This window comes from Astatotilapia calliptera, chromosome 4 (assembly GCF_900246225.1).
Source record: "Astatotilapia calliptera chromosome 4, fAstCal1.2, whole genome shotgun sequence".
Taxonomy (NCBI): domain Eukaryota; kingdom Metazoa; phylum Chordata; class Actinopteri; order Cichliformes; family Cichlidae; genus Astatotilapia; species Astatotilapia calliptera.
In genome coordinates, this window is record NC_039305.1 from 4,369,186 (window position 1) to 4,510,070 (window position 140,885).

At 40.3% G+C, this 140,885-nt stretch overlaps 12 protein-coding genes across 16 annotated transcripts; 5 read left to right on the forward strand and 7 right to left on the reverse strand.

Annotated features, from left to right (window-relative positions):
- The first annotated feature begins 9,043 nt into the window (after positions 1-9,043).
- eif3d (eukaryotic translation initiation factor 3, subunit D) lies at positions 9,044-18,250 on the forward strand. Of its 2 annotated transcripts, none has more exons than XM_026164074.1 (16): positions 9,044-9,187; positions 11,077-11,202; positions 11,290-11,335; positions 12,419-12,555; positions 12,647-12,732; positions 12,822-12,894; positions 13,399-13,520; positions 13,609-13,741; positions 13,835-13,982; positions 14,316-14,446; positions 14,556-14,641; positions 14,766-14,895; positions 15,630-15,772; positions 15,956-16,148; positions 16,232-16,325; positions 18,133-18,250. In XM_026164074.1, exons 2-16 carry the CDS (start codon positions 11,080-11,082, stop codon positions 18,144-18,146), a joined length of 1,659 nt encoding a protein of 552 aa, XP_026019859.1. In that variant the 5' UTR covers positions 9,044-9,187; positions 11,077-11,079; the 3' UTR covers positions 18,147-18,250. The 2 variants fall into 2 exon arrangements, with proteins under 2 accessions (XP_026019859.1, XP_026019860.1); XM_026164075.1 differs by having other exon boundaries at positions 13,405-13,520.
- LOC113020270 (amine sulfotransferase-like) lies at positions 18,249-22,106 on the reverse strand. 2 transcript variants are annotated; one of them, XM_026164080.1, is made up of 6 exons: positions 21,903-22,106; positions 21,601-21,800; positions 20,661-20,787; positions 19,292-19,386; positions 19,017-19,188; positions 18,249-18,943 (listed from the first exon to the last, which is right to left on the reverse strand). In XM_026164080.1, the coding sequence occupies exons 1-6, from the start codon at positions 22,042-22,044 to the stop codon at positions 18,834-18,836; spliced, it is 846 nt and encodes a 281-aa protein (XP_026019865.1). In that variant the 5' UTR covers positions 22,045-22,106; the 3' UTR covers positions 18,249-18,833. The 2 variants fall into 2 exon arrangements, with proteins under 2 accessions (XP_026019865.1, XP_026019866.1); XM_026164081.1 differs by having other exon boundaries at positions 18,840-18,943; positions 19,043-19,188; positions 21,903-22,095.
- A 3,041-nt stretch (positions 22,107-25,147) lies between these two features.
- LOC113021475 (eukaryotic translation initiation factor 3 subunit D-like) lies at positions 25,148-33,403 on the forward strand. Its single transcript, XM_026166197.1, has 12 exons — positions 25,148-25,178; positions 27,916-28,046; positions 28,551-28,672; positions 28,761-28,893; positions 28,987-29,134; positions 29,468-29,598; positions 29,708-29,793; positions 29,918-30,047; positions 30,782-30,924; positions 31,108-31,300; positions 31,384-31,477; positions 33,286-33,403. Exons 1-12 carry the CDS (start codon positions 25,148-25,150, stop codon positions 33,297-33,299), a joined length of 1,356 nt encoding a protein of 451 aa, XP_026021982.1. The 3' UTR covers positions 33,300-33,403.
- LOC113020271 (amine sulfotransferase-like) lies at positions 33,402-37,257 on the reverse strand. Of its 2 annotated transcripts, none has more exons than XM_026164082.1 (6): positions 37,054-37,257; positions 36,752-36,951; positions 35,814-35,940; positions 34,445-34,539; positions 34,170-34,341; positions 33,402-34,096 (listed from the first exon to the last, which is right to left on the reverse strand). In XM_026164082.1, exons 1-6 carry the CDS (start codon positions 37,193-37,195, stop codon positions 33,987-33,989), a joined length of 846 nt encoding a protein of 281 aa, XP_026019867.1. In that variant the 5' UTR covers positions 37,196-37,257; the 3' UTR covers positions 33,402-33,986. The 2 variants fall into 2 exon arrangements, with proteins under 2 accessions (XP_026019867.1, XP_026019868.1); XM_026164083.1 differs by having other exon boundaries at positions 33,993-34,096; positions 34,196-34,341; positions 37,054-37,246.
- A 3,041-nt stretch (positions 37,258-40,298) lies between these two features.
- Positions 40,299-47,711, forward strand: LOC113021476 (eukaryotic translation initiation factor 3 subunit D-like). The gene is made up of 12 exons (XM_026166199.1): positions 40,299-40,329; positions 43,066-43,196; positions 43,701-43,822; positions 43,911-44,043; positions 44,137-44,284; positions 44,618-44,748; positions 44,858-44,943; positions 45,068-45,197; positions 45,932-46,074; positions 46,258-46,450; positions 46,534-46,627; positions 47,594-47,711. Exons 1-12 carry the CDS (start codon positions 40,299-40,301, stop codon positions 47,605-47,607), a joined length of 1,356 nt encoding a protein of 451 aa, XP_026021984.1. The 3' UTR covers positions 47,608-47,711.
- LOC113020268 (amine sulfotransferase-like) lies at positions 47,710-50,878 on the reverse strand. Its single transcript, XM_026164078.1, has 6 exons — positions 50,700-50,878; positions 50,398-50,597; positions 49,675-49,801; positions 48,743-48,837; positions 48,473-48,644; positions 47,710-48,394 (listed from the first exon to the last, which is right to left on the reverse strand). Exons 1-6 carry the CDS (start codon positions 50,839-50,841, stop codon positions 48,285-48,287), a joined length of 846 nt encoding a protein of 281 aa, XP_026019863.1. The 5' UTR covers positions 50,842-50,878; the 3' UTR covers positions 47,710-48,284.
- Positions 50,879-52,257: 1,379 nt separating this feature from the next.
- On the forward strand, positions 52,258-58,041 carry LOC113021512 (eukaryotic translation initiation factor 3 subunit D-like). The gene is made up of 12 exons (XM_026166276.1): positions 52,258-52,264; positions 53,396-53,526; positions 54,031-54,152; positions 54,241-54,373; positions 54,467-54,614; positions 54,948-55,078; positions 55,188-55,273; positions 55,398-55,527; positions 56,262-56,404; positions 56,588-56,780; positions 56,864-56,957; positions 57,924-58,041. Exons 1-12 carry the CDS (start codon positions 52,258-52,260, stop codon positions 57,935-57,937), a joined length of 1,332 nt encoding a protein of 443 aa, XP_026022061.1. The 3' UTR covers positions 57,938-58,041.
- LOC113020269 (amine sulfotransferase-like) lies at positions 58,040-61,207 on the reverse strand. Its single transcript, XM_026164079.1, has 6 exons — positions 61,029-61,207; positions 60,727-60,926; positions 60,004-60,130; positions 59,072-59,166; positions 58,802-58,973; positions 58,040-58,723 (listed from the first exon to the last, which is right to left on the reverse strand). The coding sequence occupies exons 1-6, from the start codon at positions 61,168-61,170 to the stop codon at positions 58,614-58,616; spliced, it is 846 nt and encodes a 281-aa protein (XP_026019864.1). The 5' UTR covers positions 61,171-61,207; the 3' UTR covers positions 58,040-58,613.
- A 1,378-nt stretch (positions 61,208-62,585) lies between these two features.
- On the forward strand, positions 62,586-68,369 carry LOC113021514 (eukaryotic translation initiation factor 3 subunit D-like). The gene is made up of 12 exons (XM_026166277.1): positions 62,586-62,592; positions 63,724-63,854; positions 64,359-64,480; positions 64,569-64,701; positions 64,795-64,942; positions 65,276-65,406; positions 65,516-65,601; positions 65,726-65,855; positions 66,590-66,732; positions 66,916-67,108; positions 67,192-67,285; positions 68,252-68,369. Exons 1-12 carry the CDS (start codon positions 62,586-62,588, stop codon positions 68,263-68,265), a joined length of 1,332 nt encoding a protein of 443 aa, XP_026022062.1. The 3' UTR covers positions 68,266-68,369.
- On the reverse strand, positions 68,368-71,573 carry LOC113020267 (amine sulfotransferase-like). Its single transcript, XM_026164077.1, has 6 exons — positions 71,357-71,573; positions 71,055-71,254; positions 70,332-70,458; positions 69,400-69,494; positions 69,130-69,301; positions 68,368-69,051 (listed from the first exon to the last, which is right to left on the reverse strand). Exons 1-6 carry the CDS (start codon positions 71,496-71,498, stop codon positions 68,942-68,944), a joined length of 846 nt encoding a protein of 281 aa, XP_026019862.1. The 5' UTR covers positions 71,499-71,573; the 3' UTR covers positions 68,368-68,941.
- Positions 68,368-99,897, reverse strand: LOC113020274 (amine sulfotransferase-like). Its single transcript, XM_026164084.1, has 7 exons — positions 99,749-99,897; positions 99,456-99,655; positions 97,984-98,110; positions 87,170-87,264; positions 86,895-87,066; positions 86,686-86,813; positions 68,368-68,923 (listed from the first exon to the last, which is right to left on the reverse strand). The coding sequence occupies exons 1-6, from the start codon at positions 99,888-99,890 to the stop codon at positions 86,704-86,706; spliced, it is 846 nt and encodes a 281-aa protein (XP_026019869.1). The 5' UTR covers positions 99,891-99,897; the 3' UTR covers positions 68,368-68,923; positions 86,686-86,703.
- A 20,320-nt stretch (positions 99,898-120,217) lies between these two features.
- Positions 120,218-134,146, reverse strand: LOC113020275 (amine sulfotransferase-like). Of its 2 annotated transcripts, none has more exons than XM_026164086.1 (7): positions 134,068-134,146; positions 124,095-124,243; positions 123,802-124,001; positions 121,365-121,491; positions 120,897-120,991; positions 120,621-120,792; positions 120,218-120,539 (listed from the first exon to the last, which is right to left on the reverse strand). In XM_026164086.1, exons 2-7 carry the CDS (start codon positions 124,234-124,236, stop codon positions 120,430-120,432), a joined length of 846 nt encoding a protein of 281 aa, XP_026019871.1. In that variant the 5' UTR covers positions 124,237-124,243; positions 134,068-134,146; the 3' UTR covers positions 120,218-120,429. The 2 variants fall into 2 exon arrangements, with proteins under 2 accessions (XP_026019871.1, XP_026019870.1); XM_026164085.1 differs by lacking the exon at positions 134,068-134,146 and adding an exon at positions 128,220-128,243.
- Between the last annotated feature and the right edge of the window lie 6,739 nt (positions 134,147-140,885).

A 140,885-nucleotide genomic window follows, 5' to 3' on the forward strand; every position in this document is an offset into this window, starting at 1 on the left:
GATATGTGTGCAAACCCGGTGATCAGCTGTGCTTCCCCACAAGGGTTTCTCCACCAAGTACCTGGGGATCAAATACTTATTCCGATCAGTGACATGCAAATCAATTCATAACTTTTCTGTAAAGGGTTTTCTTCATGTTTTTTTCTAATACTTATTTCTCTGACTGTATGAATGAAAAAGTAATACAAACTAAGGAAAATCCACAGGTTTGTTTAGTTTATGTGTGTTGATGCTCTTATGCATTTTATGGTAGATATAAATCTAATAGTTCAGCTGCTGTAGCTAAGATTAGCGTAAAAATTGTAAACAGCAAACTTGGCTCTGTCTCAGCATCCTCAGCACCATGTGTTTCTCTCTGAGCTTTTCACTAAGTCTTCAACAGGCCCAGTCTCCCTGTAGCTCATTTGCAGTTCTCTGGTTTTTGAGGTTGTTTTCATGGTCATCTGGCATCCTTTGTTGGGCATTCTCCATATCTTTGTGATAATTTTGTGTCACTATGTAGTTGTTTGTTCTGCTGCATCTCTTTGTAGCCCTTTGATTATGCTCAGACTTCCCAGCTCGGGCCCTGGGCTTGTGCCCAGCATCTTCAGTAATCTCTCCATGCAGCTGGTGCTCTGCTTTTGAACACAAATGAAATGTGCCCCAAAGACAATATTAATGACTGTTACAAAGCAGTGTAAGAAGTGTATTAACGTTGAGGGATGGTTGGTTTAATGCAGTACTGGACTTTGAACCAAGCTATTTTCTCCCAGAAGAAATCGCAGCTATAAGATGAGCCTAGTTTTAATAGCCAGATAACAAAGGGTCCTTTTATATGATCTAACTTGTTTGGAGCAGCCATCTATCCCAAATTCTAAAATTACCCTTTGAAATGTTTCACAAAATGCACTTCAGTTTTTTCCCTTGCAAATTATGAGAAAGGAAATAAAGTATCGTGGATAGCAGTGCTTGATTGTCTTCCTCTCCACTGTACACTTTCATATGAAACTGTAGAATAGTGTTTGATGCAATGCTCTGGGTTTGTTACAGAAATGACAAATCAGCTTTAGATCATAACACTTGGAGTGTGAGTAAGTCTAATTCGATGAAAACAAATGTCTGTTTTCACTCAATTCAATTTAGTTTTATTTATAAATCGGTGCTTTACATTGTAAAGTAAAAACCCTACAATAATTCTTATTTATAACAAGTGAATGGCCACATCATCATCAGCTGATATCTGTTTAACAAACATCAGTGCTGACTATGTGCAGGAGTTCATTCCTGCTGCACATCATTGTTCACTGTGTTACAATGCATAACATGTGTGTGAACAAAAATCATTTTCTAACAGAAACAAAGAGTAAAACAGTACAAATGTGTTACCTCAGGGTCGTGTTCAAACAGAATGAATAATTTTTAAAAACAAATGATCGGTCAGGTTGTGCATTTCCAAATTTTACATGTTGTTTTACTGTGAGAAAGAGATGTTATTGAAATTATCCCAGCCCGGCTTGGCAAACAGTGTTTATAGTTTGATCACTATGATCTCTACTAAAGACAAAGACGATGTGATTGGTTCTTTTTTTTTTTTAGGCCAATCTGATTTTCCAATGATTTTCTGGTAGTTCTGAGCTCAGTGAATATCCTCACTTTTAGTCTTACAAACATCAAAGACCTCAGGACTGTGAAGACTTGTTTTAGTTAATGCGAGTTAACGTCATTTTACAAAAGCCTGTTGGAGGTTAAAATGGGCGGATCAAAGACTTGTTGTGTGATGCAGTTCAGGAAAAACAGAGAACAGCTGCACACTAAAACAGCCAAACGAGGAACTTCCCAATATTTCCTGTGTTTGCTACTTTGACTTCACTGTCTGGAAATATCTTTCAAAACCATGGCTGAAAAATGTAATTTATTAATCAGATCAATTTTTTGCACAGAGTATCTAGAACTTTTTAGGAAGCAAAAAAGCAAAAAAAAAAAACCTGACAAATTTGGACTTTGGCTGGGTTTTTTCAGAATAAAGGCCTTTTATTACTTTTTTTGAGTGTCTGGCTTTAGTTTGACTTTGAATAAAGGAGTCACAGGTCTCCTGCAGGCTAACATGTAATTGTCTTTTGCTGCCTATAATATTAAAAAATTATTTATAATTGTAAATGATTTTTGTGGAATTTTTAAGAAATGTCCAATAAATTAAAAAAATACAAATTTAGATAATAAAAAATAACTGCACAAAACTAGTGAAAGATATTTATGTTTCATTAGAAAGCTGCAGTTCAAAAAGAGTCATGCAAGTTGAATCATTCTTACTGAAAGCCAAATGATTACAAGGTTAAACATAAATACCAGTAAACAACAGTTTTAAAGGAGAATGAGTGTTAGCAGCCTGTTGCATAACAGAAGCAAACTTCAGCTTCCCTTTGTCTTCATTGTCTTTCCTTTTGTCCTCACCGTAATCACTTTGAGAGTGAACTGTGAAGTAATTTGTCCTTCAAATGCTCAGTGTCTTTTCAGCACATGTAGCACCAGCCCACTTTGAACCGCAGCCATGACGAAGACCCAATCACCAAAGCATTTAAGCTTCATATTGCCAGGATGGTGAAGCACCGGGTAGCATGGATGTTGCTCTCTGGGCTGATTCTGTCCTAAATCTAGTTCTTTGGTTTCAGCTATATTCCTTTTTTCAGACAAACATGCCCATTTTTGCATCAACTATCAATTTTATTGATTATTTACTACAAGCAGTGATCAGTTTTAAATGAGGCACATTTATTTTTAATTACTGCAAAAAAGTCTGCAGGTTCCATCATTTATTAACAGAAAATGTGCACGCTACACTAGAATGTGCTTTTTTGTGTTGCTGGATATCAAGTTTTGCTTTACACTAGGATACATGTCTTTGAATATTACTTTCATCATTATTTGTCCAAAATTATCATTAAAACTGAGAAACGTGTTTTAAAGACAATATGACATCACATATTTACTTGTTTTACAGATTTTAATTCATATATTCTACAAAAAATGCAGAGAAAGTCTATTTAAACATGAGTTGAGTTTACATGTTAGTATTTAGTGGTTAACACATGCCCACAGTGTTACACTTACATACTGTGCGGCTGATAGCATATCAGGGCTTAGGCGTGATGTCATAGTTTATGTTCACATTAAATGCGTAAAAGCTTGATAATTTATAGGGGATTATTGTAACTGATCTAAACACTATCATAGCGTATACAGTGACTCCCAGCAGACCTCCCTGCCTGCTTAAAGAGCATCTGTTTTTCAGCGTTATCTTGGAAAGAATCGAGGGAATAATGATTTCATTAAGTATGAATCATTTCAGTATGATTCAGAGGTGTGAAAGGATGGGTGACATTTCTGCTGACATTTCTTTAATTTGATCCATAACAGGGGAAGGTTGGAAAACTGCAAAGTACTCCTTTAAGCCATCATACTCACACGTTTACACACATTAAAGTGTTTTATGTTTTAGGAAGATGAGGTTATCTTCAATTGGGAAGCAGCACCAGGTCCTGATTCTGAGAAAAAAGCTTCATATTTATAGAAACTGTTTTAAAAAGATCTTTCTATTTCCCCCTAATCCATTGTGTGAGGTGTGCTGCATGTGATTTCTGTGTCTTAAATATCAGATAAATGGTAAAAATGGTACGTTTTTAGACATCAAAGTCTTACATAAAGATGTTGAATAACCATAAATTCTGTGTAATGTTGAAAAAATATTACATTTGAGGATAGCTCAGACTTCAATGACATGCTTTTTCAAATGTGTAGTGCCTCGTGTACGTCTACAACCAAACAGCTTTTGTCTGTAACACAGTGGAAAATATAATGATAATAAATAATGGTTACACTTTTGTGTTGATATGAAATGTAACTGATTATAGACTCACTCTGGGATGAAAAATAGCGTTCAGCTAAGGCTAGCTGTCACGCTCAAAGTGAATATGCGAAACACAAAGAATCAGATTCTTCTGCTCACTGAAGCAACAGAATAACAAAATATTAGAATTTAACTCAGCACAGCTGAAGCACACTTTTCTGAGATGCTCTGTCCTGCACAGGGAGCCACATTATTATTGGAAATGCTCAGTGGAGAGTTCATGATCAGTGACTCCAAGCAGCAGAGGTGAGTCACCACACCTGCCAATCAAAGTAGGCCATGCCCCTAACTCCAGCATCCAGGTGGATGAGTTATAAAGAATCAGGATTTATGAAGAAGACAAAAACATAAATATGGTATAAAATGCCTTTTAATTCTGTAAAGTTTGGCATTTGTTTTAAATCCTGTCCTGTGTGACAGCTTTTCCAATCAGATTTGTGATCTGAATGCACGCTGGTGCCAAATACATTTTGCTTTCCCAAGAACATAAAAATCTGCTCGTTTAGGTGTTTCTTTCTTTTATTTATTCATTTTTATTTATATTATTTCAGTTATTACATTATCTGTGGGATGATATGATGATGTCTAAGGCAGGACATTAGAAGATGTTTTTGTACTCTGTTTTCCAGTTGCTTGGTCCAAACCTGTAAAACGGGCTCGGCAAGACTTGTAGACGTTTTCAAAAAGAAAGTTAAAGATTTACTTTTTTGCTTTTAAATTTTCAGGATGTTTAGTTTTATAATTATCTTGTACCTCCTGCAGCTGTGAAGCAGCTTGGTGTGAGGTGGATGTCAGTATCAAGTGGAGCTGCTGCGCTGGCTCCTCTCACTGGGTCCAGCTTGATTTATTAATCAAGTGCTGGAGGTTGCAGCAGATCGTCATTACTATTGTGATGAACATTGTGCTGTTACCTGTTGTTTGCAATCATCTGCCTGTAATAATCCCGTCTCTCCTCGCCTCTCCTGGTTTCCTGCTCCCAGCTGTCTTGGAAATCTTTCCTCCTTCGGAAACACACTCGGCTGCTGCCTGTGGAGCAAACTTGCCCACTTCATCACTTGTTCTCTGTAACCTGTCAAAGAAAGGAATCACCTGCTCCCCAGCCTACCCACGCTCTGCCTGTTCCCCTTACTAACTTCTGATTTGCCTCCAGCCGCCCACGGACCCCCCTCCAGTCTCCTACAACACAAATAAGACTGACACAGTTTATCACTCAGCTCTGCAAACAATATTCCTCATCTGCAGCTCCGTTAGCTCCCTGTCTCACTCGGGGAGACCTCCTGTGTTTTGACACTTATGTTGCAGAACGTTGACACCTCCAGCCTGCTAGTTTTTCACTATTTATTCTTTACCAATAAATGTCTCAAACTTGCTACCTTGAAACAGCTAAATGGCAGTTTTCTTGAGAAAATGTTACTAGAATACATTCTTTTCTATCCATCCATCAATCATCTTGATGCATGCTCATCAATCATCCAGGTAAGTAGAAAAGTTGATTCTGTTCATCTGGACGTAGCGTTTTGTGGGAGAAACATTTTGTCACTCATCCAAATGACTTCTTCAGTCTCAGCTGACTGCAGGTTTCCCCAATCTTATAAACAGCACATTTGCATAATGACTGAAACCAGCCCACTGAAGGAACAATTGTGAATGGTACTCATGGCCAGTGATCAATGGTCCTTGACAGTGGGTTTTGATCAGTGGTTGTTGATCATTGGTCATGAGAATTTGCATAATTAAGATTAAGGAACTGACCACCCAGCCCATTGTTCCTTCAACATACATCAATCATCATCTTCGGGTCACGATGGCAGCAGGCTTAGCAAGGTTTCCCAGATATCCTTCTTTCCAGCAACGCTTTCCAGTTCCCCTTGAAGGATCCTGAGGCCTTCCACAGGCCATTCAACACATATCATCTCTCCTGGGTTCTCCTTCCAGTTGGTCGTGGCTGGAAAACCTCTTGGGAACATCCTCATCAAACGCCTGAGCCAATGAAGCGCGCTCCCTTTGACGGGAAGGACCAGCAACTCTTCTCTGAGCTCCCGCCAGATGTTTGACCTCCTCACCACAATCTTGTGCTTTCAGTCACTACCCAAAGCTCGTGAGCACAGGTGAGGGTTGCAACGTAGATCTAAAATTGAAAGCTTCGCCTTCCTCACGCTCCAGTTTCCCCATTCTTTTGTGAACAAAATCCAAAGAGTTTTGAACTCTCTTCCATGGTGTAACTTTTCCCTGACCTGTGTTTAATTTCTAATTGAAAAAACCGAGAAACAAGGATTTTTCATTAAACTGGAGCCAGTAAACTGTATATGTCTGGCACTTGATTTTCCCACGGTGGCCCTCAGTAAAACTGAGTCTGACACCTTTGGTTTAGAACAAAGTCGTGTGAAAGATGTTGCTGCTGCTGTAAAATTGCAAAGAAACGTCAAGTCTGACAAAAATACACCTCTGCGTCAGACAGCGGCTGTCTTGTTCCTTTCCACCTAGCTAGCAAAACACCCTCTGTGTGAGGGTGTAAAAGATATTCTTTTTGGTTTACAGAAATAATTCATACATCCATCAAGATACATAATAAAATCACTTAGCACACACTGTGCTGACCATCTGTTGTCAGCGCCGCTCCAGAAATCCCGGAAGGACGACTGTGGGCAAGTTTGATATGACTCACCGCCCAGCTGCCGGGAGATAATCAACACACAAAACAAGGAAAATGGCAGAGTTCACTGTAGTGCTGTATCTGTTGTCTACACAGTGAGAATCTGTGGTTTTGTTCGAGCTCGACTACATGTCGGAGACGAGAATGCAGATGTGGAGAAAGACTTGCAGATATGCGAAGATGGCAGCATTATTCATCACCCGACTGATCCCTGAGCAGCAGGAAGGGCTGACGCTGCTGCAGGAGAATTCATTTTCTCTCTGCCAAATTGACAACAGTCGCGCACACAGACTCCTTTTTCTGTTTTAATCAGATTTCCTGACCTTTGCGCCGCATGAGTAACATCTTAATTGGATTGGGGATTCGTTTAGAAGCCCCTCTCGAGGCCTCTGAGGTGATGTGCGTCTGATTTACATTTCTAAAGCACTTTTGACAGAACGTGTATGAGATTAAGCTCTAATTACTTGCATAAAGCAGCATTAAAAAGACAAGATGAAACACGGTGGACTGACAATAAATGGAACCTGTATGAATCTTGTATCTGCTGAGAAAACAAGGAGAGAGAAAAGAAAAAGAAACCTGTTTTCCTCTAAGGTGAACTTTGCTCCAGTTGCTCCAGTTGAGTCCATACAGTCCAACACTGTGAGCTACACCCTCACAGGCCATCTCAGAAATGGCAAAAAGAAGAGAAGACAAAACACAAAAAGGAAAGAAAACAACAACTTACACGTGGCAAGGTTCAGTAACCAGCACTTTATATGGAACGCAACAGCAGGACCTTGGATGAGGGACACTTTCTGCATTTTCTAACCCAATAACATGTCCAGGTGTTACTCATACAGATTAACAAATCCTCCAGGCCAGCCTTCAACACACAACACACACACACCTCTAGTTCTCAGCTGGCAAACAGTGTTGTTTTGCTGCAGGTTCACGTGCAGCTCCCCACAAATGTGACTGCACAGCGTGGTGATGCATACAGCTCCGGAGTAATCTGTAAACATGACATATTGATCTGCAGAATGATTTTGAATCCTCTGAATGATTTTTCTAATGTGGCTGTCTCCTGTTCTGTTGCTACAAAGCTCTGACGAGCGTCTCATCTCCTTTCTGACTTTCGGGAGTTTCAGTGGTAGTAACTGTTGGCTGACGTTAATCAGCTCCAGTTGTGCTTGTTTTTAGTTGTCGCTGGTTCAGTTGCACAAAGAACTTCAACAAATAGGCTGAGAAACACCATCACTCACAGCTGCTTCCAAAGGCTCCATTTATATTCAAACACAGGAGTTTAAATCAAGCCATAAAATTTTATTTAATCTGCAAACTGTCAGATAAGTGCAGTGCAATAAATGTGCATGCAGTGAAAAATAGCATAAAATGCAAATAAAAGAACCTCAAAACTGAGTTTGTTGTCCCAGTAACCAAACCCCATGACACCCTCAGGATGGATGGATGGATGAATGGATGGGTTTACCAGGATTCTGCTACTGACTGAACAAAAATTAAGATACCAAAAAATCACCATATAAAATTGACCATATGGAAATACTTTCCTGTTTTAAATGGCTTAACAAAATTAATTAAATAATACTCATTCCATGCTTTTTAGAAAGTATAGGTATTTTAGGCTGTGAATATTGGATATAATTTGTAGTTTCAAATGTATTTCTACACATCAATGTAAGAAATCATAATATTTACCCCATTTACCTTGTTTTTTGATATTTTAACAACTGTTTAAATGTTTGATTTTGGAAATTGCGCCCGGAAGTGTAAATATATATTTTGGACGTTTGTGGAGACCGTGGGTGATCACAATGTAAAGTATTCACTGCCCTCCTGTGGTCAAAGTGGGAAATTGCAGCACTTTTTGACAAGAAAAGTTTTTAAATACTTGTTAAAAGCAAAACGTCTGAGTGATTATTGTTGCAATTATTGAAAAACACCACCACTGTTGACAAACCGCAGTATTTAAGGCTTTTTTGGAAACATTTTTTGATTGTGTCGTTGATCGCTAGCAGGAACACATGTAGTTGGTACCCTCTAGCGGTGACGTCCTGAACTGCAGCACACAACAGCTGTCAAGTTAGACGTGATAGCATAGCTTTACATCCGATGCGTTCTTTCAAAATAAAAGGACACGTAACTAACGCAAAGGGATTTAAAAAATCTCTTGAAAATTAGCCAATGAAACCCAAATAAAATTGGCTAAAAATGTAGTAATATGCAAAATTATATAACATCCAAAGATCTACAGTATATATGTATGAATGATTGTTGTATTTCTCTTTAACAATATTGAAAATTAAACTTCATAAGCATAGAATTTGAGAGTAACATTTCAAAAGGCCATTCAACCATTTATTTGCTCTTTGGCCTAATTAATTATTAAAATTACATACATTAACCTGTATTTTTTTTCATGTAATGTAAAAATAGCAGTTATCTTACTTTTTAGGGAACGCTCATTTCAGACGACGGTAAAAAACAAACAAACAACTGACGTACTACGTCGGCTGCTGCTGTAACACTGCAGGAAACACAGCGCTATACGGCCCTTCGCACTTCCTTTCATACCGGCGCTGTGTTGGGGCAGAGCAGCGTCAGAGAAACTGCTGGATTAAAAGACTCCATATACTGAAACAGAATTCACGGTAAGAGCAGAGAAAGCACACACAGATGTGTGAAAAGCGCCTGTTTTTAGCAGCATTTTCAGTCAAACATCAGAGTTTTGTGTTTACGCGCGTGACGCGCTCCACCCGGTTAGCTTAGCATTGCTAGCATGACCACCTGGCGGTGCCTAGGGTTAGCGTTAGCCACAATGAGCTAACGGTGCAGAAAAAGCGTTTCAATGCTGCTCTATTTCTTTTAAATAATTACACTGGCTGATCTCAAGTTAGCAACTGTGCGTTTAGTCTTAGTATGTCTAGTTTTTAAGCAGCGATTATTACCAGTTGGCTACCGAAAGCCCGTAAAGAGCCCATTTATTCGTTTTTAATATCACAAATCTTAAACATCAAATCAAACGATAAAATAATGTCCTTGGACGTGCTTATGGTTGAAATCTTAGAATCGTGAATGTACCAGCAGTGAGCACCGATCATTACTTTATGTTACCAACTTTAATGCAGCATTACAGGATGATGAAATGATCCACGTCAGGTCTACTGCGCACTCAATCTGCTTTGGAGATTGTCTTGATTGGTCTTTGTTCATCGGTCTTAAAAGACACCGCGTTAGTAGGAGATGTTTTATTTTAGCCACAGAGCGGTTCTTTGTTGGTGGGAGCATGCCAGATGTTATCTTGAAGGGCTCAACACAATACCGGTTCCTTTACTCTGTTTTTTTTTTTAACTGTACCACCTAAACCTTACAAAGAAATATTTGACCCAGCTGTGGCCTGCATTTGCAGCTTCCTTTGGCCTACATTTAGGCTTGACTCAGGATAAGTATGATGAATGCAACCTCAGGTCCATCTGAAATGGCCCAGATGTCCCACTTGTGGGTCAATCAACATTTAAACCATTTAAATACTGTATTTGTGGCCTGTGGTTCATGTCTGTGGGGCATGCAGCATTTGCTGTGCTGTAACTGAGCCTTGAGTGTCAAAAGTAGACCAGATTTCTACAGGTCAAACTGCCCCACACTAAAATCATTTGGGGTGCATCCACACACATTCATTTTTGTTCAAAAGCCCTTCTGTTTTGCTTTATTGTAATTAAACAGCATTGTGGTATAGAAACCCCACGGCACCCTGCTGATTTAATTATAGAGTAACAGAGACACCCTCCACCCACGCTAATAGCTCAAAAGGTGTTTGTTACATGCTTAGGCAACAGCTTGTACCATAGGATCCCAAGTGGTGTACTGCAGGATCCTATGTTGATCATACAGCTGTAATGACTGATTCACGAGCTATGCAAGTACTTTTTAGGCACTCATGTACCAGAATTCTCTTTCTGTTTTTGTCAAAGGGATCCAAAATCTCTTTGTTGATAGATGGTGGGAAATAATACAGCATGACACATTAAAAGCATTTAATGATAAAAAAACAAAAATTGAGAAGGGGCAAACCACAACTAAACATCAGTTAGATCCACCACCTAAAGAAAAGAGAAATGTGGGAAGAAACTATCCCAAAAGACTTGCTTATATTGGCTAATTATGCAGGAGATAAATGAAATAAAAACTCAAACAAGGCAATTGTTGTAAAGAAAATAATTATTGCAATTCGGTTTTAACAATCAGTGGAAGCCAAAATTGTAACTAAAACGAAAATTTGTTTAACTGAAGAATCCTGTCACTGTTTTAATATGTTGTATTATAGCCATAAATCATGGAGTTGACTTTCAGGGGTCAGTGATGACTAGCCCACTGCGCAAGCTGATCAATGCCTGTTTCTTTTAGTGCATTGCTGAAGAAATCAGTGCTGCTCATTGCCTGAGACCCTGTATGTGTACCATCAGTCAGCTAGACCCAGAAGGTTTTTAATGTTTGGTCTCATAGGGTTTGTCGTCTTTTTCCGTTTCCCCTCTGTCTTCAGGCCATGGCGAAGTTCCACGCCCCTGTGATCCAGGACAACCCATCCGGCTGGGGTCCTTGTGCGGTCCCTGAGAAATTTAAAGACATGCCCTACCAGCCGTTCAGCAAAGGAGATCGTCTGGGAAAGGTTTGTTATCAGTTTTGCTCTGAAAAGAGGAAAAAGGTTTTCCAGGGTTTGTTTTTTTACTGACTTTGTGTGTTTTGTGTTTGGTAGGTTGCAGACTGGACCGGAGCTACTTACCAAGACAAGAGATACACAAGTAAGTCACAGCTGTACATAGGGCTGTGCGATATGACCAAAATCTCATATCCCGATATAAGACATTTATCGTCCTGACAACGATATGAATCACAAAAATGTAACATTTTCTGTAAATTCGATGAATCTCGGGCAGTTCGACTTGGCGTGAAGTGTTTTCAGCTGGGCGTCCTTTACCTGGAGTCGAGTGTTTTAAACGATGCATGAAACTATACATTTTTACACATAGGTTGTAACGGCCGATGTTTTCTTTGTATTTATTACACGGCGTGCTGCGGGGAAAAGCCTGTTCTAACGTTTGAGTCTAAGGTTTATTTTTTTAGCACCTGGCGGCTCTTTTTGCTTCTCATCCATAAACTCTCTGCATACTATTTCACATGATTCAGTTTATTTTGAAAAGTCTCAACAGGATCTTGAGCTTTATTGTGAAAGGTTTACATGGAAAACAAACAAGCGGACAGCGGAGCCACGCAATGGTTTTACCGTTGTTGTTGCTAATGACAACTCATAAAAACAGGCGCTTGTCCGTCCGTAGTGTGGTTATATTAAATATAAGAGAAAGAGAGAACTTTAAGAAATTAATATAGCCACTACAGTGACCATCAAAACCATGAACAAATATTGCCGTAAACAGTTTATTTCACAACACCACGAAACAAACGATAGCGTGATAGGAAATGATAGACGTTTTTTTTATCATCATCCGATATATATCGCTATATTGAACAGCCCTAGCTGTACAAAATCTGCCTCTTTGGTACGTTTTATTTGGCAGATTTTCTTTGATTTTCTTATATCTAAAATAAAGTTTTTAGATGAAAATAGACTTGAATGTAGCTGGTTTTCAAGCGAATCTGTTACACCTAAATTATGTGGAAAAGATAATTTCTTGTGTTTCATTAGAATATCAGCAGGATTAGACCACGACATCTGTTTTATTTGTATGATATCACAGTTTCTTCTCTTTTATCTTCTGATTTACTTTTCTGTTTGCACAAGCATTTCAAACATCATCAAAAAACCTTCAATTTATTTTGTGGTTTCTTGCTGATTTCTTAATTGTTTATGTTTATTTTGTCCTCAGATAAATATTCCTCTCAGTTTGGAGGCGGCAGTCAGTACGCCTACTTTCACGAGGAGGATGAGACGAGCTTCCAGCTGGTGGACACTGCCAAGACCCAGAAGACGGCTTACCAGAGGAACCGCATGAGGTTTGCTCAGGTAGGACAGATCGTCGCAGAGTGGGTGATATTTAAATGTTTTTAATCTAACCTTTTAGGACTTTGGTAACAGTATGTTTTTGTTTTCACAGAGGAACCTGCGCAGGGACAAAGACCGCAGGAACATGACGCAGTTCAACATGCAAACGCTCCCGAAGAGCGCTAAGCAGAAAGAGAGGTGAGAGGAGAGCACATCTGAACGCTTTTGGTCACAGGCGGTGAAATCGTCACATCTTGAAGTTTGATCCCATGTTTTTGTCTTGTCAGAGAGCGAATGCGGCTGCAGAAGAAGTTCCAAAAGCAGTTTGGTGTCCGTCAGAAATGGGACCAAAAATCCCAGGTGTTTATTTACTGTTGAAATATAAATTCAATTTTTTGTGATGTAATAATGGGAAGGTTCATGTGTTTTTGCTTCAGGTTGTTTTGGATTTTTTCATTTTTATGATGTAAACAATTAATCGAGAAAATAACTGGAAGGTAAACTGATACTGGAAGTCCAGAAAGAATATTGTCCACAGCGTAAATTTGAGTTTCACACTCTGGCTGTTTCACAAATAAGCTTAAGAAGTAAATAAATCCCAGTGAGCCTGACCTCGTATCATTTAATATTGGCTAGTTTTGTAGTGCATCTCAGTCAAAGTAATGTCAGCATATGCTGCTTTAAATCTCAGCCCTTGCCAACAGTAAGAATTACATTTTTTTCTGGTATGATTGCTTTTGTGGCTCACATCATGTTTAAACCCATTTTTAAAGATAATGTGATCTCAAGGTTTTAAGACTCAAAGGTGTGTTTGTACTGTGGTGTTATTGACTTTGTTCTTGACATCCTTGTCTGTTCACGAAGGCGCAGCTGAAGCCCAGAGACTCCTCTGTGGAGGTTAGGAGTGACTGGGAGGTGAAGGAGGAGATGGACTTCCCCAGACTGATGAAGATGAGATACATGGAGGTGTCTGACCCCCTTGACATGTAGGTGAAGCTGAGCCGCTGTTTGTAATAGATTATTATAGGGGGGAAATGCAGGTGATGATGAGGTTTCACTTCTCATTTCCTGCAGTGAGTGCTGTGGTGCTTTGGAGTACTACGATAAGGCCTTTGATCGAATCACCACCCGCAACGAGAAGCAGCTGAAGAGCATCAAAAGGATCTTCCACACTGTTACTACCACCGACGACCCCGTCATCCGCAAGGTAAAAAAATATGTTGCCTGAAAATGCATTGCTGTCTGAACCCTGTGTTTGGCAGCTTTCTTACATGATTATTTCTTTCTTTCCTCCCTCCAGCTGGCTAAGACTCAGGGTAACGTGTTTGCCACTGATGCCATCTTGGCCACCTTGATGTGCTGCACGCGCTCAGTCAACTCCTGGGACATCATCGTGCAGAGAGTGGGCAACAAGCTGTTCTTCGACAAGAGAGATAACTCAGACTTTGGTGAGCGACCTGTAGTCACCAGCAGCTGGTTTCACTCTGATGTTTTACACTTAGTTTGCTCGGAAAAACAAGTTTGACTGTAAATAAAGCCTGAGAGAACAGCTCATGACCCAGGTGTTTTTCTGCAGAGAAGAAAATTTGAAGGATTGCAATGAGAATTTTTAAACCACTCTTTTATTTACCCCGCATTTTGTTTACTTGAATGTAACATATATTTACAACCCTGAAAGACGTTCTCATTGTGGGGAAAAAATGCCCCAAAACATTCACCAGTGAACATGACTGAGTTCTATCAGCCATACTGATGCTCTGATCTCCAACTGTTCCCCTCAGATCTGCTAACTGTGAGTGAGACTGCCAACGAGCCTCCCCAGGATGAGGGCAACTCCTTCAACTCTCCTCGCAACCTGGCCATGGAGGCCACGTACATTAACCACAACTTCAGCCAGCAGTGTTTACGCATGGTACGAAGTCACATGACTGGAAGCCCCAACGCCTTTCTGTGCTAAGCTAAGCTAGCCTTAAACAAAATTGGCTCATGAAAGTGAGTGGTCTTTGTTTTCTTTCTTGTAGGGTGGAGACCGTTACAAGTTTCCTAACTCAAACCCATTTGTGGAGGAGGATATGGACAAGAGTGAGGTGGCATCTGTGGCTTACCGGTATGTTCAGTAGCTTCAAACCAATTTGTAATTTCTCATCTTTCCAGCAGAACAAGAGGCTGTTGTAACTGCTGTAGTAAATATTCCTGGGTTTAATTCCTGATATTTTGTATTTGTGTTAAAGGTACCGTCACTGGAAGCTCGGAGAAGACATCGATCTGATCGTCCGCTGTGAGCACGATGGCGTGATGACTGGAGCCAGTGGAGAAGTGTCCTTCATTAACGTCAAGACTCTGAATGAGTGGGACTCCAGGGTAAGACAGGAAACGGGTTTAATGAAGTAGAGCTTAGTCAGTCAGGCTCATCTGTCTGTTAGTCGAGGAAATGGCCCGAAATAATTAAAGCCCTTGCTAGGTGCAGCGTCTTCATCTGCTCAGCTTAAAATGTATTCGATATATCTCCCTGACCGTTTTTACAAAAACTTAGAAAAATAAGGAAAGAAGGTGCTCTGGAGAAAACAAATAGGCCTAAATGGCAATTCCAAAAAACCCAGAAATGTGTTTTTTCTCAGTCTTTTTCACGTGCTTCTAAAAACTGCTGCATTCTGTACTTCACATGTTTGATCACTAGATGTCAGCAAAAGGAAGTAGGATTCCTTCTGTGCTTCTGAACCTATGGTCAGCTATGTTTGTGGGTTGAGTCTATTGTTGGAGACCAAGCTCTCATACAGACATAGGTCCTTCCAGATGTTTCACCTCACACAGAACAGAGTCTATGCTGTGTTAAAAATAACCATGGTTGTACCTCTCAGCTGCATCTGTCTGATGTGAATTTTCAGTGAGTAAAAATCAGAAGTGGTGACACATCTCCAGATTCAGACTCTGTGAAATATTGCTGTAATGAAGGCAGTTTTGTTATTCCAGATGCTTTTAAGGCATCCGCTACTAGAGCCACTCCTCTGTTCACAGGCAGTTAACCTCCTCCTTCAGCTAAGTATATGCTGTTCTGTTTATAAGCTTTGGTGCGTCTGATTTGTCTTGTCCTGTAGTATTGTAATGGTGTGGACTGGCGTCAGAAGCTGGACTCTCAGAGAGGAGCCGTCTTGGCCACCGAGCTGAAGAATAACAGCTACAAACTGGCGCGCTGGACCTGCTGCGCCATGCTGGCTGGATCAGAGTACCTGAAACTGGGGTGAGGAGCGAGATTCCGATTCTGTGTGTTAAAGGAGAGGAGGCTAATTTAAATATTAAGATGCAGAAAAAGGTTTTTCACCAATCATTGATTGAGGAGCAATCCAGTTCCTTCTTGCAGTGCTCGTAGGCCAAGGCAGTAAGCTGGACTGACTGTCTCTGCATCACTCTGTGGTTTCTCCAGGTACGTTTCTCGGTACCACGTGAAAGACTCTGCTCGCCACGTCATCCTGGGCACCCAGCAGTTCAAACCCAATGAATTCGCCAGCCAGATCAACCTGAGCATGGAGAACGCCTGGGGAATCCTGCGCTGCGTCATCGACATCTGCCTCAAGCTGGACGAGGGCAAGTACCTGATCCTGAAGGACCCGAACAAGGTGAGCCGGCGCAGAGAGCAGAACTGAAAGGCAGCTGGGAGGTGTGTGAGCTCACAAGCTGATATTCTGTTTCTCATCTACAGCAAGTGATCCGTGTGTACAGCCTGCCTGATGGGACCTTCAGCTCTGATGAAGATGAGGAAGAGGAGGAGGATGAAGAAGACGAGGAGGAAGAAGGTATGGTTTAGCTCCTATTTTAAATAGAGGTTGAACTAAAGCTTGTGTGGGAAGCACAGGATGTTCCAGTTTAACATGTTGGTGCTGGTGTGAGAATGGTTTCTGTCACTGGTGTGTGTTAGCGGTGAATACAAGTGCAGGATTTCTTCAGGTACAAATGTTTCTTACACACAGGACAGCAGGGATGTGCCCGACCAGCTGACGGTGCTGCTGCCCTCATTGGTCAGGGCCACAAATGCCAGTCGATTAACTAATTCATATTTTTAAATGGATTGTAATGCATGCTACATTTGCACATTCAGTGTTTGGTGCTCAAATTTGAGTGTTTTGTCACTTTTAGCCCATTTTGGTGTAACTTTGTGGAGTAACATTATCACATCTGTACTGGACCAGACTGCATGCTTAGTTGTCAGAGAACAGATATAAACTCTGTAAAAATCCAAGAAACTGTTGGAATTTGATAAAATCACATTTTCTCTTAGTGTTTTGGTCTTTTTATAAAACTTAATTCTTAAGTCTGTTTCTGGGGTTGAGAAGGTCTTTTTCTCTCCAGTGGCTCCCTTATGCTGCATTGACAAGAAACATGGTGATTATGAAATGACCAGTGGCTATTTTTTTTGACATATTCTTTTATTTATGATTGCTGTCATTGTTTTTGAACACTTTCTTTGGAACATCCAATCACATGAACCTCTGGGGTCACAAGAAGTTACTCAGAGTTAAAAAGGAAAAAAAAGAAAAAGTAGCCTGTAACCTCAAAGAAACATTTTGGGGGGGGGGTTTTAACAGCTCATCTTTCAAATGCTATAAATGTGTAATGTATGTTTGCACTGATTGCCGATCACGCTTCAACTGAGTCGTCCTCGGTCAGAAGGAATGGTACTCCACAGTGATGTAGTTCAAATAACTTTACTAAAGAGGTGGCAGATGACATCAACAGGATGTACAGCGTTGGTAGGGAGGCATTACAGTATTCACATGCAGGTAACGGGGGTGTGAGTGTGTATATGGGTATGTGTGTGTGTGGTCATCTGTAAACAGAAAGAACAAACATTTGTATTAACCACTATGGATAGCAGTGTACCCCTTATACAGTACTGTGGGTTTCCAGCGTAATGTTATACAATCTGCCATAACCTCATGGCCACTAGATGGCACCCTAAGACCATAAATGAATTTCTGGCTTGTACATACATTGGCAAACCAGACCTCTGCAGATTGCAACGATTCAGAGAATAAACATAGTAAATAGTTACATCCACCTACAACCACAATGCTTGACAGTAAGTCGTATATGGAATGAAATATGGGCTGAACACAAGGCTGCCTGTAGTAGGCCAAACAAAACGCATCTTAGCGATAGCAACGAGACTAGCCTCTTAGCGATAGCAACGGGACTAGCCTCTTAGCGATAGCAAATTACACAGATAAAGTCAACAAGCCTCACTCTCATCTTACAATACTCACATGGTAAGCACGCACGCAGTATTAACTCACACCGAATGCACGTTAATACGTTACTCCTCCGACACACCTCTCATCTGTGCAGCGCTGCGCTGAACACGTTCCCAACCGGAAGTACAGATACCGAGGTGCATCATGGGTAACGTAGTATAAAACAGCTACAGTGAACAAGCGGACTTTTAACAAAATGAAATAATTCAATTCCACGGTGAAGAAATGCATTTGTCTGCACTTTTTTTTTTTAAATTATAAATTCCAAAGTTTGTGTGTCTTTGGTTTTTGAGTGTTCATTGTTCATAAATCAGATTCTTCTTGCACTTATGTTGAACCCTTTTCATTTCAGATGATGATAATTGAAGTGTGGAGTCAGCTTCAGTGACCAAAACAGCCTTGATCCTTCACTGAGAAACAAGTGAATTCCTTTTGACATTCAATAAAGGCAATAGCAGATTATACAACTACCTTTAATGTCTTGTGTTTTATTTCTTGTACTGAAGTTCAAAACATGTCATAAAGCATTTTATAGCTGAGCACAACGGACACAACACTGAGCTTGATAAACAAGGAGTGGATGTGACTGAAAACTGCTTGCTCATGGGCAGAGTAGTCAGAAGATGCTCGAATATAATCTGAAGCAAGTGACTGAACATAAACTCGGGAAATTGTTTGCAAAGGACAAGTCTGATGGTTGTTTGATTTTTTTCATAAAAGAAGAAAATGAATTTACTTAATATTTGAATAACAGTTACTATTACTTTTTTTACAACACTGATGGGATATTTTTGTCACCCTAATGAACGGACAGGTGGACAGTTTGTAAATGTGATAACTCGAGAATGAAGCCACACAGGATTTTCAAATTGATAACAGGTGTATCTACTAAAAGTGTTGGGTGAGTATAAATCTCAGTGGCCTCAGGACAGAGATGAAGTTTACTGAAAATCTTGTGAGTGTGATAACACAGGTGTATCTACTAGGAGGCCTGAGGTGTACAACATGCCACTGCCAGTATTTTTACTGGGAGACCCTGAAGAGCTGCTCTGCTTATTCCCAGATGAACCTCAAAGGCAAATCACCAAGTTTCTCCTGACGGACTTGATCCACTCTTTCACTCTGTGCAACAGTCAGTGTGTTCTTCCAGTCTCCAATCTGACCTGTAATAAAGACAAACACACAACACCTGATATCACATTTGTCTGCACAGCAGCTGCAGGTCTGTTATGTTACCTTTGCGCAGGAATTTTCCACTGAACTTCTCTGGTGGAAGGTGCTCATAGTTTGCTTTCGAGTCATTCTTCATTTTCTCAAACTTAGCTTTTTCCACAACTTGACTGATAGCAGCTTCAGTCAGGTTTATCCCTAAGAAGTTGCAGATCTTCTTCACTGATCCTTTCAGGTCCTGAAAGAAACGCAGGAAGGCAAGAGAAAAAGAACCTTAAACTCTGCCAGATATTTTATTTCAGTTTCCTTAGGAACAACAAAAATGCGAAGAAACATCTTACCAAAATCATTTCCTCGTAGGTCAGGAAGAGGATGTTGTACTGGTCTCTGTTTGAATACCACTCCCTGACATGATCAAACCAGGATGATGCTGGTACTGTATAGCAGCATAAGGAATCTGGTCATTTGGCATTTTAATTTAAAATCAAGTGTCTGTTGACTGTATTTACCCCACTACAATTCTAATACCAGCAGCATGATAACAGGTAGAGGAAGAAAAAAGGTTTTTGCTACACAAACAAATATCTTTTTGGAGTTTTTGTTTTAATAATAGATGTGGAACAGCACTGTCCTCTTCACAAGTGGTCCTCTTCGGATGTTGGAAGCTAACTTGGAGTAAATCACTTACAGCCACAAGACTGAACTTTTATCAAAAGCAAAAAACAATGTTAGAACAAAGTCAGTGCTTTAGGAAATCTTTCAATTTGGATTAAAGTGAAGTAAAGTATATTAATGATACCAGAATGTCAGTGATTTAAAGGGTCAAAAGGGGAATGAGTTCAAAAGATTACAAGCTGTTTTTGTGTGACCCACCTCTGTTTGCTTAGGAAAGACACAAGCACAGGTAGGTGGACAGAACGTTCTTTGTGTGTTTTTTATCTTATTTGCTAATTGCTCAATCTGGTAAAAAGGTTTTACAACGTCAAGAGTCAAATAACTGAGGTACCACTGTTTTAATTTGTAAAGTAACTAATAGATATGCAGTATGTGTCATATCAAAAGTATTTTTGTGAAATGCTATGTGGAAGAAGTATAAAGCCATATGTCTGTGAAGGTTCTCAGTCATCCAGGTCATCGTAGTCAAAGGAGCTTGCAAAGAAAAGCGTCTGGACTTCTTTAAGTTACTTGAAGACGTTTCACCTCTCATCCGAGAAGCTTCTTCATCTGTTCTCAGGAATTCGCATGATAAGGTGGGGCCAGGTTTCACAATGAACTCACCCGATACTCTGGCTGATTGGGACCCACACCCAGTTTCACACCTTGGGTCAGGCGATTAGAGGATCATCAGGGGGTCCTTTTGTCCCTCTGTGGGGGGTTACTCCCACTAGGTTTATATCTGGGACTCTCCACCATTTGACCTTAGAACTGAAGAAGCTTCTCAGATGAGAGGTGAAACGTCTTCAAGTAACTTAAAGAAGTCCAGACGCTTTTCTTTGCAAGCTCCTTTGACTATAAAGCCATATATTTTTTTTCTATATGGATGTGCTATTATCCCTTAGTCTGTGCACTTGGGTAAGTATGTCAAACAGTTCAGTTTGAAATAATCAATTTCAGTTCTTCCTGATCACATTGATATCTGTTATCATTTATCAGACCTGGACTCTTCTTGGTCATCATCATTAGGCAGATAGTGGAGATGAGGACACGTACCGTTTCCCGTCAGGTACCACTCGAAAAACTGAGCAAAGCTCTGAGGGGTCTCAAGGTCTGCAAGGCTGTTGCTGAAGTGATAGTAAGACACCATGTTGTCCTTTGGATTCCTCATCAAATACACAATCTGACATAAAAACAAAACGAAAAAACAGAATCCATGCCACTTTTAAAATCACTCATTCTTTAACAATATCTTGAGTTTGAGCAGTTTAGTAATTTCTACTAGTTTTAAGAGTTGTTTTATATATAAAGTTATATATGAAGTTTTATATATACAGTTGTTTTATAAGCAAACTTGTTTTCATTGGCTGTATATAAAAGCTAGATGTTGTCACCATAAGGTGACCCATTGATATGGAAACCACATTTTGAAGCTTCATTTGAGCATTCTACTTGCTGCTATGTTTGTTTTTTCTACTCAGGAGTGTCTATGTTTCAAAAAGCTGTGTGCTATTTGTGCTATTAGTGCTATGTAACTGACTAAGAAAAAACATCTGGTGGTTACTGGTGGTGGTCAGAGGGCCCGGTGGCGCCAGTGTCCGGCAGCCTCGCCTCTGTCAGTGCGCCCCAGGGTGGCTGTGGCTACAATGTAGCTGCCATCACCAGTGTGTGAATGTGTGGATGACTGGATATGTAAAGCGCTTTGGGGTCCTTAGGGACTAGTAAAAGCGCTATATAAATACAGGCCATTTACCATTTACCATTTACCATCTGAATTTCATATGAACAAATACTGCCTCTAATCCTTTAATGCCATTCCTTAACAATAAAACTTCAATAAAATTTTGCTTTTCTTTAACAAATGTATCTATCATTTCATACAATTACTCATAAATACTGAGCAAATTATATTTTTAACCACTTAAAGAACTTTGTCATACTACATCTCAAAACCAGCTCTTTCTTCAGGCTGCTTGAGCGTCTATACAGCTCTGACCTTTCCCTTCTTGTCCATCAGTCCTGGAGGCATGAGAACCTGGGGGAGATGTGATGTGAAGAGCCGTGGAGAGGGGCGACGAGTGTATGCACCCCATGTGAACTCCAGCCATGGCATCTTCTGTGAGTTGGTAAGATATTCATTCACATGCCCATCCAACTCATAGATTGAAGTGATGATCTGCTGAGCCCATATGGTGCCTTTTGAGGAAAAATGTATTGGACATCATATCTGACCAGTGGATCACTCTGGACAGAATAAAACTGCAAAATAATGGGATGCTACAGAGATTTCTCACTGACCTGATTTTGGATAAGACACGAGGAACACATCGCTGTCTCTTATTTCAAAACTCTGAAGAGAGTCTATGTACTCTGCAGTTGTGTAACTGGAGAGAAAGTTATAGTTCTTATACCGGCAGAGACGGTTACCGAGCTGCTCCATCTTAGTTCCGAATCACACAGGCGGATAAGGAGAGACACAGTTTATGTAGTTCTTCACCCCATGTGGCAATAGAGATTGAAAATGTGACGTCATTCAGGGGTAAAACTGCAAACAATACTGGGAACTCGTGGCAAGAGTTACTAGCGCACGCAGGCTTTCAATTGGACTCAGTTACACAGCGATAAAAATAAACACAAAAAGTGGCAAGAAGCTGTTGTATTATTAATGTGAAGATTATGAGTAAAACATATGTTATTTTATGACCACAGTCAATGTAGTTGAATTATGTTAACAGCTGTAGGACATATATTATCCTTTAGTTGAGATGGTGTGCTGTGTATGTAGTCTAGTTCTCATTATACTTTTGAGTTAACAGAACATATTTACATATTAGTTTATTAGATAAATGTGCATCACTCTGTATCCTTGATCTGCTGTGAATGTCTCACACTGTGTTCTTGACATGTTTTATTGCTGAATCATGAAGAGAAAGGAGACTCTGCGTCTAGGGCAGAAGAGATAAACCACATTCCATACCACCACCTTTGTAGGAAGACAGGGAGCCAAGGTCAGGAGCCAGTCTCGCTAAGAAGTAGAAAAACATGTGAACATGTAGCTTTTATGACTAGGTGGGGGCTGTCAGAAGCTATAAAAGTTGCCACCATTTTGAGACATGTGCCTGACCCTCTGGCAGCATCTCTCCCGTCCGGATGTTTTAATGCTCTTTGTGTTGAATTGTATGGAAATAAATGATTGTTGATTGAGCATATATACACCGAGTATTGTCCTTTCTTCAGCCCAAAGATTAAAAGAATTGGGAGATTTTCAACATTAACTGCAATAGCCGGTCGCATGACAGCCACGGGAAGCCGACGGGGAAAGAGATCAGTTGTTATCGGATTACATCATGGAAGAGAAATTGTTCGAGCCATGTTTCTGAAGTAACAAAGACACGACGGATGGCCTGGATTGCAGCCATTCAAAGACCAAATATAACGTCCCAGAACACTCCAGCTCACAGGTTAGTCTGCTCCAAGCATTTCCACAAAGGTCAGTGTTTTGTAGTTGTTAATACGTCATTTTTCTTAACATAATTGGTGATATAGGTTACAAGCAAGTCTGACGCTGAACAGAAATTGTCGCGCTATGCTCCTTTATTTATTGTGCATAAATAGTGAATTGTCCTGACACAATATTGCGTTTCGCTTCTGTTATTATGGTACATTGACAAAAACATATACTTTTATTCACAGGATAAAAAAGGTTTTTTGTATCACTAATTGCCCAGTACGATTACAGCATACAATATTATTGTCACTGCTACATTTCTGTAATGCGAACCAGAAATTATTTCCACTGCTAATTAATTACCATTGAGCTCAAAGGTCCTATTAATAAACGGTTAACGAATGTGTATTTATGAAGACGATTTGTGAGACTGGTAAACTTATGATACGTACGATGGTCTTTACTTTCTACACGGTGCATTTCAAGGTCCTGTACCCATCCGTCGGTAAACTGTACCTGGGCTTGTTGCAGTGACCTGAAGTTACTAAACTTCACGAGTGTATGCACTCACTCCAAGAACCGTATGATTATAAATATGAGCGTGGTGAAAGTGGGCAGCACGCTAACGTATTTTGTCCACTCTGTGTGCTCGTAAGGGTCTAACCCTTTCACTCGTTTGATTTTTTTCCTCGTATCTTTTCTTTGACTTTTCATCAAGTCTGTCTTTGTATGGACCGGCATTGTTTCCTTCGTTTTGTACATACCTTCTTTGGGGGGCAAAGAAAAACCAAGAATTTATTGGAACCGGAGAATGAATGTTTTGCGGTGCTGCAAATGCTTGCATTTGATGCGGTACTTGGATTGTTTTGCCACAAGTTCCCGGCATGCAATGCGTGAAAGTCACGTGGTCTGTCAATGTCTATAGTCTGAGGAACTGTTACTGTTACCCTTTTGTGCTTATGCAAATCTAAGTGTGCCAGGACTCGTGGATGACTGGCTGCTGGGAGTCCTGTGCCAGCCTTCTTTTATGCAGATCACAGTGTGCCAGACCTCGCGGACGATTGGCTGCCTGGAGATCCCATGACCACTCCATGACCAATTGACTGGCTGATTTTCTGCACCTGGGAGTATAAAAGGCTGAAGATCCTTCACACTATGGGGTGCTGCTGCTCTGAAGTGAACATGCAGTGTCTTCCTCGTCTGCTTTGCATGTGAAGCTTGTTTGTTAAACCTGTTTGCTGTGTTGCTATTTGTTTAAACCTGGTATATAGTTGAACTTAGTTTCATTAGAGTTTTGTGGTGCTGGCTTGCCTTAGTTAACCCTTATCTTTTACTCTTGCCTGTTCTTTTCATTGTGTATTAATTGTTTCCCCGGTGGCCTGTTGATCAGCCCCGTCAGTTTTCAGTTTAATGTTTGTAATAAAACCCCTTATTTACTCAGATTTCGTGAGAGGGCTTGTGTATGTTTCTCCCCTCCTGTCGCCTAGCAGAGGGGGTCGTAACAGGAACAACTATAGTTAATGTTGAACTAAAGTGTTAAGCAGTTGGGTTTTACTTATGTCTTTTTTCCGCTCAATTCTGATCTACAGGTTTTGTCTCTCTCCAACCAAAATTCACTGAACCAGCAGCAAAACAAGATCCAAACTATGCTTCACATTTGATAAATGTCATCATTAATTCCCTCTGACTTTTGCTGTTTTGCTTCCACCACGATAAAAATCAAACTTTAAGAACAGCTTACTGTGTACGTGAACAGTTTCCCATCTCAAACCTCTGTATTCTGCATTATTCATTCACTCATTATTACCCACCAGTCTATTGTTGTTCACAACGGTGTCAGCCGCTGTCTCTTTTTTGTTTTTGTTTGTGTTTTTTTTTTAACTTAAATGACCTAAGACATCTGACAAGGATGCCTCCTGGGTGAGGTGTTCCGGGCATGTACCACCGGGAGGAGGCCCCGGGGCAGGCCCAGGACACGCTGGAGAGATTATATCTCTTGGCTGGCCCGGGAACGCCTTGGTGTTCCCCCGGACAAGCTGGAGGAGGTGGCTGGGGAGGGGGAGGTCTGGGCTTCTCTGCTTAGGCTGCTGCCCCCATGACCCAGCCCCGGATAAAGCAGAAGAATGGTTGGATGGACCTTGGACAAGAAAGCCTAATTTAAAGTTTTTAAAATTATGCAAAATTGCAGAACATTTTTAAGTTTATCTGCTATAAAAAGCCAGGCCAGGAAAATCTCCATGTTTTTCTGTGTTTTATTCTGTTACTTTGACACAAAGGCATCTGCTATGATGCTACACCTCTGAAGTCTCACAGTATCAGTACTGATAAATGATCAGAAATATATTTCTGACTGTCTGAGGCAAAATTGAATCGGGACCTCGTAAATTGGAATCGAATGGATTCTAGAAATCAGTGATGATACCCAGCCCTAGTGAGGCCCGACAGAAGTGGATGTAGCTGTGGGTAAAAAGAAAAGAAACTGAAAAGAACTGTTGATACATTTTTTGTTAAGGCCTGATCTGTCTGAAATTCATAGCCAGTGCTCTGACACGGAGCAATCAATCTCTGAATGCTGAAAAAGTAGCAGTGTATCCAGAAAACACATTATATGCTGCAATAAATGCACTGCCCAAGTGTCTCCTCTCCCCACTGCCTTTCAGTGGCCACGCAGCAGCAAACAAGTCATCAGAGGAGGCCGATGTGATGATTAAGTTTAACATTGTCTACAATATAGCCAAAGAGTGCCAAAGCACTTTCAGCACAAGCACTTTTTCAGTAACTTATCTTTTTTGTAGAAATGTGCTCCGAATAAAGAACTTTGTGTTGACAAGATTGTTATTTAATTGTTTACAATTCAATATTCTCTGTATAGACAGCAATTTCTCCCCAAAAAAAGTGCACATGTAAAACTACGGTGTTAAGCGTTGCGGTTGAAAATTTGGATGCACCTAAATTTTGTGCTGGTGCGACTAAGAAAAAAAAAGTTAGGCGCACCAGTGCAACCATGGCAAAAAGTTCTGGACACAAACATGTCGCAGGACCACCTGTGCTTGTGTCTTTTCAAAGCAAACAGAGACTGTTGATGACTAAACAACTTGTAATCTTTGGCACTCATACTCATGCCCTTTTGAACCTTTAAATCACTGCTATTCTGTTATCATTAACAGACATTACTTCACTTTGATTTTCAAAGTGAAAGATTTCCTAAAACACTAACTTTCTGTTGAATAATCAGATTCTCCACCCTCAACAACATGAGCTCATTCATTTGTTTTATTTTGTTTTGTTTTTAGAAAAAGAGTTCTTTATTATGTTTTAACTGGATTGACTTGCTGCAATCCTTTTGGACGGGAACTCAAACACTCATCGGTTCCCACAGTTAGGCTTCTCCTCTGCCCATTATAATCTGGAAAAACTCACCTTATATTTGTTCTCCCGAAAATTTTTACAGCGCAGTTAATTCAATCTTGCAGGCCTGCTTAGAACAAAAATGAGAAAAAGAGAGCTGATTATTAGCTCATCAAAACACAAAACATCGTCATACATGCTGCTTGACCATTCAGTATTTTAGGTCAGTTGCACTGACTTTTGCCTGCTGTTAATTCTTCAAGTACACTGTGTCGCTCTGTCTGTCTTAATCAGGAGACTGACTGTCCTTTAAGCTTCTTCTCAGGATAAGGACAGAATGAGAGGTGAAGCTGTCAAATTTTTAAGCCAAAGCCTGGCCTGTTTTCATCCCAATTCTGTTAATCTATCATTTTGCAGCTGTACTCATGTTTTCAAGTTGAGAAGAGCCCACCTGCATTAACACACTAAAACATTTATTTAATATCATTTTCATTACTATTTCTTAACACATTCATTCTCTAATTCCTCTATCTAGATTTTTAACAGGTCTCTCTCACTCGTTACACACAACACACATCAGTCAATTTCCTTTTATGGGCATGCAAACATGTTCACTTCCTGTTTCACTTCCTGCCAGACACACACACGGCAGTTTTCATACGCACACACACTCTTCATTTCACTGGATTTTCATCTGTTTCTACAGCCTAACCGAACTCTTATTTTATATTTACAGTCTATATACCCTCTGTAACTCTGCTAAGTGTTGATATAAAAAGAATGCACCCTCAGCACGCACACACACACACACACACACACACACACACACACACACACACACACACACACACACACACACACACGTATAGTCAGCTCTTTGCATTTGCAAGCATTCACATCAAAATCCAGCGTAGTTAGCAGAGCTGTTTTGGCACAAATCCCCAGCACAATTAACAGTTTTTTCCACACAGATCACCATTCTTTAACTCAGCTCTGTAGCACAATTCACACAATACTTTCATCAGCACTGTGGACTCTAACCACCAGTTTATTTATCTGATGCTATCTCTAATCAATTATCCAAATGTCCTAATCTAATCTCTTTTCTTGACTGACGTCACACTCACACACATAACACACCAACTTCAAACACACGTCACATCAACTTTAAACTTCACCCCAGCATTAACAACCATAAGCTTTCATCAAATTTCCCTAGACTTTACTTTTATTTATCACAAATTACCCAAAATTGCCATGGACTTAACAGATTTTATAATTTACTTTAATTTCACCACTCCTGAACCAATTAACGGTTAGGACCATCCATTTGGCGAACAGATAATTTAGAATTCATCCAATGTGCACAAATTTGCGTTTTCTTTGAACAGGCTTGTGCTTACCTTTAAATCGTTTTAGACCGGTCTCCTGTTCTCCTATCAGATCCCACCTTAAGCCAATCTGTCCTCTCAGCCGCAAAAGAATCTGGGTCGAGACACTAATTATTAAATTCAGTTCTTTTAATTCTTTTGGCGGCAAAGAAAGACTGGATCCCATGTTTTTGTCTTGTCAGAGAGCGAATGCGGCTGCAGAAGAAGTTCCAAAAGCAGTTTGGTGTCCGTCAGAAATGGGACCAAAAATCCCAGGTGTTTATTTACTGTTGAAATATAAATTCAATTTTTTGTGATGTAATAATGGGAAGGTTCATGTGTTTTTGCTTCAGGTTGTTTTGGATTTTTTCATTTTTATGATGTAAACAATTAATCGAGAAAATAACTGGAAGGTAAACTGATACTGGAAGTCCAGAAAGAATATTGTCCACAGCGTAAATTTGAGTTTCACACTCTGGCTGTTTCACAAATAAGCTTAAGAAGTAAATAAATCCCAGTGAGCCTGACCTCGTATCATTTAATATTGGCTAGTTTTGTAGTGCATCTCAGTCAAAGTAATGTCAGCATATGCTGCTTTAAATCTCAGCCCTTGCCAACAGTAAGAATTACATTTTTTTCTGGTATGATTGCTTTTGTGGCTCACATCATGTTTAAACCCATTTTTAAAGATAATGTGATCTCAAGGTTTTAAGACTCAAAGGTGTGTTTGTACTGTGGTGTTATTGACTTTGTTCTTGACATCCTTGTCTGTTCACGAAGGCGCAGCTGAAGCCCAGAGACTCCTCTGTGGAGGTTAGGAGTGACTGGGAGGTGAAGGAGGAGATGGACTTCCCCAGACTGATGAAGATGAGATACATGGAGGTGTCTGACCCCCTTGACATGTAGGTGAAGCTGAGCCGCTGTTTGTAATAGATTATTATAGGGGGGAAATGCAGGTGATGATGAGGTTTCACTTCTCATTTCCTGCAGTGAGTGCTGTGGTGCTTTGGAGTACTACGATAAGGCCTTTGATCGAATCACCACCCGCAACGAGAAGCAGCTGAAGAGCATCAAAAGGATCTTCCACACTGTTACTACCACCGACGACCCCGTCATCCGCAAGGTAAAAAAATATGTTGCCTGAAAATGCATTGCTGTCTGAACCCTGTGTTTGGCAGCTTTCTTACATGATTATTTCTTTCTTTCCTCCCTCCAGCTGGCTAAGACTCAGGGTAACGTGTTTGCCACTGATGCCATCTTGGCCACCTTGATGTGCTGCACGCGCTCAGTCAACTCCTGGGACATCATCGTGCAGAGAGTGGGCAACAAGCTGTTCTTCGACAAGAGAGATAACTCAGACTTTGGTGAGCGACCTGTAGTCACCAGCAGCTGGTTTCACTCTGATGTTTTACACTTAGTTTGCTCGGAAAAACAAGTTTGACTGTAAATAAAGCCTGAGAGAACAGCTCATGACCCAGGTGTTTTTCTGCAGAGAAGAAAATTTGAAGGATTGCAATGAGAATTTTTAAACCACTCTTTTATTTACCCCGCATTTTGTTTACTTGAATGTAACATATATTTACAACCCTGAAAGACGTTCTCATTGTGGGGAAAAAATGCCCCAAAACATTCACCAGTGAACATGACTGAGTTCTATCAGACATACTGACGCTCTGATCTCCAACTGTTCCCCTCAGATCTGCTAACTGTGAGTGAGACTGCCAACGAGCCTCCCCAGGATGAGGGCAACTCCTTCAACTCTCCTCGCAACCTGGCCATGGAGGCCACGTACATTAACCACAACTTCAGCCAGCAGTGTTTACGCATGGTACGAAGTCACATGACTGGAAGCCCCAACGCCTTTCTGTGCTAAGCTAAGCTAGCCTTAAACAAAATTGGCTCATGAAAGTGAGTGGTCTTTGTTTTCTTTCTTGTAGGGTGGAGACCGTTACAAGTTTCCTAACTCAAACCCATTTGTGGAGGAGGATATGGACAAGAGTGAGGTGGCATCTGTGGCTTACCGGTATGTTCAGTAGCTTCAAACCAATTTGTAATTTCTCATCTTTCCAGCAGAACAAGAGGCTGTTGTAACTGCTGTAGTAAATATTCCTGGGTTTAATTCCTGATATTTTGTATTTGTGTTAAAGGTACCGTCACTGGAAGCTCGGAGAAGACATCGATCTGATCGTCCGCTGTGAGCACGATGGCGTGATGACTGGAGCCAGTGGAGAAGTGTCCTTCATTAACGTCAAGACTCTGAATGAGTGGGACTCCAGGGTAAGACAGGAAACGGGTTTAATGAAGTAGAGCTTAGTCAGTCAGGCTCATCTGTCTGTTAGTCGAGGAAATGGCCCGAAATAATTAAAGCCCTTGCTAGGTGCAGCGTCTTCATCTGCTCAGCTTAAAATGTATTCGATATATCTCCCTGACCGTTTTTACAAAAACTTAGAAAAATAAGGAAAGAAGGTGCTCTGGAGAAAACAAATAGGCCTAAATAGCAATTCCAAAAAAACCAGAAATGTGTTTTTTCTCAGTCTTTTTCACGTGCTTCTAAAAACTGCTGCATTCTGTACTTCACATGTTTGATCACTAGATGTCAGCAAAAGGAAGTAGGACTCCTTCTGTGCTTCTGAACCTATGGTCAGCTATGTTTGTGGGTTGAGTCTATTGTTGGAGACCAAGCTCTCATACAGACATAGGTCCTTCCAGATGTTTCACCTCACACAGAACAGAGTCTATGCTGTGTTAAAAATAACCATGGTTGTACCTCTCAGCTGCATCTGTCTGATGTGAATTTTCAGTGAGTAAAAATCAGAAGTGGTGACACATCTCCAGATTCAGACTCTGTGAAATATTGCTGTAATGAAGGCAGTTTTGTTATTCCAGATGCTTTTAAGGCATCCGCTACTAGAGCCACTCCTCTGTTCACAGGCAGTTAACCTCCTCCTTCAGCTAAGTATATGCTGTTCTGTTTATAAGCTTTGGTGCGTCTGATTTGTCTTGTCCTGTAGTATTGTAATGGTGTGGACTGGCGTCAGAAGCTGGACTCTCAGAGAGGAGCCGTCTTGGCCACCGAGCTGAAGAATAACAGCTACAAACTGGCGCGCTGGACCTGCTGCGCCATGCTGGCTGGATCAGAGTACCTGAAACTGGGGTGAGGAGCGAGATTCCGATTCTGTGTGTTAAAGGAGAGGAGGCTAATTTAAATATTAAGATGCAGAAAAAGGTTTTTCACCAATCATTGATTGAGGAGCAATCCAGTTCCTTCTTGCAGTGCTCGTAGGCCAAGGCAGTAAGCTGGACTGACTGTCTCTGCATCACTCTGTGGTTTCTCCAGGTACGTTTCTCGGTACCACGTGAAAGACTCTGCTCGCCACGTCATCCTGGGCACCCAGCAGTTCAAACCCAATGAATTCGCCAGCCAGATCAACCTGAGCATGGAGAACGCCTGGGGAATCCTGCGCTGCGTCATCGACATCTGCCTCAAGCTGGACGAGGGCAAGTACCTGATCCTGAAGGACCCGAACAAGGTGAGCCGGCGCAGAGAGCAGAACTGAAAGGCAGCTGGGAGGTGTGTGAGCTCACAAGCTGATATTCTGTTTCTCATCTACAGCAAGTGATCCGTGTGTACAGCCTGCCTGATGGGACCTTCAGCTCTGATGAAGATGAGGAAGAGGAGGAGGATGAAGAAGACGAGGAGGAAGAAGGTATGGTTTAGCTCCTATTTTAAATAGAGGTTGAACTAAAGCTTGTGTGGGAAGCACAGGATGTTCCAGTTTAACATGTTGGTGCTGGTGTGAAAATGGTTTCTGTCACTGGTGTGTGTTAGCGGTGAATACAAGTGCAGGATTTCTTCAGGTACAAATGTTTCTTACACACAGGACAGCAGGGATGTGCCCGACCAGCTGACGGTGCTGCTGCCCTCATTGGTCAGGGCCACAAATGCCAGTCGATTAACTAATTCATATTTTTAAATGGATTGTAATGCATGCTACATTTGCACATTCAGTGTTTGGTGCTCAAATTTGAGTGTTTTGTCACTTTTAGCCCATTTTGGTGTAACTTTGTGGAGTAACATTATCACATCTGTACTGGACCAGACTGCATGCTTAGTTGTCAGAGAACAGATATAAACTCTGTAAAAATCCAAGAAACTGTTGGAATTTGATAAAATCACATTTTCTCTTAGTGTTTTGGTCTTTTTATAAAACTTAATTCTTAAGTCTGTTTCTGGGGTTGAGAAGGTCTTTTTCTCTCCAGTGGCTCCCTTATGCTGCATTAACAAGAAACATGGTGATTATGAAATGAGCAGTGGCTATTTTTTTTGACATATTCTTTTATTTATGATTGCTGTCATTGTTTTTGAACACTTTCTTTGGAACATCCAATCACATGAACCTCTGGGGTCACAAGAAGTTACTCAGAGTTAAAAAGGAAAAAAAAGAAAAAGTAGCCTGTAACCTCAAAGAAACATTTTGGGGGGGGGGGGTTTAACAGCTCATCTTTCAAATGCTATAAATGTGTAATGTATGTTTGCACTGATTGCCGATCACGCTTCAACTGAGTCGTCCTCGGTCAGAAGGAATGGTACTCCACAGTGATGTAGTTCAAATAACTTTACTAAAGAGGTGGCAGATGACATCAACAGGATGTACAGCGTTGGTAGGGAGGCATTACAGTATTCACATGCAGGTAACGGGGGTGTGAGTGTGTATATGGGTATGTGTGTGTGTGGTCATCTGTAAACAGAAAGAACAAACATTTGTATTAACCACTATGGATAGCAGTGTACCCCTTATACAGTACTGTGGGTTTCCAGCGTAATGTTATACAATCTGCCATAACCTCATGGCCACTAGATGGCACCCTAAGACCATAAATGAATTTCTGGCTTGTACATACATTGGCAAACCAGACCTCTGCAGATTGCAACGATTCAGAGAATAAACATAGTAAATAGTTACATCCACCTACAACCACAATGCTTGACAGTAAGTCGTATATGGAATGAAATATGGGCTGAACACAAGGCTGCCTGTAGTAGGCCAAACAAAACGCATCTTAGCGATAGCAACGAGACTAGCCTCTTAGCGATAGCAACGGGACTAGCCTCTTAGCGATAGCAAATTACACAGATAAAGTCAACAAGCCTCACTCTCATCTTACAATACTCACATGGTAAGCACGCACGCAGTATTAACTCACACCGAATGCACGTTAATACGTTACTCCTCCGACACACCTCTCATCTGTGCAGCGCTGCGCTGAACACGTTCCCAACCGGAAGTACAGATACCGAGGTGCATCATGGGTAACGTAGTATAAAACAGCTACAGTGAACAAGCGGACTTTTAACAAAATGAAATAATTCAATTCCACGGTGAAGAAATGCATTTGTCTGCACTTTTTTTTTTTAAATTATAAATTCCAAAGTTTGTGTGTCTTTGGTTTTTGAGTGTTCATTGTTCATAAATCAGATTCTTCTTGCACTTATGTTGAACCCTTTTCATTTCAGATGATGATAATTGAAGTGTGGAGTCAGCTTCAGTGACCAAAACAGCCTTGATCCTTCACTGAGAAACAAGTGAATTCCTTTTGACATTCAATAAAGGCAATAGCAGATTATACAACTACCTTTAATGTCTTGTGTTTTATTTCTTGTACTGAAGTTCAAAACATGTCATAAAGCATTTTATAGCTGAGCACAACGGACACAACACTGAGCTTGATAAACAAGGAGTGGATGTGACTGAAAACTGCTTGCTCATGGGCAGAGTAGTCAGAAGATGCTCGAATATAATCTGAAGCAAGTGACTGAACATAAACTCGGGAAATTGTTTGCAAAGGACAAGTCTGATGGTTGTTTGATTTTTTTCATAAAAGAAGAAAATGAATTTACTTAATATTTGAATAACAGTTACTATTACTTTTTTTACAACACTGATGGGATATTTTTGTCACCCTAATGAACGGACAGGTGGACAGTTTGTAAATGTGATAACTCGAGAATGAAGCCACACAGGATTTTCAAATTGATAACAGGTGTATCTACTAAAAGTGTTGGGTGAGTATAAATCTCAGTGGCCTCAGGACAGAGATGAAGTTTACTGAAAATCTTGTGAGTGTGATAACACAGGTGTATCTACTAGGAGGCCTGAGGTGTACAACATGCCACTGCCAGTATTTTTACTGGGAGACCCTGAAGAGCTGCTCTGCTTATTCCCAGATGAACCTCAAAGGCAAATCACCAAGTTTCTCCTGACGGACTTGATCCACTCTTTCACTCTGTGCAACAGTCAGTGTGTTCTTCCAGTCTCCAATCTGACCTGTAATAAAGACAAACACACAACACCTGATATCACATTTGTCTGCACAGCAGCTGCAGGTCTGTTATGTTACCTTTGCGCAGGAATTTTCCACTGAACTTCTCTGGTGGAAGGTGCTCATAGTTTGCTTTCGAGTCATTCTTCATTTTCTCAAACTTAGCTTTTTCCACAACTTGACTGATAGCAGCTTCAGTCAGGTTTATCCCTAAGAAGTTGCAGATCTTCTTCACTGATCCTTTCAGGTCCTGAAAGAAACGCAGGAAGGCAAGAGAAAAAGAACCTTAAACTCTGCCAGATATTTTATTTCAGTTTCCTTAGGAACAACAAAAATGCGAAGAAACATCTTACCAAAATCATTTCCTCGTAGGTCAGGAAGAGGATGTTGTACTGGTCTCTGTTTGAATACCACTCCCTGACATGATCAAACCAGGATGATGCTGGTACTGTATAGCAGCATAAGGAATCTGGTCATTTGGCATTTTAATTTAAAATCAAGTGTCTGTTGACTGTATTTACCCCACTACAATTCTAATACCAGCAGCATGATAACAGGTAGAGGAAGAAAAAAGGTTTTTGCTACACAAACAAATATCTTTTTGGAGTTTTTGTTTTAATAATAGATGTGGAACAGCACTGTCCTCTTCACAAGTGGTCCTCTTCGGATGTTGGAAGCTAACTTGGAGTAAATCACTTACAGCCACAAGACTGAACTTTTATCAAAAGCAAAAAACAATGTTAGAACAAAGTCAGTGCTTTAGGAAATCTTTCAATTTGGATTAAAGTGAAGTAAAGTATATTAATGATACCAGAATGTCAGTGATTTAAAGGGTCAAAAGGGGAATGAGTTCAAAAGATTACAAGCTGTTTTTGTGTGACCCACCTCTGTTTGCTTAGGAAAGACACAAGCACAGGTAGGTGGACAGAACGTTCTTTGTGTGTTTTTTATCTTATTTGCTAATTGCTCAATCTGGTAAAAAGGTTTTACAACGTCAAGAGTCAAATAACTGAGGTACCACTGTTTTAATTTGTAAAGTAACTAATAGATATGCAGTATGTGTCATATCAAAAGTATTTTTGTGAAATGCTATGTGGAAGAAGTATAAAGCCATATGTCTGTGAAGGTTCTCAGTCATCCAGGTCATCGTAGTCAAAGGAGCTTGCAAAGAAAAGCGTCTGGACTTCTTTAAGTTACTTGAAGACGTTTCACCTCTCATCCGAGAAGCTTCTTCATCTGTTCTCAGGAATTCGCATGATAAGGTGGGGCCAGGTTTCACAATGAACTCACCCGATACTCTGGCTGATTGGGACCCACACCCAGTTTCACACCTTGGGTCAGGCGATTAGAGGATCATCAGGGGGTCCTTTTGTCCCTCTGTGGGGGGTTACTCCCACTAGGTTTATATCTGGGACTCTCCACCATTTGACCTTAGAACTGAAGAAGCTTCTCAGATGAGAGGTGAAACGTCTTCAAGTAACTTAAAGAAGTCCAGACGCTTTTCTTTGCAAGCTCCTTTGACTATAAAGCCATATATTTTTTTTCTATATGGATGTGCTATTATCCCTTAGTCTGTGCACTTGGGTAAGTATGTCAAACAGTTCAGTTTGAAATAATCAATTTCAGTTCTTCCTGATCACATTGATATCTGTTATCATTTATCAGACCTGGACTCTTCTTGGTCATCATCATTAGGCAGATAGTGGAGATGAGGACACGTACCGTTTCCCGTCAGGTACCACTCGAAAAACTGAGCAAAGCTCTGAGGGGTCTCAAGGTCTGCAAGGCTGTTGCTGAAGTGATAGTAAGACACCATGTTGTCCTTTGGATTCCTCATCAAATACACAATCTGACATAAAAACAAAACGAAAAAACAGAATCCATGCCACTTTTAAAATCACTCATTCTTTAACAATATCTTGAGTTTGAGCAGTTTAGTAATTTCTACTAGTTTTAAGAGTTGTTTTATATATAAAGTTATATATGAAGTTTTATATATACAGTTGTTTTATAAGCAAACTTGTTTTCATTGGCTGTATATAAAAGCTAGATGTTGTCACCATAAGGTGACCCATTGATATGGAAACCACATTTTGAAGCTTCATTTGAGCATTCTACTTGCTGCTGTTTGTTTTTTCTACTCAGGAGTGTCTATGTTTCAAAAAGCTGTGTGCTATTTGTGCTATTAGTGCTATGTAACTGACTAAGAAAAAACATCTGGTGGTTACTGGTGGTGGTCAGAGGGCCCGGTGGCGCCAGTGTCCGGCAGCCTCGCCTCTGTCAGTGCGCCCCAGGGTGGCTGTGGCTACAATGTAGCTGCCATCACCAGTGTGTGAATGTGTGGATGACTGGATATGTAAAGCGCTTTGGGGTCCTTAGGGACTAGTAAAAGCGCTATATAAATACAGGCCATTTACCATTTACCATTTACCATCTGAATTTCATATGAACAAATACTGCCTCTAATCCTTTAATGCCATTCCTTAACAATAAAACTTCAATAAAATTTTGCTTTTCTTTAACAAATGTATCTATCATTTCATACAATTACTCATAAATACTGAGCAAATTATATTTTTAACCACTTAAAGAACTTTGTCATACTACATCTCAAAACCAGCTCTTTCTTCAGGCTGCTTGAGCGTCTATACAGCTCTGACCTTTCCCTTCTTGTCCATCAGTCCTGGAGGCATGAGAACCTGGGGGAGATGTGATGTGAAGAGCCGTGGAGAGGGGCGACGAGTGTATGCACCCCATGTGAACTCCAGCCATGGCATCTTCTGTGAGTTGGTAAGATATTCATTCACATGCCCATCCAACTCATAGATTGAAGTGATGATCTGCTGAGCCCATATGGTGCCTTTTGAGGAAAAATGTATTGGACATCATATCTGACCAGTGGATCACTCTGGACAGAATAAAACTGCAAAATAATGGGATGCTACAGAGATTTCTCACTGACCTGATTTTGGATAAGACACGAGGAACACATCGCTGTCTCTTATTTCAAAACTCTGAAGAGAGTCTATGTACTCTGCAGTTGTGTAACTGGAGAGAAAGTTATAGTTCTTATACCGGCAGAGACGGTTACCGAGCTGCTCCATCTTAGTTCCGAATCACACAGGCGGATAAGGAGAGACACAGTTTATGTAGTTCTTCACCCCATGTGGCAATAGAGATTGAAAATGTGACGTCATTCAGGGGTAAAACTGCAAACAATACTGGGAACTCGTGGCAAGAGTTACTAGCGCACGCAGGCTTTCAATTGGACTCAGTTACACAGCGATAAAAATAAACACAAAAAGTGGCAAGAAGCTGTTGTATTATTAATGTGAAGATTATGAGTAAAACATATGTTATTTTATGACCACAGTCAATGTAGTTGAATTATGTTAACAGCTGTAGGACATATATTATCCTTTAGTTGAGATGGTGTGCTGTGTATGTAGTCTAGTTCTCATTATACTTTTGAGTTAACAGAACATATTTACATATTAGTTTATTAGATAAATGTGCATCACTCTGTATCCTTGATCTGCTGTGAATGTCTCACACTGTGTTCTTGACATGTTTTATTGCTGAATCATGAAGAGAAAGGAGACTCTGCGTCTAGGGCAGAAGAGATAAACCACATTCCATACCACCACCTTTGTAGGAAGACAGGGAGCCAAGGTCAGGAGCCAGTCTCGCTAAGAAGTAGAAAAACATGTGAACATGTAGCTTTTATGACTAGGTGGGGGCTGTCAGAAGCTATAAAAGTTGCCACCATTTTGAGACATGTGCCTGACCCTCTGGCAGCATCTCTCCCGTCCGGATGTTTTAATGCTCTTTGTGTTGAATTGTATGGAAATAAATGATTGTTGATTGAGCATATATACACCGAGTATTGTCCTTTCTTCAGCCCAAAGATTAAAAGAATTGGGAGATTTTCAACATTAACTGCAATAGCCGGTCGCATGACAGCCACGGGAAGCCGACGGGGAAAGAGATCAGTTGTTATCGGATTACATCATGGAAGAGAAATTGTTCGAGCCATGTTTCTGAAGTAACAAAGACACGACGGATGGCCTGGATTGCAGCCATTCAAAGACCAAATATAACGTCCCAGAACACTCCAGCTCACAGGTTAGTCTGCTCCAAGCATTTCCACAAAGGTCAGTGTTTTGTAGTTGTTAATACGTCATTTTTCTTAACATAATTGGTGATATAGGTTACAAGCAAGTCTGACGCTGAACAGAAATTGTCGCGCTATGCTCCTTTATTTATTGTGCATAAATAGTGAATTGTCCTGACACAATATTGCGTTTCGCTTCTGTTATTATGGTACATTGACAAAAACATATACTTTTATTCACAGGATAAAAAAGGTTTTTTGTATCACTAATTGCCCAGTACGATTACAGCATACAATATTATTGTCACTGCTACATTTCTGTAATGCGAACCAGAAATTATTTCCACTGCTAATTAATTACCATTGAGCTCAAAGGTCCTATTAATAAACGGTTAACGAATGTGTATTTATGAAGACGATTTGTGAGACTGGTAAACTTATGATACGTACGATGGTCTTTACTTTCTACACGGTGCATTTCAAGGTCCTGTACCCATCCGTCGGTAAACTGTACCTGGGCTTGTTGCAGTGACCTGAAGTTACTAAACTTCACGAGTGTATGCACTCACTCCAAGAACCGTATGATTATAAATATGAGCGTGGTGAAAGTGGGCAGCACGCTAACGTATTTTGTCCACTCTGTGTGCTCGTAAGGGTCTAACCCTTTCACTCGTTTGATTTTTTTCCTCGTATCTTTTCTTTGACTTTTCATCAAGTCTGTCTTTGTATGGACCGGCATTGTTTCCTTCGTTTTGTACATACCTTCTTTGGGGGGCAAAGAAAAACCAAGAATTTATTGGAACCGGAGAATGAATGTTTTGCGGTGCTGCAAATGCTTGCATTTGATGCGGTACTTGGATTGTTTTGCCACAAGTTCCCGGCATGCAATGCGTGAAAGTCACGTGGTCTGTCAATGTCTATAGTCTGAGGAACTGTTACTGTTACCCTTTTGTGCTTATGCAAATCTAAGTGTGCCAGGACTCGTGGATGACTGGCTGCTGGGAGTCCTGTGCCAGCCTTCTTTTATGCAGATCACAGTGTGCCAGACCTCGCGGACGATTGGCTGCCTGGAGATCCCATGACCACTCCATGACCAATTGACTGGCTGATTTTCTGCACCTGGGAGTATAAAAGGCTGAAGATCCTTCACACTATGGGGTGCTGCTGCTCTGAAGTGAACATGCAGTGTCTTCCTCGTCTGCTTTGCATGTGAAGCTTGTTTGTTAAACCTGTTTGCTGTGTTGCTATTTGTTTAAACCTGGTATATAGTTGAACTTAGTTTCATTAGAGTTTTGTGGTGCTGGCTTGCCTTAGTTAACCCTTATCTTTTACTCTTGCCTGTTCTTTTCATTGTGTATTAATTGTTTCCCCGGTGGCCTGTTGATCAGCCCCGTCAGTTTTCAGTTTAATGTTTGTAATAAAACCCCTTATTTACTCAGATTTCGTGAGAGGGCTTGTGTATGTTTCTCCCCTCCTGTCGCCTAGCAGAGGGGGTCGTAACAGGAACAACTATAGTTAATGTTGAACTAAAGTGTTAAGCAGTTGGGTTTTACTTATGTCTTTTTTCCGCTCAATTCTGATCTACAGGTTTTGTCTCTCTCCAACCAAAATTCACTGAACCAGCAGCAAAACAAGATCCAAACTATGCTTCACATTTGATAAATGTCATCATTAATTCCCTCTGACTTTTGCTGTTTTGCTTCCACCACGATAAAAATCAAACTTTAAGAACAGCTTACTGTGTACGTGAACAGTTTCCCATCTCAAACCTCTGTATTCTGCATTATTCATTCACTCATTATTACCCACCAGTCTATTGTTGTTCACAACGGTGTCAGCCGCTGTCTCTTTTTTGTTTTTGTTTGTGTTTTTTTTTTAACTTAAATGACCTAAGACATCTGACAAGGATGCCTCCTGGGTGAGGTGTTCCGGGCATGTACCACCGGGAGGAGGCCCCGGGGCAGGCCCAGGACACGCTGGAGAGATTATATCTCTTGGCTGGCCCGGGAACACCTTGGTGTTCCCCCGGACAAGCTGGAGGAGGTGGCTGGGGAGGGGGAGGTCTGGGCTTCTCTGCTTAGGCTGCTGCCCCCATGACCCAGCCCCGGATAAAGCAGAAGAATGGTTGGATGGACCTTGGACAAGAAAGCCTAATTTAAAGTTTTTAAAATTATGCAAAATTGCAGAACATTTTTAAGTTTATCTGCTATAAAAAGCCAGGCCAGGAAAATCTCCATCATGTTTTTCTGTGTTTTATTCTGTTACTTTGACACAAAGGCATCTGCTATGATGCTACACCTCTGAAGTCTCACAGTATCAGTACTGATAAATGATCAGAAATATATTTCTGACTGTCTGAGGCAAAATTGAATCGGGACCTCGTAAATTGGAATCGAATGGATTCTAGAAATCAGTGATGATACCCAGCCCTAGTGAGGCCCGACAGAAGTGGATGTAGCTGTGGGTAAAAAGAAAAGAAACTGAAAAGAACTGTTGATACATTTTTTGTTAAGGCCTGATCTGTCTGAAATTCATAGCCAGTGCTCTGACACGGAGCAATCAATCTCTGAATGCTGAAAAAGTAGCAGTGTATCCAGAAAACACATTATATGCTGCAATAAATGCACTGCCCAAGTGTCTCCTCTCCCCACTGCCTTTCAGTGGCCACGCAGCAGCAAACAAGTCATCAGAGGAGGCCGATGTGATGATTAAGTTTAACATTGTCTACAATATAGCCAAAGAGTGCCAAAGCACTTTCAGCACAAGCACTTTTTCAGTAACTTATCTTTTTTGTAGAAATGTGCTCCGAATAAAGAACTTTGTGTTGACAAGATTGTTATTTAATTGTTTACAATTCAATATTCTCTGTATAGACAGCAATTTCTCCCCAAAAAAAGTGCACATGTAAAACTACGGTGTTAAGCGTTGCGGTTGAAAATTTGGATGCACCTAAATTTTGTGCTGGTGCGACTAAGAAAAAAAAAGTTAGGCGCACCAGTGCAACCATGGCAAAAAGTTCTGGACACAAACATGTCGCAGGACCACCTGTGCTTGTGTCTTTTCAAAGCAAACAGAGACTGTTGATGACTAAACAACTTGTAATCTTTGGCACTCATACTCATGCCCTTTTGAACCTTTAAATCACTGCTATTCTGTTATCATTAACAGACATTACTTCACTTTGATTTTCAAAGTGAAAGATTTCCTAAAACACTAACTTTCTGTTGAATAATCAGATTCTCCACCCTCAACAACATGAGCTCATTCATTTGTTTTATTTTGTTTTGTTTTTAGAAAAAGAGTTCTTTATTATGTTTTAACTGGATTGACTTGCTGCAATCCTTTTGGACGGGAACTCAAACACTCATCGGTTCCCACAGTTAGGCTTCTCCTCTGCCCATTATAATCTGGAAAAACTCACCTTATATTTGTTCTCCCGAAAATTTTTACAGCGCAGTTAATTCAATCTTGCAGGCCTGCTTAGAACAAAAATGAGAAAAAGAGAGCTGATTATTAGCTCATCAAAACACAAAACATCGTCATACATGCTGCTTGACCATTCAGTATTTTAGGTCAGTTGCACTGACTTTTGCCTGCTGTTAATTCTTCAAGTACACTGTGTCGCTCTGTCTGTCTTAATCAGGAGACTGACTGTCCTTTAAGCTTCTTCTCAGGATAAGGACAGAATGAGAGGTGAAGCTGTCAAATTTTTAAGCCAAAGCCTGGCCTGTTTTCATCCCAATTCTGTTAATCTATCATTTTGCAGCTGTACTCATGTTTTCAAGTTGAGAAGAGTCCACCTGCATTAACACACTAAAACATTTATTTAATATCATTTTCATTACTATTTCTTAACACATTCATTCTCTAATTCCTCTATCTAGATTTTTAACAGGTCTCTCTCACTCGTTACACACAACACACATCAGTCAATTTCCTTTTATGGGCATGCAAACATGTTCACTTCCTGTTTCACTTCCTGCCAGACACACACACGGCAGTTTTCATACGCACACACACTCTTCATTTCACTGGATTTTCATCTGTTTCTACAGCCTAACCGAACTCTTATTTTATATTTACAGTCTATATACCCTCTGTAACTCTGCTAAGTGTTGATATAAAAAGAATGCACCCTCAGCACGCACACACACACACACACACACACACACACACACACACACACACACACACACACACACACACACGTATAGTCAGCTCTTTGCATTTGCAAGCATTCACATCAAAATCCAGCGTAGTTAGCAGAGCTGTTTTGGCACAAATCCCCAGCACAATTAACAGTTTTTTCCACACAGATCACCATTCTTTAACTCAGCTCTGTAGCACAATTCACACAATACTTTCATCAGCACTGTGGACTCTAACCGCCAGTTTATTTATCTGATGCTATCTCTAATCAATTATCCAAATGTCCTAATCTAATCTCTTTTCTTGACTGACGTCACACTCACACACATAACACACCAACTTCAAACACACGTCACATCAACTTTAAACTTCACCCCAGCATTAACAACCATAAGCTTTCATCAAATTTCCCTAGACTTTACTTTTATTTATCACAAATTACCCAAAATTGCCATGGACTTAACAGATTTTATAATTTACTTTAATTTCACCACTCCTGAACCAATTAACGGTTAGGACCATCCATTCGGCGAACAGATAATTTAGAATTCATCCAATGTGCACAAATTTGCGTTTTCTTTGAACAGGCTTGTGCTTACCTTTAAATCGTTTTAGACCGGTCTCCTGTTCTCCTATCAGATCCCACCTTAAGCCAATCTGTCCTCTCAGCCGCAAAAGAATCTGGGTCGAGACACTAATTATTAAATTCAGTTCTTTTAATTCTTTTGGCGGCAAAGAAAGACTGGATCCCATGTTTTTGTCTTGTCAGAGAGCGAATGCGGCTGCAGAAGAAGTTCCAAAAGCAGTTTGGTGTCCGTCAGAAATGGGACCAAAAATCCCAGGTGTTTATTTACTGTTGAAATATAAATTCAATTTTTTGTGATGTAATAATGGGAAGGTTCATGTGTTTTTGCTTCAGGTTGTTTTGGATTTTTTCATTTTTATGATGTAAACAATTAATCGAGAAAATAACTGGAAGGTAAACTGATACTGGAAGTCCAGAAAGAATATTGTCCACAGCGTAAATTTGAGTTTCACACTCTGGCTGTTTCACAAATAAGCTTAAGAAGTAAATAAATCCCAGTGAGCCTGACCTCGTATCATTTAATATTGGCTAGTTTTGTAGTGCATCTCAGTCAAAGTAATGTCAGCATATGCTGCTTTAAATCTCAGCCCTTGCCAACAGTAAGAATTACATTTTTTTCTGGTATGATTGCTTTTGTGGCTCACATCATGTTTAAACCCATTTTTAAAGATAATGTGATCTCAAGGTTTTAAGACTCAAAGGTGTGTTTGTACTGTGGTGTTATTGACTTTGTTCTTGACATCCTTGTCTGTTCACGAAGGCGCAGCTGAAGCCCAGAGACTCCTCTGTGGAGGTTAGGAGTGACTGGGAGGTGAAGGAGGAGATGGACTTCCCCAGACTGATGAAGATGAGATACATGGAGGTGTCTGACCCCCTTGACATGTAGGTGAAGCTGAGCCGCTGTTTGTAATAGATTATTATAGGGGGGAAATGCAGGTGATGATGAGGTTTCACTTCTCATTTCCTGCAGTGAGTGCTGTGGTGCTTTGGAGTACTACGATAAGGCCTTTGATCGAATCACCACCCGCAACGAGAAGCAGCTGAAGAGCATCAAAAGGATCTTCCACACTGTTACTACCACCGACGACCCCGTCATCCGCAAGGTAAAAAAATATGTTGCCTGAAAATGCATTGCTGTCTGAACCCTGTGTTTGGCAGCTTTCTTACATGATTATTTCTTTCTTTCCTCCCTCCAGCTGGCTAAGACTCAGGGTAACGTGTTTGCCACTGATGCCATCTTGGCCACCTTGATGTGCTGCACGCGCTCAGTCAACTCCTGGGACATCATCGTGCAGAGAGTGGGCAACAAGCTGTTCTTCGACAAGAGAGATAACTCAGACTTTGGTGAGCGACCTGTAGTCACCAGCAGCTGGTTTCACTCTGATGTTTTACACTTAGTTTGCTCGGAAAAACAAGTTTGACTGTAAATAAAGCCTGAGAGAACAGCTCATGACCCAGGTGTTTTTCTGCAGAGAAGAAAATTTGAAGGATTGCAATGAGAATTTTTAAACCACTCTTTTATTTACCCCGCATTTTGTTTACTTGAATGTAACATATATTTACAACCCTGAAAGACGTTCTCATTGTGGGGAAAAAATGCCCCAAAACATTCACCAGTGAACATGACTGAGTTCTATCAGACATACTGACGCTCTGATCTCCAACTGTTCCCCTCAGATCTGCTAACTGTGAGTGAGACTGCCAACGAGCCTCCCCAGGATGAGGGCAACTCCTTCAACTCTCCTCGCAACCTGGCCATGGAGGCCACGTACATTAACCACAACTTCAGCCAGCAGTGTTTACGCATGGTACGAAGTCACATGACTGGAAGCCCCAACGCCTTTCTGTGCTAAGCTAAGCTAGCCTTAAACAAAATTGGCTCATGAAAGTGAGTGGTCTTTGTTTTCTTTCTTGTAGGGTGGAGACCGTTACAAGTTTCCTAACTCAAACCCATTTGTGGAGGAGGATATGGACAAGAGTGAGGTGGCATCTGTGGCTTACCGGTATGTTCAGTAGCTTCAAACCAATTTGTAATTTCTCATCTTTCCAGCAGAACAAGAGGCTGTTGTAACTGCTGTAGTAAATATTCCTGGGTTTAATTCCTGATATTTTGTATTTGTGTTAAAGGTACCGTCACTGGAAGCTCGGAGAAGACATCGATCTGATCGTCCGCTGTGAGCACGATGGCGTGATGACTGGAGCCAGTGGAGAAGTGTCCTTCATTAACGTCAAGACTCTGAATGAGTGGGACTCCAGGGTAAGACAGGAAACGGGTTTAATGAAGTAGAGCTTAGTCAGTCAGGCTCATCTGTCTGTTAGTCGAGGAAATGGCCCGAAATAATTAAAGCCCTTGCTAGGTGCAGCGTCTTCATCTGCTCAGCTTAAAATGTATTCGATATATCTCCCTGACCGTTTTTACAAAAACTTAGAAAAATAAGGAAAGAAGGTGCTCTGGAGAAAACAAATAGGCCTAAATAGCAATTCCAAAAAAACCAGAAATGTGTTTTTTCTCAGTCTTTTTCACGTGCTTCTAAAAACTGCTGCATTCTGTACTTCACATGTTTGATCACTAGATGTCAGCAAAAGGAAGTAGGACTCCTTCTGTGCTTCTGAACCTATGGTCAGCTATGTTTGTGGGTTGAGTCTATTGTTGGAGACCAAGCTCTCATACAGACATAGGTCCTTCCAGATGTTTCACCTCACACAGAACAGAGTCTATGCTGTGTTAAAAATAACCATGGTTGTACCTCTCAGCTGCATCTGTCTGATGTGAATTTTCAGTGAGTAAAAATCAGAAGTGGTGACACATCTCCAGATTCAGACTCTGTGAAATATTGCTGTAATGAAGGCAGTTTTGTTATTCCAGATGCTTTTAAGGCATCCGCTACTAGAGCCACTCCTCTGTTCACAGGCAGTTAACCTCCTCCTTCAGCTAAGTATATGCTGTTCTGTTTATAAGCTTTGGTGCGTCTGATTTGTCTTGTCCTGTAGTATTGTAATGGTGTGGACTGGCGTCAGAAGCTGGACTCTCAGAGAGGAGCCGTCTTGGCCACCGAGCTGAAGAATAACAGCTACAAACTGGCGCGCTGGACCTGCTGCGCCATGCTGGCTGGATCAGAGTACCTGAAACTGGGGTGAGGAGCGAGATTCCGATTCTGTGTGTTAAAGGAGAGGAGGCTAATTTAAATATTAAGATGCAGAAAAAGGTTTTTCACCAATCATTGATTGAGGAGCAATCCAGTTCCTTCTTGCAGTGCTCGTAGGCCAAGGCAGTAAGCTGGACTGACTGTCTCTGCATCACTCTGTGGTTTCTCCAGGTACGTTTCTCGGTACCACGTGAAAGACTCTGCTCGCCACGTCATCCTGGGCACCCAGCAGTTCAAACCCAATGAATTCGCCAGCCAGATCAACCTGAGCATGGAGAACGCCTGGGGAATCCTGCGCTGCGTCATCGACATCTGCCTCAAGCTGGACGAGGGCAAGTACCTGATCCTGAAGGACCCGAACAAGGTGAGCCGGCGCAGAGAGCAGAACTGAAAGGCAGCTGGGAGGTGTGTGAGCTCACAAGCTGATATTCTGTTTCTCATCTACAGCAAGTGATCCGTGTGTACAGCCTGCCTGATGGGACCTTCAGCTCTGATGAAGATGAGGAAGAGGAGGAGGATGAAGAAGACGAGGAGGAAGAAGGTATGGTTTAGCTCCTATTTTAAATAGAGGTTGAACTAAAGCTTGTGTGGGAAGCACAGGATGTTCCAGTTTAACATGTTGGTGCTGGTGTGAAAATGGTTTCTGTCACTGGTGTGTGTTAGCGGTGAATACAAGTGCAGGATTTCTTCAGGTACAAATGTTTCTTACACACAGGACAGCAGGGATGTGCCCGACCAGCTGACGGTGCTGCTGCCCTCATTGGTCAGGGCCACAAATGCCAGTCGATTAACTAATTCATATTTTTAAATGGATTGTAATGCATGCTACATTTGCACATTCAGTGTTTGGTGCTCAAATTTGAGTGTTTTGTCACTTTTAGCCCATTTTGGTGTAACTTTGTGGAGTAACATTATCACATCTGTACTGGACCAGACTGCATGCTTAGTTGTCAGAGAACAGATATAAACTCTGTAAAAATCCAAGAAACTGTTGGAATTTGATAAAATCACATTTTCTCTTAGTGTTTTGGTCTTTTTATAAAACTTAATTCTTAAGTCTATTTCTGGGGTTGAGAAGGTCTTTTTCTCTCCAGTGGCTCCCTTATGCTGCATTAACAAGAAACATGGTGATTATGAAATGACCAGTGGCTATTTTTTTTGACATATTCTTTTATTTATGATTGCTGTCATTGTTTTTGAACACTTTCTTTGGAACATCCAATCACATGAACCTCTGGGGTCACAAGAAGTTACTCAGAGTTAAAAAGGAAAAAAAAGAAAAAGTAGCCTGTAACCTCAAAGAAACATTTTGGGGTTTTTTTTTTAACAGCTCATCTTTCAAATGCTATAAATGAAATAATTCAATTCCACGGTGAAGAAATGCATTTGTCTGCACTTTTTTTTTTTAAATTATAAATTCCAAAGTTTGTGTGTCTTTGGTTTTTGAGTGTTCATTGTTCATAAATCAGATTCTTCTTGCACTTATGTTGAACCCTTTTCATTTCAGATGATGATAATTGAAGTGTGGAGTCAGCTTCAGTGACCAAAACAGCCTTGATCCTTCACTGAGAAACAAGTGAATTCCTTTTGACATTCAATAAAGGCAATAGCAGATTATACAACTACCTTTAATGTCTTGTGTTTTATTTCTTGTACTGAAGTTCAAAACATGTCATAAAGCATTTTATAGCTGAGCACAACGGACACAACACTGAGCTTGATAAACAAGGAGTGGATGTGACTGAAAACTGCTTGCTCATGGGCAGAGTAGTCAGAAGATGCTCGAATATAATCTGAAGCAAGTGACTGAACATAAACTCGGGAAATTGTTTGCAAAGGACAAGTCTGATGGTTGTTTGATTTTTTTCATAAAAGAAGAAAATGAATTTACTTAATATTTGAATAACAGTTACTATTACTTTTTTTTACAACACTGATGGGATATTTTTGTCACCCTAATGAACGGACAGGTGGACACCCAAGTTTGTAAATGTGATAACTCGAGAATGAAGCCACACAGGATTTTCAAATTGATAACAGGTGTATCTACTAAAAGTGTTGGGTGAGTATAAATCTCAGTGGCCTCAGGACAGAGATGAAGTTTACTGAAAATCTTGTGAGTGTCTACTAGGAGGCCTGAGGTGTACAACATGCCACTGCCAGTATTTTTACTGGGAGACCCTGAAGAGCTGCTCTGCTTATTCCCAGATGAACCTCAAAGGCAAATCACCAAGTTTCTCCCAAAGGACTTGATCCACTCTTTCACTCTGTGCAACAGTCAGTGTGTTCTTCCAGTCTCCAATCTGACCTGTAATGAAGACAAAAACACACCTGATACCCTGATATCACATTTGTCTGCACAGCAGCTGCAGGTCTGTTATGTTACCTTTACGCAGGAATTTCCCACTGAACTGCTCTGGTGGAAGGTGCTCATAGTTTGCTTTCGAGTCATTCTTCATGTTCTCAAACTTAGCTTTTTCCACAACTTGACTGATAGCAGCTTCAGTCAGGTCTTTCCCTAAGAAGTTGCAGATCTTCTTCACTGATCCTTTGAGGTCCTGAAATAAAAGCAAGAACGCAACAGAAAAAGAACCTTAAACTCTGCCAGTTTTGAGTGTTTCCTTAGGAACAACAGAAGTGTAAAGAAACATCTTACCAAAATCATTTCCTCGTAGGTCAGGAAGAGGATGTTGTACTGGTCTCTGTTTGAATACCACTCCCTGACATGGTCAAACCAGGATGATGCTAAAACTGTATAGTGGTATAATGCATCCAGTTATTTGGCATTGTCATTTTATTGAGTTCAGATACAACCCACATGTCACAGTCAGTTGTTACCTACAGCATGACTGCAGGCATGATCAATCCACCCTTTTGGTTCTGATGGACAAAACTCAATAATAATTTAACACTTTCTATTATTAATCATGCTAATAATGCTGTATACACTGTAAAATCTAATTAGTTCCCAGAACTCAAAAAAATTAAGGAAACTCGTTGCCTCAAAAATAATGAGTAAAGCTTAGCTAAAAATGACTAAATTAGGACACTTCTTTAAGTTACTTGAAGACGTTTCACCTCTCATCCGAGAAGCTTCTTCATCTGATCTCAGGAATCCGCATGATAAGGTGGGGCCAGGTTTCACAATGAACTCACCCGATACTCTGGCTGATTGGGACCCACACCCAGTTTCACACCTTGGGTCAGGCGATTAGAGGATCATCAGGGGGTCCTTTTGTCCCTCTGTGGGGGGTTACTCCCACTAGGTTTATATCTGGGACTCTCCACCATTTGACCTTAGAACTGAAGAAGCTTCTCAGATGAGAGGTGAAACGTCTTCAAGTAACTTAAAGAAGTCCAGACGCTTTTCTTTGCAAGCTCCTTTGACTATAAAGCCATATATTTTTTTTCTATATGGATGTGCTATTATCCCTTAGTCTGTGCACTTGGGTAAGTATGTCAAACAGTTCAGTTTGAAATAATCAATTTCAGTTCTTCCTGATCACATTGATATCTGTTATCATTTATCAGACCTGGACTCTTCTTGGTCATCATCATTAGGCAGATAGTGGAGATGAAGACACGTACCGTTTCCCATCAGGTACCACTCGAAAAACTGAGCAAAGCTCTGAGGGGTCTCAAGGTCTGCAAAGCTGTTGCTGAAGTGATAGTAAGACACCATGTTGTCCTTTGGATTCCTCATCAAATACACAATCTGACATAAAAACAAAACGAAAAAACAGAATCCATGCCACTTTCAAAATCACTCATTCTTTAACAATATCTTGAGTTTGAGCAGTTTAGTAATTTCTACTAGTTTTAAGAGTTGTTTTATATATAAAGTTATATATGAAGTTTTATATATACAGTTGTTTTATAAGCAAACTTGTTTTCATTGGCTGTATATCAAAGCTAGATGTTGTCACCATAAGGTGACCCATTGATATGGAAACCACATTTTGAAGCTTCATTTGAGCATTCTACTTGCTGCTATGTTTGTTTTTTCTACTCAGGAGTGTCTATGTTTCAAAAAGCTGTGTGCTATTTGTGCTATTAGTGCTATGTAACTGACTAAGAAAAAACATCTGAATTTCATATGAACAAATACTGCCTCTAATCCTTTAATGCCATTCCTTAACAGTAAAACTTCAATAAAATTTTGCTTTTCTTTAACAAATGTATCTATCATTTCATACAATTACTCATAAATACTGAGCAAATTATATTTTTAACCACTTAAAGAACTTTGTCATACTACATCTCTAAACCTGCTCTTTCTTCAGGCTGCTTGAGCGTCTATACAGCTCTGACCTTTCCCTTCTTGTCCATCAGTCCTGGAGGCATGAGAACCTGGGGGAGATGTGATGTGAAGAGCCGTGGAGAGGGGCGACGAGTGTATTCACCCCCTGTGTACTCCAGCCATGGCATCTTCTGTGAGTTGATGAAATATTCATTCACATGCCCATCCAACTCATAGATTGAAGTGATGATCTGCTGAGCCCATATGGTGCCTTTTGAGGAAAAATGTATTGGATATCATATCTGACCAGTGGATCACTCTGGACAGAATAAAACTGCAAAATAATGGGATGCTACAGAGATTTCTCACTGACCTGATTTTGGATAAGACACGAGGAACACATCGCTGTCTCTTATTTCAAAACTCTGAAGAGAGTCTATGTACTCTGCAGTTGTGTAACTGGAGAGAAAGTTATAGTTCTTATACCGGCAGAGACGGTTACCGAGCTGCTCCATCTTAGTTCCGAATCACACAGGCGGATAAGGAGAGACACAGTTTATGTAGTTCTTCACCCCATGTGGCAATAGAGATCGAAAATGTGACGTCATTCAGGGGTAAAACCGCAAACAATACTAGGAACTCGTGGCAAGAGTTACTAGCGCACGCAGGCTTTCAATTGGACTCAGTTACACAGCGATAAAAATAAACACAAAAAGTGGCAAGAAGCTGTTGTATTATTAATGTGAAGATTATGAGTAAAACATATGTTATTTTATGACCACAGTCAATGTAGTTGAATTATGTTAACAGCTGTAGGACATATATTATCCTTTAGTTGAGATGGTGTGCTGTGTATCCAGAAAACACATTATATGCTGCAATAAATGCACTGCCCAAGTGTCTCCTCTCCCCACTGCCTTTCAGTGGCCACGCAGCAGCAAACAAGTCATCAGAGGAGGCCGATGTGATGATTAAGTTTAACATTGTCTACAATATAGCCAAAGAGTGCCAAAGCACTTTCAGCACAAGCACCTTTTCAGTAACTTATCTTTTTTGTAGAAATGTGCTCCGAATAAAGAACTTTGTGTTGACAAGATTGTTATTTAATTGTTTACAATTCAATATTCTCTGTATAGACAGCAATTTCTCCCCAAAAAAAGTGCACATGTAAAACTACGGTGTTAAGCGTTGCGGTTGAAAATTTGGATGCATTTTTGTGCTGGTGCGACTAAGAAAAAAAAGTTAGGCGCACCAGTGCAACCATGGCAAAAAGTTCTGGACACAAACATGTCGCAGGACCACCTGTGCTTGTGTCTTTTCAAAGCAAACAGAGACTGTTGATGACTAAACAACTTGTAATCTTTGGCACTCATACTCATGCCCTTTTGAACCTTTAAATCACTGCTATTCTGTTATCATTAACAGACATTACTTCACTTTGATTTTCAAAGTGAAAGATTTCCTAAAACACTAACTTTCTGTTGAATAATCAGATTCTCCACCCTCAACAACATGAGCTCATTCATTTGTTTTATTTTGTTTTGTTTTTAGAAAAAGAGTTCTTTATTATGTTTTAACTGGATTGACTTGCTGCAATCCTTTTGGACGGGAACTCAAACACTCATCGGTTCCCACAGTTAGGCTTCTCCTCTGCCCATTATAATCTGGAAAAACTCACCTTATATTTGTTCTCCCGAAAATTTTTACAGCGCAGTTAATTCAATCTTGCAGGCCTGCTTAGAACAAAAATGAGAAAAAGAGAGCTGATTATTAGCTCATCAAAACACAAAACATCGTCATACATGCTGCTTGACCATTCAGTGTTTTAGGTCAGTTGCCTGCTGTTAATTCTTCAAGTACACTGTGTCGCTCTGTCTGTCTTAATCAGGAGACTGACTGTCCTTTAAGCTTCTTCTCAGGATAAGGACAGAATGAGAGGTGAAGCTGTCAAATTTTTAAGCCAAAGCCTGGCCTGTTTTCATCCCAATTCTGTTAATCTATCATTTTGCAGCTGTACTCATGTTTTCAAGTTGAGAAGAGCCCACCTGCATTAACACACTAAAACATTTATTTAATATCATTTTCATTACTATTTCTTAACACATTCATTCTCTAATTCCTCTATCTAGATTTTTAACAGGTCTCTCTCACTCGTTACACACAACACACATCAGTCAATTTCCTTTTATGGGCATGCAAACATGTTCACTTCCTGTTTCACTTCCTGCCAGACACACACACGGCAGTTTTCATACGCACACACACTCTTCATTTCACTGGATTTTCATCTGTTTCTACAGCCTAACCGAACTCTTATTTTATATTTACAGTCTATATACCCTCTGTAACTCTGCTAAGTGTTGATATAAAAAGAATGCACCCTCAGCACACACACACACACACACACACACACACACACACAGTCAGCTCTTTGCATTTGCAAGCATTCACATCAAAATCCAGCGTAGTTAGCAGAGCTGTTTTGGCACAAATCCCCAGCACAATTAACAGTTTTTTCCACACAGATCACCATTCTTTAACTCAGCTCTGTAGCACAATTCACACAATACTTTCATCAGCACTGTGGACTCTAACCGCCAGTTTATTTATCTGATGCTATCTCTAATCAATTATCCAAATGTCCTAATCTAATCTCTTTTCTTGACTGACGTCACACTCACACACATAACACACCAACTTCAAACACACGTCACATCAACTTTAAACTTCACCCCAGCATTAACAACCATAAGCTTTCATCAAATTTCCCTAGACTTTACTTTTATTTATCACAAATTACCCAAAATTGCCATGGACTTAACAGATTTTATAATTTACTTTAATTTCACCACTCCTGAACCAATTAACGGTTAGGACCATCCATTCGGCGAACAGATAATTTAGAATTCATCCAATGTGCACAAATTTGCGTTTTCTTTGAACAGGCTTGTGCTTACCTTTAAATCGTTTTAGACCGGTCTCCTGTTCTCCTATCAGATCCCACCTTAAGCCAATCTGTCCTCTCAGCCGCAAAAGAATCTGGGTCGAGACACTAATTATTAAATTCAGTTCTTTTAATTCTTTTGGCGGCAAAGAAAGACTGGATCCCATGTTTTTGTCTTGTCAGAGAGCGAATGCGGCTGCAGAAGAAGTTCCAAAAGCAGTTTGGTGTCCGTCAGAAATGGGACCAAAAATCCCAGGTGTTTATTTACTGTTGAAATATAAATTCAATTTTTTGTGATGTAATAATGGGAAGGTTCATGTGTTTTTGCTTCAGGTTGTTTTGGATTTTTTCATTTTTATGATGTAAACAATTAATCGAGAAAATAACTGGAAGGTAAACTGATACTGGAAGTCCAGAAAGAATATTGTCCACAGCGTAAATTTGAGTTTCACACTCTGGCTGTTTCACAAATAAGCTTAAGAAGTAAATAAATCCCAGTGAGCCTGACCTCGTATCATTTAATATTGGCTAGTTTTGTAGTGCATCTCAGTCAAAGTAATGTCAGCATATGCTGCTTTAAATCTCAGCCCTTGCCAACAGTAAGAATTACATTTTTTTCTGGTATGATTGCTTTTGTGGCTCACATCATGTTTAAACCCATTTTTAAAGATAATGTGATCTCAAGGTTTTAAGACTCAAAGGTGTGTTTGTACTGTGGTGTTATTGACTTTGTTCTTGACATCCTTGTCTGTTCACGAAGGCGCAGCTGAAGCCCAGAGACTCCTCTGTGGAGGTTAGGAGTGACTGGGAGGTGAAGGAGGAGATGGACTTCCCCAGACTGATGAAGATGAGATACATGGAGGTGTCTGACCCCCTTGACATGTAGGTGAAGCTGAGCCGCTGTTTGTAATAGATTATTATAGGGGGGAAATGCAGGTGATGATGAGGTTTCACTTCTCATTTCCTGCAGTGAGTGCTGTGGTGCTTTGGAGTACTACGATAAGGCCTTTGATCGAATCACCACCCGCAACGAGAAGCAGCTGAAGAGCATCAAAAGGATCTTCCACACTGTTACTACCACCGACGACCCCGTCATCCGCAAGGTAAAAAAATATGTTGCCTGAAAATGCATTGCTGTCTGAACCCTGTGTTTGGCAGCTTTCTTACATGATTATTTCTTTCTTTCCTCCCTCCAGCTGGCTAAGACTCAGGGTAACGTGTTTGCCACTGATGCCATCTTGGCCACCTTGATGTGCTGCACGCGCTCAGTCAACTCCTGGGACATCATCGTGCAGAGAGTGGGCAACAAGCTGTTCTTCGACAAGAGAGATAACTCAGACTTTGGTGAGCGACCTGTAGTCACCAGCAGCTGGTTTCACTCTGATGTTTTACACTTAGTTTGCTCGGAAAAACAAGTTTGACTGTAAATAAAGCCTGAGAGAACAGCTCATGACCCAGGTGTTTTTCTGCAGAGAAGAAAATTTGAAGGATTGCAATGAGAATTTTTAAACCACTCTTTTATTTACCCCGCATTTTGTTTACTTGAATGTAACATATATTTACAACCCTGAAAGACGTTCTCATTGTGGGGAAAAAATGCCCCAAAACATTCACCAGTGAACATGACTGAGTTCTATCAGACATACTGACGCTCTGATCTCCAACTGTTCCCCTCAGATCTGCTAACTGTGAGTGAGACTGCCAACGAGCCTCCCCAGGATGAGGGCAACTCCTTCAACTCTCCTCGCAACCTGGCCATGGAGGCCACGTACATTAACCACAACTTCAGCCAGCAGTGTTTACGCATGGTACGAAGTCACATGACTGGAAGCCCCAACGCCTTTCTGTGCTAAGCTAAGCTAGCCTTAAACAAAATTGGCTCATGAAAGTGAGTGGTCTTTGTTTTCTTTCTTGTAGGGTGGAGACCGTTACAAGTTTCCTAACTCAAACCCATTTGTGGAGGAGGATATGGACAAGAGTGAGGTGGCATCTGTGGCTTACCGGTATGTTCAGTAGCTTCAAACCAATTTGTAATTTCTCATCTTTCCAGCAGAACAAGAGGCTGTTGTAACTGCTGTAGTAAATATTCCTGGGTTTAATTCCTGATATTTTGTATTTGTGTTAAAGGTACCGTCACTGGAAGCTCGGAGAAGACATCGATCTGATCGTCCGCTGTGAGCACGATGGCGTGATGACTGGAGCCAGTGGAGAAGTGTCCTTCATTAACGTCAAGACTCTGAATGAGTGGGACTCCAGGGTAAGACAGGAAACGGGTTTAATGAAGTAGAGCTTAGTCAGTCAGGCTCATCTGTCTGTTAGTCGAGGAAATGGCCCGAAATAATTAAAGCCCTTGCTAGGTGCAGCGTCTTCATCTGCTCAGCTTAAAATGTATTCGATATATCTCCCTGACCGTTTTTACAAAAACTTAGAAAAATAAGGAAAGAAGGTGCTCTGGAGAAAACAAATAGGCCTAAATAGCAATTCCAAAAAAACCAGAAATGTGTTTTTTCTCAGTCTTTTTCACGTGCTTCTAAAAACTGCTGCATTCTGTACTTCACATGTTTGATCACTAGATGTCAGCAAAAGGAAGTAGGACTCCTTCTGTGCTTCTGAACCTATGGTCAGCTATGTTTGTGGGTTGAGTCTATTGTTGGAGACCAAGCTCTCATACAGACATAGGTCCTTCCAGATGTTTCACCTCACACAGAACAGAGTCTATGCTGTGTTAAAAATAACCATGGTTGTACCTCTCAGCTGCATCTGTCTGATGTGAATTTTCAGTGAGTAAAAATCAGAAGTGGTGACACATCTCCAGATTCAGACTCTGTGAAATATTGCTGTAATGAAGGCAGTTTTGTTATTCCAGATGCTTTTAAGGCATCCGCTACTAGAGCCACTCCTCTGTTCACAGGCAGTTAACCTCCTCCTTCAGCTAAGTATATGCTGTTCTGTTTATAAGCTTTGGTGCGTCTGATTTGTCTTGTCCTGTAGTATTGTAATGGTGTGGACTGGCGTCAGAAGCTGGACTCTCAGAGAGGAGCCGTCTTGGCCACCGAGCTGAAGAATAACAGCTACAAACTGGCGCGCTGGACCTGCTGCGCCATGCTGGCTGGATCAGAGTACCTGAAACTGGGGTGAGGAGCGAGATTCCGATTCTGTGTGTTAAAGGAGAGGAGGCTAATTTAAATATTAAGATGCAGAAAAAGGTTTTTCACCAATCATTGATTGAGGAGCAATCCAGTTCCTTCTTGCAGTGCTCGTAGGCCAAGGCAGTAAGCTGGACTGACTGTCTCTGCATCACTCTGTGGTTTCTCCAGGTACGTTTCTCGGTACCACGTGAAAGACTCTGCTCGCCACGTCATCCTGGGCACCCAGCAGTTCAAACCCAATGAATTCGCCAGCCAGATCAACCTGAGCATGGAGAACGCCTGGGGAATCCTGCGCTGCGTCATCGACATCTGCCTCAAGCTGGACGAGGGCAAGTACCTGATCCTGAAGGACCCGAACAAGGTGAGCCGGCGCAGAGAGCAGAACTGAAAGGCAGCTGGGAGGTGTGTGAGCTCACAAGCTGATATTCTGTTTCTCATCTACAGCAAGTGATCCGTGTGTACAGCCTGCCTGATGGGACCTTCAGCTCTGATGAAGATGAGGAAGAGGAGGAGGATGAAGAAGACGAGGAGGAAGAAGGTATGGTTTAGCTCCTATTTTAAATAGAGGTTGAACTAAAGCTTGTGTGGGAAGCACAGGATGTTCCAGTTTAACATGTTGGTGCTGGTGTGAAAATGGTTTCTGTCACTGGTGTGTGTTAGCGGTGAATACAAGTGCAGGATTTCTTCAGGTACAAATGTTTCTTACACACAGGACAGCAGGGATGTGCCCGACCAGCTGACGGTGCTGCTGCCCTCATTGGTCAGGGCCACAAATGCCAGTCGATTAACTAATTCATATTTTTAAATGGATTGTAATGCATGCTACATTTGCACATTCAGTGTTTGGTGCTCAAATTTGAGTGTTTTGTCACTTTTAGCCCATTTTGGTGTAACTTTGTGGAGTAACATTATCACATCTGTACTGGACCAGACTGCATGCTTAGTTGTCAGAGAACAGATATAAACTCTGTAAAAATCCAAGAAACTGTTGGAATTTGATAAAATCACATTTTCTCTTAGTGTTTTGGTCTTTTTATAAAACTTAATTCTTAAGTCTATTTCTGGGGTTGAGAAGGTCTTTTTCTCTCCAGTGGCTCCCTTATGCTGCATTAACAAGAAACATGGTGATTATGAAATGACCAGTGGCTATTTTTTTTGACATATTCTTTTATTTATGATTGCTGTCATTGTTTTTGAACACTTTCTTTGGAACATCCAATCACATGAACCTCTGGGGTCACAAGAAGTTACTCAGAGTTAAAAAGGAAAAAAAAGAAAAAGTAGCCTGTAACCTCAAAGAAACATTTTGGGGTTTTTTTTTTAACAGCTCATCTTTCAAATGCTATAAATGAAATAATTCAATTCCACGGTGAAGAAATGCATTTGTCTGCACTTTTTTTTTTTAAATTATAAATTCCAAAGTTTGTGTGTCTTTGGTTTTTGAGTGTTCATTGTTCATAAATCAGATTCTTCTTGCACTTATGTTGAACCCTTTTCATTTCAGATGATGATAATTGAAGTGTGGAGTCAGCTTCAGTGACCAAAACAGCCTTGATCCTTCACTGAGAAACAAGTGAATTCCTTTTGACATTCAATAAAGGCAATAGCAGATTATACAACTACCTTTAATGTCTTGTGTTTTATTTCTTGTACTGAAGTTCAAAACATGTCATAAAGCATTTTATAGCTGAGCACAACGGACACAACACTGAGCTTGATAAACAAGGAGTGGATGTGACTGAAAACTGCTTGCTCATGGGCAGAGTAGTCAGAAGATGCTCGAATATAATCTGAAGCAAGTGACTGAACATAAACTCGGGAAATTGTTTGCAAAGGACAAGTCTGATGGTTGTTTGATTTTTTTCATAAAAGAAGAAAATGAATTTACTTAATATTTGAATAACAGTTACTATTACTTTTTTTACAACACTGATGGGATATTTTTGTCACCCTAATGAACGGACAGGTGGACACCCAAGTTTGTAAATGTGATAACTCGAGAATGAAGCCACACAGGATTTTCAAATTGATAACAGGTGTATCTACTAAAAGTGTTGGGTGAGTATAAATCTCAGTGGCCTCAGGACAGAGATGAAGTTTACTGAAAATCTTGTGAGTGTCTACTAGGAGGCCTGAGGTGTACAACATGCCACTGCCAGTATTTTTACTGGGAGACCCTGAAGAGCTGCTCTGCTTATTCCCAGATGAACCTCAAAGGCAAATCACCAAGTTTCTCCCAAAGGACTTGATCCACTCTTTCACTCTGTGCAACAGTCAGTGTGTTCTTCCAGTCTCCAATCTGACCTGTAATGAAGACAAAAACACACCTGATACCCTGATATCACATTTGTCTGCACAGCAGCTGCAGGTCTGTTATGTTACCTTTACGCAGGAATTTCCCACTGAACTGCTCTGGTGGAAGGTGCTCATAGTTTGCTTTCGAGTCATTCTTCATGTTCTCAAACTTAGCTTTTTCCACAACTTGACTGATAGCAGCTTCAGTCAGGTCTTTCCCTAAGAAGTTGCAGATCTTCTTCACTGATCCTTTGAGGTCCTGAAATAAAAGCAAGAACGCAACAGAAAAAGAACCTTAAACTCTGCCAGTTTTGAGTGTTTCCTTAGGAACAACAGAAGTGTAAAGAAACATCTTACCAAAATCATTTCCTCGTAGGTCAGGAAGAGGATGTTGTACTGGTCTCTGTTTGAATACCACTCCCTGACATGGTCAAACCAGGATGATGCTAAAACTGTATAGTGGTATAATGCATCCAGTTATTTGGCATTGTCATTTTATTGAGTTCAGATACAACCCACATGTCACAGTCAGTTGTTACCTACAGCATGACTGCAGGCATGATCAATCCACCCTTTTGGTTCTGATGGACAAAACTCAATAATAATTTAACACTTTCTATTATTAATCATGCTAATAATGCTGTATACACTGTAAAATCTAATTAGTTCCCAGAACTCAAAAAAATTAAGGAAACTCGTTGCCTCAAAAATAATGAGTAAAGCTTAGCTAAAAATGACTAAATTAGGACACTTCTTTAAGTTACTTGAAGACGTTTCACCTCTCATCCGAGAAGCTTCTTCATCTGATCTCAGGAATCCGCATGATAAGGTGGGGCCAGGTTTCACAATGAACTCACCCGATACTCTGGCTGATTGGGACCCACACCCAGTTTCACACCTTGGGTCAGGCGATTAGAGGATCATCAGGGGGTCCTTTTGTCCCTCTGTGGGGGGTTACTCCCACTAGGTTTATATCTGGGACTCTCCACCATTTGACCTTAGAACTGAAGAAGCTTCTCAGATGAGAGGTGAAACGTCTTCAAGTAACTTAAAGAAGTCCAGACGCTTTTCTTTGCAAGCTCCTTTGACTATAAAGCCATATATTTTTTTTCTATATGGATGTGCTATTATCCCTTAGTCTGTGCACTTGGGTAAGTATGTCAAACAGTTCAGTTTGAAATAATCAATTTCAGTTCTTCCTGATCACATTGATATCTGTTATCATTTATCAGACCTGGACTCTTCTTGGTCATCATCATTAGGCAGATAGTGGAGATGAAGACACGTACCGTTTCCCATCAGGTACCACTCGAAAAATTGAGCAAAGCTCTGAGGGGTCTCAAGGTCTGCAAAGCTGTTGCTGAAGTGATAGTAAGACACCATGTTGTCCTTTGGATTCCTCATCAAATACACAATCTGACATAAAAACAAAACGAAAAAACAGAATCCATGCCACTTTCAAAATCACTCATTCTTTAACAATATCTTGAGTTTGAGCAGTTTAGTAATTTCTACTAGTTTTAAGAGTTGTTTTATATATAAAGTTATATATGAAGTTTTATATATACAGTTGTTTTATAAGCAAACTTGTTTTCATTGGCTGTATATCAAAGCTAGATGTTGTCACCATAAGGTGACCCATTGATATGGAAACCACATTTTGAAGCTTCATTTGAGCATTCTACTTGCTGCTATGTTTGTTTTTTCTACTCAGGAGTGTCTATGTTTCAAAAAGCTGTGTGCTATTTGTGCTATTAGTGCTATGTAACTGACTAAGAAAAAACATCTGAATTTCATATGAACAAATACTGCCTCTAATCCTTTAATGCCATTCCTTAACAGTAAAACTTCAATAAAATTTTGCTTTTCTTTAACAAATGTATCTATCATTTCATACAATTACTCATAAATACTGAGCAAATTATATTTTTAACCACTTAAAGAACTTTGTCATACTACATCTCTAAACCTGCTCTTTCTTCAGGCTGCTTGAGCGTCTATACAGCTCTGACCTTTCCCTTCTTGTCCATCAGTCCTGGAGGCATGAGAACCTGGGGGAGATGTGATGTGAAGAGCCGTGGAGAGGGGCGACGAGTGTATTCACCCCCTGTGTACTCCAGCCATGGCATCTTCTGTGAGTTGATGAAATATTCATTCACATGCCCATCCAACTCATAGATTGAAGTGATGATCTGCTGAGCCCATATGGTGCCTTTTGAGGAAAAATGTATTGGATATCATATCTGACCAGTGGATCACTCTGGACAGAATAAAACTGCAAAATAATGGGATGCTACAGAGATTTCTCACTGACCTGATTTTGGATAAGACACGAGGAACACATCGCTGTCTCTTATTTCAAAACTCTGAAGAGAGTCTATGTACTCTGCAGTTGTGTAACTGGAGAGAAAGTTATAGTTCTTATACCGGCAGAGACGGTTACCGAGCTGCTCCATCTTAGTTCCGAATCACACAGGCGGATAAGGAGAGACACAGTTTATGTAGTTCTTCACCCCATGTGGCAATAGAGATCGAAAATGTGACGTCATTCAGGGGTAAAACCGCAAACAATACTAGGAACTCGTGGCAAGAGTTACTAGCGCACGCAGGCTTTCAATTGGACTCAGTTACACAGCGATAAAAATAAACACAAAAAGTGGCAAGAAGCTGTTGTATTATTAATGTGAAGATTATGAGTAAAACATATGTTATTTTATGACCACAGTCAATGTAGTTGAATTATGTTAACAGCTGTAGGACATATATTATCCTTTAGTTGAGATGGTGTGCTGTGTATCCAGAAAACACATTATATGCTGCAATAAATGCACTGCCCAAGTGTCTCCTCTCCCCACTGCCTTTCAGTGGCCACGCAGCAGCAAACAAGTCATCAGAGGAGGCCGATGTGATGATTAAGTTTAACATTGTCTACAATATAGCCAAAGAGTGCCAAAGCACTTTCAGCACAAGCACCTTTTCAGTAACTTATCTTTTTTGTAGAAATGTGCTCCGAATAAAGAACTTTGTGTTGACAAGATTGTTATTTAATTGTTTACAATTCAATATTCTCTGTATAGACAGCAATTTCTCCCCAAAAAAGTGCACATGTAAAACTACGGTGTTAAGCGTTGCGGTTGAAAATTTGGATGCATTTTTGTGCTGGTGCGACTAAGAAAAAAAAGTTAGGCGCACCAGTGCAACCATGGCAAAAAGTTCTGGACACAAACATGTCGCAGGACCACCTGTGCTTGTGTCTTTTCAAAGCAAACAGAGACTGTTGATGACTAAACAACTTGTAATCTTTGGCACTCATACTCATGCCCTTTTGAACCTTTAAATCACTGCTATTCTGTTATCATTAACAGACATTACTTCACTTTGATTTTCAAAGTGAAAGATTTCCTAAAACACTAACTTTCTGTTGAATAATCAGATTCTCCACCCTCAACAACATGAGCTCATTCATTTGTTTTATTTTGTTTTGTTTTTAGAAAAAGAGTTCTTTATTATGTTTTAACTGGATTGACTTGCTGCAATCCTTTTGGACGGGAACTCAAACACTCATCGGTTCCCACAGTTAGGCTTCTCCTCTGCCCATTATAATCTGGAAAAACTCACCTTATATTTGTTCTCCCGAAAATTTTTACAGCGCAGTTAATTCAATCTTGCAGGCCTGCTTAGAACAAAAATGAGAAAAAGAGAGCTGATTATTAGCTCATCAAAACACAAAACATCGTCATACATGCTGCTTGACCATTCAGTGTTTTAGGTCAGTTGCCTGCTGTTAATTCTTCAAGTACACTGTGTCGCTCTGTCTGTCTTAATCAGGAGACTGACTGTCCTTTAAGCTTCTTCTCAGGATAAGGACAGAATGAGAGGTGAAGCTGTCAAATTTTTAAGCCAAAGCCTGGCCTGTTTTCATCCCAATTCTGTTAATCTATCATTTTGCAGCTGTACTCATGTTTTCAAGTTGAGAAGAGCCCACCTGCATTAACACACTAAAACATTTATTTAATATCATTTTCATTACTATTTCTTAACACATTCATTCTCTAATTCCTCTATCTAGATTTTTAACAGGTCTCTCTCACTCGTTACACACAACACACATCAGTCAATTTCCTTTTATGGGCATGCAAACATGTTCACTTCCTGTTTCACTTCCTGCCAGACACACACACGGCAGTTTTCATACGCACACACACTCTTCATTTCACTGGATTTTCATCTGTTTCTACAGCCTAACCGAACTCTTATTTTATATTTACAGTCTATATACCCTCTGTAACTCTGCTAAGTGTTGATATAAAAAGAATGCACCCTCAGCACACACACACACACACACACACACACACACACACAGTCAGCTCTTTGCATTTGCAAGCATTCACATCAAAATCCAGCGTAGTTAGCAGAGCTGTTTTGGCACAAATCCCCAGCACAATTAACAGTTTTTTCCACACAGATCACCATTCTTTAACTCAGCTCTGTAGCACAATTCACACAATACTTTCATCAGCACTGTGGACTCTAACCGCCAGTTTATTTATCTGATGCTATCTCTAATCAATTATCCAAATGTCCTAATCTAATCTCTTTTCTTGACTGACGTCACACTCACACACATAACACACCAACTTCAAACACACGTCACATCAACTTTAAACTTCACCCCAGCATTAACAACCATAAGCTTTCATCAAATTTCCCTAGACTTTACTTTTATTTATCACAAATTACCCAAAATTGCCATGGACTTAACAGATTTTATAATTTACTTTAATTTCACCACTCCTGAACCAATTAACGGTTAGGACCATCCATTCGGCGAACAGATAATTTAGAATTCATCCAATGTGCACAAATTTGCGTTTTCTTTGAACAGGCTTGTGCTTACCTTTAAATCGTTTTAGACCGGTCTCCTGTTCTCCTATCAGATCCCACCTTAAGCCAATCTGTCCTCTCAGCCGCAAAAGAATCTGGGTCGAGACACTAATTATTAAATTCAGTTCTTTTAATTCTTTTGGCGGCAAAGAAAGACTGGATCCCATGTTTTTGTCTTGTCAGAGAGCGAATGCGGCTGCAGAAGAAGTTCCAAAAGCAGTTTGGTGTCCGTCAGAAATGGGACCAAAAATCCCAGGTGTTTATTTACTGTTGAAATATAAATTCAATTTTTTGTGATGTAATAATGGGAAGGTTCATGTGTTTTTGCTTCAGGTTGTTTTGGATTTTTTCATTTTTATGATGTAAACAATTAATCGAGAAAATAACTGGAAGGTAAACTGATACTGGAAGTCCAGAAAGAATATTGTCCACAGCGTAAATTTGAGTTTCACACTCTGGCTGTTTCACAAATAAGCTTAAGAAGTAAATAAATCCCAGTGAGCCTGACCTCGTATCATTTAATATTGGCTAGTTTTGTAGTGCATCTCAGTCAAAGTAATGTCAGCATATGCTGCTTTAAATCTCAGCCCTTGCCAACAGTAAGAATTACATTTTTTTCTGGTATGATTGCTTTTGTGGCTCACATCATGTTTAAACCCATTTTTAAAGATAATGTGATCTCAAGGTTTTAAGACTCAAAGGTGTGTTTGTACTGTGGTGTTATTGACTTTGTTCTTGACATCCTTGTCTGTTCACGAAGGCGCAGCTGAAGCCCAGAGACTCCTCTGTGGAGGTTAGGAGTGACTGGGAGGTGAAGGAGGAGATGGACTTCCCCAGACTGATGAAGATGAGATACATGGAGGTGTCTGACCCCCTTGACATGTAGGTGAAGCTGAGCCGCTGTTTGTAATAGATTATTATAGGGGGGAAATGCAGGTGATGATGAGGTTTCACTTCTCATTTCCTGCAGTGAGTGCTGTGGTGCTTTGGAGTACTACGATAAGGCCTTTGATCGAATCACCACCCGCAACGAGAAGCAGCTGAAGAGCATCAAAAGGATCTTCCACACTGTTACTACCACCGACGACCCCGTCATCCGCAAGGTAAAAAAATATGTTGCCTGAAAATGCATTGCTGTCTGAACCCTGTGTTTGGCAGCTTTCTTACATGATTATTTCTTTCTTTCCTCCCTCCAGCTGGCTAAGACTCAGGGTAACGTGTTTGCCACTGATGCCATCTTGGCCACCTTGATGTGCTGCACGCGCTCAGTCAACTCCTGGGACATCATCGTGCAGAGAGTGGGCAACAAGCTGTTCTTCGACAAGAGAGATAACTCAGACTTTGGTGAGCGACCTGTAGTCACCAGCAGCTGGTTTCACTCTGATGTTTTACACTTAGTTTGCTCGGAAAAACAAGTTTGACTGTAAATAAAGCCTGAGAGAACAGCTCATGACCCAGGTGTTTTTCTGCAGAGAAGAAAATTTGAAGGATTGCAATGAGAATTTTTAAACCACTCTTTTATTTACCCCGCATTTTGTTTACTTGAATGTAACATATATTTACAACCCTGAAAGACGTTCTCATTGTGGGGAAAAAATGCCCCAAAACATTCACCAGTGAACATGACTGAGTTCTATCAGACATACTGACGCTCTGATCTCCAACTGTTCCCCTCAGATCTGCTAACTGTGAGTGAGACTGCCAACGAGCCTCCCCAGGATGAGGGCAACTCCTTCAACTCTCCTCGCAACCTGGCCATGGAGGCCACGTACATTAACCACAACTTCAGCCAGCAGTGTTTACGCATGGTACGAAGTCACATGACTGGAAGCCCCAACGCCTTTCTGTGCTAAGCTAAGCTAGCCTTAAACAAAATTGGCTCATGAAAGTGAGTGGTCTTTGTTTTCTTTCTTGTAGGGTGGAGACCGTTACAAGTTTCCTAACTCAAACCCATTTGTGGAGGAGGATATGGACAAGAGTGAGGTGGCATCTGTGGCTTACCGGTATGTTCAGTAGCTTCAAACCAATTTGTAATTTCTCATCTTTCCAGCAGAACAAGAGGCTGTTGTAACTGCTGTAGTAAATATTCCTGGGTTTAATTCCTGATATTTTGTATTTGTGTTAAAGGTACCGTCACTGGAAGCTCGGAGAAGACATCGATCTGATCGTCCGCTGTGAGCACGATGGCGTGATGACTGGAGCCAGTGGAGAAGTGTCCTTCATTAACGTCAAGACTCTGAATGAGTGGGACTCCAGGGTAAGACAGGAAACGGGTTTAATGAAGTAGAGCTTAGTCAGTCAGGCTCATCTGTCTGTTAGTCGAGGAAATGGCCCGAAATAATTAAAGCCCTTGCTAGGTGCAGCGTCTTCATCTGCTCAGCTTAAAATGTATTCGATATATCTCCCTGACCGTTTTTACAAAAACTTAGAAAAATAAGGAAAGAAGGTGCTCTGGAGAAAACAAATAGGCCTAAATAGCAATTCCAAAAAAACCAGAAATGTGTTTTTTCTCAGTCTTTTTCACGTGCTTCTAAAAACTGCTGCATTCTGTACTTCACATGTTTGATCACTAGATGTCAGCAAAAGGAAGTAGGACTCCTTCTGTGCTTCTGAACCTATGGTCAGCTATGTTTGTGGGTTGAGTCTATTGTTGGAGACCAAGCTCTCATACAGACATAGGTCCTTCCAGATGTTTCACCTCACACAGAACAGAGTCTATGCTGTGTTAAAAATAACCATGGTTGTACCTCTCAGCTGCATCTGTCTGATGTGAATTTTCAGTGAGTAAAAATCAGAAGTGGTGACACATCTCCAGATTCAGACTCTGTGAAATATTGCTGTAATGAAGGCAGTTTTGTTATTCCAGATGCTTTTAAGGCATCCGCTACTAGAGCCACTCCTCTGTTCACAGGCAGTTAACCTCCTCCTTCAGCTAAGTATATGCTGTTCTGTTTATAAGCTTTGGTGCGTCTGATTTGTCTTGTCCTGTAGTATTGTAATGGTGTGGACTGGCGTCAGAAGCTGGACTCTCAGAGAGGAGCCGTCTTGGCCACCGAGCTGAAGAATAACAGCTACAAACTGGCGCGCTGGACCTGCTGCGCCATGCTGGCTGGATCAGAGTACCTGAAACTGGGGTGAGGAGCGAGATTCCGATTCTGTGTGTTAAAGGAGAGGAGGCTAATTTAAATATTAAGATGCAGAAAAAGGTTTTTCACCAATCATTGATTGAGGAGCAATCCAGTTCCTTCTTGCAGTGCTCGTAGGCCAAGGCAGTAAGCTGGACTGACTGTCTCTGCATCACTCTGTGGTTTCTCCAGGTACGTTTCTCGGTACCACGTGAAAGACTCTGCTCGCCACGTCATCCTGGGCACCCAGCAGTTCAAACCCAATGAATTCGCCAGCCAGATCAACCTGAGCATGGAGAACGCCTGGGGAATCCTGCGCTGCGTCATCGACATCTGCCTCAAGCTGGACGAGGGCAAGTACCTGATCCTGAAGGACCCGAACAAGGTGAGCCGGCGCAGAGAGCAGAACTGAAAGGCAGCTGGGAGGTGTGTGAGCTCACAAGCTGATATTCTGTTTCTCATCTACAGCAAGTGATCCGTGTGTACAGCCTGCCTGATGGGACCTTCAGCTCTGATGAAGATGAGGAAGAGGAGGAGGATGAAGAAGACGAGGAGGAAGAAGGTATGGTTTAGCTCCTATTTTAAATAGAGGTTGAACTAAAGCTTGTGTGGGAAGCACAGGATGTTCCAGTTTAACATGTTGGTGCTGGTGTGAAAATGGTTTCTGTCACTGGTGTGTGTTAGCGGTGAATACAAGTGCAGGATTTCTTCAGGTACAAATGTTTCTTACACACAGGACAGCAGGGATGTGCCCGACCAGCTGACGGTGCTGCTGCCCTCATTGGTCAGGGCCACAAATGCCAGTCGATTAACTAATTCATATTTTTAAATGGATTGTAATGCATGCTACATTTGCACATTCAGTGTTTGGTGCTCAAATTTGAGTGTTTTGTCACTTTTAGCCCATTTTGGTGTAACTTTGTGGAGTAACATTATCACATCTGTACTGGACCAGACTGCATGCTTAGTTGTCAGAGAACAGATATAAACTCTGTAAAAATCCAAGAAACTGTTGGAATTTGATAAAATCACATTTTCTCTTAGTGTTTTGGTCTTTTTATAAAACTTAATTCTTAAGTCTATTTCTGGGGTTGAGAAGGTCTTTTTCTCTCCAGTGGCTCCCTTATGCTGCATTAACAAGAAACATGGTGATTATGAAATGACCAGTGGCTATTTTTTTTGACATATTCTTTTATTTATGATTGCTGTCATTGTTTTTGAACACTTTCTTTGGAACATCCAATCACATGAACCTCTGGGGTCACAAGAAGTTACTCAGAGTTAAAAAGGAAAAAAAAGAAAAAGTAGCCTGTAACCTCAAAGAAACATTTTGGGGTTTTTTTTTTAACAGCTCATCTTTCAAATGCTATAAATGAAATAATTCAATTCCACGGTGAAGAAATGCATTTGTCTGCACTTTTTTTTTTTAAATTATAAATTCCAAAGTTTGTGTGTCTTTGGTTTTTGAGTGTTCATTGTTCATAAATCAGATTCTTCTTGCACTTATGTTGAACCCTTTTCATTTCAGATGATGATAATTGAAGTGTGGAGTCAGCTTCAGTGACCAAAACAGCCTTGATCCTTCACTGAGAAACAAGTGAATTCCTTTTGACATTCAATAAAGGCAATAGCAGATTATACAACTACCTTTAATGTCTTGTGTTTTATTTCTTGTACTGAAGTTCAAAACATGTCATAAAGCATTTTATAGCTGAGCACAACGGACACAACACTGAGCTTGATAAACAAGGAGTGGATGTGACTGAAAACTGCTTGCTCATGGGCAGAGTAGTCAGAAGATGCTCGAATATAATCTGAAGCAAGTGACTGAACATAAACTCGGGAAATTGTTTGCAAAGGACAAGTCTGATGGTTGTTTGATTTTTTTCATAAAAGAAGAAAATGAATTTACTTAATATTTGAATAACAGTTACTATTACTTTTTTTACAACACTGATGGGATATTTTTGTCACCCTAATGAACGGACAGGTGGACACCCAAGTTTGTAAATGTGATAACTCGAGAATGAAGCCACACAGGATTTTCAAATTGATAACAGGTGTATCTACTAAAAGTGTTGGGTGAGTATAAATCTCAGTGGCCTCAGGACAGAGATGAAGTTTACTGAAAATCTTGTGAGTGTCTACTAGGAGGCCTGAGGTGTACAACATGCCACTGCCAGTATTTTTACTGGGAGACCCTGAAGAGCTGCTCTGCTTATTCCCAGATGAACCTCAAAGGCAAATCACCAAGTTTCTCCCAAAGGACTTGATCCACTCTTTCACTCTGTGCAACAGTCAGTGTGTTCTTCCAGTCTCCAATCTGACCTGTAATGAAGACAAAAACACACCTGATACCCTGATATCACATTTGTCTGCACAGCAGCTGCAGGTCTGTTATGTTACCTTTACGCAGGAATTTCCCACTGAACTGCTCTGGTGGAAGGTGCTCATAGTTTGCTTTCGAGTCATTCTTCATGTTCTCAAACTTAGCTTTTTCCACAACTTGACTGATAGCAGCTTCAGTCAGGTCTTTCCCTAAGAAGTTGCAGATCTTCTTCACTGATCCTTTGAGGTCCTGAAATAAAAGCAAGAACGCAACAGAAAAAGAACCTTAAACTCTGCCAGTTTTGAGTGTTTCCTTAGGAACAACAGAAGTGTAAAGAAACATCTTACCAAAATCATTTCCTCGTAGGTCAGGAAGAGGATGTTGTACTGGTCTCTGTTTGAATACCACTCCCTGACATGGTCAAACCAGGATGATGCTAAAACTGTATAGTGGTATAATGCATCCAGTTATTTGGCATTGTCATTTTATTGAGTTCAGATACAACCCACATGTCACAGTCAGTTGTTACCTACAGCATGACTGCAGGCATGATCAATCCACCCTTTTGGTTCTGATGGACAAAACTCAATAATAATTTAACACTTTCTATTATTAATCATGCTAATAATGCTGTATACACTGTAAAATCTAATTAGTTCCCAGAACTCAAAAAAATTAAGGAAACTCGTTGCCTCAAAAATAATGAGTAAAGCTTAGCTAAAAATGACTAAATTAGGACACTTCTTTAAGTTACTTGAAGACGTTTCACCTCTCATCCGAGAAGCTTCTTCATCTGATCTCAGGAATCCGCATGATAAGGTGGGGCCAGGTTTCACAATGAACTCACCCGATACTCTGGCTGATTGGGACCCACACCCAGTTTCACACCTTGGGTCAGGCGATTAGAGGATCATCAGGGGGTCCTTTTGTCCCTCTGTGGGGGGTTACTCCCACTAGGTTTATATCTGGGACTCTCCACCATTTGACCTTAGAACTGAAGAAGCTTCTCAGATGAGAGGTGAAACGTCTTCAAGTAACTTAAAGAAGTCCAGACGCTTTTCTTTGCAAGCTCCTTTGACTATAAAGCCATATATTTTTTTTCTATATGGATGTGCTATTATCCCTTAGTCTGTGCACTTGGGTAAGTATGTCAAACAGTTCAGTTTGAAATAATCAATTTCAGTTCTTCCTGATCACATTGATATCTGTTATCATTTATCAGACCTGGACTCTTCTTGGTCATCATCATTAGGCAGATAGTGGAGATGAAGACACGTACCGTTTCCCATCAGGTACCACTCGAAAAACTGAGCAAAGCTCTGAGGGGTCTCAAGGTCTGCAAAGCTGTTGCTGAAGTGATAGTAAGACACCATGTTGTCCTTTGGATTCCTCATCAAATACACAATCTGACATAAAAACAAAACGAAAAAACAGAATCCATGCCACTTTCAAAATCACTCATTCTTTAACAATATCTTGAGTTTGAGCAGTTTAGTAATTTCTACTAGTTTTAAGAGTTGTTTTATATATAAAGTTATATATGAAGTTTTATATATACAGTTGTTTTATAAGCAAACTTGTTTTCATTGGCTGTATATCAAAGCTAGATGTTGTCACCATAAGGTGACCCATTGATATGGAAACCACATTTTGAAGCTTCATTTGAGCATTCTACTTGCTGCTATGTTTGTTTTTTCTACTCAGGAGTGTCTATGTTTCAAAAAGCTGTGTGCTATTTGTGCTATTAGTGCTATGTAACTGACTAAGAAAAAACATCTGAATTTCATATGAACAAATACTGCCTCTAATCCTTTAATGCCATTCCTTAACAGTAAAACTTCAATAAAATTTTGCTTTTCTTTAACAAATGTATCTATCATTTCATACAATTACTCATAAATACTGAGCAAATTATATTTTTAACCACTTAAAGAACTTTGTCATACTACATCTCTAAACCTGCTCTTTCTTCAGGCTGCTTGAGCGTCTATACAGCTCTGACCTTTCCCTTCTTGTCCATCAGTCCTGGAGGCATGAGAACCTGGGGGAGATGTGATGTGAAGAGCCGTGGAGAGGGGCGACGAGTGTATTCACCCCCTGTGTACTCCAGCCATGGCATCTTCTGTGAGTTGATGAAATATTCATTCACATGCCCATCCAACTCATAGATTGAAGTGATGATCTGCTGAGCCCATATGGTGCCTTTTGAGGAAAAATGTATTGGATATCATATCTGACCAGTGGATCACTCTGGACAGAATAAAACTGCAAAATAATGGGATGCTACAGAGATTTCTCACTGACCTGATTTTGGATAAGACACGAGGAACACATCGCTGTCTCTTATTTCAAAACTCTGAAGAGAGTCTATGTACTCTGCAGTTGTGTAACTGGAGAGAAAGTTATAGTTCTTATACCGGCAGAGACGGTTACCGAGCTGCTCCATCTTAGTTCCGAATCACACAGGCGGATAAGGAGAGACACAGTTTATGTAGTTCTTCACCCCATGTGGCAATAGAGATCGAAAATGTGACGTCATTCAGGGGTAAAACCGCAAACAATACTAGGAACTCGTGGCAAGAGTTACTAGCGCACGCAGGCTTTCAATTGGACTCAGTTACACAGCGATAAAAATAAACACAAAAAGTGGCAAGAAGCTGTTGTATTATTAATGTGAAGATTATGAGTAAAACATATGTTATTTTATGACCACAGTCAATGTAGTTGAATTATGTTAACAGCTGTAGGACATATATTATCCTTTAGTTGAGATGGTGTGCTGTGTATCCAGAAAACACATTATATGCTGCAATAAATGCACTGCCCAAGTGTCTCCTCTCCCCACTGCCTTTCAGTGGCCACGCAGCAGCAAACAAGTCATCAGAGGAGGCCGATGTGATGATTAAGTTTAACATTGTCTACAATATAGCCAAAGAGTGCCAAAGCACTTTCAGCACAAGCACCTTTTCAGTAACTTATCTTTTTTGTAGAAATGTGCTCCGAATAAAGAACTTTGTGTTGACAAGATTGTTATTTAATTGTTTACAATTCAATATTCTCTGTATAGACAGCAATTTCTCCCCAAAAAAAGTGCACATGTAAAACTACGGTGTTAAGCGTTGCGGTTGAAAATTTGGATGCATTTTTGTGCTGGTGCGACTAAGAAAAAAAAGTTAGGCGCACCAGTGCAACCATGGCAAAAAGTTCTGGACACAAACATGTCGCAGGACCACCTGTGCTTGTGTCTTTTCAAAGCAAACAGAGACTGTTGATGACTAAACAACTTGTAATCTTTGGCACTCATACTCATGCCCTTTTGAACCTTTAAATCACTGCTATTCTGTTATCATTAACAGACATTACTTCACTTTGATTTTCAAAGTGAAAGATTTCCTAAAACACTAACTTTCTGTTGAATAATCAGATTCTCCACCCTCAACAACATGAGCTCATTCATTTGTTTTATTTTGTTTTGTTTTTAGAAAAAGAGTTCTTTATTATGTTTTAACTGGATTGACTTGCTGCAATCCTTTTGGACGGGAACTCAAACACTCATCGGTTCCCACAGTTAGGCTTCTCCTCTGCCCATTATAATCTGGAAAAACTCACCTTATATTTGTTCTCCCGAAAATTTTTACAGCGCAGTTAATTCAATCTTGCAGGCCTGCTTAGAACAAAAATGAGAAAAAGAGAGCTGATTATTAGCTCATCAAAACACAAAACATCGTCATACATGCTGCTTGACCATTCAGTGTTTTAGGTCAGTTGCCTGCTGTTAATTCTTCAAGTACACTGTGTCGCTCTGTCTGTCTTAATCAGGAGACTGACTGTCCTTTAAGCTTCTTCTCAGGATAAGGACAGAATGAGAGGTGAAGCTGTCAAATTTTTAAGCCAAAGCCTGGCCTGTTTTCATCCCAATTCTGTTAATCTATCATTTTGCAGCTGTACTCATGTTTTCAAGTTGAGAAGAGCCCACCTGCATTAACACACTAAAACATTTATTTAATATCATTTTCATTACTATTTCTTAACACATTCATTCTCTAATTCCTCTATCTAGATTTTTAACAGGTCTCTCTCACTCGTTACACACAACACACATCAGTCAATTTCCTTTTATGGGCATGCAAACATGTTCACTTCCTGTTTCACTTCCTGCCAGACACACACACGGCAGTTTTCATACGCACACACACTCTTCATTTCACTGGATTTTCATCTGTTTCTACAGCCTAACCGAACTCTTATTTTATATTTACAGTCTATATACCCTCTGTAACTCTGCTAAGTGTTGATATAAAAAGAATGCACCCTCAGCACACACACACACACACACACACACACACACACACACACACAGTCAGCTCTTTGCATTTGCAAGCATTCACATCAAAATCCAGCGTAGTTAGCAGAGCTGTTTTGGCACAAATCCCCAGCACAATTAACAGTTTTTTCCACACAGATCACCATTCTTTAACTCAGCTCTGTAGCACAATTCACACAATACTTTCATCAGCACTGTGGACTCTAACCGCCAGTTTATTTATCTGATGCTATCTCTAATCAATTATCCAAATGTCCTAATCTAATCTCTTTTCTTGACTGACGTCACACTCACACACATAACACACCAACTTCAAACACACGTCACATCAACTTTAAACTTCACCCCAGCATTAACAACCATAAGCTTTCATCAAATTTCCCTAGACTTTACTTTTATTTATCACAAATTACCCAAAATTGCCATGGACTTAACAGATTTTATAATTTACTTTAATTTCACCACTCCTGAACCAATTAACGGTTAGGACCATCCATTCGGCGAACAGATAATTTAGAATTCATCCAATGTGCACAAATTTGCGTTTTCTTTGAACAGGCTTGTGCTTACCTTTAAATCGTTTTAGACCGGTCTCCTGTTCTCCTATCAGATCCCACCTTAAGCCAATCTGTCCTCTCAGCCGCAAAAGAATCTGGGTCGAGACACTAATTATTAAATTCAGTTCTTTTAATTCTTTTGGCGGCAAAGAAAGACTGGACCCAGGGTGGTCAAAGTTAAAAAAAAAGATCTTTATTTCACATTCCCGTGAACGTAGACCTGAACACACACACACACACACACACACACACATATATTTCCACTGCACGTCACACCCACACTAAGTTTCGATCAAAACACTCTGCTTAGTTTCACTTTCTGTCTGTACCTCCTATACTCTGCAAAAGCATGCAGTTTCCTGTCAGCCTGCGACCTAGTTTACACTCAAAGTTGGCCCTCTAATACATAAAACAATATAAGCAGCAAATAAACACTAAGAATATATATTTAAATCCCAACACTATATTTATATACTTATGTTCTGTTCTAAATGAATACAGCATTCTGGGTAAATTCCAATCTGGCTTTCGTGGAGATCAATCTACTGAAACTGCACTTCTTAGAGTCTCCGGTGACATGTTGATGAGATATGATGCAGCATGTAATGTTTTGCTGATGTTGGACATGACCTCTGCCTTTGATATTGATATTGATTATTAACAAGATATCATCTTGTTAATAATTTTACCTCCTCACTACGTATGACTCTGGATAGTGTAGTTCCTGTGAAAATTAAGGCCTCAAATCAGAAGTACTTGAGTTAGTTAAACCTTTTCTTAAAAAGCCATCTCTAGTCCCAGCTGTCTTAGCTAATTATAGGCCAATCTCCAACCTTCCTTTCATGTCAAAAATCCTTGAAAGAGTAGTTGTCAAACAGCAGATCATCTGCAGAGAAACGGCTTATTTGAAGAGTTCCAGTCAGGTTTCAGAGCTCATCACAACACAGAAACAGCTTTAGTGAAGGTTACAAATGATTTTCTTATGGCCTCTGACAGTGGACTCATCTCTGTGCTTGTCCTGCTAGACCTTAGTGCAGCGTTCGATACTGTTGGCCATAATTGTGATGGCCTAGACAAGTGTGAGCGTAAGGCACCCCATGTCTTAAAAGAGCAAGGACAATTCAAATGAAGACAGGGTATGGAATAGCCATGACCAAATGTACTCATGTTTCACTCGATAATGTTTGAGTAGTGACACTTTTGATGACTCCTCATGTTTGCAGAGTTTACACTGCCATCTCATCACCTGTGACCTAAAAAAAAAATTGTGAGAAAATATGTCTCACAGTATGAAGATGACAGAATGGTGTATAACCATATTTACGCAGTTTTTGTATGATTAACTGATTGAATAACCAATACTCACTACCAATTCAGGTGGAGGATACAACTTACAAATAAGTCAACATGGAACAAAGTACAATACTTAACGACATTGAAATAATCTGAATCACATCACCACGCTGTATAAATAAAAGATAGTATGGTGACACTAGATGACAGACCATGAACTCATCAATATATTTACCGAACTGAAAAATTCTCAAAATTTAGATTTGGCATTTGTATGACCCACCACAAAACCAGTATAAATATTTAGGTGGTATCACCATCCACTACTCAGCTTGTATAAAACAATATCATATCATTCCAAAATTTAACACATCAAGTCCTCTGAGTAAAATTACCTGCTTTACTTTGTAGTTGATGCAGATTTTTTTTTCTCCTGGTGGTGAAGATGGTGCTGAAAAAATACAAATCAAAACTTTATCATTACAAAACATGTCACTGAGTAATCTGCCATAACATCAATCTCTTATAAGAAAGTTTAGCTTGGATTGAAATAAACATTTATTTATGTAAATTGGGAGTAACTATACTGGAAATGATGGTACTTTTGGCTTGACCCAAAGGACCAAAGCTTTTTTTTTTTCTCCATTATTTTCTGGGATCTGAAAGGAAGTAGGGCCCCGAGTCTAAATTTACTTAAGGCCCTATAGTACTTTGGACCGGCCCTGGATGAGGTAATCTGCTGACCCGGGCGGTCCTCTCAGCGTTCTCTCAAAAACTGGCACTGTTCGGGACAAAGCTGAAAGCAGCATCTTATATGCTCTGAAAGACCCCACATAGAACAAGAAAGCTAAGCAGCATGGTTGCTGCTATGAACTGTTCCGCGGGCAGGTCTTCTTAGTTACCAAAGCCATTGATGACGTCTGTTCATCTCCTCCTGAACAACCTGACAGAGTGAGTCAGGCCGCGTGACTACCGCAGCTCCCGCACCGCGACTCAACAGGGCCATTTTCTAGAAATGTCTGAGCACACCTGCTTTCACGTGGTTCCTAAAATGCCCCCGATTAAACGGTCAGGTCGCTGGTACCAGGACATTCCGGTCAAATTACCCAGATAGCGACTCAGAACGTAAAAGGATAAAAGGGCGCGGTTTCCCGCCGCCTTGACTGGAAGACTGGTTGAAAACTTAAATTAACGTGCACAAACACGCTGCGAAAAGTGAGCCACCATGACAAACGCTTTCTTCAGAACATGTTATAAAAGAATGGTGTGGATAAAGACAGCTAATGTAAGAATTGGTCAGTTACCTGAAAACGTTACCAAGTCTGCAGTGGATGTGTGTCTGTCTCGTTCAACGTGCAGAAAATCTCCCATGAGGCCATGCTCCTTGCGCGCTACATGCCAAAGGTCATTAGTCTTACTCAAAGTTTTAAGTTAGTATAGGGCTTTGGAGTTGATGTCACGCCGCAATGCATTATGGGAGCGCAGCGCCATTTTCGGGGTCTACGAATCAACACAAACACACTGTGTTGGAACGACGACTACAAGAAAGATGCTTAAAAGCAGCTCAAAAGAGAATGAACTGTATAGAGACTGTACAGAGAGATTGACAGACCACGTGACTTTCGCGCATTGCATGCCGGTAACTCGTGGCAAAACAATCCAAGTACCTGCATCAAATGCAAGCATTTGCAGCACCGCAAAACGTTCATTCTTCGGTTCCAATAAATTCTTGCTTTTTCTTTGCCCCCCAAAAAGGTATGTACAAAACGAAGGAGAACAATGCCGGTCCGTACAAAGACAGACTTAATGAAAAGTCAAAGAAAAGATACGAGGAAAAATAAAAAATTAAACCAGTGAAAGTGTTAGACCCTTACGAGCACACAGAGTGGACAAAATACGTTAGCGTGCTGCCCAACTTTCACCACGCTCATATTTATAATCATACGGTTCTTGGAGTGAGTGCATACACTCGTGAAGTTTAGTAACTTCAGGTCACTGCAACAAGCCCAGGTACTGTTTACCGACGGATGGGTACAGGACCTTGAAATGCACCGTGTAGAAAGTAAAGACCATCGTACGTATCATAAGTTTACCAGTCTCACAAATCGTCTTCATAAATACACATTCGTTAACCGTTTATTAATAGGACCTTTGAGCTCAATGGTAATTAATTAGTAGAAATAATTTCTGGTTCATCACAGAAATGTAGCAGTGACAATAATATTGTATGCTGTAATTGTACTGGGCAATTAGTGATACAAAAAAAACCTGTTTTATCCTGTGAATAAAAGTATGTGTTTCTGTCAATGTACCATAATAACAGAAGCAAAACACAATATTGTGTCAGGACAATTCACTATTTATGCACAATAAATAAAGGAGCATAGCGCGACAATTTCTGTTCAGCGCCAGACTTGCTTGTAACCTATATCACCAATTATGTTAAGAAAAATGATGCATTAACTACAACAGCAGACTGACCTTTGTGTAAATGCTTGGAGCAGACTAACCTGTGAGCTGCAGTGTTCTGGGACGTTATCTTTGAATGGCTGCAATCCAGTCGCCTCTTTGTTACTTCGGAAACATGGCTCGAACAATTTCTCTTCAACGACGTAATCCGATAACAACCGATCTCTTTACCCGTCGGCTTCCCGTGGCTGTCATGCGACCGGCTATTGCAGTTAATAATACAACAGCTTCTTGACATTTTTTGTGTTTCTTTTTATCACTGTGTAACTGAGTTCAATTGAAAGCCTGCGTGCGCTAACTCTTACCACGAGTTCCCAGTATTGTTTGCGGTTTTACCCCTGAATGACGTCACATTTTCAATCTCTATTGCCACATGGGGTGAAGAACTACATAAACTGTGTCTCTCCTTATCCGCCTGTGTGATTCGGAACTAAGATTGAGCAGCTCAGTAACCGTCTCTGCCGGTATAAGAACTATAACTTTCTCTCCAGTTACACAACTGCAGAGTACATAGACTCTCTTCAGAGTTTTGAAATAAGAGACAGCGATGTGTTCCTCGTGTCTTATCCAAAATCAGGTCAGTGAGAAATCTCTGTAGCATCCCATTATTTTGCAGTTTTATTCTGTCCAGAGTGATCCACTGGTCAGATATGATGTCCAATACATTTTTCCTCAAAAGGCACCATATGGGCTCAGCAGATCATCACTTCAATCTATGAGTTGGATGGGCATGTGAATGAATATTTTACCAACTCACAGAAGATGCCATGGCTGGAGTTCACATGGGGTGCATACACTCGTCGCCCCAAAATTATATTGATTTTGAACCATTAATAATTAAAGTTAAAGACAATGATAAGTATGAATACCAGTGTCTCAGTTATTTTGAGTACTTTCTATGAGATATATTGAGTAGATTTAAATAATGCACCCTGTGTTTCAAATACAGAATTTTTTCTTTTAAATAAACTTGAACAAAAGAGCTCAGTTCAACTCAAACTGGTGTTGAAAATTTAAGCATTCTTTTCAGTATTTTCAACTCAAGATAACACGTTTGTGATTTTCAAAGATTTAATCAAGGTCATCTAACTTAGAATTATGATATTTAATAAGCCCCTGAATAATTTTTTAGGGTGTATGTAAATTTCTACAGAAGATGTATTTTCATAATACTGATGGTGCAATACAATTTATGTTAAGCTGTCGTTACTTTTGTACAAGGTGAAGTGTTTGCTATGTGCCAGGGAGCTGGGATATAACAACAACACCTCATCCATGCTTAGGCACTACAGAGCTTTGCATGAGAATAAGGGGAACACCGATTGTGGAGCAAGACCAGGTGAGCCATCAAATGCCATGATAATATAGCATGCAGTAATGTTACTAAATGATATAACAATACTATACAGCTGTTATAAGTTACGTGTGTGATATTTATATTTGTGCTTTGTCTTTATTGTCTTTCCTCAGGAGAACAATCTTCAATAGATGAAGACCTGGTTAGCATGGTGATTGAGGACTCCTAGCCATTTAGCATTGTGGAGGACAAAGGATTCAAAAGATTTGTTAAATCATTAAATCCGAGCTATGTTCTCCCCACTAAAAAGGCCATAAAAGCAGTGAAAATTTAGTTTTTACTGAATAAAATATGGGCAGGACTTACGCCTCAGTGTGTAGCTGTCCATACCTCAACGTTACAAAAGCACAACCACTGTCCACACCCCAACCACACCTCACAGTAAATGATCATTTCCATTTTAAACCTTTCCAAATAATCATTTTCCATACTGCCAGTATAAATATACACAGTATACTGCCATCACTACAATATACATGTTTTACACACTCCTTTTGTTGTTGACATTTACAGGCTGTGTGCAAAAGGCCACGCTCTTCAAATTCATGCCAATATTTTTACGTCCAGTAGATGTCCTACTAGAGCAAATGAAGCTTCAAGAAGCTTTGTGCTGGGGTGAACCAATTTGATGAAAAGCTTCAGTACTTCATGAAGCTTCATCTGCCCATCACTAGTTAACAATATGTAAGAAGAAAGTATATTCCCCACTATTGAGATTAAGGCCACGCCATGTGTCGCAAAGTAAATAATCGCTCAAATACTGTGTAACTATATTTGTGGGATTGCCAGTTACGCTGAGTTCCAGCTGTACTGAGCCTGTCTTTCTTTATTCAGTCCAAAGTTGAGGTCTCCCCCAACAATAAGTGAGCAATCTAGGTGATCAGAGGGTGCCAAAAAAAATAAAAAATACCAAACTACACACAGAAGAATGAGGGGTCATCAATATTTGGGCGCCCCACACACACACAAAATAAAATGTGTTGTGTCAAGTCAAACATTAACTAAAATTCTACCCACACTCCCCCCAGTCCTGCCTACTCAGAATTTAGCCTGACCTAGCTTCTGGAGCATACCAGGCTCGAGGCCACATTAAAGGCAAATCATCAAGTGCCAAAGGCACCGAAAAGCCTACCCCCAACAGAATTCATCCCCACCCGGGTTTGCTCCAAAAATAACAAAGACAAAACAAAAAACGAGTGTCCAAAGGAAGAGCAAATGCTCAGCTAGACACTCCCCTGTGCTAGCTGGGGAGAGCAGCAGCAGCTAGTCAAACGACCCTCACACAACACACAAACACCTGTTCACACTTGTAATCAATTCAATTCCTTTCATTCATTCCAATCCCAGACGAGCCACCACTTTGTTACGTCCCCACATAAAAGCTAGGCGATGAGGGTGGGGGACAGTAACAGTTTGATCCGGGTGAAATGAAAAGAACGCCAGGCAGAGGTATGTCACACAAAACAAATCTTTATTATAATCAAATACCTCAATCACATAAATGGTAACAACAAAAAGAGACAGCACCGCTGCTTTAATGATAAATCAGACAGGTCAACCCAAAGAGATAGTGACCACTTCAACAAAAGAAAACAACAAGGCTTCAACAGAAAAAGACAGCAACGCTGCTATTAACAATAACCAGGCAGGCTAAACAAAATAATGGAGGCCGCCATTACTTAAGGGAAACCACCGCTCGGTTAAAAACTACTCACAAAGAGCCACGCACGGTGGGGCTGATCACACGCAGCAGGCCGTTTCCATACCTAAACCAGTATCACACACTGACCAGCACAGAGGAAATCCACCGGCAGCCTCTCCCACCCCACCACACTGCTCTTCTCCAGCTTATCACCTCTGAGGGTAATTGGTGGTAACGAGGGCAGATGAGCAGTAGGTGTGTCCTAAAGGAGAAGGCAGGGGCAGAGAGAGACAAGGGGAGGGGCAAGAAAGAAGGAGGAGAGGGAAAAGACAACACCACGCCCACACACTCCCACAGCCTCACAGGATGTAACAATAACTTTTTGTTAAGTATAGATAATTTGAGGATTAGAAATCTACCCTCTGTATCTATAAGTGTTTTAATTACTGTGAAATTAACAGTTTTATGTATTAAAATTGTGAATCCCCTTTGCCTAGAGTTATAGTGGGATGGGGACAGAATGAGAGGTCAAGCTGTAAAATTTCAAGCCAAAGGCTGGCCTGTTCCGCGTCCCAATTCTGTTAATCTATCCTTTTGCCGCTGTACTCATGTTTTTAGGTTGAAAAGAGTCCACCTGTATTGACACACTAAATATGTAATTAATATCATTTTATTACTTTTTTAAGACATTCAGTCTCTAATTTCTCTGCTTTCATGTTGCAACGTCACAAGCTCACAGTTTCCTGCTTCTTCCTTGCTGAAACACACACACAGCCACACACACTCAGCATCCTTTCAGCCTTTAAATCACTGTTAAATTGCAAAGTTCTTTTAAATACCAAAAATACTTATTTTATATTACAAATATATTATTATAATATTATATATATTATATTAGTCATTACAACAAACACAGGGATCCTTGACATACTCAACACAAAATCCTACACAATTTTGACAACTTTAACAAGCGTCCAATGCCAAGGTCTAACCTTTTTCTGACCAATTAACCCGTATCAGTTCCAAACTGTGCCTGGCCCAATTTCTAAACACCCTATTTTAATTTTAAAAGCATCCAACGCCAGAGATCCAACCTTTGCTGCCCAAAAAAGTGCAGATACCGTTCCAAACGTCAAAGTGATCCAATCACTGGCTATTTTAGCCCAAGGCCCCAAATCTTGGCAGGTGCCACCTGGAGTAATTACCCACGCCGGAGGGTCTTTTTACACGTCTGTAAAAAGTGGGAGGTCTCCACCTCGAAGCTTATGCACTTCTTAGAAGTCAAACTTACGTCCTAGGATACTTTATAATAATTTGAAACAAAAACCAAAAGTCCACCAGAACTATTTGACCGATGCAGGTCCAACCTTATGATCAATAGGGACTTAAACCCATAAAAATGACCAATTACCTAATATCCTAAACACACATAACTTCTTTTTCTCTTTTACCATGAAATACCATATCCCTTTTAACTCAGTACTGTCATTCTCCAAGTTTCATTATCATTGCTTCAAAGTTTTACTTTATTCTCAAGACTTTAGTTTTACCACTACTGAGTTAATTTAATAGTTAAGATCAGCAACTCAGCGAACAGATAATTTAGAATTCATCCAATATGCACAGATTTGCTTTTTCTCTGAACAGGTTTGTGCCTACCTTTTTAGACCGGTCTTCTGTTTGCCTCATATCAGATCCAACTTTCGGCCACATTTGTTCTCTCTGTTGCAAGGAGAACCGGGCGGAAACACCAAATATTAACCCCGATTCTTTTGTCGCCGTGATAGAACAGAGAAAACAGACTCATAGTGTGTTAAAACATTTATATTTCTTTTTATTCAATCATCTTCTGGAAGAGAGAGACCCCTGCACAGCCCAAAACGCCAGTTGCAGGATCTCTAATATTTGAAGCTCAACGTGTCTTATATGGTGTTATTTCGGTACTTTGCATGTCACAGTTTCAATACAAAAATTCCTTATATGGTACAAGTTCCTCTTTTCTGTCTGATTTATTAATATGCCTGTGCACTAAAACGTCCTGTGCAGCTTGCAATACTTTCCCCTTTCTGAGGTCTGTTGCCAGGGCAACCTGTCTAAACTTAGTCTCACTCTGTCTGTTCCCCATATTCTGCAAAAACATGCAGTTTCTGGTCGGCCTGTGACCTAGTCAAGTCTGGGCCTCTCATAAAACAATCTAACGAGCAGATACGCATTAAAAAATATCTCTCTATTTCTTAACACACTCCCATTACCATGGCAACCATCTCTTGCCCTCCGGTCAGTCCTGTATGAACAGTGTGCAGTAAAGGATAAAACAAATGTGTGATGGTAATTATGAAGTACAGTGGTCCTTCGCTATAATGTGGTTCACCTTTCGTGGCCTCGCTGTTTCGCAGATTTTTTTTTGTGTGCAATTTTGCATGCTTTTTTTTTTTTACAGCGCATTTTTACAGCGCATTGTCAATCAATCTCGTGCCGTGTCTCCTGTACAGTACAGAATGCGTTCAGCTTGTCAAATTGACATTAACATAAAAATCCCATCCTTTACAGAGGTGGGAACATTGGGTTCTCAACCAATAAACTTGTGCAAATCCACAAAAAGCAGCAAACATCAAAGCAGCAGCAGCACAGGTCAGCTGATCACAGCCTGTACACAAAGAAAATCTACCAGAGCTCACAACAGAAATTATGGCGAGTTGTGATTCTTTTTCACTGAGCCATCGATCTTATAGTTCCCCCATGAGCTAAAATCTCATTTGGCATTTTCAATTAAAATCAAGTGTCTGTTGATTATATTTACCCCACTATCACTCAAGTACAAACAGCACGATAACAGGTGGAGGAAGAAAAAAGTTTATGCTAGACAAACAAATAACTTTTTGCAGTTTTTATTATAGCAATAGATGTGGAACTACACTGTCCTCTTTGCAAGTGGTCCACTTAGCATGTTAGAAGCTAATTTGAAGCAAGTCATTTAAATCTTATCAAAAGTAAAGAAAGAAAAAAAAGGGGGAAAAAACAGAACAAAGTCAGTTCTTCAGGAAATCTTTCACTTTAATTTTCTTTGGATTAAATTGTGTTTGAGTTTTTAAAATTAAGATGTATTTAAACCTGAGATGGTACAAGAATAGCAGTGATTTAAAGGTTGAAAAGGAGAATGATTTCAAAAGATTACAAGCTGTTTTTGAGCGTTGGCTTTGTTTGCTTTGGAACGGTGCAGGTACACTGCGTAAGTGGGTAGAACATCCTTTGACATTTTTATGACAGGTTATTATGACATTTTCATTGTCATAATAACCTGTCAATGATTACTATCTCTTCAACCCACAGACTTATCTTCTAATAGCTCAATTTGGAGCAAAGGTTTTACGTTTTACGTAATGTAAGGAGTCAAATAACTGAGGTACCACTGTTTTAATTTATAAAGTAACAAACAAATATGCAGTATGTGAGATACTAAAAATATTTTACTGAAACAGAATGTGGGAAAAGTATAAAGCAACTTGAATTCTTTCATATGGATGTGCTATTATCCACTGGATAATAACTGGGTAAGTATGTCAAACACAGTTCAGTTTGAAATAATCAATTTAAGTTCTTACTGATCACATTGATATCTGTTATCATTTATCAGACCTGGACTCTTCTTCGTCATCATCATTAGGCAGATAGTGGAGATGAGGACACGTACTGTTTCCCGTCAGGTATCACTCAAAAAACTGATCGAAGCTCTGAGGAGTCTCAAGGTCTGCAGTGTTTTGCTGAAGTGATAGTTTTGAGAGTTGTTTTATATAAATGTATAAACAATTTGTTTTCATTGGCTGTATATAAAAGCTAGATGTTGTCACCATAAAGTGACCCATTTGAAGCTTTAAGCTGCCACTATGTGTATTGTTTGCATTCAGGAGTGTTCATGTTTCAAAAAGCTGTGTGCTAAGTTATCAACAATTTGATTGATATATGATGATAGTGCTATGTAACTGACTAAGAAGAAAATCTGAATTTTCATATGAACTTGTTACAAATACAAAGCTTCTAATCCTTGAATGCCTTTCCTTAACAATAAAACTTCAATAGAACTCTGCTTTTCGGCAACAAAGTTATCTTTTATTTCATACAATTAAACACAAAAATTATGAGCAAATAATTTTTTAACCACTTAAAGAACTTTGTCATACTATATCTCAAAACCAGCTCTTTCTTCAGGCTGGCTTGAGCGTCTATACAGCTCTGACCTTTCCCTTCTTGTCCATCAGTCCTGGAAACATTAGAGCCTGAGACAGATGTGATCTGAAGAGCTGTGGATGAGTGTATGCACCCCTGTGAACTCCAGCCATGGCATCTTCATGCGAGTTTATAGAATATTGATTCAGATGCCCGTCCAACTCATAGATAGAAGTGATGATCTGCTGAGCTCATATGGTGCCTTTTGAGGGAAGATTTTTGGGATATTATATGTAACCAGCAGATCAGTCTGGACAGAATAAAACTGCAAAATAATGGGATGCTGCAGAGATTTCTCACTGACTTGACTTTGTAAAAGATGCAAGACATTGCTGTTTCTTATTTCAAAACTCTGAAGAGAGTACTGGCCAGAAACGACGGCTATTCAGATTTAATTTAAGTCAGGTCAGATTTCTCACTGACCTGACTTTGGATAAGACACGAGGCACACATCTTTTATTTCAAAATTCTGAAAGAGTCTATGTGCTCGGGAGTTGTGTGACTGGCCAGGAAGTTGAAGTTATTATACCTGCACAGACGATCACTGATCAACTCGATCTTAGTTGTGAATCACACAAACAGATAAGGGGAAGAGACACAGTTTGTATTGTTCTTCACCCCATGTGAATGAATGAATGTGAATGTACATTCTTTTAGAGGTACTATAGTTAATGTTAAACTAAAGTGTTAAGCATTTATGTTTTACTTTTACTAGAAAATGTGTTCGTTTGACCTATGCTGTGCCCCGACTACTGCATTATAATGCTGCTGCTGGAAGATTGGCTTGACGATAGAAGGCTGTTCTCATTTAAAACCACAAATGGAGTGACATTAAAAGACTCTCAAAACCTGACATACCTGTGTTTGAAACATGAAATTTTATTCCAGACAGCTATATAAAGATGAATAATGTGGAGTTTAGTCCATCTTTGGATCAGTTTACTTGAATAAGAAGAGTTTCTCACAGATAAATCCAAATGTTACTCTTGGATCACGGATCAGAGCGTTGTTGTGTGAAAATCAAATTTACATTTTGCAGCCCTGATGTTGAGAAAATCTTCAGTAATGTTCAGAAAAAGAAGTCCCATTAAAGAAATAAGATTGTTATTTTTAATAGACTATTAGCTTACACTAACATGTGTTAACAAGCTGTATTTCACTTATTAATTAAATGATATTCAGTGGATGCCATTTACAGGTCTGAGGTTTGATTCTGTATAGGATTAAACAAAGGAAGAATGTCATGCTGAACCACACTTTAACCAAAATAACACTGCAATTGCACCATTTCTTTTTGTAATGTTTTGTTTGTTACCAAAGTAGGATCCTTTCCTTTTAATTCTTCTACACAAATGAATAAGATACTTCTGTCTTGGCTGCTGACTCATGGGAAGAGAAATCACTTGTAGGTTAATCAAAGGTCAGACTTTCTTCATGGCAAAAGTACATTTATTTCAAGAATTTTCTTCTATTTGAAGGTCAGGGCATACTGTCAAAAGTGATGTGATTAAAAAAAATCAATAGTTAATGACTATTCAGAAATTATGAGAATCCAAAGTGCCGTGTACTGGTTTCAGACATGTCAGATATGTTGACTGATTTACATTTTACTGTTGATTCCTGGAATCATGATCTACGTAACATGAATCAATCTTGGGTAAACAAACATTAATCATTTGTTGTTTTTTTGAAAATTAAAATAGCAGAAAAACACATTTTAAGGCTTTCCAATGAATGAAATCAATGCTTTTAAAACTCCTGGGAGACCCTGAAGAGCTGCTCTGCTTATTCCCAGATGAACTTTAAAGGCAAATCACCAAGTTTCTCCTGAAGGACTTGATCCACTCTTTCACTCTGTGCAACAGTCAGTGTGTTCTTCCAGTCTCCAATCTGACCTGTAATGAAGACAAAAACACAACACCTGATACCCTGATATCACATTTTTCTGCACAGCAGCTGCAGGTCTGTTATGTTACCTTTGCGCAAGAATTTTCCACTGAACTGCTCTGGTGGAATGTGCTCATAGTTTGCTTTCGAGTCCTTCTTCATGTTCTCAAACTTAGCTTTTTCCACAACTTGACTGATGGTGGCTTCAGTCAGGTTTTTCCCTAAGAAGTTGCAGATCTTCTTCACTGATCCTTTCAGGTCCTGAAAGAAAAGCAGGAAGGCAAGAGAAAAAGAACCTTAAACTCAGCCAGATATTTTGTTTGAGTTTTTTAATGAACAACAAAAGTTTGAAGAAACATCTTACCAAAATCATTTCCTCGTAGGTCAGGAAGAGGATGTTGTACTGGTCTCTGTTTAAATACCACTCCCTGACATGGTCAAACCAGGATGACCCATAAACTGTATATTGGCATAATGCATCCAGTTATTTGGCGTTCTCATTTAATTGAGTTTACACACACACACACACGCACACACACACACAAAATGGTGCCTGTGCTAACATACTAGCACAGCACCACAAAGTCACTAAAGTGGTACCACTGTTGTCTCACACTGAAACCTTCAGGTCAAGTCTTTCAAACATGTAGAGCTGCGAGATGAATCACATGACAGAAAAGACAAAACATTTAGAGATATAGATTTCTTTAAACATTGATTGATCGCCGTTTTTGTCTGCGACTCTTGGTGCCATTGCGTGCCTTGGACCCGGTGGATTCCTGGTTGATTCCTGTTGTTGGGTCTTTCAAAAATGGTCCTGCATTTCTGTACTTTTAGGTGACAGAAGGAGACATGTGGCCTGGTCAAAACACAGAGAGATGCACTCTAAAAGATCTTTAAACATAGTAAACATACCTTGTGTGCCACAGACTGCTCCCAAACACGAGGGGACAAGTAATACCTCTAAAACACTTAAGTTGGCTTTATTAAACATTAGATCTCTAGCTGGGAAAACATTTTTAATTAATGATTTAATCACTGAGCACAGCCTTGATTTTATGTTTTTAACTGAAACTTGGTTGGACCAAAGTAACAGTGGAGCTGTTCTCATCGAGACGACCCCTCCTAACTACAGTTTTATCAGTGAGGTCAGGGCGAGCAGGAGAGGAGGAGGGGTTGCTGTCTTATTTAATGAATCATTTCAATGTAAGCAGCTATCTCCTGGAAGTTTTCAGTCTTTTGAATATGTGGCTTTACAGCTGAAGGCCCCATCCAAAGTTGTGTTTCTTAATGTTTACAGGCCTCCCAAATACTGCACAGACTTTTTTAATGACCTCAGTGAACTGCTGTCTGTGATCTGTGTTGATTTTGACTGTGTAATTATTGTTGGGGATTTTAACATTCATGTGGACAACCCTCAGGACAAAGGGACTAAAGACCTGAGTAACACTCTGGGCAACTTTGGGCTGACTCAGCATGTAACAGAGGCCACACATAATAGAGGACACACTCTTGACCTACTGATCTCCAAAGGCCTGAGCATTTCAAAGGTTACTGTGTCTGATGTGGGCCTGTCTGATCATTACTGTGTTTTCTTTGAAAGTAAAATCTCAGCCCACACAAATATATCAACAACAGTGATCACAAAACGGTGTATAACTGAACACAGTAGTGCAATTTTTAACCAGGTCTTCCCATTAACACCTGACCTGCCCAGAGGGTCAGTCAATGAGCTCGTCAATAGCTTCAATGCTAACATGTTAAATGTAATGGACACTATTGCTCCCATTAAGGTGAAGGTTATCTCTGGAAGGAAAAAGTCTCCATGGAGAAACTCCACACTGGTGAAAAAAGAAAAAAGAGAGTGTAGGAAAGCTGAGCGCAGATGGAGAAAAACAAACCTCCAGGTTCATTATGACATTTATAAAGAGAAACTTCACAATTATAATTTACAACTGAGGAATGCAAGGAGGTCCTACTTCTCTGACATCATCACTAAAAACAGCCATAATGCTCGGGTCTTATTTTCTACAGTTGACAGGCTAACAAACCCTCCTGTGTCAGTGGCAGCTGAACTTCATTCGACCATGGCCTGCAATGACTTTGCCAAATTCTTCACTGAAAAAATCCAAAAAATTAGACAAGCAATTGGTACATCAACAGCAGATCCAGGATATGTACTGTGTCCACCAAAAAACTGTTTAAACACCATGAAACAGTTTCAACCTATTAACAGCAAAGACCTGGAGGACATCTTAGGTAAACTGAACTCCTCCTCCTGCTGTTTAGATGTCCTGCCAACAAGTTTTTTCAAAAAGGTCTCAAAGACTTTAGAGTCAGACCTGTTACAGATCGTCAACTTTTCTTTATTATCAGGTGTGTTTCCAGAATCACTAAAAACTGCTGTAATCAAACCTATACTGAAAAAGGACAATCTTGACAAGACACAAATGAACAACTACAGGCCAATCTCAAATCTCCCGTTTTTAAGTAAGATCATTGAAAAAGCAGTTTCTCAACAGCTCAGTTACTTCTTAAAACAGAATAATTGCTACGATGCCTTCCAGTCAGGTTTTAGACAGAACCACAGCACTGAAACCGCTCTGACCAAAGTGTTTAATGACATATGTCTGAATACAGACAGTGGAAAAATGTCAGTCCTAGTTTTACTGGATCTCAGTGCAGCATTTGATACAGTTGACCACAACATATTACTCAAACGACTGGAGAACTGGACAGGTCTTTCAGGAACTGTACTAAACTGGTTCAAAACATACGTAGAAAACAGGAAATACTTTGTATCAATAGGTAACTTCACATCTGAGCAGACAAGTATCACATGTGGAGTTCCCCAAGGTTCCATCTTGGGACCCCTTCTGTTTAACATCTACATGCTCCCACTGGCACAGATTATAAACAACAACAAAATAAACTATCACAGCTATGCAGATGACACACAAATATATATCACAATGTCACCAGGAGACCGAGGCCCTGTACAGGCTCTTGGTAAATGCATTGAGGAAATCAATGACTGGTTGTGCCACAATTTTCTCCAGCTAAACAAAAACAAAACTGAGGTAATAGTCTTTGGCGCCAAAGAAAAACGATTACAGGTCACCAGAGAACTTCAATCTATACATCTAAAAATCACAAACCAGGCGAGAAATTTGGGTGTAGTGATGGATGCAGACCTAAACTTAGAAAAACACATTAAGACAATAACAAAGTCAGCTTACTATCACCTCAAGAATATATCAAGGATAAAAGATCTGATGTCTCAACAGGACCTGGAAAAACTAGTCCATGCATTCATCTTTAGTAGGCTTGATTACTGTAACAGCATCTTTACAGGTCTACCTAAAAAATCAGTCAGACAACTACAGCTCATTCAGAACTCTGCTGCTCGAGTCCTCACTAAGACCAAAAAAGTGGACCACATCAGTCCAGCTCTGAGGTCCTTACACTGGCTGCCAGAGGATAGACTTTAAAGTTCTGATGCTGGCCTATAAAGCTCTGAATGGTTTAGGACCAAAATACATCAATGACCTCCTGACCCAGTATGAACCATCCAGATCCCTCAGGTCATCTGGATCCGGTCTTTTATCAGTGCCCAGAGTCAGAACCAGACACGGAGAAGCTGCATTCAGCTTTTATGCTCCTTATATCTGGAACAAACTCCCAGAAAGCCTCAGATCAGCTGAAACACTCAGTTTATTTAAATCCAGGTTGAAGACTCACCTGTTCTCAGCTGCATTTGAATAAAGCACCAAATCCACACTTTAAGCTTAAATTTCAAAACTTACATTTAACTACTGATTTTATCTACTGTTCTGATTTTATCTGTTTTGATTTTATATACTGTTTTGTTTGTTTGTTTGTTTGTTTGTTAATTAGTTAGTTAGTTTATTTGCTTGTTTTAATCAATTTTAAATCATGCTTTTTATTTGTTCTTGTTTCTAATGTCTCTGTAAAGCACTTTGAATCACCTTGTTGTTGAATTGTGCTATACAAATAAACTTGCCTTGCCTTGCCTTGCCTTGCCTTGCAAATTTCTTTCCTCTACGACATTTACACTGGCACGGAGTTGACAAGAAAAACCTTCGACCGGTGGATCTGCTTGCTAATGCGTTGGAAGTTTTGGACCCAGTTCCTCTCAGGCTGGGTGTAATAAATACCAGGTCGGTGGCAAATAAGACCTTCATATTGAAGGATTTTTTTTCTTTCTCGTGTTCTGGATTTGCTCTTCCTGACTGAAACCTGGATTTCTCCCGGTGAGTTGAGCGGTTTCATTGAACTAGTACCTGCTGACTGTACCTTTTTTAATGTTCCGAGAGCTGCTGGCTTGCTGCTGTTTTTAAGGCTCACTTGGACTTGAAGCAGCTTTTCCCTTCGTCTCACTACACCAGTTTTGAACTCTGTTTATGTAAACTGGGCCACTCGCATTCGTTGTTATGTGCGATTGTTTATCGCCCCCCGAAATATAACAAGGTCTTCTTATCCGAGTTCTCAGAGTTTCTTGCTGACTGTGCCTCACGGTATGACCAGATCCTCCTGCTTGGTGATTTTAACATACACTTTTGCTGTCTGGGGAAGCCTCTGGCCAAGGACTTCCTTGCCTTAGTGAACTCTTTTAATTTTGTCCCATCTGTTAGTGGTGCCACTCAAGAACGTGGTCACCAGTGTTGGTCAAGTTACTTGAAAAAAGTAATCAGTAACTAATTACTGATTACTTCCCCAAAAAGTAATCCTGTTACTTTACTGATTACTTGTATTCAAAAGTAATTAATTACTTAGTTACTTTTTAAAAAACACGATTTACAATCTGAATAGGTGATAAAGCGATAGATCTTTCAGACCAAATTTTACTTTTTCTGCATAATCCATCATACAAAATGTAATCAATGGAAAAGTCTCTTTTTTTAAAACTTGTTTTAACAGTTTTAATCTTTTAACTTTATGCATCAAGCAACAATTAAATTATATGCAGCATTCACTGACTGGAAGAAATTAGTTTAACATTTAAACCTATTTTCTGCACATTCCAGCACATAAAATAAAATATTTTTTGTGTTTACACTCACTCTTTCAAATAGATGCAAGTAAAACACAGCAGAAAATAAATAAAATCAAAGACTCAGCGGTCCTGTTGCTCTATTTTCACTTGTAAAGCAGGAGTGGGGTAGGCGGAGGTTTGCCCTGGTGCAGGTGTGCTGCAGCGGTCAGTGGAAGAATCCGCGAGTTTCTATGTGAATTTCCCATTACGTCGTTGCGCACTCGGTGCTTGTTTAGGGGTTTTTTTTCGCTGTAAAAAGAAGTTTTCTTCCCACGCACAATGGACGCTAATGTTTTTGTCACTTTTTATGGAAGTAGTCAGTACTTCCACGCTTTAAACGCTGCACGCTCATACTCTCTCCTGCACTCGATATATGATCCATTGTTGATCTGCATACAGCTGTTGTCACGAACGTCGCACTCGCTTGCATCATTGTCATGAGACATTCTCGCAAAACGATCACGGTTTTAGTAACGCAGTGTTCCTACGGGAAAGTAACGGTAATCTAATTACCTTTTTTGCAATAGTAATCCCTTACTTTACTCGTTACTTGAAAAAAGTAATCAGATTACAGTAACACGTAACGCGTTACTACCCATCTCTGGTGGTCACACACTGGACTTAGTTTTATCTCATGGTTTATCTGTTTGCAATGTACGTGTTGAAGATGCAGTTTTCTCTGATCATATGCCTATCTTATTTGATATTGCTCCTGCTAATGCTTTTGCAAATCAGGCTCCATGTTATCGTGCCTTTGGCTCTGATTCTGCTGAGCGGTTTTCTATACTGTTTGAAAAATTAATGTCTTATGCCCCTGACTTGCCCACTGCAGATGACCTACTTTTGTATTTTGACTTTGCTTGTAAATCTGTGCTTGATGTTGTTGCCCCTTTGAGACTAAGAAAATGTAAATCTAAGACTAGTTCATGGTTAACAGATCGTACCCGAGCTATTAGAAGACAATGTAGGAAATGTGAAAGACAGTGGAAAAAAGATAGATTGCATGTCTCCCTGGAAGCCCTAAAGATTAGTTGGAAAACTTATCAGAGGGCAGTTAAGGCCGATAAACACTCCTACTTTTCTCAACTTATTTTGGCCAACTCTCATAACCCTCGTGTTTTATACAATACTAGAAATTCTGTACTTAACTTGGAGGGTTATGACCTGTTGCCGTCCTCTGAGGCTATGTGCAATAAGTTTATTACCTGTTTTGTGGACAAGATTGCTAGCCTGAGGCCTCTGATCCCACCTATTGTTGATCCGGCCATGCATGCTCCTTGCTCAAGCCTATTCTCTGCTTTTGCACCGATTTCTCTGCGTGATTTAGAGGAGTTGGTGCTACATGCTAAGCCTTGTGGCTCCCCGAACAATGTTGTTACTCCCTGCTTTCTCCAAAAAGTATTTCCCCTCTGCTTTTGGGTGTGCCCCAGGGATCTATCCTTGGGCCATTATTTTTCTCGCTGTATTTACTCCCCCTTGGTGCGATTTTTCGTAAACACGGAGTGTCATTTCATTTGTATGCCGATGACTGTCAGCTTTATTTACCTTTTAGTCATTTGGATACCTCCCCATGTCAATCACTGCTTGACTGTCTCAGCGATATAAAATTATGGATGGCAAATAATTTTTTGAATTTTAATGGTCGCAAAACGGAAGCAATTTTATATGGCCCACATCGCTCCAGATTCTCCAGATGTTGATTTTGGTGATTTGACCTCTCATCTGAAAAGTTCAATCACTAATCTTGGTGTTAAACTTGATTCTGTGCTTACTTTTGAAGGTCATGTAAATGGGGTGGTAAAATCAGCTTTTTATCACTTCAGACGCCTGTCGAAGGTTAAGCCTTTCCTTTCCAAACCCAATTTGGAAACTCTTATTCATGCTTTTATCACCTCATGTCTGGACTATTGTAATTCCCTTTTAATAGGGGTCAGGTCGGGCACCTTGTCACGCCTGCAGTTAGTGCAAAATGCGGCGGCACGATTTTTAACCGGTAGTAGGAAATTCGATCACATCACTCCGGTTCTCGCTTCCTTGCATTGGCTTCCCATTGAATTTAGGGTTCGTTTTAAAGTCCTTTTATTGGTTTTTAAATCTTTAAATGGTCTGGCTCCTGTCTACTTATCTGACTTGCTGAAGCCACATGTTCCTCCTCGCTCGCTCCGTTCAGCTGAGCAGCTGTTGCTGTCGGTCCCTAAGTTGCGGCTGAAATACAGAGGAGACCGAGCATTTTCAATTGCGGCTCCGATGCTCTGGAATAACCTTCCCCTCCAAATTAGATAAGCGTCATCAGGAAAGAGACATTTCATCTTTAAGTCCAGATTGAAAACCTATTTTTATTCCCTGGCTTTTAACTCTGTAGGAAACTGACACCTTCTTATTTATTTTATTGTATGTAATGATTTTATGGTATGTTTAATTTGGTAGTTGTTTTGATCTGTGTTGTTCAGCATTTTGGTCTGCCTGGTGTGTTCTTAAAGTGTTATACAAATAAACAATGATGATGATGATGATGATGATAATAAACAGTTTTATTTGTTTCTGTCTGCTGTCTATGGTGCATGGCCCATGGTCATGATAATCTATCAATAATTCTTCCTCGACGATTCTCAAATATTTATGTGAATAAAGGTATGACAGGATTAGAGGATGAGAGTGTGGGGAGTGAGTTGGAGGGTGGGGTGGGCTGCTTTTAACCATGTAAAGCACTTTGTGCTACATTTTTTTTTGTATGAAAAGTGCTTTATAAATAAAGATTGATTGATTGATTGATTGATTGATTGATTGATTGATTGATTGATTAGCGAATCAATTCAGTTCTATTTGTATAGTCACCTAAAGGCAAATGTTATTGCCATTTGAATGAAAAATAACCTTAGAGATCAAATGTGTCTACAAACAACTGAAAATGCAGTTAAGCCAAACAAGCCAAATAATTAGAATTTTTAACGCAAAATCTGTTACTAAAAGTAACTAATGAAGAAACAGTACATGTCAATTTATTAACATATGTCAACATGTTACTTCGTATATTTTTATACATACATATACACATACATGTATACGTGTAAATATATATATACATATATACATATATATATATATATATATACAGTGGGGCAAAAAAGTATTTAGTCAGCCACCGATTGTGCAAGTTCCCCCACTTAAAATGATGACAGAGGTCAGTAATTTGCACCAGATGTACACTTCAACTGTGAGAGACAGAATGTGAAAAAAAAAATCCATGAATCCACATGGTAGGATTTGTAATTTTGGGTGTTGGGTGTTGATGTCATTAGACCACACCCCTTCTCATTACAGAGATGCACATCACCTAATATGCTTAATCGGTAGTAGGCTTTCGAGCCTATACAGCTTGGAGTAAGACAACATGCATGAAGAGGATGATGTGGACAAAATACTCATTTGCCTAATAATTCTGCACTCCCTGTATATATATATGTATTTATTTATTTATTTATTAGGGATGCAACGATCCACAAAATTCATGGTTCGGTTCGATACTTTGGTGTCACGGTTCGATATTTTTTCGATACATTTTTAATTTGTCATTTATTCAAATTATAAATATATATTTTAACTGAAAAGTACAGTTTTTAAATTTAACCCTAACCCTTGTGCGTGTTTTTTATTTTGACAGCGAATGCGCACCTGCGGACCACTTATGTGCAGCCCTGGTTATTTAGCTCGTCATATCGCAGCCACAGAAATGATTTTGATTTCCAAGCCACCCTCATAAAAGTTCTCTAGATCCACCCCTGGCCATGGGACAGTTTGACAGTATCTTTTGTGTGGTTTTAGACTTGGACGAGTTTCTAAAACACTAGATCAACAAAAACATCAGAACATACACTCTTTTGCCCATTAATCATGCCTACTTATGGGGCACCGTTTGTAAAGTGACGCATTTCGGGCAATTTGTCCAAAGTTTGTTGATTGCGTTAAAAATTTTAATTGCGTTAATCGTGATCGTTGACAGCCTTAGTTTGTTGGCGTGTTCGCCCAGGGCACCAAACAGGCTAGGACCACCCCTGCTGACATGCAACAATATTTTATTGAAATCAACAACCGGTCCTAGATATTGTACAATGTACTTTTTCCAGAATGTATATAAAAGATGCAGAAATGACTTTACATTATATGCCTGGTTAGGAATAATTAAATGGCCTATTTACTCCAACAGGTTTCTAAAGTCTGCAAGATCTGGTCACCTTGTAGTGCACAGTTAAGGAACTAAGAATGATATATATATATATATATATATATATATATATATATATATATATATATATATATATATTAGGGGTGCAACGATACACAAAATTCACGGTTCGATATTTTTTCGATACAAAAAATGTTCATGCCTTTTTAATTTGTCATTTATTAAAATTATAAATATATATTTTAACTCAAAAGTACAGTTTTTAAATTTAACCCTAACCCTTGTGCGTGTTTTTTATTTTGACAGCGAATGCGCACCTGCGGACCACTTATGTGCACCCCTGGTTATTTAGCTCATCATATCGCAGCCACAGAAATTATTTTGTCCATGAAACCATAAAGCTGCACTTTCTTTTTGCCTTATAGTCTGATTTGTCATAACTTCTCCGTTTTGTGGTAAGCTTTTATTTGGCTGTCACTTCTTCACCCTGACCTGTCTTATCCTGCTGCTTTTACACACACACTCACATAAGCTCAGCGATTCTCTGCGCGATCAACCTCTCATATGTTTAAGCTGCGGGAGATTTCACTTGTCATGTTTGCATAGTAAGCTAACGATTAATAAGACGATGTCAGAGGAATTGGTGCACAAATTATCATCACTCACAGATCAGTGCTGTCGCTCTCTATACACAGTTCGCACGATTGCAAAGTGAAAGCAAAAAAACAAGCGCAAATTCAAACGCGATTTCAATATGTCACATATTGACAGTGGCTCACCGATGCCAATGACATCATTACCCAGCTACATTTCTGAAAGAATGCAAAAGCATTGACATATATTTTTCCTTCCTACAATAGCCCGACGGGCAGGGCAGAGAAAGATTTTGGTAGCCCGACTGGAAAAATCGCTAGCCCCGGGACGTCGGGCTAGCGATTTTGCAAGCCCTGTATCTGATTGAGTAATCACTCATCTTTGGAAAAGAGAGTTTATTACAGAGAAATGTCTCTTTCCAAAATAAAAGCTATACTATCCGCTTCTCAGCAGCATATTAAACACATGAGGTCCCCATAAGGAGAATCATGTGCTAACGGCTGTCTAAATGACTCGGCTAAAGTTAGTAGCATGCTTGCTTGTTTTTGTCTGCTTCCACTTGTCTTTGCACTAGGATGATGTCGGCGTAAATGTGCAGTCATATTTGTTGTGTTCCCACTAGAGCTTTCAGGTTAATCTCGTTGAAATGACCTTAACGCCACAACACGGCAAATCTCCGTTAACGAGCTACCCCTGATAGTCCCGTGCATGGGGCTAGACGGCCAACACGTTAACGAGCTAACTGCGCTAACACACTAGTTCCCACCCATGTAGTTGAGCATTGCATGGCACATCCAACATACTGTTTTACTTTAGTCCATGACGCGCTTACCTTCAGGGTCATACGTCACATGAAAACCAAAATAATTCCAAACACCAGATCTGAAGGGTGGGGGAGGTCTATGTTGCAAGGAGAGCTTAACTTCTGTCTTGCTAGCTTGCCCTGCACTATTCCTTCTGACGATGCTGTCTGTGTTGAGCGCTCAGTGGATCTGCGCTCGACAGTACATATATATATATATATATATATATATATATATATATATATATATATATATATATATATATATATATACACACACAAATTAAAATATTACTATATATATATATATATATATATAGTAATATTTTAATTTGTGTTTATATATATATATATATATATATATATATATATATATATATATATTTTAATTTGTGTTTATATATATATATATATATATATATATATATATATATATATATATATATTGTACATACATACATACATATACACAAGTTAAAATATTACTTTATAGTAATCAGTAATTGATATACCATTATGGGGATTAAAGGTGAGGAAACTTACCGTTTCCTGTTATGTACCACTCAAAAAACTGGTCAAAACTCTCGGGAGTCTCCAGGTCTGCTAGAGCACTGCTGAAGTGATAAAAAGACACCATGTTGTCCTTTGGATTCCTCATCAAATACACGATCTGAAATATATTTAAAAAAAAATTTGAATATTAAAAGTCTGTCACTTAAATGTAATAATTCACAAAAAAAAACTAAATTGAAATCTTAAATCTTAATAAACATTTTTTTAAAAATGTAATAATTCACTATTTAATGTCATTAGTTTAAAAGAAAAGCAATTTAAAATTTAATGTTACAATTTGATTTCAGATAATATTTTTATAAATTCATTTTAAAGTCTGTATTTGAGCTTCCGTGAAGCCGAATGCTGACAACCTTCTAGCAGTTTTCTTGCCACCCGACATACGGTCCGCTACGTTGCTCAAGCAAGTTGGCACTTGGGATGCTAGTGTCACGGCTGGAGCAGCAGTTGTGTGGTGGAATGAATGAGGACCCAAGATGCAGATAGAAGTGGAGATGCAAGTGGAGATTTATTTACAGAGAGAAAACCAAGGTGAGGGCAGAACAGAACATAAACCTAAACTGGGAAAACTAACACAAAGGGAGGACATGAGGCGAGGGGAAGAGAGACACGGAAAAAACACCAAAAGAATGCAGAGTAACGCAGAAGCTTCACAGAGAAACACAGAGGACACGACGAGGAGCACAGGCAGACACATACTATAAATACACACACCAGGTAATCAGGAAATGGCACACAGGAGGGGACACAGCTGGAACTAATGGGCATAACGAGACACAGACGTACAAAGTAGAACAGGAAACACACAGACTGCTTTACAACACAAAACTCGGGGACCCGAGCAGAGCACAGAGGGAGACACAGGTTGGGATAATAAACATGACAACCAAACCCAAAGAACTAATACAAAATCAGAATAAACTAGAAAAAATTATAATAATAAACTCAAAGCGCTGGGTCACCGACCCAGAACCATGACAGCTAGATTCTCTTCCTCTATCTATCTCCTCTATCTGAAATCAAACAGAATCATTAAAAATAAAACAAATGCTAGTGCTAGCTTTTTGGACCTGGGACCATGTGTTTGTGTAGAAGTGTATGATTAAAAATGACCCTCATATTCCTCGATTTATGACCCCAGAGGATCATTGTTTTAATTCTTGCAGAACATAAAACAACATTTGTTTTGAAGATCAACCACTCTATTTTCATTTGCTAGGATTTCCTGGTTTCTAAAAGCTACCAGTAGTCAAAGTGCAAGCCTCAAAAACTGAACTTCAGTGACCAATAGGTAACATCACAAAAAATTAAATTAATCTTCACAAGTACAAATTTAATTTGCTTTATTTTTGCAACAATAAGTAATCAAATGCTTTTAACTTTCTCAAACTTTAAGACTGTCTCTTTCTTCAATAAGATTTCAACTTCTATAAAGTACTGACTTTTGGCTTCTTCTCCTTCACTCCTGGAGGCATGATGTGTACAGGGAGATGCGAGGCGAAGAGCCGTGGAGAGGGAAGAAGAGCGTATTCAGCTGTCTTGTACTCCAGCCACGGCATCCTCTCAATGTTGGTTGAATATTTAGTCTGATAGCTATGCATTTCGTGGATGGAAATCATGATCTGCTGAACCCATACAGTACCTGATGTGGGGAAAGACATTAGAGGTGATCAGTGGATCAGTCTGGCCAGCACAAAACAGCAAATACCAACAATGTGTGAAATTTTTCACCAACCTGACTTTGGATAAGTGACAAGGAAGACATCGCTGTCTTTTATTTCAAAGCTTTCAAGGGAGTCTAGGTACTCTGGAGTTGTAAGACTGGTCACAAAGTTGAAGTTCTTATGCCTGAACAGACGGTCACTGATCCCCTCCATACTAGTTCTAAATAAGACAGATATAAAAAAGAAATAGGGATGTAAAATCTGTGAATTGCTACCTTATCATGGTGGAGAGGTTTATGTGTCCCAGGGATCCCAGGGCCTATATTGTTGGGGGGCGTTTTGCCCCATGGTAGGGTCTCGCATGGCAAATTGATGCTGGGTGCAAGCCCAGACAAAGAGCAATTCAAAAACCTGTTTGAATGTGACTCTGAAATGAAGAAATGCAGTAAAATGTGTTACACTCAACACAAGCAGCACAGAAGAAAATGTTGATCCAATCAACAAATTTATTCTTGTGAATGATGGACACTGAAAATGGTATTTGGATGGTTTTACAGTTGTTCAATATGGGAATAGTCTGGAGAAATAGAATTTCTCTCTCACACATCTCATGAAGGACTTCATGTCACCAATGAAACCAACTCTACTTGAAATAGAATATTTAGCTATGGCACAGACAAAACTCATAAGATTAAGTCAGCAAAAAGTACTATGAGGAAGAAATCATAGACCTGAAAAAAAATGTAACTGGTAAGAAAATCATTCAACAATCCTGCCAAAGAATTCTCATATTGCTGACCTGATCTTATAGCATATTCACCAAAAAGTCTTCACACATCCTCAGCCTTCCAGGCAAGAAGATTCCCAAAAAGTTGATTCTGTTCATCTGGATGTAGCATTTTCACATTTACATAATGACTGAAGCTTCAGTCATTATGTAAATGTACTGTTTAAAATAGGGCTGCTCGATTATGGCAAAAATGATAATCACGATTATTTTCACTGAAATTGAGATCTCGATTATTTGACGATATTTATTTAACCCTTTAAGACCTACCATAGAACCAAGTCCGCCAGAGCTTATATATATATATTTTTTTTACATGTTGTAGTGCCAATTGTGGGAGCATTTCAAGTTGCTATACATCAATACAACTGTTATAGCCCATATTTTAATAATCTGTATGCATTAAGTCCATAGTAATTACATTAATTGCAAAAAAGTGCAATAAACTACAAAAAAATTGAAAATAGTTTTTGTTTTTTTTTACATATATATTTCTACTTGGGCAAATTTAAGAGGCTTATCCCTCAAAACTTTAAATACAAAAAAGTTGTACAAAATAGTTTCCCACCACAGGAAATTTATTTTGAGTGTCTTCATAGTTTTATTTTGGAGATACAGCAATGATGCAAATTTGCAAAGAAAACAGCATGTGCATCAAAATAAACTATTTCCAGCAGTGCAATTCGAGTTCTAAGCATTCCAGAAACTATTCATAAAAGTATAGAGTCAAACATGACTTATAAAAACACCAGTATAGGCTTTTAAGGCCTACAAGTAAAAAACTACATTTTCCGCGAAAATGACGTCACTTCCGGTTTCGGACAGGAAATGGCGGACATGCGACAGTTCGCGTTGACGTCTTGTTCAATGTGGGAAGTGTTACGAACAGCTGATCGGATCGGCAAAGCGTGTTTCTGGAATATTATGTTTTTGTTGCTGCAAGTGCCTTTTTATGCAATTTTTACAAAGCTTTATGTGGAAGGAAACTGTGACCTAGGACAAGCTGATGGCATAAGATGTCTAGACCCAGCTGGGGGAGCTACCCAGAGCTCCAAACCTAACCCACAGAAGTGGGGAGCTTCCAGTCGACGAGCTCCAAGCTACCAGCCGACGAGCTACTTTAAACCCACAGAGGTGGGGAGCTTCCAGTCGCGACGAGCTACTTTCGCTATTTTAAATTCCCTGAATTTAAAATACGCTTTTACGCAAGATTGTGTCAGTGTGTCTGTATCTACCTGGTCAGTGTCGCCGGGTCTGGTCCACCTCGATCGGGCCCCACCACCGTGGGTCGCTTTCTAAGAACGTTGGCCAAGACTCGAATTTAACGCCCTTGGTCTTTGACCACACACCTAGTGTGTGGGCTGTCGACAGACGAGCAACGTGGACTGGTCACGGAGATGGGACACGATGGAGGCGCTCCGGCTCCGAAGGACCAAGAAATGTTGGGGGAAAACTCTGTAAAAAACCCAGGAGAAATAAAGACACAATGAGACAAAGTTACTTTCTTTATCAAACGTGTACACGGGTGAGCTGCTAAGGACAACTCACACCATGCACAGTGGCTTGGTAATTTTTATAGGAAAGACAGTGAGAACAGGATAAGAAAATACAAAACAAATAAAATAAACAACTCCATATGTGGCGCTAGTCTCGTCAGCAGAGAGCTGGGAGAAGGCTGTGAGAGATAAAACAATCTAAAACAATATGTCCCAAAACAGTATGTCTTTGCTGAGAAAGTCTAAAAAGATAATTCTAAACTAATCTAACCATAGGCAAAGGGCAGACAAAAGGCATCTTTGTACATTTAAAAGAAGGTAAAGAAACATAGAATCATTTTTCCTGTAACATTCCCTCCTGTTTTAACTTATTTTAAATGTATACAACAATTGTCTATGAAGGTTATTTATTAAGTATCTTAGGCAATTTTTAATTTCCAAAATCTTCAAAATGTCAGCATAGCAGAAATGGCAGTCATTTGGTCTAAAGAATAAAACAAAAGAAAATAATAAAAAGAAAAACATAGTAAATGAAAATCATAGTAAATGAAATAACAAGTGGAATAAACAAGAAAAAATAATAAAACTACAAAAAATAAAGGATAAAAACCTTATATTTTAAAACGAAAACTTACAAAAAATAAAAGGATGAAAAGTAAAATGAAAACTTTATATTTAAAAATGATGAAAGCCTAATATGTAAAATGAAAACTTCAAAAAATACAAGGATGAAAACCTTATATTTTAAAATGATGCAAACCTTAAATTGAAAACTTTATATGTAAAATAATGAAAACTTCATATTTAAAATGGAAACTTCATGTTTAAAACTGAAGACTTCAAAAAAATAAGAGTATGAAAACGTTATAAAAATGAAAAACTTTATGTTTAAAAGTCAAGACTTCAAAAAAATAAAAGCATGAAAACTTGCATAACTTACTAATGTTTTAATCAGTGCATGATCACTTGACAAGTCATTTTTAATCACCACGTCATTTATTAGCAGCTAGTACAAGTTCTCCTCTAACAGAATTGCAACGGGATGTTGTTCTTCTTCAGGCACGGCAACATAAGCAGTCATTGTAGTTGTTATCATCTGTGAAATCATTACTCTTAGGCATGGCAACACACACAACACTAATATGAGCAGTGCTATCATGATGAGACCTAGAAGGAAAAATGGCTTTGCTACAGCAGCCAGCCATGAACCGCTGAACAGCCAGTCCAGCCAGCTTTGTGCTGTAGCTGCTCCAGGTGTGTGTTCAGTGACATATTTTTGCAGAGCGGTCAAATTCTGCAAAGCTTCATAAATGTCTCCTCCAGTTTCGTATCCATCAGGGATAAAAGTGCAACATGTTTCCCCGATCAGCTTGCAAACTCCTCCTTGTGATGCTGTTAGCAGGTCTAGTGTCAGTCTGTTCTGCAGCACCATCGTTCTGATGGCCTGCTGTTCTCCTGCTAAGGCGGTTCCCAGGGTCTTAGTCAAGTTGATGTGTCGTAGCAGAGCATATCGGTTGATTTCCACATGATCCCGCACCTCGGCAACTCCAATGCCGGGGATCAAGCTCTGTAAGAATTTCACTCCTCCTCAGATGCGAAACTCTGGTTCCTTTACTGCTTGGTGCCGTCCGTGCACATCCTGTCTGGTACTGAGTCTTTGTTTGTAGTATCATCCAGTAGATAGGTGAGTAGGCAGCTCCCCCACTGCCCGCGATCCATTGTTCATCACACATACTGGCAGTTGCGCTGCGTTCAGCTTGTTCAGTAGAATTACATCAGGCAGTTGGTCTGAGACTTGGGGCCAGGTCAGTAGGTATGTCTGTCCGGAACAGTTCACGTTTGTGAGTGATGATGACCTCCAGGTTGCTTTCGCTGGGATGCTGTAGTTGGCTTTGGACCAAAGAGTACCGTAGCCTGGATGTGTTGCCAGGCCCAACAGGCACCAACTGCGATCTTCAGGTATGCTGTACGGCCACAGGCCAGACGTCTGTGAGGATAGGGGCATATGGGTACATGCATAGCAGTCAGTTTTGTTATTCAAGTGAGCTGTAGTGTTCATAAACTGCCACCAGAAGTTAGTGGCGTAGCCATGGGGAAACTTGGTGTACTTTCCTTTGTCATACAGTGTCTGCCTTTTCTCCATGTAGCGTGACTTGTTGTCCCTCATGGAAGCAAAGGTGAGGAGCCCGGCCATGGTCAGGGCCGCTGCAGTTGATAAGAGCCACCACCTCATGACGACGGAACACACCCTCCTGTCGCGAGTAGACCCCCCGGCCAGGAAAGCTGACCCCTCCACCGGGCGAGATCACAACAAGTAGGCAAGCCTGCCGTCAGCTGTGTTTAGATGGCTTCACTGACACGCCTGCAGTGACTCTGATGGATCCAGGATGGTCGTTCCGCAATTTTGCAAGCGGTCGGTGTAGTGAGGAGGACTTGGTATGGCCCCTCCCACCTGGGTGTGCTCCAGTTTTTCCTTTGGAGCACCTTGATCAGAACCCAGTCACCGGGCTTTAGTCTGCAAGACACTGGAGAAACATCATCAGGTTGTTGATTATGTACAATGATCTCTTTGTTTTCTAACAGCTTAGACATCCATTCTGCTAATGTGTTTTCTCTGATTGCTTTGTCTATTGGTTGACTGGTAATAGGCAGTGGAAACGGCCTGCCATGAATGATTTCAAATGGAGTTAGTTTATGGGAGCCTTGTGTTAAGCGCATCCACATTTTCACTAAACCCAAACATTCAGGCCACGGCCTTCCTGTTTCTGCCATGCATTTCCTGAGCCTTTGTTTTATAGTGCCGTTAGTTCTCTCTACAAGGCCTGCGCTCTGAGGGTGATAAGCACAGTGGTGTTTTATGCTGAAACCGAGTGCTTCAGAGACCTTAGTGATGACATCATTTACAAAATGAGTGCCGTTGTCTGACCGTATCAAAGCTGGGATGCCATATGTGGGTATGAAGTGATTGCACAGGCACTTTGCTACTGAAATAGCATCTGCCTTTTTCACTGGATAGATTTCCGGCCACTTTGAGAACATGTCTATAACCACTAGGGCGTATTTCGACCCTTGACATTCGCTTAGTTCAATAAAATCCATATGAATTGTGTGAAAAGGATGAGGCGGAGTTGGAAAACGGCCTCTTTGTGGTCGCAGGTTACCCTGAGCATTATATTTTTGACACGTCATGCATGTTCTGACAAATTGTTTTGCTGAGGTTTCAAAATTTACAGTGTAGAATTTACAGTGTAGAAATGAGAGTATTGTGTAGAATTTACAGTGTAGAAATGAGAGTTGACAATACTGGTCAGTCCCCCCGTTGACAAATGCGTACAGCCATGAGTCACTAATGCCGCCATTTTGTGGAGGAATTTTGGCAACTCTGGCTTGCCATAACACATCATTAAGTCGTTTGTCAGAACTGCACCGTGTTTTAGCCATTTTGCCTGCTCTGCTGTGCTTGCTGCTTTTTGTTCATTTTTCAACACATCCAGTGGAATCTGATGTGTGTTTACTGCCATCAATGTGATGTTTGCCTGTTGTGCCGCCTATTTTGCTGCTCTGTCAGCAAAATTGTTGCCTGTAGTAATGAAAGAGTCAGTAGGCGTTGTAAGAGGTTGGCATGCTGGTTTGCCAGTTGGTGTAATCATTCCTCTGGTTTTCCTCTGGTTTTCCTGCTGTGCAAAATGATGCACAGCAGAGAAAACATACTGGCTGTCTATATAAATGGTTATTTGTTTATCTTTGTGTATTTCACATGCGCAACAATCTCGTGTGAAGTGACCTTCCTCTCCACGGTTCTAGCAGGCGTTGTCTCTATGTTATCTGCTGTTTCTGCGTGGCTGTCTGCGGCCTTGGTGTTTGTGACTTTGCTCGCCTCTCTGTTCCTGATAGCCACCTGCGAATTAGTGTTTTAGTCTGTTGTCAACAGTCAGCCTTATTTTTAAGTTACAGAATGCTTCTCCCTTTTTTTGTTTTTTGTTTTTTTTGTTTGGGAGAATAGATGCAACTCTACATCTTCACTTAAGGCAGTTTTAGATAATTTCTAGTTCTTCAAACAATGCATGGATCTCACACATTTCAAACTTTCAAGTTAGGGTTGTTTCCCATTTATACAAATATATATATTTAACTTTGCATTGCTCACAGCTCATAGCTCACAGCTCTAAACCTAGGCATTTTTCAATCATTTGCCTAATCACTATGTGTCACTGTGATTCTCAAGTATTGTCACAAGTTCGTTTAAATTCGTTTCCAAAACCAACAAAATAATCAAACAAAAACAAAAAACATAAACGTGTCAGGACACAAAAGAAAAAGAAAAATGCTGCCACCCGAACAAGGCAGAAGTCTGCATATGTTGGCTTTTAATAGCATGCAGCTTGTAACATGGTAGACTAATGTGCCTGTGTTAATTCAGCTCCATATTATTGTGTGAAGTTGCACTGGGTTGGGAGTGGTTTTGTGGTTGTCACATTTTTGGTGAGCCAATGGCTGGAATGGGGTTGGACTAATTAGAGGCAGGTGTACTTGATTGCACTGATACACTGGTCTACATATAGCCCACACTACAAACACTGCTGTGTTGTTTTGTCTCTCTGTGCAGTCCAGGGCCTATTATATGCCACAGCCTAAAGGCAGCAGAGTTCCAGAGGCTTGAGTGACCACTGACTATATGCTTGCAGGGTGGTGGGTCTCCAAGGACAACTTCTAACCCTGTTAAAGGCAACATGTGGGGTGCAACTTGGCTGTGTGGCATAGCTGGCTCTGGCCTTGGGACTGTGTGTTTTTATACAATTCATAAGTGGGACACTGGACTGTTTTATCTTTTATCTCTTGATATATTTTTCGTCAATAAATTATCTTTTAGAATTTTATTGACTGTCATCTTTTTGCCCACGACTGAGACGGTTGGTCAGACCTAGAGTCTTTCTTTGGGTGTGTTACAGCAGCTTCTGCTCTAAAAGAAACAAATAAATAAAAAGAAAAGAAAATGTGGAACATGCTCATCAGCTTAGCAGTGTCTACATATTTAATTCAGCTTCTCAATCCTGTAGTTGTAGCTGTTGTCTACAGGGTTTTGCTTATTGGTTGTTATTATAGGTGTGCTCTATATCTCAGCAATGTGTCATTCTAGGATGATAGGTTTCAAGCTGGTCAAGTGCCTCTATGCACTTCATTAGTTTAGTTATTCTCTGTATTGTCTTCATCTCACATGTCATTACACTGAGTTTCAGCAAACCTTAAGCTTGATGCAGACTACTGCTTAACAATTATCCACCTTACATCATAACCGATTAAGGTGCCTCTTCATATTAATATTATGTCATTGTTAATATTATCCTCTTTGTCTTATATGACAGCAATAGCATATTATAATATTTTATCAATGTGTACCACTATACTACTACTGAGCCAATTTGATAGTTAGGATCATCTTATTCAGCAAACAGATAATTTTGAATTCATCCAATCTGCGGTCACATTTGTTCTCTCTGTTGCATGGCGGACCAGGCAGTTCTATTATAATATATTATTTATATTTTATTTTGTATCCATCAAGGGCTTCAGATGACCTGCAGAATCATCCTTTTCCCAGGGTGGAGACAGTTACCTTTTCACACACTGTCCTTGGCTGAACAATGACACAGCCTTAATATACTTTATTTATTTTATTAAAATATTTTCGTGTGAATTATTTGCTTTATATTCATTTTATACATTGTGGGCATGGTCATCATGCCAACTGTGTTTCATTGATAATATCACTTTACAGGTTGTTATCCTTGCTATTATTAATTTCAAATACTCTAAAGATAATTTCTACTGTAATTTTCCCTTCATCTTTATTTCGTACTTTTTATATTTATATCTACTCAGTGGGGTCTGTTTTCAACCCTTTTAAACTACAAACTACTTTGATCTCTAGTTTTCACTTAATAAGGGATTATTATGTTCTTCCTGATATGGGTGTTGCTGCAGATGCGGCTGCAGGAGTGAGTGATGGTTTACTAAAAGGATTGTGGGAACTGCACAGTGTCTCGTCTTCTGGTTTTACTAAACTGGCAGTTGAGTTCTATTCTTCTGACTGTTTATATTTTGTTTTCTTAAATCTCTCAGTTGACAGACACTGTTTTTGTCCGGCGTCTGGACTTTTCTTTTCTCACCACTGCTCGTCAGCAGGCGTGAGTTTTAATTTCACTTGCTTGATTACCCATCTTATTTATGTATTTACTTATTTTTGTTTAAGTAATATATACACGATACAGCTGCTATCACCTTCGCTGGTATTAGAGACGAGAGTGGTTGCTCACACGCCCTTCTACTTTCGGACTATTTCCAAAAGCGGTGTGAACTTTACGAGACGGAACTCGACCGTTCTCTCAACTCACCAGCACGTCAGTGAACAGCAGTAAAAGAAAAACACAGTAGGAGCAGCTCAGTCTCTTATTGGACCGTGAAAATTCAGCTTGCTCCGTTAATTAAAACAATACACACACACATTCACATTCACACCTATTCGCGCGATCGGAACCCTTATCATAAGGGGAGCTGCCAGTCTTTCTGTAGACGAGCTACTTATTCCCTAGACCCTGTCTAGACCCAGCTGGGGGAGCTACCCAGAGCTCCAAACCTAACCCACAGAAGTGGGGAGCTTCCAGTCGACGAGCTCCAAGCTACCAGCCGACGAGCTACTTTAAACCCACAGAGGTGGGGAGCTTCCAGTCGCGACGAGCTACTTTCGCTATTTTAAATTCCCTGAATTTAAAATACGCTTTTACGCAAGATTGTGTCAGTGTGTCTGTATCTACCTGGTCAGTGTCGCCGGGTCTGGTCCACCTCGATCGGGCCCCACCACCGTGGGTCGCTTTCTAAGAACGTTGGCCAAGACTCGAATTTAACGCCCTTGGTCTTTGACCACACACCTAGTGTGTGGGCTGTCGACAGACGAGCAACGTGGACTGGTCACGGAGATGGGACACGATGGAGGCGCTCCGGCTCCGAAGGACCAAGAAATGTTGGGGGAAAACTCTGTAAAAAACCCAGGAGAAATAAAGACACAATGAGACAAAGTTACTTTCTTTATCAAACGTGTACACGGGTGAGCTGCTAAGGACAACTCACACCATGCACAGTGGCTTGGTAATTTTTATAGGAAAGACAGTGAGAACAGGATAAGAAAATACAAAACAAATAAAATAAACAACTCCATATGTGGCGCTAGTCTCGTCAGCAGAGAGCTGGGAGAAGGCTGTGAGAGATAAAACAATCTAAAACAATATGTCCCAAAACAGTATGTCTTTGCTGAGAAAGTCTAAAAAGATAATTCTAAACTAATCTAACCATAGGCAAAGGGCAGACAAAAGGCATCTTTGTACATTTAAAAGAAGGTAAAGAAACATAGAATCATTTTTCCTGTAACAACTGCCCTCAAGCTCCCAGGCCTCTGGTAGAGGACCCGAGCTTGAAAGATAAATCGCCCGCAGGGGCGTGCTGGGTGTTTTTTTTTTTCTATACATATATACATGTGTGTGTGTGTGTGTATATATATATATATATATATTATATATGCAACTAAGAGTGAGATATATATATGTATATATCTCACTCTTTGTTTTATATATATATATATATATATATATATATGGACGATCTGATATCCTTGTGTTGGTGTTGTTCCCACATCATCATGATTAATGTTGTTCCAGGTTCAACATTGCAAGTGACCAATCACGCTCTTGTGACGTCATTCCTTTGCGTCTTCGAAATACCCGCCTTCGAGAATTTTTTCGAAATACAAGTGAAGAAGCGAGAAACCGCCGCCTGTCCGCCGAATTTGAAGTCAATTTAGGATACTTTTCTTTAATAAACGGTAAGCATTATACATATGTTCCTCACTTGGCTTGCTGTTTGTTTGCTAGTGATAGGCTACTTGACGACAGCATTAGCTAACCACTATTCTCTAGACCAGCGTTCCCCAACTTTTTGGGTGTTTCGTGGCCCGGGGGTTGGGTCAGGCAAAATTGCAGTAGCTTCCCTGATCATTTTACAAACATAAGTGAAGAGAATTTGAACTAAAAGGCCTAGACTTATGGTTGTGTGCTGAATCTATGAATCAAACTGGAAACATAATTAACTGGTCCATAGCTGTGAAACTTGACATGAGTTCTTGATTCTATGGAGATTAACAGTAATCCAGAAATTTACAAATTTGTCCTGGGACATCGTGTAGATGTTGTCCCTGGGACATCGTGTAAATGTTGTCCCTGGGACATCGTGTAAATGTTGTCCCTGGGACACTGTGTAAATGTTGTCCCTGGGACACCGTGTAGATGTTGTCCCTGGGACATCGTGTGATAGCTTGTTAATAATGGAATGAAAATTATTGATTGTTATTAACTTGTGAAAAATAAGTGTGACAAATCCACATGTTATGTTCTTACACCCTTACAGAAACTGTGACTCCTTCACAATGTCAGGTAAATGTCAACTCATGTTGAATAATCAACCAATCAAGCCTTTTATTATCACATGCAATGTTACACGTACAACTGCAATGGAAATTTCACTCCCTTCTGACCATACATATATTGCTTAAACATCACATTGGGAAGACAGGTCGGAAACAGTTAGGAAGGTCAGAAAACAATTTAATTAATAGATGAGGGGAGAGGAGGAGAAAAAAGAACTACAACCAGACAAAGCTCCTAGAAGACTGAAATGGATGATGGTTGCAGCATGCAAAAAGAAAATGATATCTGTTGACTACAGCATATGCTTTCTCACAGATTACCTTGTGGGAGTAGCTGGAGTAGCTCTATTCTATTTCAAGTTTGAAATCCCTGTTTGACCAGACAAACATTTCAGATGAGGTACCTCTTGACATAAAAATCCTTTTATGTTGTCATAAAACTAATGTTAAATTCTGCTTTAAATACACTTTATTGTACAATTTACTTAATGAATCGTGTTCCTTAGTTCTGTTTTTATTTATATGTATTTATTTATTTGTTTTATAAGGTAATAGATGGCCTAATCTATTTGCAGTGTGAGGTATGTTGAAAAGCTGGTTTGATCATAATGACATAGCATGTTTACGTTTTTTGTAATGTATTTGAAAACATAGGTGTATTTATGTTATTTTTATAGAATTTCCCTCACATTTATCCAATACCAAGCCAAATCACTGGAAAATTTTTGGATGGGTCCACAAGAGCACAAAGTGCATACTTTTTGAAGGTATGACTTGGACTGTGGTAACTATGTTCTTATCACAAAGGGTTTATAAGTTGACACTATAAACAAACAGCATTTTCCAAAATTGAAGCCTTGTCAGAAGAACCTGAAAAATACCTTTCTGAAACCTTTTCTGTGTAAAGACTTGCTCAAAAGCAATGCACACAGATTAAAACATTTCTTTCTTGGCCAACTGATAAAGAACACCAAAAATTGAGTGGTACGTGTTGAGTCTGTGGTCTTGATTTGTTTCATGCACACTATAGAACTTAATTAATGTAAACAAAAAATGACACTTTCTATATGTTTGTGTATCTGCAGAATTAATTACAAGTCTCACCTGACAAGCTTTCGCAGTTTTGCAGTGTCATTCTTGACAGAAAAACATACTTGTCACATTCTTTTTATTTCCAGAAAAACATCTTTCAGATGTATGAGAAATTGATTGGAGCCTGTCTGGAAAACGGCAGCCACTGGACCTTGTTTGTAAGTTGCACAGATTTTGCACTCTCTCTAGTGCATGATACTTTTCAGTGTCCCTCATTAGGAAAGCTCAAGGCACAAGCCTACCATATCCATCTTTTTACAAAACAGTTTTGTGACATACCCAAGAGGACCATAGTCTATATGAATTCATTTGGAGAGTCGGAGGCCAGAAAAAGTGCGGTGTTGAAAAACTGGAGGTAATTAATTAACATATTTAACATAACATATTTAATTTAATTGAAATCATTACCGAACGTGGTTATTGATTTCTCTATATGCTTTTTATTTGTAATAACTGCGATCTCTCAGCTCATTTGCTTCAGCAAGAGGCTGCACTGGAGAGTGGACTTTGTCACATGTGAGCCACCCACATCAACAGGATGAGAACTCATGTGGAGTGCATGTCATAATGGTACTGAAAACTATAGCTTTAATCTATATAAGTAATGTTTACATTTTTGCCTATTCAGTTTTTAAAGCCTTAGAGGCAGGATGGTAAAATCTAAATTTTTTTTGTAGATTGAACGATTTCAGCAGTAATGCTGAAAAAAAAATCATTTCTTTGTTAACCTAATTTCTTTTGTTCTTTTTTTTTCTTCTTCGTCAATTATTAGTTTGCCCAATCTCTCATTGACGGTAAAGCACAAGTGGAGGAGTACAACACTGAAATCCCAAAGCTCAGGGGCCTGTTCTTCGTACGTCGCTTACTACATCCAAGATCAAATGACACATCCAAGACCAAACCATCGCGCTAACCGTGAGCTCGCTAATCCGGTTCCCCGAACACACCTGCTGTTGACGATTAGTACAGCTGGACGCAGGAATGTGACATCAATGGGTGTCGTAAAAGGGGCTACGCATCGATAGTAGAAACATTGATCGGCAACCCGCTGATTGGTCGGCGAAAATGTCGAAGGGGCGTGCTCGGTATTTTCCGGCAGCAGAGCAAGAACTCATGAGTGAGGGATTTCAGGAGTTTCAGAGTTTAATTAAAACGCAAGGGAACACTGCAAAGGCTGCAAAAGCAAGGAGAGAGGGCTGGCAGAAAGTTGCTGACAAATCAAACTCGTAGGTAATTTAATAATAATAATAATAATAATGGATTGGATTTATATAGCGCTTTCCAAGGCACCCAAAGCGCTTTACGATACCACTATTCATTCACTCCCACATTCACACACTGGTGGAGGCAAGCTACGGTTGTAGCCAGGCTGCCATATCGCGCCACCGGCCCCTCTGGCCAACACCAGTAGGCGGTAGGGTAGATCTATCATATGACACTATATTGTCCAATATCATATGGCATTATATTATATTATAATATGTTATATTATATCCCCTTTCACATTAGAGCCACAACAAGACCCACAAGAACATGGGAACAAGTAAAAGTGGAATACAGGAGTATTCTACAGAATGGTAATATTTATCTCTTAGATTGCTTTGCGTCTCTTGGCAAGGTAATACTGGCCTGTAATACTCTGTTAGTTTGTTCATAACAGCAACCAAGAAAAGGGCAGAGGAAAAAAAGACAGGTGGTGGTCCTGCACCCCCTCGTCAACAAGTTGGTTAAGTAAATAATACCCTCACGGGAATATCGATATCTCTCTATGAGCACACTGTCGCGCTGAGGTAAAGGATCCTGTCTGTCCCGCAATATACGCTGAATTCTGAGGACTCTCCTTATCAATCTTGCACCTTCCGCAATGGGTTGGTCGCGGCCTCTTCATATATATATATATATATATATATATACATGGGAACCATGAAGAGGCCGCTAGAAAAGCTGCAACCACCAAGTACCTGCAGAGGGTCAGGCAAGTCCTGAGGAGTCAGCTGAATGGTAAGAACAAGATCTGGGCCATCAACACGTACGCCCTGCCCGTGATCAGGTACCCTGCTGGGGTAATAGGCTGGCCAAAGGAGGAGATAGAAGCCACTGACATAAAGACAAGAAAGCTCCTTACCATGCATGGAGGGTTTCACCCCAAGTCCAGCACCCTGAGGCTGTACGCTAAGCGGAAGGAAGGGGGCCGGGGACTGGTGAGTGTCAGCACCACAGTCCAGGATGAGACAAGGAACATCCAAGAATACATTGGGAAGATGGCCCCAACTGACCGAGTGCTCAGTGAATACCTCAGGCAGCAGAAACCCAAGAAAGAGGAGGGAGACGAGGAACCGTCATGGAAGGACAGGCCCCTGCACGGTATGTACCACCGGCAGATAGAGGAGGTGGCTGATATCCAGAAATCCTACCAGTGGCTGGACAAAGCTGGACTGAAAGACAGCACAGAGGCACTAATCATGGCAGCACAAGAACAAGCTCTGAGTACAAGATCCATAGAGGCTGGGGTCTATCACACCAGGCAAGACCCCAGGTGCAGGCTGTGTAAAGATGCCCCAGAGACAATCCAGCACATAACAGCAGGGTGCAAGATGCTAGCAGGCAAGGCATACATGGAACACCACAACCAAGTGGCCAGCATAGTGTACAGGAACATCTGTGCCGAGTATAATCTGGAAGTCCCGAGGTCAAAATGGGAGATGCCCCCAAGGGTGGTGGAGAATGACCGAGCTAAGATCCTGTGGGACTTCCAGATACAGACGGACAAAATGGTGGTGGCTAACCAACCGGACATAGTGGTGGTAGACAAACAGAAGAAGACGGCCGTAGTGATCGATGTAGAGGTTCCGAATGACAGCAATATCAGGAAGAAGGAACACGAGAAGCTGGAGAAATACCAAGGGCTCAGAGAAGAGCTCGAGAGGATGTGGAGGGTGAAGGTAACGGTGGTCCCCGTGGTAATCGGAGCACTAGGTGCGGTGACTCCCAAGCTAGGCGAGTGGCTCCAACAGATCCCGGGAATAACATCAGAGATCTCTGTCCAGAAGAGCGCAGTCCTGGGAACAGCTAAGATACTGCGCAGGACCCTCAAGCTCCCAGGCCTCTGGTAGAGGACCCGAGCTTGAAGGATAAACCGCCCGCAGGGGCGTGCTGGGTGTTTATATATATACATATATATATATACATATATATATATATATATACACACACACACACACACACACACACACACACACACATATATATATATATATATATATATATATATATATATATATATATATATAGCAGCTGGATAGCGTAGTGGTTAAACTACACGCCTTTGGAACAGAGGATCGCAAGTTCGATTCCTGCCTGGGGCGTCTGTATCCAGTAAGGGTCCTAAGGCTAGACCCCCTATGCTAAGCAAGCCTACCGCAGACATGAGCGAGACAGATAAATATGAAGGCATGCCGGCTCGGACGTCGCCCGGATCAACAAGGTCCGCGTCAGGTGTTGAGGAACCAGGGCACCCTGACGAAAAGTGGGCTACTGGAACAAGAAGGCATCGGTGGGCAAGAGACGAAAACAGGGCGTTGTTGGAATGCTACTACGCAAGTAACCCCGGCGGAAGGGGCTACATGAATAGGATGAGGGACCTATGGATTCTTCGATACCCAACATCCACAATGACGGCGAAACAACTAGTAGCTCAGTGTTCCAACATTCGAAAGAAGGGACTGCTCTCACAGCTAGAGATTGACGAGGTACAACACAAATGCTACGGCAAGGAGGAGTCAGGACGCCAGGTCAGGGGGGAGATATCATCACCCCCACCCGAGATTGGGTACATAGCCCCAAGTGCGATAGGAGAAGGATCGTTGAGTGCGAGAGGAACTGACCTGAAAAATAGGATCATGGCCAAGCTTGAAACCTGGATCCCCCGTAGCCGGTTACCAAGATTACGTGAAGTACCCTCAGAAGGTCTGCTAGATGATGTTAATGCAGCACTACGGGCAATACCTACAACCACGATTACCGACACTAACAAGCTGATCTACAATACGGCAGCAGTGATCAGTGAGATGCTGGGCTACAAGTTGAACAGCCACAAGGGGCAGTACCCTCCATGGAGAAGGAGGCTAGAGGGCAAGATCAAAGTAGCACGGAGGGAGGTTAGCCAACTAACGGAGTTGCAGAAAGGTGCGACAAATAAGGTGCCTAAGAAATACAGCAAGTTGTCCATACCTGAGGCCTTGGAAACTGCCAAGCAAAGACTCACAGCCTTGGCCAGCCGCTTGAGGAGGTACACCAGAGAGATAGAAGGCAGGAGAATAAACCAGCTGTTCTCCACAGAACCAGCAAAGGTGTACTCTCAGTGGCAAGGGAACAATAAGAGAACAGCACCACCAAGGCTGGAGACGGAGCAATACTGGAAGAGCATATGGGAGAAGGATGCAACCCATAACGGCAATGCTCAGTGGCTAGAGGATCTGAGGGCAGACCACAGCGACCTCCCTGAACAGGGTCCAGTAACCATCACAGTGGCAGATATCCAAGAAAGGGTCTCCAGTATGAAGAGTTGGACAGCACCAGGGCCCGACATGGTTCACGCCTACTGGCTGAAGAAGCTGACTGCACTCCACGAGCGTCTGGCAGCACAAATGAACCAGCTGCTAGTTAACGAAAGACACCCGGAATGGCTAACTGAAGGCCGGACGGTCCTGATCCCCAAGGACCCCAAGAAGGGACCGGTCCCCTCCAACTACCGACCAATAACCTGCCTCAGTACTACATGGAAGCTCCTGTCAGGCATCATATCGGCTAAGATGAACAGGCACATGGGTCAATACATGAGCGGGACACAGAAAGGAATTGGCAAGAATACCAGAGGTGCAAAACACCAGCTACTGGTAGACAGAACAATCAGCCGAGACTGCAAGACCAGACTGACCAACCTGTGCACTGCCTGGATTGATTACAAGAAGGCCTATGACTCAATGCCCCACAGCTGGATACTGGAATGCCTAGAATTGTACAAGATCAATGGGACCCTAAGAGCCTTCATCAGGAACTCAATGGGGATGTGGCGTACAACACTAGAGGCCAACTCCAAGCCCATAGCACAAGTCACCATCAAGTGCGGGATCTACCAAGGAGATGCTCTGTCCCCACTGCTGTTCTGCATAGGCCTGAACCCCCTCAGTGAGATCATTAACAAGACTGGCTACGGATACCGACTACGGAATGGAGCAGTTGTCAGCCACCTCCTGTACATGGATGACATCAAGCTGTATGCCAAGAGTGAACGAGACATCGATTCACTGATCCACACTACCAGGCTATACAGCAATGACATTGGAATGTCGTTCGGACTGGAGAAGTGTAGTCGGATGGTAACAAAGAGAGGGAAGGTAGTCAGAACTGAGGGGATTGAACTACCAGAAGGCAACATTGCAGACATAGAGGACAGTTACAAGTACCTGGGGATCCCGCAGGCAAATGGGAACCATGAAGAGGCCGCTAGAAAGGCTGCAACCACCAAGTACCTGCAGAGGGTCAGGCAAGTCCTGAGGAGTCAGCTGAATGGTAAGAACAAGATCCGGGCCATCAACACATACGCCCTGCCTGTGATCAGGTACCCTGCTGGGGTAATAAGCTGGCCAAAGGAGGAGATAGAAGCCACTGACATAAAGACAAGAAAGCTCCTGACCATGCATGGAGGGTTTCACCCCAAGTCCAGCACCCTGAGGCTGTACGCTAAGCGGAAGGAAGGGGGCCGGGGACTGGTGAGTGTCAGCACCACAGTCCAGGATGAGACAAGGAACATCCAAGAATACATTGGGAAGATGGCCCCAACTGACCGAGTGCTCAGTGAATACCTCAGGCAGCAGAAACCCAAGAAAGAGGAGGGAGACGAGGAACCGTCATGGAAGGACAGGCCCCTGCACGGTATGTACCACCGGCAGATAGAGGAGGTGGCTGATATCCAGAAATCCTACCAGTGGCTGGACAAAGCTGGACTGAAAGACAGCACAGAGGCACTAATCATGGCAGCACAAGAACAAGCTCTGAGTACAAGATCCATAGAGGCTGGGGTCTATCACACCAGGCAAGACCCCAGGTGCAGGCTGTGTAAAGATGCCCCAGAGACAATCCAGCACATAACAGCAGGGTGCAAGATGCTAGCAGGCAAGGCATACATGGAACGCCATAACCAAGTGGCCGGCATAGTGTACAGGAACATCTGTGCCGAGTATAACCTAGAAGTCCCGAGGTCAAAATGGGAGATGCCCCCAAGGGTGGTGGAGAATGACCGAGCTAAGATCCTGTGGGACTTCCAGATACAGACGGACAAAATGGTGGTGGCTAACCAACCGGACATAGTGGTGGTAGACAAACAGAAGAAGACGGCCGTAGTGATCGATGTAGCGGTTCCCAATGACAGCAATATCAGGAAGAAGGAACACGAGAAGCTGGAGAAATACCAAGGGCTCAGAGAAGAGCTCGAGAGGATGTGGAGGGTGAAGGTAACGGTGGTCCCCGTGGTAATCGGAGCACTAGGTGCGGTGACTCCCAAGCTAGGCGAGTGGCTCCAGCAGATCCCGGGAAAAACATCGGAGATCTCTGTCCAGAAGAGCGCAGTCCTGGGAACAGCTAAGATACTGCGCAGGACCCTCAAGCTCCCAGGCCTCTGGTAGAGGACCCGAGCTTGAAGGATAAACCGCCCGCAGGGGCGTGCTGGGTGTTTATATATATATATCATTCTTAGTTCCTTAACTGTGCACTACAAGGTGACCAGATCTTGCAGACTTTAGAAACCTGTTAGGTTTGTATGCAGTAAATAGGCCATTTAATTATTCCTAACCAGGCATATAATGTAAAGTCATTTCTGCATCTTTTATATACATTCTGGAAAAAGTACATTGTACAATATCTAGGACCGTTGTTGATTTCAATAAAATATTGTTGCATGTCAGCAGGGGTGGTCCTAGCCTGTTTGGTGCCCTGGGCGAACACGCCAACAAACTAAGGCTGTCAACGATCACGATTAACGCAATTAAAAATTTTAACGCAATCAACAAACTTTGGACAAATTGCCCGAAATGCGTCACTTTACAAACGGTGCCCCATAAGTAGGCATGATTAATGGGCAAAAGAGTGTATGTTCTGATGTTTTTGTTGATCTAGTGTTTTAGAAACTCGTCCAAGTCTAAAACCACACAAAAGATACTGTCAAACTGTCCCATGGCCAGGGGTGGATCTAGAGAACTTTTATGAGGGTGGCTTGGAAATCAAATTGGGTGGCAAAATCAAAGCCTTTGTTTTTAAGCATATATGCTGGTGTTACAAATGGTTAAAATGATTCAAATGCAGTAAGTATACAATGTTTCATACATATATAGTCTATAACTTAATTATTTTCTGTAACCCACATAATTAAACATTTCAGTTACATAAAATATGTGAATTTAGATTTTATGTACTGTATAGCCTGTATAATAAATAAATATGTAACCCAATAAGTATAAATTCCAGAAAGCTACACAACATGTGTGTGTGTGGGGGGGGGGTGTTACAAACACAAGTCTTAAACAACAAACAACTTAAGTTTCACACCTTTTTGTTAGAAAAAATCAAATTGCTACATGCTTAAATTTACACAAAATGTCAGAATCCTGCACTGTTATGAACTAAAATTTAAACCTAAGTTTTAAATGTTTTGTTGGGTTAACCCTATGGGGTCCAAAATACAATTGGCCATTTCTGACTACTTTTGATGTTACATTTGTATTTCACCTTTAAATTATTTTATTTATTTATTTTTATCTTGCCTCGCTTGGTATCATTCTTTTCAGCTTAACCTCACAAATGTAAGTACCATTAAAGAAATAAGATTATTTTATATTATTATTATTATTTTTTAATAGACTATTATCTTGCAATAAATTACGTGTTAAGAACCTGTATTGCACATATTAATTACATGATATCCAGTGGATGCTGTTTGCAGGTCTGAGGTTTGATTCTGTATCAGATTAAATAACGAAAGACTGTCTTCATGGCAAAAGTACATTTATGTCATGGTCCTGCGACCATGACTCAGTGACTTTGTGTTTGTGTTCTTTATTGTTATTATTATCTTTATTATTCATGGGCTGTTTTGGGATGGTTTGTGTTTTGGGATTTTAGATACTGGGTTCTGGGTTTGTGCTCCCTCTATTGGTCCCTGGTGTTAGTGTTCCCCTGTCTCGTCAGGTTAATCGGGTCAAGCTGTGTCTCCCACCTGTGTGTAATTTCCCAGTGTCTCTCTGTGAACTTATGGTGTGTGTTACCTCTGTTCCTCGTCGCGTTGTCTGTGTTCATACCCTGTGAAATTCCCTGCGTGCTCTCCCTGCTGTTTCTCACTTCGATGTTCAGGTTTGCTACTCCTTGGCTTAGTTTCTCCCAGTTTAGTTCATCCTTAGTTCTGTTTGCCATCTCCACTTTATGTTTGGTATTGTTAATAAATCACCCTCACGTCTGAATAAGTGCTGCATTTGAGTCCTCCTTTCCACCCTTCACACGGCCGCTGACCCGAGCCGTGACAATTTATGTAAAAACATTTCTTATATTTGAAGGTCAAGGCTACTTTCAAAAGCAATGTAATTCAAAAACACAATTAATAGTTAGTGACTATTCAGACATTATGAGAATCCAAAGCACCGTGTACTGACTGATAAACATTTTATTAATGAACGTTGTTGATTTCTGGAATCATGATCTACATGACATGAATCCATCTTGGGTGAACAAACATTAATCTTTTGTTGATGTTTTTTTTTATTATTTAAATAGCAGAAAAACACATTTTTATGGTTTTCTGATTAATGCACTTAATGATCAATGCTTTAAAAACTCCTGGGAGACGGGTTTCTCTGCTTATTCCCAGATGAACTTTAAAGGCAAATCACCAAGTTTCTCCCGAAGGACTTGATCCACTCTTTCACTCTGTGCAACAGTCAGTGTGTTCTTCCAGTCTCCAATCTGACCTGTAATGAAGAGAAAAGCACAAAACCTGATACCCTGAAGTCACATTTACCTGCACAGCAGCTGCAGGTCTGTTATGCTACCTTTGCGCAGGAATATTCCACTGAAGTCCTCTGGCGGAAGATGCTGATAATTTGCTTTCGAGTCATTCTTCATGTTCTGAAATGTAGCTTTTTCCACAACTTGACTGATAGCAGCTTCAGTCAGGTTTTTCCCTAAGAAGTTGCAGATCTTCTTCACTGATCCTTTCAGGTCCTGAAAGAAAAGCAGGAACACAACAGAAAAAGAACCTTAAACTCTGCCAGATATTTTATTTGAGTTTCCTTAGGAACAACAAAAAATGCGAAGAAACATCTTACCAAAATCATTTCCTCGTAGGTCAGGAAGAGGATGTTGTACTGGTCTCTGTTTAAATACCACTCCCTGACGTGGTCAAACCAGGATGACGCAAAAACTGTGTAGTGGCATAATGCATCCAGTCATTTGGCATTGTCATTTAATTGAGTTCACATACAACCCTCATGTCAGAGGAGGAGCTCAAGTGTAAGCTCTGTAGTTACCTACAGCATGACTGCAGGCATGATCAGTCCCCCATGCTAATCATGCAGTGGTAATGTGCCTCCGAATGTAGTACAGATTTTGTCAATGTGCTCAATCCGCACATGACACACACACACACACACACACACACACACAAAACTGGAGTCGGTGCTAAATACTAGCACAGCACCACAAAATCACTGGGTACTAAAGCGCAGGCCCTCTAACAGAGGGTCCACACATAATGATGAATCAATTACTGATTACTATAAAGTGAGGAAACTTACCGTTTCCTGTTATGTACCACTCAAAAAACTGGTCAAAGCTCTCGGGAGTTTCAAGGGCTGCCAGGGCTTTGCTGAAGTGATAAAAAGACACCATGTTGTCCTTTGGATTCCTCATCAAATACACGATCTGATATATATTTAAAAAAAAATTCAGAATATTAACAGTTAGTTACTTAAATGTAAAAATTATAAAAGTCAATAGTTTAAAAAAAAAACAATTTAAAATTTAGGGTCAAAATTTGATTTCAAATAATATCTTTTAAAATATGTTTTAAAGCCTGTACATTTTTATAGCTCTTTTTCTCCTATTTCTACTTGATTTGATGAACCTCTTAGGCTACGTTCACACTGCAGGTCTTAGTGCACAATTCCAATTTTTTGATCAAATCTGATTTTTGTGTCTGCTTGTTCACACTACAAATAAAATGTGACAGCAAATGCGCTCTAGTGTGAACCCTCAAAGGGGCCTGCATGCGCAAAAGAAGACATCACACACAACACGCTCTGTTTAGACCCAGACCAAACAGTATTGTTTGACAGATGGTCCTTAATATAAAGACTTGTTTCGGACTTTACGTTTCCCAATTTTGCTTTAAGTTATAAAGTTATTTTGTTATTTACAAATGGCCTAATAATGATCCTTATTGCTGTTTTAGAGAGGAGCAATGCTTCAAAGGATAGGGATAGTTGCAGATTTCTGTCAGAATCTGCAGATTATACAGTACAAATAAAATGTTCACGTTTCTCCAACGTTGTATTCCCAAAAGTTTCACTGGATGGCCAGGAAGCGTTCACAATGTCTTCTCCGGTGCTGATAATTGGCATCTGTCTTGTGTCAGTGACGTAAAAGACGGATTTAATGCGACATGACCATTCAAACAACAGTCGCTTTCTAAAACATCAGATATGTATCGGATTCAGTACCACATACGAAAGTAACTTAGGTCGGATTTGAAAATGTCGGACTTCTGCTGTTCACACTGTCATACCATGAACGGATATGGGTCGCATAGGGTCAAAAAAGTCGGATTTGATGCGCTTTCGCCTGCAGTGTGAACGTAGCCTTACTCTGCAATGACCTCATTGTACGAAAGGAAAAGGACAAAAAAAATATACTGAAATAAAAACACAGAATTGCCAGTCTTGGTAGACGGAGATTGGTCCGCAGCCCGGCTCACACTGCACCCGACCCCTACGGTGAATCCTGCGGGTGGTGGGCCCGCAGGAAGATGGGCCCATGTCCCTCCCCAGGGCCTGGCTCCAGGGCAGGGCCCAGGTAACCCTATCCCGGGCAGGGTGAACTGCTCCCTCTCTGGTTTTTTCATAGGGGACTTCTGAATCGCTCTTTGTCTGGTCCCTCACCCAGAACCAATTTGCCATGGGAGACCCTACCAGGGATAGCCCTGGGATCCTTGGGACACACAAACCCCTCCACCACCGGAAGCCCACCACCGGAAGCCCACCACCATGGGGCGATCGTGGCTCAAGAGTTGAGAGTTGGGAGTTCGCCTTGTAATCGGAAGGTTGCCAGTTCGAGTCCCGGCCCGGACAGTCTCGGTCGTTGTGTCCTTGGGCAAGACCTACTGCCTACTGGTGTTGGCCAGAAGGGCCGATGGTGCGATATGGCAGCCTCGCTTCTGTCAGTCTGCTGTGGGTACAACTTTAGCTTGCCTCCACCAGTGTGTGAGAGTGTGTGTGTGAATGGGTGGATGACTGAGTGTGTAAAGCACTTTGGTCCCCTAGGGGGGACTAGTAAAAGCGCTATACAAATGCAGGCCATTTACCATTTACCACGATAAGGTGGCGATTCGCGGGCATGTCGCACCGGGAGGAGGCCCCGGGGTAGACCCAGGACACGCTGGAGAGATTATATCTCTCGGCCTTGGTTTTCCCCCGGACAAGCTAGAGGAAATGGCTGGGGAGAGGGAGGTCTGGGCTTCTCTGCTTGTTCTGCTGCCCTCGCGACCCGGACCCCGGATAAGCAGAAGAAAATGGACGGATGGAAAAACACAGAATTATTTAAAATAAAACAAATGCTAGTGCTAGCTTTTTGGACCTGGAACCACGTGTTTGTGCAGAAGTCTATGATAAAAATGACCCTCAGATTCCTTGATTTATGATCCCATTACAAAATTGTGTTAGAGGCTCATTGTTTTAAGTCTCACTTGCTTGGGGCACCCTATACACTGTCAAATAAACAACATTTGTTTTGAAAATAATTAAAGATCAACCACTCTATTTTCATTTGCTAGGATTTGCTGGTTTGTAAAAGCTACCAAGTGTCAAAGTGCAAGTCCCAAAAAACTGGACTTCAGTGACCAATAGGTAACATCACAAAAATGTAATTAAACTTAGCAAGTACAAATCTAATTTAATTTGCTCTATTTTTGCAAAAAAAAAAAAACAGAAGAAAATTGAGCTTCTATAAGGTACTGACTTTTGCCTTCTTCTCCTTCACTCCTGGAGGCATGATGTGTTCAGGGAGATGCGAGGCGAAGAGTCGTGGAGAGGGAAGAAGAGTGTATTCAGCCATCTTGTACTCCAGCCACGGCATCCTCTCCATGTTGTTTGAATATTTAGTCTGATTCCCATCCAGTTCGTGGATGGAAATGATGATCTGCTGAACCCATACAGTGCCTGATGTGGGGAAAGACATTAGAGGTGATCAGTGGATCAGTCTGGCTAGCACAAAACAGCAAATATAAATAATGTATGAAATTTTTCACCAACCTGATTTTGGATAAGTGACAAGGAAGACATCACTGTCTTTTATTTCAAAACTCTCAAGAGAGTCTATGTACTCTGGAGTTGTAAGACTGACCACAAAATTGTAGTTTTTATGCTTGAAAACACGGTCTCTGATCTGCTCCATACTGGTTCTACATAAGACAGATAAAAAAATATACACAGGAACGAAAAATCTGTGAGTCACATGGTGTTTGTTGATGCTGGGTGAGCAGTGTTGGGGAGTCAGGGAATACTCTGATTTTGATTGCTGGAAACCCAGACAAAACGTGCAATAAGAAGCTCTAATGTAAGCGTCCTGTTAATGTTGGTGGCGTCAGTTACACAATGGACCCAGAGCCAGAATAACAGGGCCAGCAGTGAACGGGCATGAATGGTTTTCTTACTTGGAAACTAAAACACCACTTCATAAAAAGAAAGGGATGGGCGAAACCTCAGTATCTTTGATGTATTATTGCTGTGTGATTTTTATTACAATTACTGAATGCTACTCGCCACCAAGCTAACATTGTTAGCTGGCGTTAGCTGGCGTTAGTTCATAGACTGCAGACTGTTAGGCCATTTCTAAATACTCAAGTACGCCAGTCCTTGTGTTCTTGCTAGTCCAGACTTCATAAGTTTACACGGGAGTCCTCCCGAGAATGCAGTGCGATCGTTCTACAGCAGTGTACTTGATGGCATCACACCTCCAGAGTTTTTACTGCCATCCTCTCTTAATTTAACTGTGGTTAATATTTGCAATGGAAATTATACATGACAAAAAAATTACACATGATGTAGTAGATTTCTTTAAGAAAAAAAAGATAATTTAAAAAAAGAAGCACTTTGGCAAAATTCGCTTTTACGTATCATCTGTTTCATAATGTCTGATAACCTTCATTCAGTTGAGCACAATCCCTCCATGACAGAAACACAAGCTTAACCTCTCTGAATAAACATAGTGCACATGTACGCCTGAATATAAATTAGAATATAACCTGATCATTTTTGATCAGATTATCTCCACATTGTAACATACTGTTTTTAGACTTGATGGATAGCATTAGCAACCTGCTAGCTGCAAATAATCATGTGCAGTTCCACATGATTATCAACAGAGAAAAAGAAAACATATTACTGATACAGAAATAGTTTTCTATATGAGGTCACTGCAAAAAGTGGAGCCTTGCCTAATGTGTCCACCATACTGTTACTCGTTTTACATTAAGATTTTGAAAAAATCTAGTTAGCCTTCAGTAATAGTAAAAAAAAATCACATAGCAATAGTACATTCATGTAGTTGTAAAAAACATAACGATAAATCAAATCAAATCACTTTTATTGTCACATCACAAGTGCAGGTACACTGGTACAGTACATGCAAGTGAAATTCTTGTGTGCGAGCTTCACAAGCAACAGAGGTGTGCAAAAAATACAATAACATAAAACAAGTAAAATATAAGAATGGCTAAATCTGAGAGTAATAAATATATGTACAATATAAGAGTGTATGCATTACTGGATGTGTATACTAAATATGTTTTTCTACGTGTGTGTGTGTGTTTATGTGTGTGTGTATACATATTTTACAAATTAAATAGAGTAAACAATAAATAAAATATCTAAAATATACAGAGGTTGGTAGTTGGATATTGTGTAAAACAAGTGGCATTTATATACAGTGTGGAGTGCATAATGTTGAAGTTCCTGGCCTGGTGGAAAAAGCTGTCAGTAGTAATATAATGGCACTTTTTTTTGCTCAGGACCTTCTTGCTGTGCGGCCACAGTGCTAACCACCGTGCCACCATGCTGCCAAATAACAGGTATCCCTTTAGAAATAAACAGTGATACTTCTAAAAACCGTGTATTCCCACACAGCATTTAATTTAACTAGTTTAGGAAGATTTCACTTTTTCTAATAGTTTCACAGGCTAATAGTTTTTAAACAGAATACCACAAACAACATGTATCCCTTTAGAAATAAACTGTGATACTTCTAAAAGCACATATTCACACCTAGCCACACTAGCACTGTATCAACCCCCAATGTTCCTTTAATGCAACTAGCCCTATAATTATCTACTAGTCACAAATACACTGCAACAGTAAGACTTGTTGATTACACATAGATGAGTTAACTACTTTAGGAGCATTTTACTTTTTTCTTTAGCGCTCCGAAAAGACACAGAGGCTAATAGCTTTAAATAGAGCACCACAAACAACAGGTATTCCTTTAGAAATAAACTTTTCTTGTGTTACTTCTAAAAACTACAGATTCTTAACTCTGCAACAGTTAGACAGAGGGGGTTACAGTTAGGCCCCCAACAGTCAGCAAAAGAAGTCATGAAACAATAAAAGAGGCTCCCTTATCAAGAGCATCCCAGCACTCTCACATCCCAACTGTAGTTCCCTTACAAACAGTTCCATTATCTTATCTTATCATGTCAGAGGTCAACTGAAACCATGACCAACCCCCGGGGGGTAATGACACCTCCTAGTGGTCTGGTCTAACCCTTATACATATAAAGACTCTTTCATCATTTGGAACATCAACAGAGTGACCTAAGGAACACAGACACCTCTAACTAAGGAGTGCATGATGACGTCGGTATCAACCATCACGAACAGCTGGAACATCATCCAAGCCACAGCCGCTCTAGGTACGTCTACAGGTGTATGCACCCGATGCACTCATCGTAAAAAGCAATGCTTGCAACCCATCACCTGGTGATGTTGGCGCTAAACGCCTTTCTACAGGAAACATGCTACGGATGTCGAACAGCTCATCCCAGTCAGGTGCAACACTGCTGTTTGCTCGAACTGCCCGAATATTACTTTGACACCTACTACGACGATGTGATGCTGAGGCTCAAGACATTCCGATTCATCCCCACCATATGCCTGTTTGTACGCGCATACACAAACGATGGGACTAAAACACAATTCAGCAGGATTGCAGAACACACCATGACTGAACTGAGATCATCACAACATATAGTATGTGCAATTAACGACAATATTGCACAGCTGATAGAAGCAAGTCATTATGCCCGTTGTGTTAAACCAGCCATGCTTCGCATGATTGGTAACTACTGGGTTGGGAGATACCTGGTTTAATGTATGCTGTTCAGTATTCATTGTCTGTGTGAATGAAATAAAAAGACATGTTAACACCAACATCTTAGTCATTTTTGCTTATACGACTTTGCTTATACAATACAGAAAAGCAACAATACAGCTTGTTTCTCTGCTCCAAGACATCAGAGGGCCTTTCACACGGTAAGCATGTCTGTTATACCCAGTGCATAAATGTCTGTATGTCGGCGCTGATTATTCAAACCCTGTTTAAAATGTGATACATATGTTGTCCAAAAACAATTCCTCTAAATTTGCAAAGTTACTGATTTAAAAATATATTTTCGAATTTTTAGTTGCATGTCAAACATATGATAGACTCTTGAGCATGTTTATATAGCTACATTCACATTGGTATAACCATGCTAAATAAAAGATGCCCAAGCACCAATGCACTCTAATGCAAGCCTCTAAACTGTATGTTGATAAGTGCATGAAGTGTACCTCTACCTCTATAGCTGAAAACAGTTTGTATCTGCACTCTGAAGGTCTGCTGAATTGTTTTTAATATGGCACTTTTTTATGAACTGCAGATGATGAAATCCTCTTTATTGGAGATAGTGTCCTTAAGCTACTGTTGCTCATACTTACTGAGTTCCCTAGCTACCTCCTTACTATGTCAGTAAACGTTTTGAAAAGGAAAGTGTTGTAGATTTAAAGAAACAACCTAATTGAAGCAAAGGCAAAAAATTGGAATGAATTTTATGTGACCACTCATATTAAAGTCAACAACAAGTGAAAATCCAAAAACGGCTCCAATCCTTTATATTAATGATCTCCCCCTCTCTCTGTGTGTGTGTGTGTGTGTGTGCCCTCACAGAAGGAAGTTCACAGCAGGAGCTTTTCTCAAACGCATTACCAATCAGTTTTTTTACAAGAAGTGTAGTTCATACAACAATAAATGGTAAATGGCCTGTATTTATATAGTGCTTTTACTAGTCCCTAAGGATCCCAAAGCGCTTGATCCATCACAGCTGATTTAAATGGATAAATTACCTTCTCAACATGTCTTGAAGTTCTCCAGAGGCCTGGTAATGAACTAATCATGTGATTCAGGTGTGTTGACCCAGGGTGAGATGCATTTGAAGTGGTTAATCCATTAGGGTCTGGAAAAAATAAACATAAAATCCTGGCAGTGTACATGACTCTAGGTGAGATCTTACCACATAACCGGTCCTCTGTTGATGCAATGCAACTTGTTCTGCTTTCCAAGGACACTGACTTCAAAACTTTTGTCCATAACAAAGTTTTTTCCAGTCTTATTGCAGACGTTAAAGATATGGAAGAGACAGGGGTTCTGGTAGAGGATGGAACCATAATGAAGGCAGCTTTGATAGCCATCTTAGGAGACAATCTGGGCTCCCACTGCATAGGTGGTTTCACTGAGAATTTCAGCTGCAGCAAACATTTTTGCAGATAATGCTTAATTGACAGGGAAAGCTTTATCAATGATCCACTATCACTTGGACAAAAAAGAACAGCTGATAACTATAAAGACAGTGTTGAGGTCCTATCTACAAGTTACCACTTGGTTGTGAATGGAATTAAATTTGACTCTGTGTTTAATTCACTGAAGTCTTTCCATGTGTGCTCTGGGTTACCTCCATGTTTGGGCCATGATTTATTTGAAGGAGTGGTTTCCAGTGACTTGTCGCTTTGTATTGATACCCTTGTGCAAGTGGAAGGGCATTTCACATACAACCAGTTAACAGAGGTGTGGACTCGAGTCACATGACTTGGACTCGAGTCAGACTCGAGTCATTAATTTTATGACTTTAGACTTGACTTGAAAAAATGTTCTAAGACTTGTGACTTGACTTGGACTTTTACACCAATGACTTGGGACTTGAATTGGACTTGAACTGGTTTACTTGAAAAGACTTGATATTTCACCCCAAATATAAAATTTAACATGCATATTATATAGAGATTGAAAATGTGACGTCATTCACGGGTAGAACCGCAAAGGATTCTGGGAACTCGTGGCAAGCGGTACTAGCGCACGCAGGCTTTCAATTAAAATCAGTCACACAGCGATAAAAAGAAACACAAAAATGTCAAGAAGCTGTTGTATTATTAACTGCAATAGCCGGTCGCATGACAGCCACGGGAAGCCGACGGGTAAAGAGATCGGTTGTTATCGGATTACGACGTTTAAGAGAAATTGTTCGAGCCATGTTTCCGAAGTAACAAAGAGGCGACTGGATTGCAGCCATTCAAAGATCAAATATAACGTCCTAGAACACTCCAGCTCACAGGTTAGTCTGCTCCAAGCATTTACACAAAGGTCAGTCTGCTGTTGTAGTTAATGCGTCATTTTTCTTAACATAATTGGTGATATAGGTTACAAGCAAGTCTGGCGCTGAACAGAAATTGTCGCGCTATGCTCCTTTATTTATTGTGCATAAATAGTGAATTGTCCTGACACAATATTGCGTTTCGCTTCTGTTATTATGGTACACTGACAAAAACACATACTTTTATTCACAGGATAAAACAGTTGTTTTGTATCACTAATTGCCCAGTACGATTACAGCATACAGTATTATTGTCACTGCTACATTTCTGTGATGCTACCAGAAATTATTTCCACTACTAATTAATTACCGTTGAGCTCAAAGGTTATATTAATAAACGGTTAACGAATGTGTATTTATGAAGACGATTTGTGAGACTGGTAAACTTATGATATGTACGATGGTCTTTCGTTCTACACGGTGCATTTCAAGGTCCTGCACCCATCCGTCGGTAAACTGTACCTGGGCTTGTTGCAGTGACCGGAAGTTACTAAACTTCATGAGTGTATGCACTCACTCCAAGAACCGTATAATTATAAATATGCATATAAATATGCTAAGATGAGATAGCTGACTTCATCTAACTAGCAAATGTTTTCCAGGCTACGTTGGTGATACAGTTTTTTTTAATGTGTATGATATTTTTGTCATGCGATTTTAAAGCTGGTCCTACAACCGCATCCAAGAATAACATGCAGCGTATCTCAGAACTGTCGGTGAAAATTATTCTTGGAGCTAAGTTTAATTGAGCTGCATTTTAAAGAGGTGCAATTTCACAATTTGTGTATATTTTCTAAGTTCACTATTTTGTATGTGTTGAGAAAAACACAGATTTTAAAATTACATGGTCTAATATTTACATTTAGCATAACTGCAACATGCTTTTTTCGTTTGTTTTTTTTAAAGACTCGAAAGGACTTGAAATTCAAAGTTTCAGACTTGTGACTTGACTCGGACTTTTACACCAGTGACTTGAGACTCGACTCTGACTTGCCTGACATTACTTGAGACTTGACTTGAGACTTGAGGATAAAGACTTGAGACTTACTTGAGACTTGCAAAACAATGACTTGGTCCCACCTCTGCCAGTTAAACAGAGCAATTGTACAGTTCAAACACGTAGGAAGTGATGCTTTAAGTAAGCCATGTGGGGTGAAAACAGGGCAGAGGCTGGGGGAGTTCAGCAGCACAGAACTGGTGTCTTCTGCGACTTCTGCCTCTGTACATTGGTGGAAAGATAAAACATCCTGTGGATAGTGAGGTTTGGTAGTTATGCCTTAAACTTAGAGACATTGTTGATCTTGTATGTTCCCCCAAAATAAGTCACAATGACATTGCCTACCTAAAGATACTGATAGAGGACTATATACATCTGCGACACAGTAGGTTTCCTGACAAAGCTTTAAAAGCTAAACATCACTATTTGTTACATTATGCAGAGCTTATCCTTCACTTTGGACCACTCATTTGTTTGTGGACCCTTAGATTTGAGAGCAAGCACTCATATTTCAAAGCATGTACAAAAACAGTGCACAAGTTTGTCAACTTATGCAAGACTGTGACAGAACGGCATCAGTTACTGCAGTCCTACCTCTCAGTGAGCCAACTGTTTCCACCTACAGTTCAAAGAACTGTCATTCAAGAAGCTGTGGCAAAAGCAGGCTGCACTAATCAGACCACTTTGGATGTGTCAGCAGTTGTCTACAAAGGTACCAAGTATGTCGAAGGCTATGTTTCCATTGTAGATGACACTGATGATGGCTTGGTTTTTGGGAAGATAGCTGTTATACTTGTTAATGATTCTGAATTGTACTTTGTGCTCGAGTTGCATCACTCAGTACTTCTCACTGACCTTGGACTTCACTACTTACACTTTAATTGTCACATGTATTGGCTCACCCTACAAATCAATGAACTCAGTCCACAAAGCAAGATCAGGGTTCAGTGCAGGTCAGTCAAGTTCCTTCACACCACACACGCTCATCCATGTCCTTGTGGACCCTGCTTTGTGCATTGATTTGGTGGTGTGAGCCAGTATTTTGGACAAAGTTTATATAAAGGCAGAAGTGTGGGGCTTGATATTATATTTATTACAATTCAGTTTATTTGTAAGGTGCCAACTTCACATTGTAGGTTTAAGACCCTACAAAAAATAACTAAGAAAACCCAACACTTGAGTATATGTTGTCTGGCATGATATGGATATGACATAATATCGTTATTGTTTGTACAACCATCTGAGAAAATACATGTATTACATAGTTTAGTAAAAACAAGTGCTTCCTCAATGAAAATATGTTTTCAGTTCTTTTCAGTTTTTGACTTTGGAAATGTGTATTTCTGCAGAGGAAAATCAGAACAGAAATGAAAAAGTGGTGTGAAGCACATGAATTATATTTTGTGTGTGTGTGTGTGTATATATATATGTGTGTGTGTGTGTTTTTATATAAAAATACATATAAATGAATAAATGATACTTTTTTTTTCATACAATACAATTTTTTTTGGAACCCTCCAGTCTCTTACAGTATGTTACTGTTTCCTGAAATTACGGTAAATTACAACCTGCTCAACAGTAAATGACCGCCTGTAGGAACACGGTATCCTCTAACAGAGATGAATATTTTTGGTACTGATGATGCGTGTTAACGGTAAGTTACTGGTAAATATGTTGCAGTTAATTACCTTGCAGTGGGCTTACAGTGACATACCATGAATAAACGGTAGTATACCAATTTCTTAATCACTGTATGATGTTACTTTGTTGACGTAATTTACGACATAACGACATAAAAAAAAAAAAAGCTACAGTGCGTTACCATAATTTGTCCAAGAGTATTATACCACAACAGCAAAAAACTGTATCATCCTGCAGAACGGTAAGATATCGTAACACGGCGTCACCGTATGACGCTGGCAACAGTGACGCCAATATGTTACCACAAAGTGGAGACAAAAAGTCTAACACTGTACTATAGGAATCTGTATTTAAAATCAAATCTTATCAGAATTCTTGCTTGAAAATTTGAGTGCTTCATCCAGAATGAAACCTGTATTTAAGACTCAATGCTACTGAACCAACCAGAAAGCCAGTGCCAAAAACAACGCGAGTGCACATTTGCACTGTTTGAATGTGACTCTCAGATTAAGAAATGTGTTAAAATGTGTTACACTAAACACAAGCAGTACAGAAGAAAAGGTTGATCCAATCAAAAATATATTATTGTGAATGTAATATTGTAAATGACGGACATTGAACAACTGGTTTTACAGTTGTTCAATATGGGAATATTTCAGAGAAGTAGAATTTCTCTATCACGCATCTTATGAAGGACTTCATATCACCAATGCAGGCAACTCTACTTGAAATAGAATAATTAGCTATGGCACAGACAGAACTGATAAGATTAAGTCAGCAAACAGTACTATAAGGAGGAAATCATAAACCTAAAAAGAAATTTAACTGGTAAGAAAATCATTCAACAGTCCAAAGCATTCTCATATTGCTGACCTGATCTCAAAGCATATTCACCAAAAAGTCTAGATGCATGCTCAGCCCTTCAGTTAAGGAAATCTCTAAAAAGTTGATTCTCTTCATCAGGACGTAGCATTTTCAAATTTGCATAATGATTGAAATTTCAGTCATTATGCAAAAGTACTGTTCAACAAGTGGAAGCATGCAGTCAGCTTAGACTGAGAAATCACTTGGATGAGTGAAAAAACATTTCCCCCACCAGGAAAGGTTACGTATAGATAAAAAGTCAACTTTTTTGAGATATTCCCCAAGAAGTTGGACACTGGCAAAGGCACTGCACTCACACTTTCAAGCAATTCACCCACTCCAGACTCTTCTCCTATAAATGCTATTTAATAAACACTCATAATTGCAATTATCATAGTCCCATTAGGAGCAATGTTAGACTTTTTTAAATTTATTTACATTAAATTGCAATTAATATGAATTACTGAAATAATTTACTCCAAATACTCCTTGGTCATGCCTCTGCGGTTTATCTGAAATGGTAAAACACTTCCCATTCTCCGAACCACATTCTCAGTGTCCTAAGCTTTTTTAATAAATCAGTCTTTTTGCAAACATTGAACAGTTTTAACAGCACCTGTAACCGGAAGGTCGCCGGTTCGATCGTGGACAAGACACTTTACCCTACCGCCTACTGGTGTTGGCCAGAGGGGCCGATGGCGCGATATGGCAGCCTCACTTCTGTCAGTCTGAATGAATAGTGGCATTGTAAAGCGCTTTGGGTGCCTTGAAAAGCGCTATATAAATCCAATCCATTATTATTATTATTATGTTAAACACAATTTAGTAACTCATAGTAAATCATTAAAACCACTATGACTCACTAAAGCACATGTGTGCAGTGACAGCCAGGTTGAGTCAGAGGTTGATAAACAACAAAGCATCGAAACAGTCTGATAATATATGTAAACAAGTTCTCAAGACAGAAAACTACAAAAAGAAATTCACCTGAACCTGCATTACTTTTAGAACCAGTTTAACAGTAGAAAGGTAAGTGTTGTATTACCTGGGTGTTTGCAGCAAGACCAATAGAGTGAATGACCCCTACACCTCTTATCATCATGCACATGCTCTGAGCCTCCACAATCCTCCACAACATTGCCACAGCATTATTTGCTGAAAAGATAACATGTAGAGTCCAAAGTGCTGTTTTCTCTCTGATATTGTTAGACCTTCAGAGAGTCACAGATCTCCAACTCTGGCCCTGATGAACTGGGAGACTTTACACTCAGCCTACTTCTACAACCACCTCTAGATTACTTGATTCTACTTCATAATTACTTCATTAATTATTTGGAACTAAATATGGTACACTAATAGCAGAGGGAGGGGGCAAGTTTTGAACTAGCTCAAGAAACCGTGTCAAATCTGCTCAATTAACAGTTCGTTGATGGAAAGAAAATGCATTTGCATCATGTATCATGTATCATGATCAATCAAGTCCGTGCAAGTAGGAACCTCACCAAACAAACAGCAATACAAAATCAGTTCTGACAGCTCATTGCATTTATCTACCGGCAAATGAGACAGGAATTTATCCAGAATACAAAGAGACTGAAATTTTTTCAAATGACCAAACTGTCATCAGGCTCTGGTATTTCATCAATTTCAGAAAATTACGGAAGTGAAGAAACAAACAAGGGTGAACGGTGTCCTTAACACACCGACTAGAATTTTGGTCACTTGCATAATACGGTTTGAGTAAGTTTACATGACAGCGCTGAACCAACTTTTTTCATTTTAGGGTTGAAAGTAATTTAGATCAAAAGTTTCTCATTAAGGACCTGTGAGGGCCTGTAAATGGGGGACGATACAGAGATGCCACAACTGGCAAAAAGGCTGAAACTTGGTCCCCACAACAAAACTGACAATTGGCAATCCCAGCTACAAGCAATGAAAGTCTAAATCCATTTACAAACTCAACCAAGTTTTTTAGGTGGCTCGGAATAAACCCCTTTATTTTTTATTACAGCCAAGGGCCGACGCACACTATGTCAAAACCCAAGCTCATTAGGGCTGAAACCTATGTTTTCTTTCAGCCAAAATCAGCCATGGAAGACCCTCTTCCCAGTCTCTACTAAGCTTTATACAATAGGTACGCTAAAGAGACTTTAGCATCTGGGGAAACCTTTCCAGAGCACCCTGTCTTTGTGCATGGTATCTTGATGACCAATTATGGTTTATGTGCAGGGTTTACAAAACTTCGGCGAACATGTGAGATGAAAAATTTGAACTCTGACCACTCACACCGAAACAAACTGAGTTAGAGCTGTCACCAATGCCTTGCTCGTCACTGACCTCCGTGGATATCCAGCAGGAATTTTGGTACTTTGACACATCACTGCAAGAAGATACTTATTTCCAGATGTTGAGGGCAGCAAAGGACCCACACAGTATAGAACAAGATGTTCAAAAGGTTCCAATATCAGAAGAATAAGTTGTAATGGTGCTAGCTTAATGGTTTGATGAGCTTATGCAAAGGAACAGGGAGGGTGGTAAAACCCCTCCCACTACTGAGGAGGCAGTCACCTGTGTCAGACTCCTTTGAGAAGGGCAGCACACTATACAGGTTCACTATATAGGAGTCATAGTCTCCTGAATCACTCAGAATTTAAACTGGGACTTTATCCCCACTTCCCACCAAGAAAACAAAAACATCCCTAATAAAAGGACTATAGCATCCCAAACAGCAGGAATTAACAAAACATCATCAGGCATTTTGCACATGTAACTCATGTAACAGGTGCAGAGGCTGCAGCCGGTTTAATATAAGATGTAATTCTTGTGGTTTTGGCCTGCAACCTTGGAAATTCTGCCTTCCAGGGACCTTTCATGGTAAATGGTAAATGGCCTGTATTTATATAGCGCTTTACTAGTCCCTAAGGACCCCAAAGCGCTTTACATATCCAGTCATCCACCCATTCACGCACACATTCATACACTGGTGATGGCAAGCTACATGTAGCCACAGCCACCCTGGGGCGCACTGACAGAGGCGAGGCTGCCGGACACTGGCGCCACCGGGCCCTCTGACCACCACCAGTAGGCAACGGGTGAAGTGTCTTGCCCAAGGACACAATGACCGAGACTGTCCAAGCCGGGGCTCGAACCGGCAACCTTCCAATTACAAGGCGAACTCCCAACTCTTGAGCCACAATCGCCCCTTTCATGACAGTAATTGCAGGCATTGGTTTTTATTAGACTTTTATCAAGCTTAGAATCGAATTTAAATGAACGAACCTTACCTGACCTTGAGTGATTACCCACAACAACCGAACCAGAACTTCTCCTCACACTGTCTGCTGTCTTTACTTTTCACGCTGGAATATTTCTCTTACGGAAGAGTGCAAACTCATCTGCCGGTGTTCCAGATTAACTGGTGTCACAGATTAACTGGTAACGGTCAAACAGATGTGTAGTAGACATCAATCCAGGAAATAAACAGTTAATATTTAATCTGTGACATTTGTCAGGTTCATTTAAACACACTCCGTCAATCCTATTGCTCCTGACCAAGTTGTGTCAACTAGCTCCAGCTGTGGCCAAGTGCCATAGCCTACAGCCAAATTAACATCTGACTTGCATCTGCACCTGGCTCTATCACCATGTTTTAATTCCCGTTTCATGCGAAATAAATTTTTAGCTTTTAATGTTTTAGGTTCCTGCATCTTGCAAATAAGCCTTTAAACTAAATTAAATGGTACTAAGTATTTATTTTTGGCCTACATCAGTAAAAAATGACAAATTATATACATAAAGTTCTAAAATCACTACTCCTAATGTTCATGATTATTTAAAAAATATTTTTTTCCATAACAAAGAATTATGTCATAAACAAATATTATGCATTAATATTTGACTAGTGTTGTAACATCACATCCTATTAGCATAGTCTGCTGTTTCTTTTCTCTGGAAATAAACACTTGGGGTCAAAAAAGATAATATAGATCGACACAGCTGGAGAGAGCTGCTAGTTATATACAGTATATGTAACTTATACCCACATAGCAAGCATGTCTGGCCTGCATCTGGTATCAAGCGAGTACTGCTGGTTGACTTCTGGTATGATAAGACGTATTTCATCCAGATATGGGCCAGGCCTGGCATAGATGGCACTGTTTAAGTGATCGCATGCCACATCTGGCCTGATTGTTGTTTGGGTTTTGTGGCCCAGGCTCATAGAAAACAGCTCTGGCCCGGATCTGGCATCAAGCTGGCACTTCTGACTGACTGGTGTCATGGCAGGGTGTATGTCAACCAGATGTGGTCCAGGTCTGGCAATGATGGCACAATTTATGTTCCTGTTTTCCTATTTTAGTTAGAAGAGCCAAATGCCACGTTGCAATACTATACTGCTATAGTAGCCAATGTTTCAAATGCAGATTTGACAGGTTTGTGAGTGTACACTTTATCCAAAACCTAGTGACGATTTACTCATGCTTACCTCTGAGTGGCTGCAGTTTAGGCAGTAGAGCAGGTTACCTGCTGATCTGATGGTTAGTGGTTTGATTCCTGGCTCCTCCAGTCTGTTAGAGTGTGTATATGTACAGCTCTGTCCCAATCCAGCGACCACACGCTTTGTAGTGCGCGTTTGTAGATCGATTACGTCACAGCGACGCGCCGAAGGGAGTCCCAATTCAAAGTGTACTCCAAATGCGATCGACAAATGCACAGTTAATTTTCCCAAATTTGAAGGGCGGGTCCGGTGTAGACTTCGTGGTTCCGTGTATCCCAGTAGTATCCCAGTAGTAAGATGCTTTAATCACAGGAGTCACACATGTGTCCACTGTACCATCTGGGAACTCTTCTTGTTTAGCACTCGTAATAACACAAACACAAAATCCTCCTCCTCTTGTGCTGTTCTGTATACAGCTGAGACTGTCACCTGTCTGTCTGTCCTGCACTCTCTCTCTCTTTTTCTTTCTCTCTGATTGTGTAATAAAAGTATGAACATGAATTTACAAGTTACACTTGTGTTTGAATCCTGCAGCTTATCACACATTTGATTTCCATGTGTGACAACTGCAAGTGTCCAGAGTGAGGACAGACTGAGGGACCCACTGCTGCACATCATGTGTGAGGCTTTGCACCTCTGATGATCCACCAGGACAAACTCAGCAGTGTGTGAGGAAGAGGAGGATGACGAGCCAGCACCAGCTGACAGATGGAGAGAATAGACTGACTGTTCCCTGTTTGTGAAGGACTGCTAGAAAAGTTTAAAATAACTAATTGTCTGTCCTGAATCAGTCTTATTAGGTAATGTTAAAATAATTTTATCATTAAAGTTTTTTCAATATGGTAGAAAGTACTCAGTTAAACGCTATGAAAAGCAGTAACAAGTTTAATATTCAGAAACCTAAAGTATGTATCAGCAGCAGAATGGATATAAAAATAAAATTCCATGTTTTTTTCAGTTCTATGAAGCTTTGAGTATTTTGGATCAGTAGCACTGCTGTGTTTGTTGTATCATATTGCTGTAATTGTTTATATGCTTTATATATTTTGAGGTAAGTTGATCTATTGTGTTAGATGATATTCTATAAGGATGTTATGTGTTTGTATACTTTCTGCCCAGTTTGACCCATTTAGCAGAAGCCAGCCTGTTTAAGACTCTGATATCTATTCTGTAAGCACACTGTTAGCCTTTGCAGTAATTTCCATAGCTTAGTACTGCAAAATCAACAGTAAAAAACTCTAAAGGATGTTAGCAGTTTAGTACTGTAATTTGCATGTAATTGTGGGAAAATTCCATGAGATTACATTATCTTTACGGTAACTCACCGTACTCATGAAAACAGCTGTAAAATACAGCAAATGTAACAATTGGTGATGTTACTGAGATTATACTATTACACCATCCGGATTTCTGTTGTTTTCTACTGTAGATCTAAGAGTAGTTACTTAAATCCTCATTCAGAGTGTATTACTATAAAATGTGATTCACTGTGAAAGTAGTATAACATATAAACTACAATATACAGCATCATTTTTAACTTAAGGAGTAAGTTGCAGCCACGCTAAAATTTAATTCCTTGAACTGAATGGAACCTCATATATTAATAGTTAGTTCAACAAAATCCTAGTCTAAATGTAAATTCTGAGTTTTCAGTTCTTCACCAACAATAAAAACAAAAAATCCCAGCTGCCACACGACGAAAGGCACCCTGTTCAGGTAGCCTTTTGTCCTCGGACTAACACAGACAACCATTTGCACACCTATGGGGACAAGATATAATCTCCACTAAGGACAGATGGTGGATTAGTACCCAGAATCGTAGTGCTGTGAGGAAACAGTGTTAGACACCACAACACTGTGCTCCCCACTTTGGACAACTGTTTTTTTTTCTTTTTTAAAAACATGTTTTGCTTTTTGCCTCTAATACAGTTGGTTGTCTCGGTTTGTTGCTCAATGTCATTATTGGAAACATGTTTGTGTTGTCAGCTTGTGTCAGTTTTCACTTATGAATTGATTCAGCAGCCAGATTTGATCAGATGCCATCCAGATGTTATCCTGGTTTAATGTTTAATCAGGTTCTTTTAAAGCGCATAACTACTCCTTTAACTACAAACCACATTTCTGTTTCACAAAGACTAATTAAATTCTTCTCACTGATAATCAGTGTTATTTATTTTCAGCATGGATGTAATTCCACCGCTGACCACAATGTGAAGCTGTTGCACGTAAAAGCTCACATACATAAGCATTAGGGGTGCAACGATATTCGTATCGATATTGAACCGTTCGATACAGTGCTTTCGGTTCGGTAGGCATATGTATCGAACAATACAAAATTTGTAATTTATTTTATCAACTTTCCTTCTGACGATGCTGTCTGTGTTGAGCGCTCAGTGAATCTGCGTTCGACTACTCTGCCTAGGCTGCACTGTCGAGCGCAGATCCACTGAGCGCTCAACGCAGACAGCATCGTCAGAAGGAAGAGAGCAGGGCAAGCTAGCGAGACAGAAGTTAAGCTCTCCTTGAAACATGGACCTCCCCCACCCTCATTCAGATTTGGTGTTTGGAATTATTTTGGTTTTCATGTGACGTATGACCCTGAAGGTAAGCGAGTCATGGACTAAAGTAAAACAGTATGTTGGATGTGCCATGCAATGCTCAATTACATGGGTGGGAACTAGTGTGTTAGCGCAGTTAGCTCGTTAACGTGTTGGCTGTCTAGCCCCATGCACGGGGCGATCGGCGGTAGCTCGTTAACGGAGATTTGCCGTGTTGTGGCGTTAAGGTCATTTCAACGAGATTAACCTGAGAGCACTAGTGGGAACACAACGAATATGACTGCACATTTACATAAATAATAAATAAATTAAATTCAAATTTTATTTGTCACGTACACAGTCATACACAGTACGATATGTAGTGAAATGCTTGGACAACTGCTCGTGACCTAAAGAGAACAAAAAAGGAAAAGGCTATGAATAAGATAGGAAATAAATATGAAAAATTAAAAAGGGTAAATTTAACTAGGAAGGAATAAAATATAAATTAAGGTTAAAAATGAAATAACTGTACAACACAAATTAGAATGAAGGGTAAATTTAACTGGGAAGAATAAGATAAAGATAAATATATAAATTAAAGTTGAAAATAAAATAACTGTACAACAAAATACACAATATAGAACTATATAAGAATGTATGAAGAAATCTAAATATAAATAAATATATACACAATAACAGCAGCTGTACAAGTATTAACCGGAAATGAAGAATATAGTGACCAGTGTTGTGCAAAACCAAGGTCCAGAAAGTCCGGTGTGTATGTAAGAACCATATGTGTGGGTCAGTACTGTGTGGTGGTGTGATTGA

What these genes read in the sequence shown, in the direction of transcription:
- eif3d (XM_026164074.1), top strand. Translation starts at nt 11,080, where the DNA reads ATGGCGAAGTTCCACGCCCCTGTGATCCAGGACAACCCATCCGGCTGG. An exon ending in CCAAGACAAGAGATACACAA is followed by an intron (nt 11,336 to 12,418) that starts GTAAGTCACAGC and finishes TTTTGTCCTCAG; the next exon opens with ATAAATATTCCTCTCAGTTT. An exon ending in TCCTGAAGGACCCGAACAAG is followed by an intron (nt 16,149 to 16,231) that starts GTGAGCCGGCGC and finishes TCTCATCTACAG; the next exon opens with CAAGTGATCCGTGTGTACAG.
- LOC113020270 (XM_026164080.1), bottom strand. Translation starts at nt 22,044, where the DNA reads ATGGAGCAGCTCGGTAACCGTCTCTGCCGGTATAAGAACTATAACTTT. An exon ending in TGATGGACAAGAAGGGAAAG is followed by an intron (nt 20,788 to 21,600) that starts GTCAGAGCTGTA and finishes TTTTTATGTCAG; the next exon opens with ATTGTGTATTTGATGAGGAA. An exon ending in GTGGTACCTGACGGGAAACG is followed by an intron (nt 19,387 to 20,660) that starts GTACGTGTCCTC and finishes GCTGCTATACAG; the next exon opens with TACCAGCATCATCCTGGTTT.
- LOC113021475 (XM_026166197.1), top strand. Translation starts at nt 25,148, where the DNA reads ATGACCCAGCCCCGGATAAAGCAGAAGAATG. An exon ending in CCGGATAAAGCAGAAGAATG is followed by an intron (nt 25,179 to 27,915) that starts GTTGGATGGACC and finishes TATTAAATTCAG; the next exon opens with TTCTTTTAATTCTTTTGGCG. An exon ending in GTGGCATCTGTGGCTTACCG is followed by an intron (nt 29,794 to 29,917) that starts GTATGTTCAGTA and finishes TTTGTGTTAAAG; the next exon opens with GTACCGTCACTGGAAGCTCG.
- LOC113020271 (XM_026164082.1), bottom strand. Translation starts at nt 37,195, where the DNA reads ATGGAGCAGCTCGGTAACCGTCTCTGCCGGTATAAGAACTATAACTTT. An exon ending in GTGGTACCTGACGGGAAACG is followed by an intron (nt 34,540 to 35,813) that starts GTACGTGTCCTC and finishes GCTGCTATACAG; the next exon opens with TACCAGCATCATCCTGGTTT. An exon ending in CCTACGAGGAAATGATTTTG is followed by an intron (nt 34,342 to 34,444) that starts GTAAGATGTTTC and finishes CGTTTCTTTCAG; the next exon opens with GACCTGAAAGGATCAGTGAA.
- LOC113021476 (XM_026166199.1), top strand. Translation starts at nt 40,299, where the DNA reads ATGACCCAGCCCCGGATAAAGCAGAAGAATG. An exon ending in ACGACCCCGTCATCCGCAAG is followed by an intron (nt 44,044 to 44,136) that starts GTAAAAAAATAT and finishes TCCTCCCTCCAG; the next exon opens with CTGGCTAAGACTCAGGGTAA. An exon ending in GAGAGATAACTCAGACTTTG is followed by an intron (nt 44,285 to 44,617) that starts GTGAGCGACCTG and finishes TGTTCCCCTCAG; the next exon opens with ATCTGCTAACTGTGAGTGAG.
- LOC113020268 (XM_026164078.1), bottom strand. Translation starts at nt 50,841, where the DNA reads ATGGAGCAGCTCGGTAACCGTCTCTGCCGGTATAAGAACTATAACTTT. An exon ending in CGTGTCTTATCCAAAATCAG is followed by an intron (nt 50,598 to 50,699) that starts GTCAGTGAGAAA and finishes TTTCCTCAAAAG; the next exon opens with GCACCATATGGGCTCAGCAG. An exon ending in GTGGTACCTGATGGGAAACG is followed by an intron (nt 48,838 to 49,674) that starts GTACGTGTCTTC and finishes ACCACTATACAG; the next exon opens with TTTTAGCATCATCCTGGTTT.
- LOC113021512 (XM_026166276.1), top strand. An exon ending in ACGACCCCGTCATCCGCAAG is followed by an intron (nt 54,374 to 54,466) that starts GTAAAAAAATAT and finishes TCCTCCCTCCAG; the next exon opens with CTGGCTAAGACTCAGGGTAA. An exon ending in GCCAGCAGTGTTTACGCATG is followed by an intron (nt 55,079 to 55,187) that starts GTACGAAGTCAC and finishes TCTTTCTTGTAG; the next exon opens with GGTGGAGACCGTTACAAGTT.
- LOC113020269 (XM_026164079.1), bottom strand. Translation starts at nt 61,170, where the DNA reads ATGGAGCAGCTCGGTAACCGTCTCTGCCGGTATAAGAACTATAACTTT. An exon ending in GTGGTACCTGATGGGAAACG is followed by an intron (nt 59,167 to 60,003) that starts GTACGTGTCTTC and finishes ACCACTATACAG; the next exon opens with TTTTAGCATCATCCTGGTTT. An exon ending in TGGGAAATTCCTGCGTAAAG is followed by an intron (nt 58,724 to 58,801) that starts GTAACATAACAG and finishes TCTTCATTACAG; the next exon opens with GTCAGATTGGAGACTGGAAG.
- LOC113021514 (XM_026166277.1), top strand. An exon ending in AATGGGACCAAAAATCCCAG is followed by an intron (nt 63,855 to 64,358) that starts GTGTTTATTTAC and finishes CTGTTCACGAAG; the next exon opens with GCGCAGCTGAAGCCCAGAGA. An exon ending in TGAATGAGTGGGACTCCAGG is followed by an intron (nt 65,856 to 66,589) that starts GTAAGACAGGAA and finishes CTTGTCCTGTAG; the next exon opens with TATTGTAATGGTGTGGACTG.
- LOC113020267 (XM_026164077.1), bottom strand. Translation starts at nt 71,498, where the DNA reads ATGGAGCAGCTCGGTAACCGTCTCTGCCGGTATAAGAACTATAACTTT. An exon ending in CGTGTCTTATCCAAAATCAG is followed by an intron (nt 71,255 to 71,356) that starts GTCAGTGAGAAA and finishes TTTCCTCAAAAG; the next exon opens with GCACCATATGGGCTCAGCAG. An exon ending in TGGGAAATTCCTGCGTAAAG is followed by an intron (nt 69,052 to 69,129) that starts GTAACATAACAG and finishes TCTTCATTACAG; the next exon opens with GTCAGATTGGAGACTGGAAG.
- LOC113020274 (XM_026164084.1), bottom strand. Translation starts at nt 99,890, where the DNA reads ATGGAGGGGATCAGTGACCGTCTGTTCAGGCATAAGAACTTCAACTTT. An exon ending in TGTCACTTATCCAAAGTCAG is followed by an intron (nt 99,656 to 99,748) that starts GTTGGTGAAAAA and finishes TCCCCACATCAG; the next exon opens with GTACTGTATGGGTTCAGCAG. An exon ending in TGAAGGAGAAGAAGCCAAAA is followed by an intron (nt 98,111 to 99,455) that starts GTCAGTACTTTA and finishes AATATATTTCAG; the next exon opens with ATCGTGTATTTGATGAGGAA.
- LOC113020275 (XM_026164085.1), bottom strand. An exon ending in TGTCACTTATCCAAAATCAG is followed by an intron (nt 124,002 to 124,094) that starts GTTGGTGAAAAA and finishes TCCCCACATCAG; the next exon opens with GCACTGTATGGGTTCAGCAG. An exon ending in GTGGTACATAACAGGAAACG is followed by an intron (nt 120,992 to 121,364) that starts GTAAGTTTCCTC and finishes GCCACTACACAG; the next exon opens with TTTTTGCGTCATCCTGGTTT.